At 45.1% G+C, this 144,179-nt stretch overlaps 2 protein-coding genes, 1 long non-coding RNA gene and 1 other non-coding gene across 5 annotated transcripts; 2 read left to right on the top strand and 2 right to left on the bottom strand.

Moving 5' to 3' along the window:
• Positions 1-26,881: 26,881 nt before the first annotated feature.
• Positions 26,882-38,604, bottom strand: LOC142768506 (uncharacterized). The gene is made up of 2 exons (XR_012885316.1): positions 38,520-38,604; positions 26,882-27,041 (listed from the first exon to the last, which is right to left on the bottom strand). It is a non-coding gene; the product is annotated as an uncharacterized LOC142768506 (long non-coding RNA).
• Positions 38,605-77,943: 39,339 nt separating this feature from the next.
• On the top strand, positions 77,944-107,103 carry LOC119165816 (uncharacterized). The gene is made up of 5 exons (XM_075870213.1): positions 77,944-78,056; positions 92,105-92,238; positions 92,305-92,372; positions 99,139-99,222; positions 107,075-107,103. The coding sequence occupies exons 1-5, from the start codon at positions 77,955-77,957 to the stop codon at positions 107,101-107,103; spliced, it is 417 nt and encodes a 138-aa protein (XP_075726328.1). The 5' UTR covers positions 77,944-77,954.
• A 21,565-nt stretch (positions 107,104-128,668) lies between these two features.
• Positions 128,669-138,953, bottom strand: Ilp7 (Insulin-like peptide 7). Of its 2 annotated transcripts, none has more exons than XM_037416643.2 (4): positions 138,773-138,953; positions 133,462-133,592; positions 130,523-130,671; positions 128,669-129,295 (listed from the first exon to the last, which is right to left on the bottom strand). In XM_037416643.2, exons 2-4 carry the CDS (start codon positions 133,566-133,568, stop codon positions 129,069-129,071), a joined length of 483 nt encoding a protein of 160 aa, XP_037272540.1. In that variant the 5' UTR covers positions 133,569-133,592; positions 138,773-138,953; the 3' UTR covers positions 128,669-129,068. The 2 variants fall into 2 exon arrangements, with proteins under 2 accessions (XP_037272540.1, XP_037272542.1); XM_037416645.2 differs by having other exon boundaries at positions 128,669-129,292.
• On the top strand, positions 132,228-132,299 carry TRNAE-CUC (transfer RNA glutamic acid (anticodon CUC)). The gene has a single exon. It is a non-coding gene; the product is annotated as a tRNA-Glu (tRNA).
• Positions 138,954-144,179: the final 5,226 nt, after the last annotated feature.

Below are 144,179 nucleotides of genomic sequence, written 5' to 3'. Positions count from 1 at the left end.
ATATTTTTGAGAAGAGAATATCGTTTTTGTGTATAAAATGAGCTTATGTAAGGTTATGCTCTATAGGCCTTCTATAAAGAACTTTTACAATAAGCTTGACTTGACCGTTACTTCTGTCCACTGTACCCACAATATATCAATTATGTTTAATTGTATTTGCAGGTCCTCTTACAATATGAAAGTCAAGGTGCGACATGAAAGGCCGTACCATCAAAGCCTTAACAATGAAATCTCTCGCAAGCAGCTTCTGGTTGTCCATGCGCTTCCTTTTTCTCTACTTAGGGGTCTGTTATTCTGTCTGTCTGAATTTCTCACTATCTGCATTCGCCTGTCCATTTATCTGCCTGTATATCTCTCCATGTTTGTTTCGTTGTCTGTCCACGTTTCTCTGCATGCCTTAGTCTATACGTTTGTCTGCCAGCATTTCATTGTGTCCCTGTGTAGTCTTTCGTCAGTCTGACTGTCCGTTCATGTGCCCCTGTCTGTTAGTATATCCTTCTATGTTAATAATTTGTCTGTCTCGGCATTTAACTGCGTGCAAATGTCTGTCTATTGTTGTTTTCTTGTTTATCTGTCTACGTTTGTCTTGGCCTCCGTCTGTCTCCATTTTTCTGTTATGACTCGGCCTTCTCTGTTCGATACTCTGTTGTTTCTGTTCGTCTGTGTGCATCTGTGTCTCTATCCTGCCCGTGAGTCCGTCTCATTGTAACTGGTTTTTGTTCTAACTATCAGTCTTTCCATTTCTTTCTCTGCACCGCTCTCTCCATCTCTTTGTGTGTTCTTTCCACTGCCCATCTGTTTGCGTTTGTACATTTGTACTACCCGTCAGTTCCTCTCTCCGTATGTGGCTTTTCTGTGTATCTATAGGTCTATTTCTGTTTCTGTCTTTCTGTTCATCTCTCCGTTCGTTCTTTTCACTGTCAATCTGTATGCGTCTGTCTTTATCATGCCCATCGGTTCGTCTCTCAGTAACTGGTTTTTCGGTGTATCCTTGTGTCCATTTGTGTGTTTCTCTGTATGACTGTTTACCTCTTCAACCTTTGTTTTCACCGTCAATCTGCGTCCATGCCTCTATACTTCAGTCTATTATTAGGTGTCTGTGTTTCTCTATCCATCCGTTCGACAGTCTTTGCACCTATCCACCGTTCTGTCTTTTAGGGCGAAGCTCCTTGGGCCGTGGGTCGTTTCCTTCTCTATAAGAGTAGTATGTAGCCACCTCCAGTTTGAGTTGCTCATTAGGTGGCATTGTATATGTGCTTGGGAATAATATAACTTGATGGCATTTGTGGTTTACACAGCATATCCGCGGAGTAAATGATGAGTCTGGCGAAGCATCCGCGCGTCCGTCCGTGCATCCGCTGTGCGTCCGCTTGCCCGCCCGTCTGCGCGTCCGTCCATCCGTGCGTCTGTGCGTTCGCCACGTGTCCGTCCATCCGTGCGTCTGTGCGTCCGCCGTACGCCCGTCCATCCGTGCATCCGTCCGCTTCGCCTTACTCGTCGTCATTCACCTCGTGGATATGCAGTGATCTCTTTGGCCCTGCTGACTGACTTGCTCGACTGGTCGGTAATAAGAAACTGACTCACTTGACTGGCTCTTAATGATGGACACAATCACTGGTATAGCACAGATCACCACTGCCTAAGTAGATGCCAGTAGACTAGTGCTTGACTCTCGAGACCTCTCTAGTCAGGCTGTACATCTCATGATCAACCTCTCATTCTGTGTTTCAGTTGGTGTTTGTCAATCTTTTCTCTCTGTTGTCTATCTGTGTGTCCCATCCATCAGTCCGTATGTCTGTCTTCCTGTACATCCGTCTGCTCGTCTGTCTTTCTGCCCGTTCATCTGTGCGGATGTCTCTCCGTTCACTCGTCTGTTCCACCATCTGTGCATGTTTGACGCTCCGTCGATACGTCTGTCTGCTTTATGCCCGTTCGTGCATGTGTCCATTCTTCTGTCTATATTGTCTGTCTAATGTTCCAGCCTGTTTTTAGGTCGGTGCATCTGTACATCTGTGTACGTCTCTCTCTATCTGTGGTTCTGCACGTCTGCAAGTTCCCGAGTTCATTCTGTCTATGTCTGCCTGTCCGTCTGTCTGTCTTCCTTTCAGCTTCAGCCCACTTGTTTGTCCATTAAGACAATTTCGTGTCAGTGCGTCCAAATGGCTCTCCCTTCCTGTCAATTTGTCACTGGATGCCGGACAAACAAAAGCACTTAGAAGATGCCATTAATTGCCCCTCTCTGCCTTGGTCTCGCATTCGACCATGCACTTTGCCCATTAGACAGCCGATTATCGTCGGATTGGTGCCCAATAAGACGACTCAACAACACGGCTGCACTGATCATCTTCAAGCGTATCAAGATGCCTAAGAACCAAAACACAAAAATAAAATTGCATTTCAACACCGGGTGCTCGAACGAAAACACCTGTGTAAGGTAGGTATTCACTTAATCATTCTAGGCTTCTCCAAATATTTTTCGCATGTAAAAAGGTTTAAATGAGGTAAATATCAATATTTTCAGGGTATGGTCACTACAAACTTATGAATTACATGCTTCGCGCAGTGATTGATTTTTTACTTCCATCTTTATTAGAGCATTATTCAGTGATTGGCACTATATCCTAACTACGACTATTCTCTACTGGAAGACTCAATCAGTGAATTCTGATGTGAAATACGAGGAAATATGACTGGCATGCATGCCTAATCTAGAGCAGTATACATGCAAGACCAATGAGATATTTGCTCAGCTGAGCTGGAGGGGGGGGGGGGGTTGATGCTTTGGCGCAGCGCTTATCTTTCGGCGGGGAGAAACGCGCGCCTTCGACCTTGGCCGGAACGGTTGCGTTTAGTTGCAAGGCGCACAAAGCTCACTTTCCTCCCCAGACAGGCGCCGTTTGCAAAAAGAGTGCGCTTTTCAAACAGTGACTTGGCGCTGTGTGTGTGCGTCTCTCTTCTTGTGTCCTTGTCATGGTGCGCTATACCCTTATAAATGATGAACCGTGAAGTAACAACTGGGGTATTTTAAAGACGAGCCTTTTTTGGGGACCTTCGACGCAAACATTTTCGTCTGTCTGTCTGTCTGTCTGTCTGTCTGTCTGTCTGTCTGTCTGTCTGTACATTTACTTAGTTCGCACTTATATCTGTACCTGTGATTACGTTTAATGCGTCGTTTTCGTTCATACAGCGCGTCAAGTGTCGAGCGGTAAACGTTGTTCGCTCTCGTCTTGTGTATGTTGTTTTCGCGCGTCATTTGTGCTTGAGCAGCGCGCTGTGTGGTTCGATCTGCTTGCCGTTCTCAGCATTACATTCCAAGTTGTCATTTCTTCGCCCTTGCGGAGAAACTGTGACTTTACTTAATTTCGGAAAACCATGTCGTTACCACGGAGGGGTTGTCAGATTAGGCGCTGATGGAAACTCGCCGAGACCACGGTGACGACGGATCTTAGGAGGTCGACTCGTCCTACGCTTCCGTCTTTCGCCGCGCCACGAGTTCGCAGGCTGGTAGCTTGGATTAGTCGATTAGTTCTGGCAACGCGACAGCGCGTTGAATGCGATAGCATAAAACAATTTGTTATAAGAAGTGAAACTGGCAGCCAACTATTATGGATCTGATATCGCGGAACTTATACAAAACGCTGGTGTGAGCCAATACGGCCGCTCCAGGGTGAAGTGCTTATTTCACATCATATTTTCGCGTAGAAACCGCATCGATACTCGCCGAGACAGCAAGCACGCCAGTGATCACGACCGCCCTTAAAATCTAAGTTCATTACTGCTACTCGAGCGATCCCCTTCCCCCTCCCAGCGTTGTTTCACGCTTGTGACAGCAGTTTTAACACACGGGAGATGTTATCTTGTGCACTTTCCAGGCGATAGGGATGGGCCGACTCTTTCGTTCTCTGCGAGCGCTCTTGCCCTTTTACCCGCTCGTGAAAGTTACTATGCGCGGGGGCATGTTATCAATCTGGACTTGTTAAGAAACACAGCGGTGACGGTGAAAATCTGCCGAGAGTGTCTATATATTTGCTATCACAATAACGCAGTTTTTTTTACTGTAAAGTAAGTGTTTCAGGTTAGCTCCGCCTTCAGTCCCCCTTCTTTCATTTGCACGTTTATTTTCCGAACTTTTGTACCAAACCTGTATATAACTAAATCGTCCTTATAGTGAATATTCCTGAGATTTTATCAATTTGTTATATCCAGGTTTAACTGTACTACAAAAAATTAGACGGCGCTCTGCAGAAACATCATACAAATAACTCGTCCCTCTTTTCACAAGTCAATCTACTTAATTGAGACAACTGATGCAACTGAGTATATAGTATTTCATTGAACGCTGTATGTAGACCATGGACTTGAAAGGTGTCTTAGCTTAACAGATCACTGCGTATTGTTAGTGTTGGAATCATAAATTACCGCAGTTGTCTGGTCTTTTTAATATTAGCGTGGTAATAGGCATGCCTGTTAACTTGCATAACCCACACCATGGTACGTCAGACTAGCTTTCCATGTCAAGAAGAGATGACATTGTCTCCAATACTGCTGAATCTTGTTTTGCTGAGTTGAGGAACAAATCAATTAAATGCTGCTGGTAAGACAGTATCCTCAGGGCCTGAAGCTGTGAAGCTTCAGAACTTGCTTTAATAGCTGCTATGCATGCAGGCCCGTTTATCTCTTGGTTTGTTATTATTAGACATGTGAAGGGGTACAGTGATGTATCCCTGTGTTCTGCTCCGATATGTTGCTGCAAGATTCACTTCTATTTCTTTCAGACTTCCGCAAATCCTTTTGTTTTATGCCGATTTGTTATAGCACACTCTTATCTAATGTGATTACAGAGCAAACAAAATTACTGCTATCACATTTGCTTGATTTAACGCAGATAGGCCAGCTTAACTTTTGCGTGCTGGAAGACAGAACTTTCGCACCCAGGGAGGGCTTCTCTTGTGTAACAAGTTCACTGACTGCTGTGCCCAAGGGCTGGATGGTTCTATGCAATGACTCACCTTTGCGCCCGCGAGTTTCTTCAAACGAAGGCAGCTAACGATTGGTGCAAGTGACATTTTGGATGGACTTCTTGATACCAGACCCACCTAACAGCCAGCATTTAACACAATCAAGAAAATGTAAGCTATTTAACCATTTGATAGCATTACTTGTTATGTGCAAGTGTTCACAATGTTCCTGATGGTCAAGAACATTCTTTTTAGACTCGTGATCCTCATTATACAGGAACAAATAGTGTCAGATACAGTGATGTCACGCGTAATACATACATATTTTCAGACAATGCTGTGTTTCAGCTCAACCTCTGAGTAAATGACAAGAGCATGTGTTGGACTCTTGTCTTGGTCAGTTTCTGCATGCTAAATGCATCATTACTCTATTCGATCTTAAATGACTATCACAAAAACTAAAACTACTTGGCTGAATCAGGAAAACAGATATCTTATGCGCTGTGGGAGTCATCTGCATGCGAAGCAGCTGTAGCACCACCCTGCGCCGAAACTTTAGTTTTGCGTAAATAGTTACAGGCTGGATCGAAGTCTTCTAACAAATTGAGGTCTTGTTCTGAAGGCTTTTGTTCTGCCAATACTGGTTGTCCAAGACCCTACCAAAGCACCACGAAAAATGGCAGATAGTGTTAGAGGAAAATGAAAAGGCCGTGTTTCCCCAATACAATTAACTGACAATAGGTGCATAGTCATTAGAAACTAGGCAAAAAAATGTTGCCTACAGCTGGGTAATGTTCGCTAGCGGGGCCTATTTGCTGTTACAACAGCAACACTGACTTCATTTGTTGTCAATCCAGTAAACGTTGCCCATTCATTTTTGTGGCAAAAGCCTTATGGCTTTCTTTGAATGGTTCCTAAAACCACACACGGGGAGGATTGAGGTAGGACGAGATCTCACTTGTCCTACCTCACTGTTAACTTCGTGTTCTGAAGCGGCGTCATAATCACGTGACAAATTATAGCCATATACCGCGACTTCATCATGGCGTCACGACAGGCATCATCCCATTTAGCACGGTCAATAGTAACCGATATCGAGTTTAGTTCAATCCAGAAGCGCACAAAGCTTCAATTGAGAGGAACAGCTAGGGGTTTCACCAAGTTTGGTCTGCGTGTGTGCAAGTTAAGGCACCGCTAAATACGTAGCACTTTCTCTACTTTCAGAGTTACGCATGAATTAACATACTGCTGAAATTTTTCCCCGTACAGTACCAGTCGCCGAACAATTTGACCATAGCCGGGATATTGGCATAACGGAGCTGGCTGCAGATGAGATCGACCCGGGAGATCGACCGGGATCTGGCCCCCTTCGTGACTAGAGTGAGGATATGCCTCAGGAAACGGCCTTGTGACGCTGAGCTGGACTTGACCGGTGGCGTCGAGAATCGCACGTCCAACAACTGGCTGGACTTCGAAACTACGGAAGGAGCACGTTACTGCGTCCAGGTGGAGGCGAACACGTTGTGCGGAGATCATTAGCTGTCGTCCAGCCAATGCAGAAGTCGTGGTGCCCTTCATTCAAGAGTGTTGAAATAAACTTCATAGTAAATACTGATTGTGCCAAGCAGAGCATCCAAATCACTATGTAATTTATTAACCATCAAAAATAAACTGCTAAGCTCTTGAAAAAACAAATATTTTCACAATCTCCATTTTTTAGGTGTCTTTGTAATCTTGTTCGTTGTGTACTTGTTGAGCTCGTTCTTGCTACTTTGTGTGCTATTTTTAGTCCAATTTTTGCTGAATTTTATAGCGCTTACGTGTTTATGCTGCAACAAATGTATCTTTATTTTTACAAGGTTTCGTTTCAGCCAGTGACTTCAGGATCACCTCCTGGAATCTATCAATATTTATCTTTTGTAGTAATTACTATAAATTTGAACCGAATGACCCAAGTTTGGTCTTTCTATTTGCCGTAGATGAGTGGCTTCGTCAATCGAGGAAGCCACATGCATGTTCTCCTTTGCGCGTCTTTGCCGAGTTACAATGCTACCCATGTAATCTGTTTTGAACACCTCTGCCGCTATCACATGCGAGAGTAAAAAACGGGGGCGAGTGGGACAGGAAGCGGGCGGTGTTCGTTACTTGGCATGCCTAGCCAACTGCAGAAGAGTTGGGCGCAGAACAGTGATGCGAGGAAAATGCCTACGGTCCTAATACCTTAGTTATGGAGGCGAATCAAGATTGCTATAAGCACCCCCCCCCCCTCCGGTCAACCAGCGACATAAGACTTCGCACTGTAAAAAGACCCAGATAAAAAAAAGCCATTTTGCAGATAGAAGCCACTCAGACAACGCATGTATATCTGTCTACTCATTATATAAATCTGTCTATACATCTATATGAATATCGATAGATATTGAAGACATATCGATATATAGATAAAGTATTTCAGCGACACGCCGGGTTTTGAACACTAGGCAGGGGAAAGAATTAGAATGGGGAAAAAATTGGAAAGGATTAGACTAGGATTCAATTCTTATCATACAGCCAGAGCAGTGCGCGAGACTTTTTTCGGAAAAAGATCCTCCAGAAGCGTCCTGTCGCGGAAATATATATTGCGGTTCCAGTGTTGACTATAACCATCTATATAAAAAGGCAGCAAACGTTACCACTTATTCGCTCCTATACGATCGAGCAAGCTATAGGCAAGCGCTGCTCGACCCAGAAGGAGTATTGGAACCACCACTGCCGATTTTCATTTTAGCATGGTGTAGCAGCGCTTGCGTTGTGTAGATCAGCCAACAAATTGATCGGTCACGTACGCGACAATTTTCAGAAAACAGTGTCGCTGCCTTTCAGAAAACTAGCTTTCAGAAACAATTTTCAGAAAACAAGCTGCCTGACTAGGCAGTTGTCCATTCAACAAATTTTACGTTCAAACGCGGCGTTAGGTTATATAGAACAAAGCTGCCTGACTAGGCAGTTGTAAATTCAACAAATTTCTCGTTTCCTCGAGCCATTTCCCTGACTGCTGCATATGTGGCTGCCCGTCGCTGTGACGTAATCGTTAGGATGACAACCAAAAAAAAAAATTCAGCTCTTATTCACACGTACAGAGCATCATCGTCACCGGTCGTCATTCGATAGAGGTGAAGTCGGTGATTGTGCCTTCGTTGAAGTGTACAGAAACGGCCGCAGGTTGCAGTATTTCTGAATGGTTTATTGCGTGCTGTCGTTTCTGCTGCGTGAAGTATGAACTTGGAGGAAGCATGCGAAATATGGGCAATGCGGTATTGTAAGTGGAGCCTATATTTATTCTCAGGCTGTCACCGACGATAGTGCCGTATGTGTTTGAGTGCGTAAAATACGATGACTTACATAATTGAGTTACATATTTAAGCCTTCATTGATCAGGCGTTTCATGAGTTCGCCAAACAATACACAAAACGTGCACATCTTTTGCGTTGTCCCCCTCATGCTGTTCCTATACTATTTGCTAAAGCTTTCAACAAGAATACCATACCACGATGACATTAATTTTATTCTCTAGATTGTTCTATCGCTTCCACCTCTTACATATGTAGTTGGAAACTGAAATATTAGAATATATGCAGCTGCACTTAACGTGAAAGGTGCAGGCGGTGGGGAGCAGTGATTAACCTTGTCCTTTTTGCCACCCGCGTTTACGTCAAAACGTGCCCCGACGTTCACAACGTGCAGCCTGTTCAGCATCCATGACGGGACAAACTTTTTCGCACACAGTACAGTGTCGCCCTCTGTCATCTTCCTCTGCCTCATCTTCACCCACACTGCTCTTTTCCACCTCCTCTTTATACTATACTAAAAAAGCTATGCTATCCAACGCTATACCATACAAGGTTATGCCATACAAACCTATTCCACGCTTTACCTCTCCCGCCTCCTCTCCTTCTTTTCTGTACTACACTACTATGCTCTGCTGCACTCTCCAACTCCTTCCCCTCTCTCCGCCCTCAATTCCCTTCCCCCGCTTTCTATACTGTACCGTACATGATTGTGCTAGGCTTCACTGTCCCTCTACTTTGCCCCATTCTCACATCAGTCCTCCTCCCCTTATTTTGTTGCAGTGCAGGGGACATTACCTGCCTTGCTCTGCCCTCCGTTTTCTGCTTCCTCCTCATCAAGTTTCTGCTCACCCTCACATTCCTTTTCCTAACCGCTTTTAATTGTATACTCTACGTGGTTTTGTAACAAAGGTAATTGCTAACAGAGTGAAGAAAGCATTAGAATTCAATCAACGAAAGGAGCAAGCATGATTTCGAACAGGCTACTCAACAATCGACCACACTCATACTGTGAATCGGGCAATGAAGAAATACTCAGAATATAACAAACTGCAATATATAGCCTTCATAGATTACGAAAAGGCGTTTGATTCAGTAGAAATATCCGTCATGCAGACACTGCGGAATCAGGGCGTCGATGAAGCATATATAAACATCCTGCAAGAACTCTACAGGGGATCAACTGCTACCACAGTGCTTCATAAAGAAAGCAACAGAATACCAATCAAGAAGGGTGTAAGGCAGAGGGGCACAATCTCCCTAATGCTATTTACCGCGTGCTTACAGGAGGTTTTCGGAAGCCTAAAATGGGAACAGTTAGGGATAAGAGTTAATGGAAAGTACCTTAGTAACCTGCGCTTCGTCTATCACATTGAATTGCTGACTAACTCAGGGAACGAATTGCAACTCATGATTACGGAGTTAGACAAGGAAACCAGAAAGGTGGGTCTTAAAATTTATATGCAGAAAACGAAAGTAATGTACAACCTCGGAAAAAAGCAGCGCTTCGAGATAGGTATTAGTGCACTTCAAGTTGTACAATTACTATGTCTACTTAGGGCAAGTAATAACCGCGGAGCCAAACCCCGAGATTGAAGTAACTAGAAGAACAAGAATGGGTTGGAGCACATTTGGCAAGCACTCTAAATTTGTGACAGGTCGATTACCACTATCCCTCAAGAGGAAGGTATATAACAGCTGTATCTTGCCGGTACTTAGCCACAGAGCAGAAACCAGGAGACTTACAAAGAGGGTTCAGCTTAAATTGAGGACGACGCAGTGAGGAATGGAAAGAAAAATGGTAGGTGTAACCATAAGAGACAAGAAGAGAGCAGAGTGGATTAGAGAACAAACGGAGGTTAAGGATATCTTAGTTGAAATCAAGAAGAGAAAATGGACATGGGCCGGGCATGTAGCGCGTAAACAGGATAACCGCTGGTCATTAAGGGTAACTAACTGGATTCCCAGTGAAGGGAAGCGAGTTAGGGGGAGACAGAAGGTTAGGTGGATAGATGAGATTAAGAAGTTCGCGGGTATACATTGTCAGCAGCAAGCACAGGATCAGGTTAACCGACGGAACATGGGAGAGGCCTTTGTCCTGCAGTGAACGTAGTCAGGCTGATGATGATGATGATGATTCTTTTCGCATCTTTCTCTCTCTCTCGTTTCCTTTTCGCACCCCCTGTTTTAAACCACTACACAGGTCTATGCCATGCTTCATCAATTTGCCTCCTCTCCGGCACTCCCCCGGAGCCTCCTTTTTTCCACGAACCCTTACTGTCCCGCACAATATTTAGCTATCGTTTACTTGGTTTCGCCAACGTAACGCCTACCATTGACATAAGAGGACAACATTCAATAACATATTGCCTCCTCCCCGACCCACGCTCCTGTGCCTCCTTATTACCCTCAAATCGCTCCTCCCCAGCTTCTCTTCTATATTCATCCCTAACCATAGTGGTAGATTGCTATGCTATACATTCTTTTGCTAACGAGTCGCCGAGCGACGTGACGCGTTAATGACGTCGCTTACGGCATACGACAGCACAGGCCCGTTTAAGAGCTCATTTCGTGTGATTTTGCCGAATGATCTTTTATGTAATTCTGCACAATAATTGAAGCATTCTTACTGCAATAGGTAGCGCGATACTTATAGCCGTTAAATAAATCAAAGAATTGAAACTGCAACGTGCAGTGATATGCACAGATTCGTTCAGCGTCGTAAACACTTTAAATCTCTTCATAAACATAAAAATTCGGTCCTTGTGCCACTTCAAACGTTTTTTTTTTTGCAAAAGATACACACTCGAGAGAGAGAGAACTAATATTAGTAAGGTAGGCAGGTTAACTAGACTGAATCCAGTTTTCTACCCTACACGAGATAGATGGAAATAGGGGGAAAAGAGAGAGAGGAGTAGCAGATACACATTGCACGTAACACGCACACCACACCACAATTAAGGTTTTAGAGGCATTCACACACTCATTTTGCCCCCAAGAATCGTAGAATGGCTTGCATGGCTTTCTGGGCTGATATACTTGAAGGCCCCACACCCAAAATCTTACCCAGAGTAAAGGGTCTATCATCCAGTCTTCTCAAGGCACACTGGGGACTTCGGCGATGTTCTTCAAAGTCTGGACAATGGCACATGGTCGACAGTTTCTACGCAATGAGAGTTATCACAGTTAGAAGAGTCAGCCACACAAAATGCGATAACTGCATGAACCGGTAAAGGCAACGCCAATACACAACCGACGAAGCAATGTGGTATCTCGACGCGAAATTTTATGGCAGTTGTAATTGAAGTAACGAAGCAAGGTTCTGTGGGCATTGAGTAGACTTCAGTGGAAGATATCAATGCATAAGTGTGGCATTATGCATGATGTGGCAAGTTCTCTTGCGGCGTCAACCCAAACAAGGGTGTGAGCAGTGTGGGCGCTTCCTCATGGGCACATCGGGCAGCGTTATCGGTGATGTGGTTACCACTAATCCCACAGTGACACGGCAGCCATTGATTGATCCTGTCATGTCCTTGGTTAGTGGTGCCGTCACGAATTTTCTACATTTGAGACACCATAGATGGTAGTTTCCACGTCGTATAAACTTCGCACACATTGAAGGGCCGCCCTAGAGTCACAGAAGATATCCCACTTAGCAGGGGGTTCTCGCATAACAATTGAAGTCTAATTGTGGCTATAAGGTTACTGAGTTCAGAGCCAATCGAGGTTGTAATGTGTGAAGTCTTGAACTTGACGATGACTGACCGAGATTTAATCACAAAGGCACCTGTCGAACTTCTCGAGACGGAACTGTCCTTAACAATCTGAGTTCGGTTTGCATACGATATATGCAAAAGGTCCAATGAGATCTGCTTCGGGGCTGCAGACGACAGGCTAGCCTTTTTGTATATCCCCGGCACTTCAAGGTGCGCAGGGGGTCTTTGCCGGCACCACACCGGGCATAGCGGTATGGTTGTGGGTGAGAATCTCCAGGAGATGAAATGCTAGTTAGCCGCAACCACCCTGGAGAACTCTACCTTTGGTCTTTCTAGTGGCAGGGTAGCAATGTGGTGGTCAGGCAGTCAGGGTACATAGCTTATATGCGTCCGGAGTTTGTCGACATCATGTTTTTCGTGATCGGGTTGTCTTTCACAATGACAATTATTGCGACCGTGTTATCACACCTAGGGGATCCCAAGCATGTGTGAAGAACTTGGCCTTGAATGTTTTGCAGGACCCGGATGTTATTTTTCCCGGCATTTAAAAGCACGGGTGTGTTATACCACCAATACCCCAACAAGAGCGCTTTGTACAGTTCAAACACGGCTGACACGGATGTGCCCCAATTTTTACAGGCAAAAAATTTCATTACATGGGCCTCAGAAGTGAGCCTATTCTTCAAGTGCGAGATGTGAGCACTCTGTATACGAAGTATCTCTGTCAATAATGTTGCCCAGGAAGCGAATACTTTTCTTATACAAAATCCTCACATTCCCAATGAAGACGGAATACCAGAACAACGGTTTGCCGGTGAAAAGAATTAAGGCGCATTTTCCGAAGGAAATTATTGATCTCGAGCAGGAAGATATTTCGACGTTGTTGTCGGTGCTTTTTGGTGCCTTGCCCGTACCTGGGGTCTCGTCACTGCCGAAGCCCAGAGGCAGATGTCATCGGCGTACACAGAAAGATTGACTGATCAAGGCAGAACTCAAGCAAGCCCAATAATTGTGAGTTTAAACAAAGCAGGGTGGAGAACCCCGCCATATGGGACACCACGAGAGGTATAATGGTCTACGGTGTGGCCTTCTTCAGTACGCATGAAGAAGGATTTCTTCAATGAGTAGCTCCAAATCCATTGAAACATTTATCCACCGATTCCAACATTTTGAAAGGCATCGAGAATGACATCGTGCATAACGTTGCCGTAGGATTCTTTCACATCGAGGAACATAGGAACGAATATGCTCTTGAGGGATTCCTGTTGTTGCACAGAGGTTACAAGGTCGATGATACTTTCTACCGAAGATAGGCCTCGTCGAAAACAAGCTATAGCCTCTGAATATATATAGTAGCGCTCTAAGTGCCACTCGAGGCGTGTGAGGACCATTCTTTTCATTACTTTCCCCACGCAGCTAGACAGCGCAATAGGCTGGTGTGACGCGAGGTCAAGCGCCGACTTTACAGGCTTGAAGATCGTTACCAAGCGGCTGGATTTCCACCCATCAGTAACGACACCATCAGTCCATGATTGGTTGTAGCATTCCAGTTGCAGGTCTCGGGATCATCCTCCTAGATGGCGTAAAACAGCATACGTGACGCCATCCGGCCCAGTTGACGATGCACGCCTGCATGTAGCTAGGGCCGCGTCCAGTTCCTCGAGTGAGAAAAGCACATTCAGTTCAGGGAAACGTGCTGCAAGAGCATCGGCAAGAACCTCATCACTCACTGTGACCAAATCACCCGCAGTCCACGCGCAGAAATCTTCGGCAATGTCAGCTTGCAGGCGGCCTTGCTGGAGAGCCAGTGTGCTGAAGAAATGTTGCTGTTGCAAAGTCGACCCATTCGCCTTATAAGGGACGTCGGTTGGCGAGGATCGAGTTATTCGCAAAATTTCTTGCACCGTTGGCCCTCCAGCTTGCCCATTCAATCATGGAGTTTCTTTTGTAAACGTTGAGCATCTCTGAGGTCATGAATTGAATTAGTGCTCCTGTACCTCCTCTCACCCCGCCTTCGAATCGTTCGTAATCACACAAGTTCTACATCGAACTCTGTGCGCTTTGATTTGTGCGTAATGGGGATCTTCACCACTTCCATTACATATATATTTACTTCCTCCAGGCCGCACATGACAACTTCGCGTGCATCATCAACCTACGTCTCATACGTTGTCCAATTAACTTTACGGTGAACTGAAAAAGACAGATTTGCGAAACCTGTGACCTTCAAATGCGTTGGAAAATGTCACTGCCATGAGTCTAAATATCGATGAACGATCGCACTTCTTAAGTAAACTGCCGTGACATCAGTGCCTAATCTCAACTACGGCTGTAACTAAAACGACGCATACTACGTTGAACTGCCGTCATTCAAACGTGAAGTTTTTGGTGCTACCCCGAAGGAAGTGATTAGCATTAAAATCACCAGTGGTAATCTAAGGACCACGTGCCACCGTCACGAAGTCATGCAGTTTTTCACTACCGAAATTAACAGATGGAAAGATGTAAGCTTCGATAAGCGTGACCTTCTTTTGTAGCACGGGGGGCACACGTACTGATATCTGTTGTGGATTTGCACCGACTGCGAAATGTAGGTTAGACCTGAGCAGATATATACAATTACTTTGCTGGGTTCACCACAAGTCGACGATGTGAAAGATTCGTAACTTGATCGGTTCTCATAAGTTTGGTTCGCATATTACTAATATTATAGGTAATGTTGCAGAAGACATACTGGTGAAAATAGAAAATCCGTAATTTCATTTCTGTTGCATTCAACTGGAAAACCGTCACTTTACGCACTTCTTCTGGGAATGAAGGCAGTGGACGAGCGGTTGTGTCTACACGAGATTGTCAAGCACTGGACTCAGGGCATCCAATACTTGCACTGAGCATCGTGCTTTTGGGGTGTTCATATCACCTACAAGGGGCGTATTGCATCGATGAAAAACTTGATCATCGTCAAAGCATGGTGACGCGAGATGCCGAGCGTGAAATTATGCTTCTTCCACAGCCTCTTTTTCGGGTGTAGTATTCCCGGTGCGCGTGTTCGTGTTCATCGTTGCTAACGGAGTAGATTTCACCAGATATGAATTTGCTGCAAGCATGCTACGGTAGGCAGACCTTCTCGATGAGCGCCTGCGACGAGAACGATGTCGCCGGACGACAGCAGCTGCTTCCCGGTGAGTCGAATGGTGCCTGACCATTTTCTTCGAAACCGAAATTTCCTGCCATAGTTTCGGACGCTCCTTTGATGAGGCGTCATGGGGTCCATGGTGGTTCGGGCATTTGTAAGATGCAGCCTTACACTGTTTGGTCAAATGTGGTGCACCACAACGTAAACATGTTCTAGAATTCCCTGAGACGGGACTCACATGGACGAATTTCTTACATATTGGGCACTGATGTGACTTCAGAACAAAGGGCCGCACAGCGTGTCGGAAATAGCCCGCGTTCACATGTGACGGCAGGAAATCACTCTTTAAGTCAATTATCACGCATCAAAACTTTCCGAGACGGCACACTTGAAAGATCTTCATTCGGGATAGTCAGACCAATGACATATACTATGCGAGTAGTTTCTAATCTTCCTGTCGGAACGATTGTCCAAATGTTCATGTCACCGAGAACGGTGACCATGCTCTGAGAATCTAACGCAGACGCTTGAGGGACGTCCACTGTAACAGCATTATTCCGGGTATTCATTCTGATGACATCGATACTGTTTGATAACAGTGCCTCAAGCTCTGAAGATATTATGTACTTACCTGTTCAGCAGTCTCATGTTGACGGAAGGCTGCGCGGGCAAGAAAAGGTCGGTGTATTTTGGTGGGTTCTATACGGGGTCTTTGCAGCTGCGTTCAAGGAGGCTTTGACTATCCTCCATTTCGCTTTTTGTGCTCATGACAGCGCTGTCAGCGCTCTTGGTGGTGTCGGTGTGTGTGTGTGTGTGTGTGTGTGTGTGTGTGTGTGTGTGTGTGTGTGTGTGTGTGAGAGAGAGAGAGAGAGAGAGAGAGAGAGAGAGAGAGAGAGAGAGACGTGAGTGTTTTTTCGTGTTACATGCTGGCGCGGGCGGTAGCTGCGTCCGTCGGTTGTTACCGATGGCCATCTAAGGCCGGAGTTCTGCCAAATAAAGTGGTCGCCCCACAGTGCCTTCGAGTTCCTGCGGTACTTGCACTGCAGGAACTACGTGATATCAGGTGGAGGTGCTGGGGTCCCAGCACTACGTGATATCAGGTTATATCAGCACTACGTGATATCAGGTTATATCAGCACTACGTGATATCAGGTAGAGGTGCGGGGGTCCCATGCCTAAGACACCTCCGGCAAGCAGAAACAGCAGTCCGCATCCCATGTTTGAAGTTGACGGTGCCACTGTGCAGCGAGCAAGCCGCCACTTGCAGAACACACCTCAGAAGTTCGGCACTCTCCCAATCAAGATGGCGACGAAGACTGCAGGAACGAACACTACCAACACCGTAACAACACCAATTGTGCTCCAGCAGCCACGAGATCCATCTAACTTTCGTGACTCACCATTGTAAGACGCCCAGGAATGGCTGGAAAAGTTTGAAAGGGTAGCCACTCTCAACCACTGGGATTATGATGGCAAGGTGAGGCACGTCTTTTTTTTTTCTTGGCAGAGTCCGCCAAGGTATGGTTCGAAAACCGTGAAGCATTGCTGTCTACCTGGCATTTATTTAAGCAGCATTTACTGAAGCCATTTGCCAGTGAAAATGGCAAAGAGCGTGCAGAGATGCTGATTCAGACGCGCATGCAGCAGCCTGGAAAATCAGTGATGATGTACGTTGAAGAAATGCACCGCCTGTTTCGAAAAGTTGACTCGGCCATGTCTGAGTACAAGAAGGTGCGCTTCTTGATGAGAGGCGTCAAAGAGAATCTTTTTGCTGGGCGTCTACGAAACACCCCCTATACAGTAAAAGAATTCTTAAAGGAGGCCAGCAACATCGAGAAGTCTTCGCAATGACGTGCGAGGCACTAGGACCGCTTTTCAACGAGCTCAATGAGCACAAGAAGTGACTTCACCCAACTTCCCGCATGATGACAACCTCAGAGAACTGATTAGGTCCGTCATCTGCGAAGAAATGCGCATGCTGTTTCTTACTTTCTATCTTGGTAGGAATTGCTGCAACTGTTACACAGAACTCACAACACAAGCACTTAACTTCAACTAAACGTTTATTGCAAGCGTCAGAGTTTAGAAAGAGGGTAAAAAAATAAAATGCAGACCAACAAAAAGCGCACAAGCAAGTCCCGTACATTACTTATCCGTTATCATCATCATCATCATCATCATCAGCAGCAGCAGCAGCCTGACCACGTCTACTGCAAGACAGAGCCCTCTCCTATGTTCCGCCAGTTAAACCGGTCCTGTGCTTGCTGCTGCCCATTTATACCCGCAAACTTCTTAATCACATCTGCCCACCTCATTACCTTCTGTCTCCCCCTAACTCCCTTGCCTTCTCTGGGAATCCAGGTAGTTATCCTTAATGACCAGCGGTTATGCTGTCTACGTGGTACATTCCCGCCCATGTCCATGGTGATCTATCACCCCGCCCAAAACGTTCTTTCCGCGTGAGCGAGATAGAGGGCGCATTAACACACTCAAAATCATCACGTGTCATTTCCGGTGCTTCTACGATCAAACGGACTAATATATCTCTGTGCCAATATAACACGCTAGTGTTAGCGAAATACGGCACACAACCACACTTCTTGCAGTGGATCGCCAAGTGACCATCGGTACCCTTTTGCACTTTATTTTGGTGCTCTTTTACCCTCTCATTTATGCATCTTTCAGGTGTTCCTACATAAACAAGACCACATCACACAACCGACAATGCACAATCAACATATTTATTGCGATGCTTAATTTGCCAACCTCTCTTTTGAAACAGGACAAGTTTTGTGACATATTTTCGACAGTTTCTCTGGAGCAGACAAGACCACTCGGACACCAACCTTATTTTCAATCTTGGTAAGGTTGTGTGCCACACCATGGATATAGGGGACAACAGTCGTTTTACAATGCGGCAGATTGATTGATTTGTGGGGTTTAACGTCCCAAAACCACGATATGATTATGAGAGACGCCGTAGTGGAGGGCTCCGGAAATTTTGACCACCTGGGGTTCTTTAACGTGCACCCAAATCTGAGCACACGGGCCTACAACATTTCCGCCTCCATCGGAAATGCAGCCGCCGCAGCCGGGATTCGAACCCGCGCCCTGCGGGTCAGCAGCCGAGTACCTTAGCCACTAGACCACCGCGGCGGGGCATACAATGCGGCAGGGAAGTGTTAATACGCCACTTATTTTGTTTCTTTGGGTGCCTACGTAGCGATTCAGCGACGCCTATAATCAGTCGTTGCGAGTAACCGGCGTCCTGCAGTCGCAAAACCTGTAGCTCAAAGCTCTTCTTCATGAGGTGAAAACAAGGCTTCTTCAAGGAATTAAAAAGGCACATTCGTGCGACAGACCTCTTCACTACTTTGGCATGGGCGGAAGAGAAAGGCAACAATTGCTTTTTGCTCCTGGGCTCATAAAGCCAACAAACGTGGTCATCCTGAAATCGCAACGAAAGATCTAGGAACCTGAGCGTATTCCCATGTGTCATTTCATGTGTGAGCTTCAGAGGCTGACAAACCATCTCAAATACTCCAAGTGTGAAAACAGCAACACTTTGAAACTCTTTGGCATTACACTTAAAAAAAGCAAATATACGTCCACAAACTTGAATATTTTTAAAACCTTAATTCTCGACAACTTCTCATCAATTATTTGATATAAGTGGGCCATAAAAATTTCACTAAGGACGGGTGCAATACGCGAACCAATACAAATACCCTGTTTTTGGATCTGTGTGTTGCATTCAAATTAACGAATGTGGACGTTAAATACAAAGCCACCAATGTTTCCGACGTGACGACCGGAAGTCTCATCCCTCTCTACCATAATCAAAGAAGAAGTTCAGCACGTACTAGGGATTCACTGACCATGTCAAGCAATAAAGGAACCTGAAGTGATGACACACGCCGAGGCCGCACACAATGTACTACGCAGCCAGCCGTCGGCCAGGATGCCATGATGCCGCATCATCGTCCTCCATCGACACGCGCGGACCGCTGACCACCACTCCCAGCACGCCGCGCGCCATGGAAGCACCTGACCGTCGCGCGCTCTGTTACCACTGCGGTGAAGTGGGACATGTCTACCGCCGCTGTCACTACAGAGAAATGGGTCTGCGTGGGTTCTCCACCACTGCGACCCACCCAGAACGAGGCGAACGCCCGCGGGACATTGCAGAGTACCTCGCCAACAATGTGTGGGGACCCAGGTATTCGTCCCCCACACCATCACCTGGCCGTTACCAGTTCAGAGCATCGGTCACAAATTTCGGTTGCGCGCGGCCTGTCCCCAAGTCCAGGAAACAGAGGACTGCGGCGGCTGGAGGCGCGGTTGCTGTGCACCAAACTTTCGAAGAACCTCCGCCGCAGTTGACGAGACAGCTGGGCCAAGCACGACAAATAAACGACGACGTGGCCCCCACCGATATTCAGGTCCCGAAGAAAACAGCAAGAGAGGAGTGCATGGGAATGGGACGAATGGAGAGCTCTACGACGCGACGGAGTCGTGACACAACACTTCGCCCTAACTGCAACGCAACGCCGAAAACAACCGACATCGACGTACTCCTTGACGGCCACCACGTTATTGCTCTCGTGGACACAGGCGCCGATTACTGCGTCTTCAGTGGGCGTTTAGCCACTGAGCTCAGGGAAGTAAAGACCGAGTGAGACGGCGTACAGATGCGCGCCACGGGTGGACACCTTGTAAGCCGAAGGGAAAGTGCACCGCAAGAAATACAATTCGCGAAGACACATACCCAACTACATTTGTCATACTCGAGCGTTGTTCCCGAGATGTCATACTCGGCATTGATTTCCTAAATGAACACGACGCTGTCATCGACCTAAAATCGCAGTTCATTACGATGTTCACTGATCAAGCGATAAACCAGGGCAGAGAGGCTGAGTGTCGTTCACGATTGAGCATACTTCAAGAACATGTTAACCTTATGCCCTACTCAAGCACTCTCGTCTCCGTCAACGGCGGTGCCTCAGAATAAATGGATGGCATAGTAGAAGGACACGCAGATTTGCTTTTTGACCGCGGCACTTGTCTCGCCAAAGGTATCGCTAACTTCAAAAACGGATGCTCGAAAGTACTGATCACAAACTTCAATGCAGAAAAAAAGCACCTTAACAAAGGCATGACCGTCGCGCTCTGGGAACATGTCACTGAAATCAGCGAATCAGTCATCTTGACAGACTCGTCGGCTGAAGACGTGGCTGAATCCCTGTTGATGGAGCCTATTTTCAACATTAACCCTGTGCTGCCAATGCACAGACAAGAACAGCTGCAGGACCTTTTTCGACGATACGGGAACTGCTTTTCGACGACATCCAAAATAGAAAGAAGCCACAACCACTAAGCACCGCATAATAACAGAAGAAAATGTGCAACATGTTTGCCAAAGCCTTTATCAAATTTCGTAATGAGAGTGTGAGGTTATCGAGAAACAAGTCGATGATATGTTGCGTGATGACATGAATCAGGCGTCACAGAGCCCCTGAGCATCACCGGTTGTCAAAAAGAATGACGGTATGTTGAGATTGTGCGTCGACTCCGCCGGCTGAACGACGTTACAAAGAAGGATGTCTATCCGCTACCACGTATCGATGACGCCCTCGACCACCTAAAATACTTCACATCAATGGAACTAAACAGCGGCTATTGGCAAGTCAAAGTCGATGAGCAAGACAGAGAAAAACTGCCTTCATTACGCCGGATGGCCTCCATGAATTCAAATTAATGTCCCTCAGACTTTACACAGCCCCCGCCACATTCCAAAGACTGGTGACTTTTTGTGTCCGAACCTTGGCACACGCAGTTTGAGAAATAAACACAAACCCTTAGCCTTTGAAAAACGTCAAATTATTGAGGTTGCGTCTTATGTTGATAAATCAATTTTTGGGCACTTTTGAGACAAAATGACAATAATATAGCCTCCGGACAGCGTCAATTTTTTGAGTTTTCGACATTCTGTTGAGTTTTAAACCATTTATATTCGACTTGATTTTAAAAAATGGCTAGACTATAGCCTTTGGAAATTTTCGAGTTTTCAAGGTTGCGTCGAATGCGAATAATTCATTTTATGAGCCTATCTGAGCAAATTGGTGCCATCATTGGTTTAGAAAAACTTCTCCAATTTTTCAATAATTGTCGCATTTTGAATTCTTATGCGTTCAACCTCTGCCTTTACGGACGCCAGAAAACATTGTGTGCTTTGAGGTAGGGACACAAAGGCTGCGGCTGCGCAATTTGCAGAGTGAATTTTAAACCTTTCTACCGAGCCGTGGCAGTAGCCGAGTGGTAAAGTGTTCGTTTCACAATCGGAAAGGCAGTGGTTCGAATCCCGCTATCAGCATCATTGCGGAAAACTAATCCTTAAAGATTTCAAAATTTTATTTTGTGATGTTTGGTCACATTGGCGAGATTGACCCACATTATAAGTATCTGTAGTTCCCACCACAGAGGTGGCATAATGGTTGAGCGTCTGCTTCCAATGTGGGAGGTGCCGGGTTCGATTCCGTCCCGGTGCCGGCCGGAGGCCACCGGATTCAAAGGCAGAGGGGAGTTGTACCCGGAGATTGGCTCACTTCTTAAGTGGTACACCCTTCGCCCGATACCTCCGGGTTAAAGGTACGAGTGCTCTTCGCAGTTGTGCTACGGCACGGCGAGGCTTATGTTGCTCGGGGGGGACGCTTGAGCTACATGGCGGCTAAGGGGTACCCTGGACCTTCGGGTCCAAAGCCGCCGTAGATCGCTCCCCCTTTTTGAAAAAAAAAACAAATAGACACAGTGTTTTAAAAATAGATTTATTAGGTTAATTTAACATTGTAATTTTTTTGCTTACAGGACCAACCCACTTCGCGGTCATTGATATGACCCTTCTATGCGACCGTTTGTGCATTTTAGGTTTGGCACCAATGTACTCGATGACTTCCTGGTATTCCAGCACTCGCCAATCAGCGATTCGAACCATCGACCTTTCGATTGTGAACTGAACACCATACGCACTCGGCTATTGCCTCGACACGGGATACATAATTTAGAACTTCCTCTGCTCAATACACTTCAGGTCAATTATAAAAATAAAGAACGAACTTGGGCATATTGGCGCCCTCAAGCACATCATCTTGCTTTTTTTTCTTTCAACACTACTGGCACCGCGATTTGAACCAGCTACCTTTCGATTCGCAGCTGAACACCTTACCGACTCGGCTACTCTGCCATGGCTTGATGGGATGTTGTAAAAGTTGGTGTGTACATTATGAAGCCCATTGTTCAATAATAAATGGCGACTTTTCATGTCCGAACCTTGGCACACGCAGTTTGAGAAATAATCACAAGCCCTTAGCCTTTCAAAAATTTCAGTTTTACGAGCTTGTGTCGAATGTTTATAGTTATTGGGGGGGCAATTTTGAGACAAAATGACGATTTTATAGCCTTCGGAGAGCTTTTATCTTTCGGCTTTTCGACGTTCTGTCATGTTTTAGTTCATTTATAATCGACATGATTTTTTAAAAATGGCAAAAATGGATTTTTTTAAAAATTTCAAAATTTTCGATTTTTCGAGGTTGCGTAGAATGCCAGTATTTCTTTTGTTGGGACTAATTTAGATATAGTGGGTAGCCTGTAGCCTCAGAAAAGATTCTGTATTTCTATTTTTCCGCGTTGCGTCGCTTTTTCAATATTTGAACTTCGTCTCCATTATGAGCAAGAATGAATACTATAGACGAATTTGAAAATTACGAGATTTCTAAAAGCAAGACTTACCTTTATGTTCCAAGAAGCCCCCTGATCTTACAATTAACAAACGACCATACCTACTGAAAGTGAAAATTACTTCTTTTCGAAAGTCTATAGGCTTACCTTTCTGATCGGAAAAGGCATATCATTATATATAACCTGAATATGATCATGCCTGGTGAAACCACGAATATTGGTATTTCTAAAAGCATTCTCCTTTCTAAAGATTTCATTCAAATACGGCAATGCTTCTGGAAATTTATTTTTACGAGATTTTGAGATAACAATATACAGTATAGCTTATCACAAACCATTTTTATGCATTCCACCTCTTGCTTTACGGCCGCCAGAAAACATTGTGTGACCAAAGGTAGGGACACAAAAAGAGAAAAAAAAAAGCTACAGCTGCGTAATGTACAGACTAAATTTTAAACCGTCTTATGAAACCGTGGCAGTAGCCGAGTGGTAAAGCATTTGTTTTACAATCGGCAGGGCATGTGATTTGAATCCCGCTTTCGGCCTCAATTCCGAAAGGTATTCCATAAAGATTCAAAAATTGATTTTTTGATGTTGGGACGCATTGACATGCCACGCTCATGATGCACTCGTGGCCGTTTCGTTAGCTTCACATATACCAAGTTTTGTATTACGGGGCGTGAACGGACTACGAAGGTAAAGGACAAGTTCAAACATGACATTTATGGCACGCCTGTCATGTAAAACATGAGTACATGATAGCTTTACATATTCCGAATTTCGTATTACGTGATGCGAACCGACGACGAAGGTAATGTGTATATAACACATTTAAACATAATAATCACGATTTGTTTGTCAAGTAAAACGTGACTACATGCTACGTTCATACCGAGCTCGTGGCGTTTCGCTTGCTCTGTATACCAAATTAGGCATCACGTGAATAGACAGGGAAGGTAAATGGGCAGTCACAACATGATTAGCAAAACTTGACTACATGCTACGCTCATAGCATGCTCGCAGCCATTTCGGTAGCTTATTCGAGTATCAGTAGTTTAATTCGAGTATAACGTATAATTTTCGTTCTGCCATTCATAAAAAATAACAAACAAAAACGAAACAAGCACACAGCTTTCAGGTACCTTCTTGATATGATACGTACGGTGATGACTTGGTGGTTAACCGTAAAAAAATTTTGAGCGCTACACCAATTAATTTGTTATCCAATCGATCAGCTTGTCACCAAAACATTTCTAAAAATGCTAGAAGTTTAGCATGGGAAACCTTGTTTAAAACGTAGGAATCATTTATAAATGTCGCGCACACCAGTTCTTGGTTTCTTAGGTAAGAAGAATGTCGTGCGTAAATTAAAGCAACTTTGTAACAGTAGAAAAGCCTGCAGGAAAGCCGTGCTGTGGGTATGAAGTATATTGTGTGCATTAAGGTATTCAACAGTGTAATTCTTAAATGATAAGCTCAAAAAGTTCAGAGTTGATAGAAGGCAAAATATTGACTTATATTTCGGTATTTGTTTTTTTGGGGGGCTTAAATATGCGTACAATGTTTGCTATTTAACATCTGGGGAACTGCTGCAGATATTATTGATTTTTCAAGTAATATAGTAAAACGGCAGATCATTCTCAATACCACTCCAGAAAACATATTTGGATTACCATCTGGGTCACACCATTTGGAAACCTCAAGGTTTAGTACTAGGTTACGTACTCCAGAGAAGCTTAATTCCAGATAAGAAAGAGCAGGCAGAGGCAAAGAGCTTAATTCAAGATTAGAAAGAGCAGAGCATGCGGGAAAGTAGTGAGCGATGCCACTATCGGTACAAAAACATATCTGCAATAATTATCAGAATTTACTGCAGCTTCAGGATTTGAGAAAAATTGGCCATCAAGAATAAACCATTAGGCTATGGGCGATGCAAGACTAATCGACCTCTAGATCCCCGATTGATGTTTTCGTAAACGTAGCGAAGACGTGTTAAAGCAGTCTTTCATAACCTCTTTCATCTTAGCTTTTATTATACTTTTTAATGTCATAAATGAAGAAGCATTATCAATGACGATTCTTACATAAGCAGTTTATGCGGCGAGTGAGATCAAATATATCTTTATGGTACCAAGACTGTCTTGGGTTCTATATAGTATATTCTTGAGTCACATACTTCAATAAGCATTCACGCACAACCTCCCAGTCCTTCCTCTCTTAATCCTCTTCCTCCTCCTTCACGCACAATGTCCCGAAGATTAGGGAGGAGTGCCTCTACATTGCGAAATCCGCAACAACAATCAAATTCCTCAAAAGGTGAGGCTAAAGTGTCCGGTACGGAAGTTATCAACATTAAGAAAGTTCAAAACAGTTTCATTCTGCAGTCTTTGAGGAGAGAACACGCTATGTTTGAGGCGACTTCAACAGCTTTGTGGTCAGAAAACCCTCTGACGACTTCACATTTTACACCGTATGGTGGGAGCAGGCAGACCAATAACTAACTTAGGCTGCGGCTAACTCTTCATCTGATCTCGCGAAACTGCAAAACGCTTGTGTGCGGAGAATAAGGCTGCTCCCGGGAAAGGAGCATGTTTTTGCAGCGATTCGATAGCGTGTAGAAGGGTAGACGAGCCATTCGCTGATGCCTGCTGAAATGATGCCTGCGCGCTAGCACTCGCAACCGCGTCCTTATAGTCAAAGTTCACAGTTGCATATTGTGTCACACAGCCTCCCACCTGAGGACCTCTTCATACTTTCTCGTCTAGCGCAAGACAGACAGGGCCTCCTCTGCAGTCGAAGAGGGATCGACGTTAGGCATCACACGTGATGTTATCGCATGCGCCCTACGTGCGATGGAGACTAGCAGCTTGTTTCATGTATGCTTCAGCAGCGTTTTTCGCCAGCATTTATGTGATTTTACTCGCGGGAATAGCAAAGTGGTTGAGTGCGAATATGATTTATTTATGCGTTATACGGAACATGAGAACAATGCAAGCCTCCAGATAGTCCACATAAGTATTCCCACAATCAAAAAAGTACAAAAAAGCTTCGAAGCGGGCTGGCGTTTTTTTTTTTATGAAGAGCTGTGCAGTCTTTGCTATAAAAATTTGCCCATTGGTTGGATGAGATAATCAGGAGTCTCTTCATTTGGTTTTGGTTTCGAATACACTCCACTACAATTATTTCACTAAATTCTTACTGGCAATATCTCTTCGACATGTCTTCATAAATCACGTCATGTCTTCATAAACGACATGTCTTCATAAACAAAAATTAAGTACTTCCATTTCTGTCCACAAGTGAATATAACCAATGCACGTTCCGACATAGTTTAGCGAATTTCCTCTGAAATACTTATATATTTATTCCACAAGAAAAATATATAATTAAAGCTTCAATTACAAGTCGCACAGTCAGTTTTGTCGATTCTGAATGTGCGAGAGGCACCCACGAACCATGTCATAGTGGAAGTTAGCGCGGAAAAACCAGACTAGAAATTTTGTTTTGATTTCGTTTCACCAGCATGAAAAGAGAATAATGACGTGTTTGCTGCGTCATACTGACAAGGGAATTCTAAATATAGAAATAATCATCTCGAAATCACCCTAATTGCCCAGTATGGTGGCGCATTGAAGTCACAAATGTTCAGAAATTTGGATGACATTATGCAATTAACATTTCCATCTCGCACACAAATCAAACTATCTGAAGAATTACACTGTCTCGTGAGCTTGATCATCATTCTTTAGGAAGGTGACCATGAGTGTTCGCAATTTCACAAATATTTTATTACAAAATTTCCTAAGTATGCCAGTTTTGTGATGCAGTAGTGAGACGCGCGTTTACGCTGTGCATGGAGAACTATTTCAGGTGAGCATAATCGTACGTATGGCCCCAAGAAAAGGACTGGTTCAACATATTGTGCACGCAAACCGAGCTGGTTCATACACGGAAATGGTTCGTTAATGAGGCTGACGTAAGAATGAATCAACAAATGGCAGTAAAGCAGAGTGCACAAGATCAAATGCTTTTATGACAGGGAATGATTTTGGCAGTACGTTGTGCAGTGAAGCCATGTCGATTCAGCCAGTAATGCACTTGTTACTGGCAAGGCTACGAAGACAGCGGACGAAGTTTTCTCGACCCAACTGAGTGCCATTGCTGCTGCCCTCTGAAAAATGCAGAAAAAAAGAAAGACCAGTCATGCTTTGTGATTCAGAGGTAAACAATTTTGTAACAAAAGCGGGGATATGATCAACATATTTAGTTATTCCGTCAGTATCTTAACTATTTCTCATGGAGTGCAAGCTAGAAGCGAGGATAAAGCGTAGCCAACATCTCACAAGTCATTTCGCTAAATAGATATCGACTATAGCTATAAAGCAAGCTCTTAACCTCAATCATACTCAAACCTCTATATATAGAGAACAACACAACGAAATATTCGTTGTAACCAAGTAAGTGAACAATAGCCTCGCAATACGTAAAACGTTAGAAATATACGATTATAACGAATTTTAGGACATAACAGATTCATTTTTATGTAAAATGCTACTTCGTTTTTATGAGTTATGAGTGCACAATTTTTTTCTTTACAGTTAATAACAGAACTGAATTCAAGGCATGTTGCACTTTCAGTACAGCGATTTCTATCTTTCTTTCTCTAACACACATTCTATTTTTCAAATCGGTATATCGTGTCTCATCAGATAGGTCCGTTTTACACAACTCATCTTACCGGTCGCATGCTTAAAGATGCTTGCACACGTGCCCCGGCTACCTCTTATCGAGCATCCCTTTCATTTGAAGAGCCAGAAAAACAACCTCCATCAGGCACAACTGCTGCCACTAGCCTACCTGAGTTTTCCACACCTCTTTCCCACCACATCTTCACGCCAGACTCTTAGTTCTATTTTTCTTCGTTTTTACTGCACTTTATGCTTTGTATATATATATATATATATATATATATATATATATATATATATATATATCAGGGAAAAAGTGTATACCTAAGGGCTCGTTGTTCCGTGTTTTGACACAATAATATTGAGAGCTAACAGACAATAATGCCAAGGAATGTATAGGGGAAGTTATTAGAACCAATGGAATATAAATAAGAAATAAAAGTGGGTGAAAAATAACCTGCCGTGAGCAAGAATTGAACCTACGAACGACCTTCGAATAACGCGTTCGATATTCTTACCACTGAGCTACCATGGCGGCCATCCCCCATCCACTTTTTTGGGTTTATGTGTGAATATATATATATATATATATATATATATATATATATATATTTACGAAGGAGTATTTAAACATTTCAAATTCTTCAAAACGCATAATGTACATCACTTGTTTTTGTTATTTGTTTCAGCTGGTGGCTAAGAGCAAGGTACATTGGTGTTTGGATAAACTGAACTTCCTGCGCAATATAGGGATCTGCAGTTGACTATTTTACGGTATACTGTAGCATATGATCAATTCGCTCAGAACATTACCATATTAGGTAAGTCCTACATTCAATGTTTTCTGAGCCACCTGAAAAAAAGTAAGTTTTTTGGTCAAAACGAATATAGTCGATATTGCACTGCATCGGTTGTGCATTGATTTTATTTGAGCAGAAATGAAATATGATTCATAACTTATACCAAACTATATTTAGTTATTCACAGTTTACGGCAGTAAGATATACAGTGTCCTGAAAAATTCCATAAGTTTGACGTATTAACAGACAGTTCTTTCTATGTAGCATTTGAAAGAGTTACCAAAATGAATTGAAGCTAACATCAGCATTGATAGATATATGGAGTTCAACGTCCCAAAACCACCATATGATTATGACAGATGCTGTAGTGGACGGCTTCGGAAATTTCGACCCCCTGAAGTTCTTCAATGTGCAATCAAGTCTGAGCACATGGGCCTTGTTGCGAAGCGCACCTCCGACGACGTTACGAAGGGCGCTACGAATCTCACCGCTGCAACCACTGTTTCGAACGAAGGCGACGCCAACACGGTCCCGAAGGCGCCACTGCTTCGAATTCCACCGGGAAGGTCACCAGCCGTTTGGTAGCGTAGGTTTCTCAGCTCGCGACTGCTTCTGCGCAGAGCTGATAGACGAGCGGACGAGACGACGGTGAGTTAAACAAGGTTTATGTACAGCATATATACAGAGGCGTTACAAATTTGGCACTGGGGCCAACAGCTTAGAGAGCCGCAGAGCCGAGCTCTCCTCTCTAACACATAGGTCTGCTCTCAAATAGGTCTGCTGCTAACACATAGCTGAACTCTTTATCACATAGCTCTCTTCTCTGACACACAGCTCAACTGCGACACACATGTCTGCTCTCACATAGGACTGCTGCGACACACATGTCTGCTTTCACATAGGACTGCTGCGACACACATGTCTGCTCTCACATAGGACTGCTGCTCGCGACGCGCCGCAGGGCTTCTTTTATATGCACCGGGTGGATTCTTTGGATAACAAAATGTCCAACCAGAAGCGCCGCTGGTCATGAAGTCAGACTCCTCCAATGGGGTCGCCGCTGGGCCGCGTCATTCTTTCTCATCGAATCTGGAGAGGCTGCGCTGCAGGTGGCTGCACCCAAGGACGAGTGACGCCGCCAGGCATTGCGTCAGACCCGCCAGACAGGAAGATGCCGGTTATTTACTCGGCGGGCTCGCGGGCTGAGGTGACTCACTGCACGTGCGCGCCAGAAAGGCGCCGTTGCGTGATGACGCCGTTGAGTTGTTGATCGCGTCAGGTGGGCTCGCGGGCTGGCCTTGACAGATTTCCTTTTTCCGAGGCACGGACGTTCGCTGCGGACTCGCAGGCATAACAGCACACCGCCGCCAGACAATGCGCCGGAAAGACGAGCTGCTTCCACGTGGCTCGGATGTCAGGCGCGCTCGTTCGCCCGGTCCCTCCAGGTTCGCCTCCAGGGCCATGGGGAGAATGCAGCTTTAGACTCCGTTCCGGGAACACATTCCATTTTTGAGGTCGGATCCCAGCTTCACTGGCTTGTCGCCACAACTTGCCGACCAGCTTCGCTCGTCTCTTCTGACGATCTTTGGTTTCAGCCCTTGTCGATGGTTCTGCAACTTGTCAAGAACGGTTCGACAACAGACAACACACGACACAAGAATGTGCCCTCGGTCACCCGACAGAACACCAGACAAAGTATATACGGTACAACATATACCTATCTACGTGTCTATCAGAATTTCGTTCCCTCTACATCAAGAGGCACATGTGGGACACAAGACTCTTAAAATGACAACTCAAATTTTTTTCACGTACAACAACGTAACGAATTAGAATACAACATAAAGTTGGCTTCTCGAGCTCACTCTGGACGAGAGCGCTCAGCTCAGGTCGTGACGAGGTCAAAAGTTTGCCCCGAATCGCCAGCGAGAAGTTGAGTAGGTACTAACTGAACACACTGCTCAATGCATCTGCATGAGCGTATAGCTTTCCCTTTTTTTTTGTAGCGAACGTCAAAGTTGTGCTGTTGGAGCATCATGCTCCATCTCAGTAACCGGCCACTTTTAGGCGACGATACCTATGCAGTACCAAGAGCGGCTCATACTTGCGACGTTGCAGAGGGGAACAACGATACGGCTTGCTAGGGATTGGCTCCTCACAAGTTAGCTTGACATCGTGTTCGATCACCGTCGTGTTTCTGGGACGGTCCGGACACACGTCTCCAATTTTGGAAACAATCTTTCTCTGGTTCTTCTTTTGGACTTCACTTAACTTAGGCTCTAGGTTCAACTGCTCTAAGATTACCTCCGATTCCCTTTCGATTACCTCACTAGAACTAAAAGTTTCTTCTCCCTCTTCCTCTGAAGCATTCAACAGCAAATTTACGACCGCTTTCAAGTTACTGTGGTAAATTTTGTTCGGCCGCCTTCCTAATTTCACTTCATAATTTGTATCGGAAAGCTTAGATATTACTTTGGCGGGCCCTTCCCAATGAATCTCAAGCTTGTTCCTTTTGAACGGCCGCAGCAGCAATACCTGACTTCCTACTTCAAAAGCGCGCTTCTTTGCCGATTTGTCGTAGTACTCCGACAACATTTGTGAAGCTTTCGTGTGGCTTTCCACTAGCGCAATAATTGAGAGGTCCTCACACTGCTCTCGAATGAGCGTTTCTCGATCAACCCTCGACAGCTCACTCCAACTCTCCGCTACAGGCGAGAGCGTTGCAGCCCTCTCGCTATGATTCAATGGCGCCATGTCGTTTCCCCCTGCTACGCATACCGCGCCGGTCGCTTCGGCGACGGGCCACTCGAGTGACTGCTCACATGACTCACGCGGAAAATTTCCTCTCTGAGGTTCCGTCGACCCGCCGACAAGGTCACTTGAGAGTTCACCGCATTGAACAAGATCAAGCTCCTGCGAAAGCTTCCGCGCTTGCGATCGCGTGAGGGCCATGTACGCTAAGTTGGGGAAGAACGATTTACCCTGCTCTTTGAGAAGCTGCTCTGAGTGTTTGGAGAAAAGATAAGGAAAACGATCGGGAAGCGCGGCAGACACAGCCGCTTCGGTGCGAAGCTTACCGAACGGGCCTTCAATGACAACCGTGGCTATTGGTAAGCAAGCACTCTACTCCTCGGCGGCTTGCCTGATCCACGCGCGTTCTCCTGTAAAGTCATCCGGAGACACCAATGAAGGATGGACAACGTCCATGGTTGCCGCTGAGTCTCTAAGTGCTCGGCACGTTTCCCCATTCACCCTAATTTCTTGGAGATACGGCTCCAACAACCGCATGTTCTTTTCCGATTCTCGGATTGTTGCAAAAGCAAACTTTTGCTTACAGTTTATCGCGATGTGCCCTTTTTTGCAGTTGTAGCAGATTAGCGGCTTCCGTTTGTTTTCCGATTCTAGGATAGTTGCAAACTTTTGCTGACAGTTTATCGTGATGTGCCCTTTCTTTTTGCAGTTGTAGCAAATTCGCTGCTTGCGTTGATCAGGTTTCTTTGAAAAGCCCTCTTTTCTTTCATCCTTTTCAACGCGCACTGCCCTGCTATGCAACTTTCGGCGAGTATAACACTCCTCAGCTAACTCTGCTGCCTTGTTTAGCTGTACTTCACCAAGTTTGTCCTGCAGCCTCAGTTTGACATCCTCCTCGATGCAGCGGTAGAATTGCTCCAATGCAATGCATTCTACCACTTTATCGCAGTCGTCATAAACACCTTCGCCCTTGAGCCACTCAATTAAATCGGCTTCAAGACAAAACGCGAAGTCAACGTGTGACTCATTCCCCTTTTTAGCATACCGGAACCTTTGCCTGAAAGCCTCGGGTGACAACTTATAACGTCTCAAGAGCACTTCCTTAACCTCGTCATAGCCCTCAAACGCTTCCCTCGAGAAGCAAGTTATCGCGTCGGACACTTCGCCGGGAAGAAGAGCTAACAGGTTCTGCGTCCAAAGAGACCGCTCCAAAGCATTTCGCTCACAGACGTGTTCAAACTTGACGAGATACTTCGCCATGTCCACGCCTACTACGAACGGTGGTAGTTGGTCCCGAATTCTATAACCGCTGACCTGAATCGTCGGAGAAGCTACGCTAGGCGCCTGCGAACACTTCAGTATTGCCAATTCTATTCGTTTCAACTCGAGGCGCTCCCGTCTCTCGGCCTCCTCGCGCTCGCGACGTTCGCGCCTTTCAGCTTCTTCACGTTCGCGAGCTTCTCGCCTTTCAGCCTCCTCGCGGCGTGCTTTGATATCCACCCAGGCCTCATCGACTTCCTCAGCCGACACTCCCTCATCCTTCATGATCTCAAGGATCGCTTGCTTTCGTTTCGCACCACCCAAAGTAATGCCGAGTTCCTCACAAATTTTGATGAGTTTCTTCACTTTAGGGTTCTCCATCGTTCACACTAGCCTCTTGCTGTTTGCCCCTGTTAACAATTTACTTGCCGTACCCACTATAAGTCAACTAGCAAGACGCGCAAGCAATTTTTCACACTCCCGTGTTTACCCCCTCCGCATTAACTTCGGTTTCAAAGCACTTCGACTTTACTTGAAACGATCAAAGCTCACTTCAATGCTTCACACAGCCCTTCTCTAAACTACTACAACCTGAGCTAGAGTAGTCTGGTGAACTGAGGGGAAAACATCAGGCACTCACCGCATCGATGTCGCTGACGCCGGCCGATCCCGCAGCTGCCAACCACTGTTGCGAAGCGTGCCTCCGACGACGTTACGAAGGGCGCTATGAATCTCACCGCTGCAACCACTGTTTCGAACGACGGCGACGCCAACACAGTCCCGAAGACGCCACTGCTTCGAATTCCACCGGGAAGGTCACCAGCCGTTTGGTAGCGTAGGTTTCTCAGCTCGCGACTGCTTCTGTGCAGAGCTGATAGACGAGCGGACGAGACGACGGTGAGTTAAACAAGGTTTATGTACAGCATATATACAGAGGCGTTACAAATTCGGCACTGGGGCCGACAGCTTAGAGACCTGAAGAGCCGAGCTCTCCTCTCTAACACATAGGTCTGCTCTCAAATAGGTCTGCTGCTAACACATAGCTCAACTCTTTATCGCATAGCTCTCTTCTCTGACACACAGCTCAACTTTGACAAACATGTCTGCTCTCACATAGGACTGCTGCGACACACATGTCTGCTCTCACATAGGACTGCTGCTCGCGACGCGCCGCAGGGCTTCTTTTATATGCACCGGGTGGATTCTTTGGATAACAAAATGTCCAACCAGAAGCGCCGCTGGTCATGAGGTCAGACTCCTCCAATGGGGTCGCTGCTGGGCCGCGTCATTCTTTCTCATCGAATCTGGAGAGGCTGCGCTGCAGGTGGCTGCACCCAAGGACGAGTGACGCCGCCAGGCATTGCGTCAGACCCGCCAGACAGGAAGACGCCGGTTGTTTACTCGACGGGCTCATGGGCTGAGGTGACTCACTGCACGTGCGTGCCAGAAAGGCGCCGTCGCGTGATGACGCCGTTGAGTTGTTGATCGCGTCAGGCGGGCTCGCGGGCTGGCCTTGACACAGATTTCCCTTTTCCGAGGCACGGACGTTCGCTGCGGACTCGCAGACATAACAGCCTATAGCATTGTAGCCTCCAACAAAAATTAAGCTGCCACAGCCGGTATTAGATTCCACGACCTGTGGGTATGCTAACATAAGCAGTGATGGCCGAATTTGAGGTTTGAAGTGCAGTCAAAGTAACTAGTGATTTGGTGTGATAATTTTTAATTGAACCAGTATAATAGTACATATTGCATATTACAAAAAAGAAGCCTTTCCACTTACACAATATTTACACAATAGAAAAGCTCGGTAGGGCCGGAGATTGGGTGAATAAGTCCTGCAGGAAGTGCGGCAGGTCATTTTCGACGTTGGCATTTATCGCAAGAGGCCATGTAGCGCCGAACCGACCACGCAAGACCACGCCAAAAGAAGCGGCGCCGGACGTGGTCGTACGTGCGAGATACACCCAAGTGGCCGACAGTTGGTTCGTCATGAAGCACATGCAAGACCACTGAACGGAGATGGTTAGCACGACTAGAAGTAGCTCAGGGCCATCTGGCTGGAAGCTACGACGGTACAGCGTGCCATTTAGGAGACCGAACATGCGGAGTGACAAGTCGTTAGGGTCAATTCAGACGGGCAATGAGTGACCGCAAGGAAACATCGCGACGCTGAAGCATCGCGACACTTTGCCCCTCTCATCATCACTCACTCTATGAATATGCTGTGAAAACCACTAAGGATGGATGGATTGTCACACACAGAGATGGTCTAACGGTCATGCAGATGGAGAGACGCATGCACAGATGAACGGGCAGACGGACATTAATCGAGCAGATGGATGGACAGAAAAATAAATTTACGGATGGATGAATGGATGGACAGGTGGACGAGAGCAAGACACCCTGACAAAAAGACCCACAGAAAGGGTGACAGAAAAAGAAGGTGATTAAGAAAGACAGCCTAACAAGTGAGCCCTCGCAGGTCACGCACCAGGCTTCCAATGTATCACTACACGAGAATCCAGGCCCTGGCATTGTCTTAGGCCGTGGTTATCTGTGCTGCACCAGTGATTGTCTCAATAATTAGGAGCCAGTCAAGTGATTCAGTTTGTCATTACCAAACATTTGAGCAAGTCACACCGTCATCAGGGCTAATGAAAATCTCAGCATATTCATGAGGACAATGAGGAGTGGGGCCAAGCGGATGAATTCACGCGCGGAGGGCGCTCGGGAACGCGGCGGTCAGGCACGCGGAGGACGCTCGGGAACGCGGCGGTCAGGCACGCGGAGGACGCTCGGGAACGCGGCGGTCGGGCACGCGGAGGACGCTCGGGAACGCGGCGGTCGGGCACGCGGATGGGTGTTCGCTTTGCCCCTCTCATCATTACTCACTCCATGGATATGCTGCGAAAACCACTAAGGCCATCTAGTTTAGATTATTCCCAACGGCATATGCAACCCCATCTATTGTGCTTCTCAAACATGAGGAGGCTCTATACTACTATTCCTACTACTAGTACAGAGGAGGAAACGACCCATGGCGTGAGGAGCTTCGCCCCTAAAATACACAGATTGAGACAGATTGGTGGATAGATGCAAAGACGGCCGAATAAATGGATAGAGAAACATACGCAAAAATAGACAGGATAAAGGAACAGACGCGAACACTTGGATGGTATCAAGAACGGATAAAGAGACAGAGAGACATACACAGAAACAGCCAAATGATCAGACTGACAGTTGCTCAGAAAACCCACGTATGGAGCGACGCACTCGCTGACAGGATAAAGACGGACGCATACAGGTTGTTGGTGAAAAGAACAGACAAGACTGACAGAGACTCATACAGACAATGACACAGACAGATTGATAAACAAAAAAACGCACGAACAAAAGACGAGCAGGATAGAGGTTCAGATGCAGACAGACAGGCAGTGAAAAGAATGCACGAAGAGACTGAAAACATATACGGAGAGACAGACAAATGGACAGACTGATAGGTACACTGAAAAGCCACGTACGGAAGGACGCACTGATGGGCAGGAGGCAAGACAGGCAGACAGACGGACGGATGAACAGACATGCATACAGATGGACGGAAGGAGAATTGCACGTATGAGCGAAACGGCAGATGTTCGAACTGACAAGGCTGAATTGTAACAAAACTGAAGACAGATGGATACACAGACAAACGACAACAGACAGAGAGGTGGGCGCACAGGTAACTGCAGAGACAAATTATAAATGTAGACAGAAGGACAGACAGAACGTCGAAGCATATGAATGGACATATGCAGAGGGACACAATAATACTGTCAGATGACCATACAGACCGAGCCAGACAAATGCGGACAGACAATGAGGCAGACAAATGCGAACAGACAATGTGGCAGACAAACATGGACAGATATGTAGACAGTTGGGCACACAAATGCAGATCGTGAGAAATTCAGACAGAGCAATTGGGTACAATAATAGACTCGTAGAGATAGAGGAGCGCAATGAGATTGACAGCCTGACAAAGAGACCAGAGTGGACAGACAGATGCTGCTTGAGAAGCAATTCATTGTAGATGGTTCGATGGTATGGCCGTTCATGTCCCACTTTAACTTTCATAATGACAAATAGTACCTGTAAAGACAATTAACCAGAATTGATACAATGTGGGTACAGTGGACTGAATTAACAGTCAATTAAAACTTATTGTAGATACTTTCTTTGGTAACTGCTGCTAAGTTCTGTACAAGGCCTGTAAGAGCGTAACCTTACATGGGTGGTATTTTTAAAGGCATTTCGCAGTGTAGCAAATATGAGAAAAACATTTACTATGCATATGTATCATCTGTTGGATATTAGTTACCACTTGAAATGATGAACTTAATACTCGATATGACCTGCTGAAGCAACCTGCTGTTCTCCGATATTACTACATTTAAGTAAAGACAAAAAGATGCTCTAACATCAACTGAATTCGTCAGGCCAGAGACACACTTATTAGATTTTGAAACGGCCCATTTTTTCACAAACCTGCATGGTCAATGCTGTACAATATATTTTTATATTCAATCATCAATACAACCCAAGCCTGAGGGCAAGCCAACGAACACTCCTCCTGTGAGGTGATTCTATTGCTTGAATCTGGCTCGGAGAAAGCCTGAATACAAGCACCAAACTTGTTCACAGATTTCATTCCAGGGTTTTTTTTGCTTTTATGTAATGAACAATGCATTGCATGCCCGTAGGTCTGCAAACTGCAGTCGAGTGATTTAAACGAGCTGACGACTATTAGAAATCATCTTATCTTCGCGCCGCAACACACTAAGCAATGAGGAACCAATAGAGCATTTGTGAAAATTATGCATAAGCACATCAAGCCCATTAGGCGGCTTCGCTGTAGGGCTAATGTACTATTCTTCTTCAACGTCTTCATCAACCTGACTACAACCACTGCAGGGTGAAAGTTTCTTGAATGATGCTCCAACTAACCCGGTGTTGTTCTCTGTGCTACCAGGATGTATACGTGCATTGTTTGATCTAATCCGCCCACCTATATTTTCTCACCTTCGCGCATTTGCCTTATCTAGAAATCCTATTTTCAATTGTAAAACGAGAAGAGTCACTTAAAAATGTTAATAGTACTTCTGTAGCACTGACCATTCATAAGAGCATCGAAGTGGGCATAATCGATAGCTTGTGCCCAGACATCTATGCTGAACACGTACAGTCGAGAAGCCAGCTTCAGCCCAAATGTGCCTGCAAGCATAGCATCATTGAATTCCAAGATTAGGACGCTCAAAAATACAAGAAAGTGCACTACACAAATCTTGCCCTGAAACTTCAGACTCCTCATACATAGGTGAATGCCCCCGAACCTCTACGAGTTCATTATACCAGAACATTTAGAATGAGTTGGTAGGTGATGACGAGAGCGCAAAGTGCAGACATGGCATTTGATTTGTTTAGCATGCCAAGTTATGCGATCATCATGAATCATTGCTCAGTGGACGCATAGTCATTTCACGGTTCTGCTATAATGGCACTTTGCAGGTTCACAGTTGTGGCTTCGCTGGGCGAGAAACTGCGACGAAACTCTTGCTCCTCTTGAACTGTAACACCGCGTCGGCTTCGTGAAGTTCCATGGACGCGATGTATCCCTGAGAATATCATTTCACCAAAAGCAGAAAAATAAAAAGAAAATGTTCAGACAGAACTACGTACAAGTGGTTTCTCTGAATCTGCAAGGCTTCATTTGATTGCAACAAACTTGTGTAAACTTTGCTATTTAAATTTTAAATAGTTCGTGTGAGTCAAACGTTACCTGATACAATATTGCCATTCCAAGATGTGTTTTTCTCATGAGAGGTGTGCACATAAGCGGGTCGAAAATCCAGAGTTTCCACTTCAAATGGTGGGCAAAGCTGAACAAGAAGAAGTGGACAAGAACAGAACGCCTGATTTCTCAAATTCAAAACATTAGGTTGCTAAGAGAATACGATTTCACCAAAAGCAAGAAAATTAGAAATGATTTTCAGACAGAACCACGTAAATCTGAATTCTACAATTCTGCACGTGTTTCAATTAATGGCTATCGCATATTGTAAACATTGCTTTTTAAAAGTATAAATAGTTCGTATGAATTAACATTACCTGATACGATGTTGTCACGCCGTGATATACTGTTTCGCGTCAGGGAAAAGCATAGACTTGGGACAAGATTCCACAGTTGTGTCTTCGCTTGGTGGGAAACTTTGGCTAAACTCTTCTTCATCTTGAACTGGAACACAACGTCTCCTTCCTGAAGTGCCAGGGATATGAAGTAGTGCTGTGAACAAGTTTCACCAAAAGAAGGAAAATGAAATAAATTTGTTCTGGCTGAGTCTTGAACTTGTTACTTCAAATCTGTGAGTGTTTCAATTGATTGCAGAAATATAATGTAAACGTTGCTAATTGAAACTAAATGGGCAACAAGAGTCAACTTTACCTCATTTGAAATATTTATGCCCAGATATAATCTTTTACGCAAAAGGGATGCTCTGAGATGGGTGAAAATTTCTTGCTCATCCTGAACTGGAACGGAATGTGACCTTCCTAGAGTGGAGAGTACACGATGTTGCCTGAAGAAGAGGATTTCGCTAAAAGCAGGAAAATAGAAAAAAAAATGTTCAGACAGAAAAACATACAACTGATTTCTATAAATCTGTAAGTCTTTGAAGTGGTTGAAACAGCATATTGTAAACATTGCTTTTTAAAGCTATAAAGAGTTCGTATGAGTCACCATTACCTGATACGATGTTAATGCGAGATATACTCCTGCACGTGAGCAGAATGCATAGACGTGGGACAAAGTTCCACAGTTGTGTCTTCGCTTGGTGAGGAACACTATGGATAAACTCTTGTTCATCTTGAACTGCAACACAGCGTCGACTATATGAAGGGCCAGGGATACGAAGTTGCCCTGAGAATAGGATTTAACCAAAATCAGGAAAATGAAATCAAATGTTCAGGCAGAACCTTGAACTTCTTTCTATAAACCGGCAAGTGTTTCAATTGATTACTAAAGAATATAGTGAACTCTGCTGTTTTAAATTATAACTAATTGCACGAATCAACAATACCGAATTTGAAATTGTTATACCAAGATACAATGTTTCACATAAAGTCCAAGCTTGGACGCGGGACAAGATTACGCAGTTGTGGCTTCACTTTGAGGGCAACTTTATAAGGGAACTTTTCTTTAAAATAAACTCGAACACATCCTCGACTTCCTGAAGCGACAGGGCTAAGACGATGACCTAAAAACAGGCTTTAACCTACAGTAGACAAAAATAAAAATTGTTCAGACAGAACCACGTATAACTTATTTCTGTATATCTGCAAGTGCTTCAACTTCTTGCAACAGAATAATGAAAACTTTCCAATTCAAACTATAAATAAATCGCAAGTGTCAACATTACCTCATCAGAAAGATTTATGCCCAGATACAATCTTTCACATGAGGGGGATGCATCAATGTAGCTCAAAATTTCAAAGTTCTTGTTTAATTTGGCGGCCACTCTTTGACTAACTCTTGCTTCTCTTGAACTGGAACACTGCGTCGGCTTCATCAAGTGCCAGGGATGCGATGTTTGCCTGAGAATATGATTTCACCAAAAGCAGCAAAATAAAAGAAAATGTTCGGGCAGAACTTTGTACAAATGATTTCTCTGAATCTGCAAGTCTCATTTCATTGCAACGAAATTGTGTATATTTTGCTATTTAAAATTTTAAATAGTTCACGCGAGGCAACCGTTACCTCATACAATATTGCCATTCCTAGATGTATTTTGTCTCATGGGGGTGTGCACACAGGTGGGTCAAAAATCCACAGTTGCCGCTTCAATTGGTGGGCAAAGCTATGGGGAAACTCCTGCTCATCATGAACTTGAACACAACGTCTGCTTCCTCGAAAGCCAAAACATTATGGTGCCAAGAGAATACGACTTCACCAAAAGTATGAAAATGAGAAATGATTTTCAGGCAGAACCACGTAAAACTGATTTCTACAAATCTGCAAGTGTTCCAATTGATTGCAACAGCATATTGTAAACATAGATTTTTAAAACAATACAGAGTTCGTATGAGCTAACATTACCTGATATGATGTTACGCCGAGATACACAGTTTTGCGTCAGGGGAAAGCGTAGACTTGGGACCAGATTCCATAGTTGTGTCTTCCCTTGGTGGGAAACTATATGGCTAAACTCTTTCTCATCTTGAACTGGAACACAACGTCGACTTCCCGAAGTGCGAGGGATAGGAAGTTGCCCTGAGAATAAGTTTTCACCAGAAGGAGGAAAATACAACAAAATTTTCAGGCAGAACATTGAACCTATCTCTACGAATCTGCCAGTTCTTAATTGATTGCAACATATTAATGTAAGCTTTCCTAATTAAAGCTTAATAGGTCGCATGAGTCAACATTACCTCATTCGAAATATTCCAGCCCAGATATACTCTTTCACATGAAGGAGATGCTCTGAGACGTGTCAAGATTTCTTGCTCATCTTGAACTGGAACTCAACGTGGCCTTCCTCAAGTGGCAAGAACACGAAGTTGTCCGAAGAAGAGGATTTCACCAAAAGGAGGAAAAATGAAAAAAAGTGTTGAGACAGAACAACATAGAACTGATTTCTGTAAGTCTTTCAAGTGGTTCCAACAGCATATTCTAAACTTTGCCTTTAAAAACTATAAATAGTTCGTATGAGTCACCATTACCTGACACGGTGTTATTGCGAGATAAACGCTTGCACGCGAGGGGAATGCGTAGACGTGGGACACGTTTCCACAGTTGTGTCTTCGCTTGGGGAGAAATTCTATGGCTAAACTCTTCCTCATCTTGACGTGGAACACAGCGTCGACTATCTGAAGGACCAGGGATACGAAGTTTCTCTGAGAATAGGTTTTCACAAAAGCAGGAAAATGAAATAAAATGTTCAGGCAGAACCTTGAACTTCTTTCTATAAACAGGCAAGTGTTTCAATTGATTACCAAAGAATCATGTAAACTCTGCTGTTTTAAACTACAAATAATTGCATGTATCAACATTACCGCATTTGAAATTGTTATACCAAGATACACTGTTTCACATGAGGGGGAAGCATAGACGCGGCTCAAGATTACGCTGTTGTGGCTTCAGTTTGTGGGCAACTTTATTAGGGAACTCCTCCTCATACTGAACTCGAACACATCCTCGACTTCCTGAAGCGCCAGGGCTACGAGGTTGACCTGGAAGTAGGCTTTCACCAAAAGGAGACAAATATTTAAAAAATATTTCAGACAGAACCACGTCCAACTGATTTCTCTTTATCTGCAAGTGCTTCAACTTCTTGCAACAGAATGATGAAAACTTTCCTACCTCAAACTTTAAATAAATCACAACAGTCAACATTACCTTATCAGAAAAGTTTATGCCCAGATACACTCCTTCAAACGAGGGGTATGCATCAATGTAGGTCAAAATTTCAAAGATGTGGTTTCACTTGGCGGCAACTCTGACGAACTCTTGCTCCTCTTGAACTGCAAAACTGCGTCGGCTTCGTCAAGAGCCGCGGACACGACGTTGCCCTGAGAATATCATTTCACCAAAAGCGGAAAAATTAAAAGAAAATGTTCACACAGAACTACGCGCAAGTGATTTCATGGTATCAGAGTGTTTCAATTGATGCCAACAAAATTGTGTAAATTTTGAGATGTAAAAATATAATAGTTCATGGTAGTCAACGTTACCTGATACAATAATGTCATTCCAAGATATATTGTGTCGCATGAGGGGGTGCACGGAGGCGGGTCAAGATTCCACAGTCGCAACTTGTTTGGTGGGCAAAGATATCGGGAAACTCCTGCTCTTCTTGAACAATAAAAAAACGTCTGATTTCTCAAAAGCCAGAACATTGTTGCTCAGAGAATACGATTTCATCAAAAGCCAGAAAATGAGAATTGATTTTCAGGCAGAATCACGCAAATCTTTAACTACAGATTTGCAAGTGTTTCAATTGATTGCAATCGCATATTGTAAACATTGCTTTTTAAAAGTACAAATAGTTTGTATAAATTAACATTACCTGTTACGATGTTGTTACACCGAGATATACTGTTTCGCGTCAGGTGAAAGCATAGACTTGGGGAAAGATCCACAGTTGTGTCTTCGGTTGCTGGAAAACCATGACAAAACGTTTCCTCCTTTTGAACTGAAGCACAACGTCTCCTTCCTGAAGTGCCAGGGATACGAAGTTGCCCTGTGAATAAGTTTCATCAAAAGCAGGAAAATGAAATAAAATGTTCAGGCAGAATCTTGAACCTATTACTTCAAATCTGTGAGTGTTTCAATGAATTGCAACAAAATATTATAAACTTTTTTAAAACTAAATAGGTCACATGAATCAACACTACCTCAATCAAAATATTTATGCCCAGATAGACTTTCACATGAGCTGGACGCTCTGAGATGGGTCAAGAATTTCGCTCATCTTCAACTTGAACGCAATGTGGCCTTCCTCAAGTGGCAAAGACACGAAGTTGCCCAAAGAAGAGGCACCATACTCTTGCTCATCTTGAATTGGAACGCAACATCGGTTCCCGTTGTTCCAGGGACACTTTGCTGCCCTTAAAATGGGTTTCCACCTAAAACATGAAAAAGAAAAAAAATACATGTTTAGACAGAACCACGTAGAACTGATTCCTATAAACATTCAAGCGTTTCAAATGATTGCAATGAATTATTGTAAACTTTGCTATTCAAACCTATCGTTTGAGGGAACATTAGCTCAAACAATATTGTTATGCTGAGATGCACACTTGCACATAATGACGAAGCACACACGCGTTTCAAGACTTCACAGTTGTAAATCCACTTTGTGCGCAACTCTATGGACATACTCTTGCTCATCTTGAACTGGAACGCAACCTCGGTTCCTGTTGTTTCAGGGACACTTTGTTGACGTGAAAATAGGTTTCCACCTAAAACAGAAAAAAGAAAAATACATCTTTAGACAGAACCACGTAGAACTGATTCCTATAAACATTCAAGCGTTTCAGTTGATTGCAATGAACTATTGTAAACTTTGCTAATCAATGTTATGATTAATTTCTTTGAGTGAACATTAGCTCTTACAATATTGTTATGCTGAGAGACACTCTTGCACATAATGACGAAGCACACACGCGTTTCGAGATTTCACAGTTGTAGATACGCTATGTGCGCAACACTATGGACATACTCTTGCTCATCTTCAACTGGAACGCAACCTCGGTTCCTATTGTGCCAGTGACACGATGTCCTGAAAATAGGTTTCCACCTAAAACAGGAAAATTAAAACATTACATCTTTACAAAGAACCATGTAAAAATGATTCCTATAAATATTCAAGCATGTCAGTTGATTGCAATGAATTATTGTAAACTTTGCTATTCAAACCTATAACTAGTTCGTTTGAGGGAACATTAGCTCATACAATATTGTTATGCTGAGATACTCTCTTGCACATGATGACGAAGCACACACGCGTTTCAAGACTTCACAGTTGTAGATCCGCTTTGTGCGCAACCCTATGGACATACTCTTGCACATCTTCAACTTGAACGAAACCTCGGTTCCTGTTGTTACGGGGACACTATGTTGCCCTGAAAATAGGTTTCCACCTAAAACAGGAAGAAGAAAAAATACATCTTTAGACAGAACCACGTAGAACTGATTCCTATAAACATTCAAGCGTTTCAGTTGATTGCAATGAACTATTGTAAACTTTGCTAATCAAAGTTATGATTAATTTGTTTGAGTGAACATTAGGTCTTACAATATTGTTATGCTGAGATACACTCTTGCACATAATGACGAAGCACACACGCGTTTCGAGATTTCACAGTTGTAGATCCGCTATGTGCGCAACTTTATGTACATACTCTTGCTCATCTTCAACTGGAACGCAACCTCGGTTCCTATTGTGCCAGGGACACGATGTTGTCCTTCAAACAGGTTTCCACCTAAAAAAGGAAAATGAAAACATTACATCTTTACAAAGAACCATGTAGAAATGATTCCCATAAACATTCAAGCGTTTCCATTGATTGCAATCAATTATTGTAAACTTTGCTATTAAAACTTATAACTAGTTCGTTTGAGTGAACATTAGCTCAAACAATATTGTTATGCTGAGATGCACACTTGCACATAATGACGAAGCACACACGCATTTCAAGACTTCACAGTTGTAAATCCGCTTTGTGCGCAACTCCATGGACATACTCTTGCTCATCTTCAACTGGAACGCAAGCTCGGTTCCTGTTGTGCCAGGGACACGACGCTGTCCTGAAAAAAAGGTTCCCACATAAAACAGGAAAATGAAAAGAATACATCTTTACAAAGAACCATGTAGAAATGATTCCTATAAACATTCAAGCGTTTCAATTGATTGCAATGAATTATTGTATACTTTGCTAATCAAAGTAATGATTAATTAGTTTGAGTGGACATTAGCTCATACAATATTGTTATGCTGAGATAAACTGTTTCACATAATGATTTCGCAACCACGCGTTTCAAGACTTCACAGTTGTATATCCGCTTTGTGCGCCACTCTATGGACATACTCTTGCTCATTTTTAACTGGAACGCAAGCTCAGTTCCTATTGTGCCAGGGACACGATGTTGTCCTGAGAACTGGTTTCCACCTAAAACAGGAAAATGAAAACAATACATCTTTACAAAGAACCATGTAGAAATAATTCCCATAAACATTCAAGCGTTTCAATTGATTGCAGTCAATTATTGTAAACTTTGCTATTCAAACTTATAACTAGTTCGTTTGAGTGAACATTAGCTCAAACAATATTGTTATGCTGAGATGCACACTTGCACCTAATGACAAAGCACACGCGTTTCAATACTTCACAGTTGTAGATCCGCTTTGTGCGCAACTCTATGGACATGCTCTTGCTCATCTTGAACTGGAACGCGACCTCGGTTCCTGTTGTTACAGGGACACTTTGTTGCCCTGAAATTAGGTTTCCACCTAAAACAGGAAAATGAAAACATTACATCTTTACAAAGAACCATGTAGAAATGATTCCCATAAACATTCAAGCGTTTCCATTGATTGCAATCAATTATTGTAAACTTTGCTATTCAAACTTATAACTAGTTCGTTTGAGTGAACATTAGCTCAAACAATATTGTTATGCTGAGATGCACACTTGCACATAATGACGAAGCACACACGCGTTTCAAGACTTCACAGTTGTAGATCCGCTTTCTGCCCAACTCTATGGACATACTCTTGCTCATCTTGAACTGGAACACAACCTCGGTTCCTGTTGTTCCAGGGACACTTTGTTGCCCTGAAAATAGGTTTCCACATAAAACAGGAAAATGAAAACAATACATCTTTACAAGGACCACGTAGAAATGATTCCTATAAACATTCAAGTGTTACAGTTGATTGCAATAAGTTATTGTAAACTTTGCTATACAACCTTATAAATAGTTCATTTGAGTGAACATAGCTCATACAATATTGTTATGCTTAGATACACTCTTGCATATGATGACGATGCACCCACGCATTTCAAAACTTCACTGTTATAGATCCGCTTTGTGCGAAACCCTATGGACATACTCTTGCACATCTTCAACTGGAACGAAACCTCGGTTCCTGTTGTTACAGGGACACTATGTTGCCCTGAAAATAGGTTTGCACCTAAAACAGGAAGACAAAAAATACATCTTTAGACAGAACCACGTAGAACTGATTCCTATAAACATTCAAGCGTTTCAATTCATTGCAATGAATTATTGTAAGCTTTGCTAATCAAGGTTATGAATAATTCGTCTGAGTGAACATTAGCTCATACAATATTGTTATGCTGAGATAAACTGTTGCACACAATGACGAAGCACACACGCGTTTCAAGACTTCACAGTTGTAGATCCGCTTTGTGCGCAACTCTATGAACATACTCTTGCTCATCTTCAACTGGAACGCAACCTCGGTTCATATTGTTCCAGGTACACGATGTTGTCCTGAAAACAGGTTTCCACCTAAAACAGGAAAATGAAAACAATACATCTTTACAAAGAACCATATAGAAATGATTCCTATAAACATTCAAGCGCTTCAATTGATTGCAATGAATTATTGTAAACTTTGCTAATAAAAGTTATAGTTAATTCGTTTGAGTGAACATTAGCTCATACAATATTGTTATGCTGAGATAAACTGTTTCACAGAATGATTTAGCAACTACGCGTTTCAAGACTCCACAGTTATAGATCCGCTTTGTGCGCAACTCTATGGACATACTCTTACTCATCTTCAACTGGAACGCAGGCTCGGTTCCTATTGTGCCAGGGACACGATGTTGTCCTGAAAACAGGTTTCCACCTAAAACAGAAAAATGAAAACAACACATCTTTACAAAGAACCATGTAGAAATGATTCCTATAAACATTCAAGCGTTTCAATTGATTGCAATGAATTATTGTAAACTTTATTAATCAAACTTATGATTAATTCGTTTGAGTGAACATTAGCTCATACAATATTATTAGGCTGAGATACACTCTTGCATACAATGACGAAGCACACACGCGTTTCGAGATTTCACAGTTGTAGATCCGCTATGTGCGCAACTTTATGTACATACTCTTGCTCATCTTCAACTGGAACGCAACCTCGGTTCCTATTGTGCCAGGGACACGATGTTGTCCTGAAAACAGGTTTCCACCTAAAAAAGGAAAATGAAAACATTACATCTTTACAAAGAACCATGTAGAAATGATTCCCATAAACATTCAAGCGTTTCCATTGATTGCAATCAATTATTGTAAACTTTGCTATTAAAACTTATAACTAGTTCGTTTGAGTGAACATTAGCTCAAACAATATTGTTATGCTGAGATGCACACTTGCACATAATGACGAAGCACACACGCATTTCAAGACTTCACAGTTGTAAATCCGCTTTGTGCGCAACTCCATGGACATACTCTTGCTAATCTTCAACTGGAACGCAAGCTCGGTTCCTGTTGTGCCAGGGACACGACGCTGTCCTGAAAAAAAGGTTCCCACATAAAACAGGAAAATGAAAAGAATACATCTTTACAAAGAACCATGTAGAAATGATTCCTATAAACATTCAAGCGTTTCAATTGATTGCAATGAATTATTGTATACTTTGCTAATCAAAGTAATGATTAATTAGTTTGAGTGGACATTAGCTCATACAATATTGTTATGCTGAGATAAACTGTTTCACATAATGATTTCGCAACCACGCATTTCAAGACTTCACAGTTGTATATCCGCTTTGTGCGCCACTCTATGGACATACTCTTGCTCATTTTTAACTGGAACGCAAGCTCAGTTCCTATTGTGCCAGGGACACGATGTTGTCCTGAGAACTGGTTTCCACCTAAAACAGGAAAATGAAAACAATACATCTTTACAAAGAACCATGTAGAAATGATTCCCATAAACATTCAAGCGTTTCAATTGATTGCAGTCAATTATTGTAAACTTTGCTATTCAAACTTATAACTAGTTCGTTTGAGTGAACATTAGCTCAAACAATATTGTTATGCTGAGATGCACACTTGCACCTAATGACAAAGCACACGCGTTTCAATACTTCACAGTTGTAGATCCGCTTTGTGCGCAACTCTATGGACATACTCTTGCTCATCTTGAACTGGAACGCAACCTCGGTTCCTGTTGTTACAGGGACACTTTGTTGCCCTGAAATTAGGTTTCCACCTAAAACAGGAAAATGAAAACATTACATCTTTACAAAGAACCATGTAGAAATGATTCCCATAAACATTCAAGCGTTTCCATTGATTGCAATCAATTATTGTAAACTTTGCTATTCAAACTTATAACTAGTTCGTTTGAGTGAACATTAGCTCAAACAATATTGTTATACTGAGATGCACACTTGCACATAATGACGAAGCACACACGCGTTTCAAGACTTCACAGTTGTAGATCCGCTTTCTGCCCAACTCTATGGACATACTCTTGCTCATCTTGAACTGGAACGCAACCTCGGTTCCTGTTGTTCCAGGGACACTTTGTTGCCCTGAAATTAGGTTTCCACCTAAAACAGGAAAATGAAAACAATACATCTTTACAAGAACCACGTAGAAATGATTCCTATAAACATTCAAGTGTTACAGTTGATTGCAATAAGTTATTGTAAACTTTGCTATACAACCTTATAAATAGTTCATTTGAGTTAACATAGCTCATACAATATTGTTATGCTTAGATACACTCTTGCATATGATGACGATGCACCCACGCATTTCAAAACTTCACTGTTATAGATCCGCTTTGTGCGAAACCCTATGGACATACTCTTGCACATCTTCAACTGGAACGAAACCTCGGTTCCTGTTGTTACAGGGACACTATGTTGCCCTGAAAATAGGTTTGCACCTAAAACAGGAAGACAAAAAATACATCTTTAGACAGAACCACGTAGAACTGATTCCTATAAACATTCAAGCGTTTCAATTCATTGCAATGAATTATTGTAAGCTTTGCTAATCAAGGTTATGAATAATTCGTCTGAGTGAACATTAGCTCATACAATATTGTTATGCTGAGATAAACTGTTGCACACAATGACGAAGCACACACGCGTTTCAAGACTTCACAGTTGTATATCCGCTTTGTGCGCAACTCTATGAACATACTCTTGCTCATCTTCAACTGGAACGCAACCTCGGTTCATATTGTTCCAGGTACACGATGTTGTCCTGAAAACAGGTTTCCACCTAAAACAGGAAAATGAAAACAATACATCTTTACAAAGAACCATATAGAAATGATTCCTATAAACATTCAAGCGCTTCAATTGATTGCAATGAATTATTGTAAACTTTGCTAATAAAAGTTATAGTTAATTCGTTTGAGTGAACATTAGCTCATACAATATTGTTATGCTGAGATAAACTGTTTCACAGAATGATTTAGCAACTACGCGTTTCAAGACTCCACAGTTATAGATCCGCTTTGTGCGCAACTCTATGGACATACTCTTACTCATCTTCAACTGGAACGCAGGCTCGGTTCCTATTGTGCCAGGGACACGATGTTGTCCTGAAAACAGGTTTCCACCTAAAACAGAAAAATGAAAACAACACATCTTTACAAAGAACCATGTAGAAATGATTCCTATAAACATTCAAGCGTTTCAATTGATTGCAATGAATTATTGTAAACTTTATTAATCAAACTTATGATTAATTCGTTTGAGTGAACATTAGCTCATACAATATTATTAGGCTGAGATACACTCTTGCATACAATGACGAAGCACACACGCGTTTCGAGATTTCACAGTTGTAGATCCGCTATGTGCGCAACTTTATGTACATACTCTTGCTCATCTTCAACTGGAATGCAACCTCGGTTCCTATTGTGCCAGGGACACGATGTTGTCCTGAAAACAGGTTTCCACCTAAAAACGGAAAATGAAAACATTACATCTTTACAAAGAACCATGTAGAAATGATTCCCATAAACATTCTAGCGTTTCAATTGATTGCAATCAATTATTGTAAACTTTGCTATTCAAACTTATAACTAGTTCGTTTGAGTGAACATTAGCTCAAACAATATTGTGATGCTGAGATGCACACTTGCACATAATGACGAAGCACACACGCATTTCAAGACTTCACAGTTGTAGATCCGCTTTGTGCGCAACTCCATGGACATACTCTTGCTCATCTTCAACTGGAACGCAAGCTCGGTTCCTGTTGTGCCAGGGACACGACGTTGTCCTAAAAACAGGTTCCCACATAAAACAGGAAAATGAAAAGAATACATCTTTACAAAGAACCATGTAGAATTGATTCCTATAAACATTCAAGCGTTTCAATTGATTGCAATGAATTATTGTATACTTTGCTAATCAAAGTTATGATTAATTCGTTTGAGTGGACATTAGCTGATACAATATTGTTATGCTGAGATAAACTGTTTCACAAAATGATTTAGCAACCACGCGTTTCAAGACTTCACAGTTGTAGATCCGCTTTGTGCGCAACTCTATGGACATACTCTTGCTCATCTTTAACTGGAACGCAACCTCGGTTCCTATTGTGCCAGGGACACGATGTTGTCCTGAAAATAGGTTTCAACCTAAAACAGGAAAACGAAAACATTACATCTTTACAAAGAACCACGTAGAAATGATTCCCATAAACATTCAAGCGTTTCAATTGATTGCAGTCAATTATTGTAAACTTTGCTATTCGAACTTATAACTAGTTCGTTTGAGTGAACATTAGCTCAAACAATATTGTTATGCTGAGATGCACACTTGCACCTAATGACAAAGCACACGCATTTCAATACTTCACAGTTGTAGATCCGCTTTGTGCGCAACTCTATGGACATACTCTTGCTCATCTTGAACTGGAACGCAACCTCGGTTCCTGTTGTTCCAGGGACACTTTGTTGCCCTGAAATTAGGTTTCCACCTAAAACAGGAAAAAGAAAAAATACAGCTTTAGACAGAACCACGTAGAACTGATTCCTATAAACATTCAAGCGTTTCAGTTGATTTCAATGAACTATTGTAAACTTTTCTAATCAAAGTTATGATTAATTTGTTTGAGTGAACATTAGCTCTTACAATATTGTTATGCTGAGATACACTCTTGCACATATTGACGAAGCACACACACGTTTAGAGACTTCATAGCTGTAGATCCGCTTTGTGCGCAACTCTACGGACATATCTGGCTCATCTTCAACTGGAACGCAACCTCCGTTCCGATTGTGCCAGGGACACGATGTTGTTCTGAAAATAGGTTTCCACCTAAAACAGGAAAATGAAAACAATACATCTTTACAAAGAACCACGTAGAAATGATTCCTATAAACATTCAAGTGTTTCAGTTGATTGCAATAGGTTAATGTAAACTTTGCTATACAAACTTATAAGTAGTTCATTTGAGTGAACAATAATTAGTTCATACAATATTGTTATGCTTAGATACACTCTTGCATATGATGACGATGCACCCACGCATTTCAAAACTTCACAGTTATAGATCCGCTTTGTGCGCAACCCTATGGACATAATCTTGCACATCTTCAACTGGAACGAAACCTCGGTTCCTGTTGTTCCAGGGACACTATGTTGCCCTGAAAATAGGTTTCCACCTAAAACAGGAAGACAAAAAATACATCTTTAGACAGAACCACGTAGAACTGATTCCTATAAACATTCAAGCGTTTCAATTGATTGCAATGAATTATTGTAAGCTTTGCTAATAAAAGTTATGACTATTTCGTTTGAGTGAACATTAGCTCATACAATATTCTGCTGAGATACACTTTTGCACATAATGATGAATCACCCACGCGTTTCAAGTCTTCACAGTTGTAGATCCGCTTTGTGCGCAACTCTATGGATATATCTTGCTCATCTTCAATTGGAACGCAACGTCGGTTCCTAATGTCCCAGATTGATTGATTGATTCGTGGGGTTTAACGCCCCAAAACCACCATATGTATATGAGAGACGCCGTAGTGGAGGACTCCGGAAATTTTGACCACCTGGGGTTCTTTAACTTGCACTCGGTCCTAAATAACGTGCCAGGGACACGATGTTGTCCTGAAAATAGGTTTCCACCTAAAACAGGAAAATGAAAACAATACATCTTTACAAAGAACCATGTAGAAATGATTCCTATAAACATTCAAGCGTTTCAATTGATTGAAATGAATTATTGTAAACTTTGCTAATCAAAGTTATGATTAATTCGTTTGAGTGAACATTAGCTCTTACAATATTGTTATGCTGAGATAAACTGTTGCACACAATGACGAAGCACACACGCGTTTCAAGACTTCACAGTTGTAGATCCGCTTTGTGCGCAACTCTATGAACATACTCTTGCTCATCTTCAACTGGAACGCAACCTCGGTTCCTATTGTGCCAGGTACACGATGTTGTCCTGAAAACAGGTTTCCACCTAAAATATGAAAATGAAAACTATACATCTTTACAAAGAACCATGCAGAAATTTTTCCTATAAACATTCAAGCGTTTCAATTGATTGCAATGAATTATTGTAAACTTTGCTAATAAAAGTGATGATTAATTCGTTTGAGTGAACATTAGCTCATACAATATTGTTATGCTGAGATAAACTGTTTCACAAAATGATTTAGCAACAACGCGTTTCAAGACTTCACAGTTGTAGATCCGCTTTGTGCGCAACTCTATGGACATACTCTTACTCATCTTCAACTGGAACGCAAGCTCGGTTCGTATTGTGCCAGGGACACGATGTTGTCCTGAGAACAGGTTTCCACCTAAAACAGGAAAATGAAAACAATACATCTTTACAAAGAACCATGTAGAAATAATTCCTATAAACATTCAAGCATTTCAATTGATTGCAATGAATTATTGTAAACTTTGCTAAATAATGTTATGATTAATTCGTTTGAGTGAACATTAGCTCAAACAATATTGTTATGCTGAGATGCACACTTGCACATAATGACGAAGCACACACGCGTTTCAAGACTTGACAGTTGTAGATCCGCTTTGTGCGCACCTCTATGGACATACTCTTGCTCATCTTCAACTGGAACGCAAGCTCGGTTCTTATTGTGCCAGGGACACGATGTTGTCCTGAAAATAGTGTTCCACGTAAAACAGGAAAATGAAAAGAATACATTTTTACAAAGAACCATGTAGAAATGATTCCTATATATATTCAAGCGTTTCAGTTGATTGCAATGAATTATTGTAAACTTGGCTAATCTAACTCATAAATAGTTCGTTTGAGTGAACATTAACTCATGCAATATTGTTATGCTGAGATACACTCTTGCACATAATGACGAAGCACACACGCGTTTCAAGACTTCACAGTTGTAGATCCGCTATGTGCGCAACTCCATGGACATACTCTTGCTCATCTTCAACTGGAACGCAAGCTCGGTTCCTATTGTGCCAGGGACACGATGTTGTCCTGAAAATAGTGTTCCACGTAAAACAGGAAAATGAAAAGAATACATTTTTACAAAGAACCATGTAGAAATGATTCCTATATATATTCAAGCGTTTCAGTTGATTGCAATGAATTATTGTAAACTTTGCTAATCAAACTTATAAATAGTTCGTTTGAGTGAACATTAACTCATACAATAATGTTATGCTGAGATACACTCTTGCACATAATGACGAAGCACACACGCGTTTCGTGATTTCACAGTTGTAGATACGCTATGTGCGCACCTCTATGGACATACTCTTGCTCATCTTCAACTGGAACGCAACCTCGTTTCCTATTGTGCCAGGGACACGATGTTGTCCTGAAAATAGGTTTCCACCTAAAACAGAAAAGATAGAACATTACATCTTTACAAAGAACCATGTAGAAATGATTCGTATAAATATTCAAGCGTTTCAGTTGATTGCAATGAATTATTGTAAACTTTGCTAATAAAAGTGATGATTAATTCGTTTGAGTGAACATTAGCTCATACAATATTGTTATGCTGAGATAAACTGTTTCACAAAATGATTTAGCAACAACGCGTTTCAAGACTTCACAGTTGTAGATCCGCTTTGTGCGCAACTCAATGGACATACTCTTGCTCATCTTCAACTGGAACGCAAGCTCGGTTCCTATTGTGCCAGGGACACGATGTTGTCCTGGAAATAGTGTTCCACGTAAAACAGGAAAATGAAAACAATACATCTTTACAAAGAACCATATAGAAATGATTCCTATAAACATTCAAGCGCTTCAATTGATTGCAATGAATTATTGTAAACTTTGCTAATAAAAGTTATAGTTAATTCGTTTGAGTGAACATTAGCTCTTACAATATTGTTATGCTGAGATACACTCTTGCACATATTGACGAAGCACACACGCGTTTAGAGACTTCATAGCTGTAGATCCGCTTTGTGCGCAACTCTATGGACATATCTGGCTCATCTTCAACTGGAACGCAACCTCGGTTTCTATTGTGCCAGGGACAGGATGTTGTCCTGAAAATAGGTTTCACCTAAAACAGGAAAATGAAAACATTACATCTTTACAAAGAACCATGTAGAAATGATTCCCATAAACATTCAAGCGTTTCAATTGATTGCAATCAATTATTGTAAACTTTGCTATTCAAACTTATAACTAGTTCGTTTGAGTGAACATTAGCTCAAACAATATTGTTATGCTGAGATGCACACTTGCACACAATGAAGCACACACGCGTTTCAAGACTTCACAGTTGTAGATCCGCTTTGTGCGCAACTCTATGGACATACTCTTGCTCATCTTGAACTGAAACGCAACCTCGGTTCCTGTTGTTCCAGGGACACTTTGTTGCCCTGAAAATAGGTTCCCACCTAAAATAGGAGAGAGAGAGAGAGAAAACATTTATTGAAAGAAGCTTGTGAGTGAAGGTGGGAGGGTCCCTTATTCCAGGAACCCTCTGGCTTGGAGAGCCCGCCGAGCTCGAGCGACGAGTTGACGCTGCTCGACTAGGTCCGGCTGGGAGATCGCAGCCTCCTACGCTTCACTGAGGAGGTCTTGGTCCGCATCTGGTGCTGCTGCTCGTATTCTTGGCACGCTTACTTCGCACTACAGTAGGAGGTGCGCCACAGTGTCTGCCACTTTGCAGTGAGGGCAGATGTAGCTGTGCAACGTTGGCCTCATATGGTGCAATTGTACGCCGTGTGTGAACGTGCTGCTTTGAAGACGCCTATAGTCAGTCCCTTCGTCTCTTGTGAGTTTTGGATGTGGCGGGGGGTATAACCTGCGTTCGAGCCGATAATGTTGCAGTAATGCATGGTACGTTAGTGGTATGGCTTCTCTTGTCTCTGATTCTGTTGTTGAGTGGGAGGTGCCTCGGATCTTGTATGGAAATGCCCGGTTGACGCATTCGCGGGCTGCGGTGTGTGCCGCTTCATTTCCCTCGAGACCTTCATGATCCGGATTCCACACGATGCATGTGTAGGGAGGAGGATTGTCCGTGCGCTTTAGTAGCCTATTCGCCACCGTGGAGACCCTGCCTTTCAGGTAGTTCCGTGCCGCTGTTTGTGAGTCGGTAAAGACCACGATGGGATCCTCACTCGTCTGGGTGGCGAGTGCTATAGCAGCCTCTTCAGCTGTTTCCGCACGTTTGGCGAGGATAGTCGCCGATGCCAGTACCGCGCCCTTGTAATCGACGACGTTAATCGCGAAGGCATTACGTCTCGGATATTTGGCTGCGTCCACGTATCGCGCCTGCGGGTCATTGCCATGTTTTTTCCGGATCATGTTAACCCTGGCGAGCCGCCTTTCTCGGTGAGGTTGAGGATGCATCTTCCGAGGGATCTGCTGTATTTCAAGGCTTTCTCGCAGATGTGACGGTATTTTGCCTTTGCGTTCTTCGTTGGGTTCTAGAAGGGTCTGGTATCCTGTGCGTCGAAGCACGGCTTGCCCTGTGAGTGACAGCTTGAGTCTCTCGACCTGTTTGATGAGGTCTGCTTCGGTGAGTTTTTCCCACGTATTATGAACTCCCTTGCGAAGCAGTCGGTCAGTTGAGGCGGCTGGTGGCAGTGCTAGGGCAAGCTTTGTAGCCTTTCGTATCAGCAGATTAAGTTTTTAGCTGCGGAGCATCTAATACTCGAGGCTTGTAGTGCGGCGCCGTCCGCAAGCTTCCTCCTCCTTCTTCCACCATCTGTGCATCCCTTCCTCCTCTACACACCGCGCGCGCTTCACTCCTCCACCATCTGTGCACCCTTCCTCCTCTACACACCGCGTGCGCTTCTCCTCTTCACGAACATTCGCTAGCTGTATAATGTAGCGCGCATGCGCCGTCACGCTTCGAGAACATCGGCAGCTGACGCGCGCGCATGCGCCGTCGCGCTTCGAAAACATCGGCAGCTGACGCGCGCGCATGCGCCGTTGCGCTTCTCCCCCTTCTCGAACATTCGACAGCTGACGCGCGCATGCACCGTCACCCACCATCTGTGCCGCGCGCGCTTCTCCCCTTCGAGAACATTCTACCATTCTCCTGATTCTCCAGTGGACGCGCATGCGCCGTCGCGCTTCGAGAACATTCAACAGCTGACAGTGCATGCGCCGTCGCGCTGTATATATACTCAAGGTCGGCGCTCGCTCGCTCAGTTGCCGCTCGTCGGTTGGTTTGTACGGCGCGTCGACGTCCAAGGTCGCGGTGAAATGAATTCCAACGAATCCACAAACACAATGATCGACGTCCCTTCGACCAGCGCCGCCCTTTCGCATACGTGTGTACGTGTTCACTCATTTAACACCCCCTCCTACAACCACGTTAACCAATTTAGCCATCAACCCAAGTAAGTCGCAATTTAACAACCCATTTCACAACCACGTTAACCAATTTAGCCATCGACCCAAGTAAGTCGCACTTTAACACCCCGTTAACCAATTATATGCTCCGCATCCTCCTCAGTGTTCCCCCGAGGGAAGCTGCGGGCAATTTTTTGTTTCTCCGCTGTCTTCAGGTTGAGGTAGAGAGTTCCGTACGTTATGCGGCTGTAAAGGAGAGCTTGTACCATTTTTAGGTTGTCGTGCTCTTTGAAGCCACTGCGGCGATTAGCCACCCTTCGGATTAGGTGGGTGAGCTGTGTCACAGTGTTCTGCAGCCGGGGTAGGGCAGCGGAGCCAGACCCATCTTTATGTATGTGTAGTCCAAGGACTCGAAGCGTGTCAACTTGTGGTATTTGGACTCCCTGTAGAAAGACTTGTGGGTCAGGACTGTCGAAGCTTGGTGGTCTACCCCGAGTGCGTGCCGCGAGTACTAGCAGTTCCGACTTTGCCGGAGCACATTGGAGGCCGCAGGTCTTGAGATATTCTTCAGTGATGTATCGCCTCTTGAAGTCGGTCCTCCTGTTCACCCGTGCTTGAACCTCTTGTCCACATAGTGATATCATCGGCGTATAACGCGTGATGTATCCCAGGGACAGCGTCTAAGAGACGTGGGAGCTTAAGGAGGGCCAAGTTGAAAAGCACTGGTGATATCACTGAGCCCTGCGGCGTGCCTTTGTTAGGGAGTTGAAAAAGCTCGCCCCTGATATTGGCAATCCCTGCAGTGGCAGTGCGGTTGGTGAGGAAAGCCAGCATATAGGCGTATGTCTTGGCACCGCAGCCGACATCTTCCAGGCTACGCAGAATGGCTTCGCGGCTCACATTGTCAAATGCGCCCTTTACGTCCAAAGCTAGAACAGATGACTTACTGTGCTGCTCAAGCGGAGAAGAATATCTTCCTTTATCTGCAAGAGGACGTCTTGTGTGCTGAGCATTTGGCGGAAGCCGAACATGGTGTTCGGATAGTGACCATTGTCTTCGAGATGTGTGGTGAGCCGCTCGTTTACCATGTGCTCAAAGAGTTTCCCAGCGCAAGATGTAAGGGAAATGGGACGAAGATTCGCAATCGAGATTGGCTTGTTTGGCTTGGATACCATGGTCACCTCTGAGTGCTTCCAGGCTTGTGGTAGCTCGCCCTTCCTCCAGCAGTCGTTATAGTGCCGAAGGAGCGCCGTCAACGCCCGGGGCGGTAGCTGTCGTAGGTGCTTATTGGTCACTCCATCTATTCCCGGGCTTGTGTTGCGCGTAAGCTTAGCAAGGGCCGCGTGTAGCTCTGCGCCAGCGTGAAAGGCTGGTATAGTGCTTCGTTCGGTGCTCCTCGGTACTCCCTGGGCGTCGAATTGTTGATGGAGGTAGCTTGCTGGTTAACCGAGCCACAAAGTTTTGCTTGAAGTTCTTGGAGTAACTGGTGCTCTGTGCCCTCATAGTAGTGTATGAGCCGCTTAATTGTATTTCTTTTGTTAGTTTTGGTGTGGGTGTCGTCAACCAGGGCTCGAAGAATGCGCCAAGTCTTCTTTGTGCTCAATGTCCCTTGAAGTTTGTCGCAGAAGGACCGCCAGTTCTGGCTCGCAAGGTTTTCGGCGTACTCCTGTGCCTGTCTGAGTACGGCGATGTGGCGCTTCAGCTTGCGGTTGAGCTTTTGCCGTTGCCATCGTTTAATAAGCAATCTTCGAGCTTCCATTAGGTGAAGGAGATGATTATCGACTGCCCGATTGTCCTCGTTCAAATGTATCGTTTTGGTATGTCCGTCAGTAACACTTACAATACTGTTTAACCAGGCTTCAATGTCTTCGATAGTCGAATCATCATCAAGCTCATTCCTGTAGGCGGTCCAGTCCGTGAGCCGAGCTTTTCCTGTCTTGAGCGAGCGGTGAGCCTGTTCGACCTCTATTTGAATTATGTGATTGTCACTCCCTAGAGTGTCTGGTAGCCTTGTCCACGTTGCGTTGTGCACGTCTCTAGTGAACGTGAGATCAGGATTAGTATCCCTCGAGACGCTGTTGCCAACTCGGGTTGGATGGAGCAAGTCATTCCACAGCGTCAGACCATGTTGCTGCGCAGCGTCGTGAACACGAGCCCCCTTCTTGGTGGTGCTGTGATAGCCCCAGGCCGCGTGTGGAGCATTGAAGTCCCCAACCATGACGAGTCGGTTGCCGTTAACCATTTGACGGAGCTCGTGGACGAAGTGGTCGTATTGGTGTAACTGCTCCCGCGGAGTACTGTAAATGTTGGCCAAGTATAAGCTTTGTCGAGTCTTCCGAGTGGGGATTATCTCCACGATGGTGTGTTCGATGCCAATGTCTTCAATTTCATGAGCCTGTGCGGTTAGAGTCTTCTTGACTAGAATTGCGGTGCGGGGTGTGCATGTGAGAGTGCTGTAGCCAGGGAGCTTGATTTTTTCTGTGTAGGTTTCCTGCAACGCGATCATATCTGGATTATTTGTTTTAACATATTCTTGCAAGTTTGCAGAACGAGGTCTGTAGGATCTGCAATTCCAGTGCCAAATTCGAAGAGTGGGGAGTGGCTCAGACTGTCTATGTGTGGGAGCTGCCATTCTGGCAGTTGATTCCCGCCTGGTGCCGGTCGTTTGGTGCTGTAGATCGAATTTCCGCTGTAGTTTCATCCCCTAAAGTTTTTCACTCTTTCCGCTTGGTCCCCGATTGCTCTACCAGCTGCTCATAGGTAACGAAATTTTTGTATGCATATGTTATGAAGTTATGCTGTTGTGCCATGAAGCCATCAAGCTTGGCGTCGAGCGTGCTTACAGTACGGGTCAGTGGGTCTACCTTTTCCATAATTTTAGTAACCACTTTTTCTATGGTTGTGTCTATGGATGTGAGGAGTTTCGCAGTGAGGGCTTTCTCGAAAGCTTCAAGGCGTCGTTCGACAAGGTCGAGCATCTTCGCTTCATGTGCTTGCAGCCTTTCTTCTACCCGCTTCATTATTCTGGCTTCCGTCTGTTTTAGTATGCTGTCGTCAAGTTCTAGTGTGCTACACTCGGCTGGTGGGCGTTGTTGTATCCTCCGTTGTAGATCTTGGACTTTATTTTCTAGAGCCCGGATGGTCGCTGTCTGAGCAGGCGAGATGGTAGAGGCACTTGTAGTATTTAGAGAACTGGGCCCATCACTACCGGTCACCGCGGCGGCGTAACTGATTCCCCTAACGGAGCGAGACCGTGATGGCGTGCGGGATCCAGAGCGACCTTTTTTCTTAGAGCGAGAGCGACTTCGGTCAAATTTTGGGGGGAAAGAGGGGGCCCGTGAAATTTCTGGTGTAATAACTGACCCGGGTAAATCATTGGTGCAAGCACTCCAGTGATTCTTACGGGCGTGGGCGTTATCGAGCTGGTGGCGTCTTACTTGATAAGGAGAGGGTTGCTGCGGAGTTTCTTCTTGCATTCCTTTCCAGCAGTCTCATGGTCTTCTCCGCAGATCTTGCACATCGGTTGGCAGTCATGTGGTTCTGTGTCCTTGTCGTGGCCGCATTTGTAGCAGAAGTTCGCTTTCGGCTGAGGGCAGATGTCTTGTCGGTGACCTAGGGCGCCACAGGTTCGGCAATATCGGATGGACTTCCGGTATGGCTTGCATCGGTAGTCTCTACTGAGGTACGTCACGTAAAAGGGAACGTGTTGCCCGTCGAAAGTGATAACTGCAGCTGTGGAAGATCCCAGCATGCGCGCGCCAAGGACGTGGTATCTTGGGTCTACGCGAAGTCCTGAAACAATCGCCGTGGGGCTTGTTCCCGGTTCGAGGCCGTAGATCACTCCGCGGCACACATCATCGGGGTGTCGAATGTGCGGATTCACTTGATATATTACTCCACCGAGCTGCATAGCATTTATACTTTGCAGTTTCGAAGCTCGTTCAGTACTTGCTGTGCTTGCGATGATCACATTCTCTACTTTTTGCACCTGCACTCGCACATGGTCATAGAAGTCCTGCTGGGCCAAGCCACTCGATCTTCCGATGGCATGTGTAACCTCGATGAGTGTTTGTTTTGAAAGATCTAGTCCTGGTTGCGGGCGGATACAATTTTGAAGTCATCAGTAGGGAACGGCCGCATCCTAGTGCTGCGTTGACGTTGCGGTTGAGATTCGGCGACTGGCTTCACAGGTTGCGTAGCTCGTTCTTTGGCTGACTTCTTCTTTGGCTGACCTGCCTTTACGGCCAGCTTGAAGCCACTCAATGTGGGCTTTGCCTGTCGTTTTGCCACTATTTTCATCAAACGTCCATTGTGATGCCGTTCTTGAGTTACCCTCCGTGTTGTCCACTTGCATCGTACTCGGGTTTTCTTGATGTGGGTTAGACGCCTGCGTTTCCATGAGAGCTCTTTACCTCAGACGCTGCGTCTCTGTGTTGCGCGAGCAGCGTGCTCGTGAACCTGCGAGACGCTGGCGTCCAGCTCGTTTCGCAGGCCCGTCGCCACAGCGGCGTTCGCGTGCAGCGCGTCCTCTGAATTCCTTGGCGCGTCCCAGCGAGCAGGCACAATATGTTTAGAGTTCAATATCTAGTAAAAAAGTACACTCACTGCAATGAGTCTGGTGTCAAACGATGCCTTGCAACGTGAGGAATCCCAGGTCACTAAACGCGAGCAGTGTCCAGGCAAGGTTGCACAGAAAATAGCAAAAAGAGCAGGAGCCCATGTGAGGTGCGACTACACACCTCAGCCCCCTGGCGGCCTTTCCCCCCTAAAACAGGAAAAAGAAAAAATAAAGCTTTAGACAGAACCACGTAGAACTGATTTCTATAAACATTCAAGCGTTTCTGTTGATTGCAATGAACTATTGTAAACTTTGCTAATCAAAGTTATGACTAATTCGTTTGAGTGAACATTAGCTCTTACAATATTGTTATGCTGAGATACACTCTTGCACATAATGACGAAGCACACACGCGTTTCGAGACTTCACAGTTGTAGATCCGCTTTGTGCGCAACTCTATGGACATATCTTGCTCATCTTTAACTGGAACGCAACCTCCGTTCCGATTGTGCCAGGGACACGATGTTGTTCTGAAAATAGGTTTCCACCTAAAACAGTAAAATGAAAACAATACATCTTTACAAAGAACCATGTAGAAATGATTCCTATAAACATTCAAGTGTTTCAGTTGATTGCAATAAGTTATTGTAAACTTTGCTATACAAACTTATAAATAGTTCATTTGAGTGAACATTAGCTCATACAATGTTGTTATGATTAGATACACTCTTGCATATGACGATGCACCCACGCATTTCAAAACTTCACAGTTACAGATCCGCTTTGTGCGCAACCCTATGGACATACTCTTGCACATCTTCAACTGGAACGAAACCTCGGTTCCTGTTGTTCCAGGGACACTATGTTGCCCTGAGAACTGATTCCTATAAACATTCAAGCGTTTCAATTGATTGCAATGAATTATTGTAAGCTTTGCTAATAAAAGTTCTGATTATTTCGTTTGAGTGAACATTAGCTCATACAATATTATGCTGAGATACACTTTTGCACATAATGATGAATCACACACGCGTTTCAAGACTTCACAGTTGTAGGTCCGCTTTGTGCGCAACTCTATGGACATACTCTTGCTCATCTTCAACTGGAACGCAACCTCGGTTCCTAATGTGCCAGATTAATTGATTGATTTGTGGGGTTTAACGCCCCAAAACCACCATATGATTATGAGAGACGCCGTAGTGGAGGACTCCGGAAATTTTGACCACCTGGGGTTCTTTAACGTGCACTCAAATCTGAGCACACGGGCTCGAATAATGTGCAGGGACATGATGTTGTCCTGAAAATAGGTTTCCACCTAAAACAGGAAAATGAAAACAATACATCTTTACAAAGAGCCATGTAGAAATGATTCCTCTAAACATTCAAGCGTTTCAGTTGATTGTAATGAATTATTGTAAATTTTGCTAATCAAACTTATAAATAGTTCGTTTGAGTGAACATTAGCTCATGCAATATTGTTATGCTGAGATACACTATTGCACATAATGACGAAGCACACACGCAATTCAATACTTCACAGTTGTAGGTCCGCTTTGTGGGCAATTCTATGGACATACTCTTGCTGATATTCAACTGGAACGCAACCTCGGTTCCTATTGTGCCAGGGACACGATGTTGTCCTGAAAATAGGTTTCCACCTAAAACGAGAAAATGAAAACAATACATCTTTACAAAGAACCGTGTAGAAATGATTCCTCTAAACATTGAAGCGTTTCAGTGGATTGCAATGAATTATTGAAACTTTGCTAATCAAACATATAAATAGTTCGTTTGAGTGAACATTAGCTCAAACAATAATGTTATGCTGAGATGCACACTTGCACATAATGACGAAGCAGACACGCAATTCAAGACTTCACAGTTGTAGGTCCGCTTTGTGCGCAACTTTATGGACATACTCTTGCTCATCTTCAACCTGGAACGCAACTTCGGTTCCTTTTGTGCCAGGGACACGATGTTGTCCTGAAAATAGGTTTCCACCTAAAACAGGAAAATGAAAACAATACATTTTTACAAAGAACCATGTAGAAATGATTCCTATAAACATTCAAGCGTTTCAATTGATTGCAATGAATTATTGTAAACTTTGCTAATAAAAGTTATTAATTCGTTTGAGTGAACATTAGCTCATACAATATTGTTTTGCTGAGATAAACTGTTTCACAAAATGATTTAGCAACCACGCGTTTCAAGACTTCACAATTGTAGATCCGCTTTGTGCGCAACTCTATGGACATACTCTTACTCATCTTCAACTGGAACGCAAGCTCGGTTCCTATTGTGCCAGGGACACGATGTTGTCCTGAGAACAGGTTTCCATCTAAACAGGAAAATGAAAACAATACATCTTTACAAAGAACCATGTAGAAATGATGGCTATAAACATTCAAGCGTTTCAATTGATTGCACTGAATTATTGTAAACTTTGCTAATCGAAGTTATGATTAATTCGTTTGAGTGAACATTAGCTCATACAATATTGTTATGTGAGACCATTTCGACCAATTTTTCTGTGAGACCATTTGTCTGAGGGTGGTAGCTTGAAGCTGTCTTTTGAGTAGTTCCAGAAGCGCGCAGTACTTCATTTACCATTTGTGACAGGAACATTTTTCCGTGGTCACTAAGCAGTACACGGGGAGCCCCATGACGCAGTATTATTGCGTGAAGAATAAAGTCTGCAACTTCCACGGCTGAGCCTGTAATAACAGAGGAAGTCTCAGCGTAGCGTGTCAGGTGGTGCATGGTGGTCTCTATCCATCGTTTGCCAGCAGATGTGACGGGGAGAGGCCCGTAAAGGTCAACACCTAAAACTCTGAACGGCATTGAAGGGCACGAAAGTGGCTGTAGGGGTCCAGCAGGTGCAGACGTGTGCAGTTTACGACTCTGGCTTGGGTAGCAGGAGCCGACGTACTGCGCTACACCACAAAAAAGGCCAGGCCAGTAATAACGACATCGAATGCGGTCAAGTTTTTTTTTAAACCAAGATGACCATCAGTCAAGTCGTCGTGGAAGGCTTCGAGCACCTGAAGTCGAAGGGAGCGTGGCAGTACAGGAACCCAGCGCTGACCGTCAGGGTGAGAGACGTGGCGGTAGAGAACCTCATTGTCTAGCTTAAAGTGCAGGAGTTGACGACGGAGTCACGCGTTGGGTGGATGAGAAACTCCCGAAAGGTGGTCCATCATGCATCTGCAGTACAAATCGGACCGCTGGTGTGAGATGAAAGTTGGCTCGTCGTCCGAAGAGGGTTGCCTTATTGACGCGAGTGTATGAACTGCGGTAGATGTGGCGATTGAGTTCTCACGAACGCTGATATGGGTAGTTGGAAGCAGGCAACGAGATAAAGCGTCGGCGTCTTGATGTTTTCTGCCTGACTTGTAAGTTGTGTCAAAGTCGTACTCCTGCAAGCGTAGTGTCCACCGACCCAAGCGTCCGGACAAGTTCTTCAGTGTAGAAAGCCAGCATAAGGCATGGTGGTCCGTAACGATTGTGAAGTGACGGCCGTGAAGATAGGGACAGAACTTCTGGACCGACCAAACCACAGCCAAACACTCTTGCTCAGTTATAGTGTAGTTCTTTTTGGCAGGGGTGAGTACGCGACTGGCATATGCAACAACTTTCTCTAGGGAAGACTTGTCGCGTTGTAGAAGAACGGCTCGTATACCAAGACTGCTAGCGTCGGTATGGAGGATAGTCGGTGCGGCTTCGTCAAAGTGGCAGAGCAGGGGTTCAGACGTAAGTGCCCGCTTCAACAGGTCGAATGCCGTTTGACATTCTTGAGACCACAGAAAGGGGACGTTGGAAGCAAGTAGATGGTGTAATGGAGCAGCAATAGAAGCGAAGTTCTGGATAAACCTGCGAAAATAGGAGGCAAAGCCAAGGAAACTGCGAAGCTCCTTTGGTTTTTTGGGACGCCGAAAGTGAAGGACTGCAGAAATCTTGTCAGGGTCGGGCCGGATGCCATCTTTGCTAACGACGTGTCCTAAGACCTTGATAGATTTGCTAGCGAAAGAGCATTTCTTAGTGTTTATTTGAAGCCCGGCGCCGGCAAGGCACGTCAAAACATGATCCAATCGTTCTAGGTGCTCAGGAAACGTTGACGAAAAGATAATGTCGTCCAGGTAGCAAAGGCAACTTTTCCATTTCAGGCCGCGCAGCACGGTATCTATCATGCACTCAAAAGTCGCGGGTGCGTTGCAGAGCCCGAAAGGCATCATGTTAAATTCATATAGCCCGTCGGGGATTGCGAATGCTGTTTTCTCCTTATCGTCTTCATGCATGGGGATCTGCCAGTACCCAGAACGCAAGTCGAAGCTTGAAAAGAGTTCCGCGCCTTGTAGGGAATAAAGGGTGTCGTCAATGCGTGGCATAGGGTACACGTCCTTGCGTGTGATCTTATTGAGCGCCCGGTAGTCCACGCAAACCCGCGCAGAGCCATCCTTTTTATGGACCAAAACAATAGGAGACGACCAAGGGCTAGATGAGGGACGGATGACTTCCCGTTTAAGCATATCCGCAACGTTTTCTTCTATAATTTTTCTTTCAGTTAGAGACACGCGGTAGGGTCGGTGGTGTACGATAGATGTCCCAACAGTGTGAATTCGATGTGCTGTAGTATTAGTGCGGCCCATCTTAGACGAGCAAACATCGAAAGAATTTGCATGTTTCTGTAACAATGCGAGCAGCTGCTGCCTCTGTGAATATGTCAATTCGCTGCTGATAGCGGTGGTAAAGGCGGAGGAAGAAACATGCTCACTGAGGCAAGGTTCTTTGGATGTGATGGCTAGAAGTGGCGTGACAAATACAGGCTCTAAGTCAGCAACACGGGCCACAGTAGTGCCCTGTGGCAGTAAGATCTGCTCCGGTGTAGAGTTGACAGCGGTGACAAGCGCCGAGCCATTGCAAAAACGAACGACACCGGACGGAAGAACTATACCTTTGCGAACGCGAAGTGGTGACGGTGAGACCAATACATCCCCGTGATAGATGTCGTTGGACGTGATGCTGATAATTCGCTCTTGTAGTGGCGGCAGTTCGATGTCTTTCGCAGCGACCAGACGAAGTGGCTTCTGATTATCGTCGTCAAGCATGTAGTCGGTGTCAGCGAGGTGAACGACGCGTTGTCCACAACAAATCGCCGCGGAAGCAGATGATAAAAAATCCCACCCTAAAATTAGTTGGTGAGAGCAGCGGGACAGGACACCGAACTGGACATGATGGCGGATGCCGTCGATGAAAACACGCACAGTACAAAACGCGGAAGGGCGAATGACGTTCCCCTGGGCAGCAACTATCTTGGGGCCATCGTAAGGCGTCCTTATTTTCCTTAAATGTTCACACAAATCAGCACGTATCACAGACAATGTCGCAAATGTGTCCACCAAAGCATCGACTCGCACTCCTTCCACTTCTCCAGAAACCACGTTACACGGGCCTGATGGAGGAATTTCAGTTCTAATTCCGAATGCAGTTTTTCGTCCACAAACTGCATCACTTAGTTTTCCGAATGAATATCAGAGGTGAATGAGCAGGCCGAAGTGGAGAAGTGGAACGGCGGAAGGGCGAAGGCGAGCGGCATCTCGTGTTTCGGCTGTTTCGTGGTGCAGTCAATGCAGGAGGAGATGGAGACCGGTACGGGGGAGACGAATAACGCCGACCTTGATAAGACGCCCCGGTGTACATATACCGTTCACGCATGTAGTTCCGACGCTCATCTTGCTGGCACTTTCGGCAGAAACGAGATATGTGGCCGCGATAGCCACAGTAGTAGCATATAGGGGGAGATGAGAGCCACGGTGGGGAATAGAAGGCATTCGGAGCACCTGGAGATAGCGCGGTCAGGTGGGCCGAAGGGTCAGGGGGCACGGAATGGTAGTTCACCGGGGGAGCGGCAGCAACTGACGCATAGGATTGACGCGGCAATGTCGCGTGGGCGTCGCTGGGAGGCACGGCAGCAACTTGAGGGTACGTGGATATAGGGTGAGAAGCAGGTGGCTGTACGGGCGCAGAGCCAGTCAGGGATGTAGGTTCCTCCCTGATGATGTCACGTAAGGGCATTCCCGAAGGCTGTGTAGGTCGCGGTGTAGGAGGTGTGAAGCCCATGGACCGCAATTCTTCGCGTATAATGTCCCGGATAAGGTCACGCAGATGGCTATCTGACGTGGAGTGGTGGTCGCCAATGTCCGGTTGAAGGCGAACGGAGTCCAGCGCATCAAGGCGCTGGCATGTCATCACGACATCAGCAATGGTAGCTAGGTTTTGCACAGCGAGGGCATTAAAGGCAACAGGCCCAATGCCTTTCAATGTATGGTGCACTTCGTCCGATTCCGGCATGGATTGATTGACACGCCGGCAGAGTGCGAGGACACCCTCGATGTATGAAGTGTACGATTCACCGGGATTTTATCGGCGAGTATCGAGTGTCCTCTTCGCGACGGCGGATCGAATGTCTGGTGTCCCAAAAACGTGTCTCAGCTGCTGCTGGAAGGTAGCCCAGTCGGGTAAGTCAACGACGTGGTTAAAATATCATGTCTTCGCGACTCCGATCAGATAAAAAGGCACGTAACGCAGTTTGGCGGCCTCGTCCCACCTATTAGTGGCACTTACGCGGTCGTAGTCATCAAGCCAGTATTCTACGTCTTCTCCCCGAAGACCAGCGAAAAGCGGGAGTTCCCGCTGATGTCCGTGTATATAAATAGGAGGGGCAGCTTGTGGCGGTGTGTGGTTGATGACATAAGCGCCGGCAGGCTCGGTCTGGGACATGCTGCCTGACTGTGGGCGCAAGCGGCGACCTGAACGAAGCTCCAGGGGGTATAGCGGGCTGCGGGAGGTCAGAGGACACAAATCCACCTCCACCACGTATGAAGTCTAGGTAGTCTTGGCTGCGTCAGCGTTTATTTGAGGAAAGACCTCGCAAAACGAACGGGCAGAGCCAGTACACAGATGATGACGATGAGGATGACCCAGAGTGGCAATGAGGCAAAAAGACAAGGTGATGATGGTGATTGTGATCATGCAGGGATGATGACTTCAGTCTCACAACTTGCACAACAGTGGATGGTCGACTGTGGCAGCTGAATTTTCGATGGAGGTGAAAATGCTATTGGCCCATGTGGTCAGATTTAGGCGCACATTAAAAAACGCCACATAGTCGAAATTTCCGGAGCCTTCCACTACAACGTCTCTCATAATCATATGGTGGTTCTGAAACGTTAAACCACACATAACATTCAAATCAACAGTAGATGCTATTGGCCGTGAGTGCACTGATTAGACGACTTGGTGTATCTCGTAAGCGAAATCAGTGACCTGGCGCAGGATTTCGTATAGTCCATCATAGTGAAACAACTTTTCGGGGAGGCCAACGCGACGACATGGGGTCCACTAGGGGCCTACTGAATAGGGTGTATAGGAAGCGTCAAGGTAAGGGCGATCGTGCAGGTCTTTCTCAGAAGCTCGAGATAGTATTAGCCATGGATCATCTGTCGTGCTGTCTCGCCTCGTGCTATGGCGTCGCGAACGTATGTGACTGGTGAGCTTGCCCCTGCGGGAAGAACCCTGTCAAAGGGCCGAGATGTTTTACGTCAATACAATTTTACATAGCATGTTTGTGTTCATTATACTTTCATTTCATGTCACGCCAATTCTTGTTCGAAAATGTAGCGCCTCTCCGCACTAGAGGTGCGCAGGCTTCGGTAAAAGAGCTGGTGGCGATGCCGCCCTCCTGCCCCTCACTGCCCTAGTTTTCCTATCTCTATTTCTTTCTCTTTCTAAGTCTGTCCACCTTTATTTCTCTCTGTACTTCTTGCTTACCCTATTTATCTATTTTTCTATGCAACATCTATGCAAAGCTTCTATGCAAAAATCTTTTACCTAAACTTCTGAATGCTGAATATTTCAATTGAACTAAATTGATACGCAACCCGGGCTCATTCATGGAGATCAATGCAATGAAGCTTGGCACTGTGCAGCACTGGTGTATCTAATGCGTTTTGCCCTGAAATCGTTCATACGTTGGCAGATGTTTTTTATTATTGCTTCCTTTCTCTCTGTGCTCGTTTTCCTACAAAAAAAAACATTTTTCGAATCCCAAACCGAAAACATAAATGCACGATCTTTGGAAGGGAAAGAGATCAAGGAGAGCGCAAAAACAATGCATGCCGGTTCACTATGACGAGCACGTTTGGTTTGCCACTCACGAGCTGATGGCCACCTTGAAAAAAAGGTCCGCTTTTAAAACCAAAAGTCAGAGTTTCTACTCTGTGTACGACTCAGATTCGTTGAAAGAAGGGAAGAGATCCGAAGATAGTGATGTTCCGAATTAATTTGAACTGAGAGAAAAGTTTAAAATAGTCAGCAAACAGCAGGCAAGCCTAGACGAAGCCGCGATAAGAGCAGATGAGTCCAGAATGGTTGTTTCATACTTTCGTTTACTTTGTTATAGAATAGATAGTTTATACATGCAGAAATACTATTTACATTATCCATGAATACATAATGAAGTACTAATTTTTATTACCTGGATACCTGTGGTGCTTTGCAGGAAGTGTATAGGAAGTGGTACTTCGTTCAAATATACGGTATCCGAGATTTTCTTCGAATATTCATCTCAAGTTTTCCACACACAAATACAAAAAAAACAAAGTTAAATAGCACGCGTTTTCTATTCAACTGCTCAGTGTCCTGCGTAGTCAAGAGAGACAATAGGAAGCAGTGTGTGGTTTTAAAATTGGCGAAATCCCGTGCTGTAAAAGATTTCCGCTTTAGGCAGTCGTATACAATGCGCATAAGGGTGTTTCGCGGTCTCTTTGTATTTTCTTTTCAACAAGAGTGTGTTTTTCCCGGAGTATACCACGGCTCCAGTGACATATTTTACATCACGGATGAGAGACTGCAAAGTACACACCAGGAGGTGAAGAAAAAAAATCCGTGACGTTCCATCGCTTGCTCCGGAACACGCGGCGCGTAGTGACTCGGCTAACAAAGCGCACGTTAGTTGTGGCACTAGTGATGCGAGTTATTTATGTACACAATTTACTATCATAAAAACTCGAATTTCGGTGACTTCAGCATGTTTTATTATGACTAGTGAGATCGTGGTGGTATGTACACGTCTTGTGCTGGCGTTCCGGTACCACGAATGGCTGAAGTCAATTCACTGGCTGCAGTGGCAAAGCTTGAGAAAGAGACACGCTGCTTGGACGCAACTGTGGTAGCCGCTAGTTTACACTCACCCCTGTAAGGTGGCTGATATTTTTCGAGCCCTGCACTACGTCATCTCTCGTAATCACATCGCGCTTTTGGAACAGTAGCCTCTGATATTTTGGTGAGTTCACGCTCGTCTTGCGCATACTTGTGCGTCCCTTCGCACGTCATTCCTTGTGGTTTAAAAGCGTGCTTAAAGTCAGCCCATCAGTCAGCCTTTAAATATATTCAAGTCCTTGACGTTTCCTTTCTTATGAATTAAGATGATGTTGGCGTTCTTCCAAGATCCTACCAGTCCTCTCAAGAGACACTTTGTATATAAGGTGGCCAGCTTTTTCAACACAATTTCTCCGCCATCTTTCAGGAAGTTCGTTGTTACCTTATCCTCACCAGCGGCTTTGCCTCTTTGAATTTCTTCTAGGGTTTTCCCTAATTTCCCTGTCACTACTGGTAGGATGCCGAATTGTTAAGGACTGGTATTGTTTCTCACGATATCATCCTGGTTATTTTGGTTTGTGTAGAGCTCTCTGTAAACCTCCTCTGCCACATCTACTATTCCATCCAGATTGGTTATGACAATGCCTTTCTTCTTCCTGAATGCATAATTGCTATTTTTCGCTATGCGCAAGTGAGCCTTTGCAGCTTTAAGGATTTCAGCTCTTTTTTACAGCCTGATCAATCTTTTTCATGCTATGCCTTCTGATGTCCGCTATTCCACGCCTATTGAATAATTCTAAAGCTCCACAAGCTCTATTTTGCCGGTTATATTTGAGGCTTTGATGGGTTCTCATCTCTTAAGATTTTTCGTCTTCTGAGATAGTTTGCCAGTGTCCTATTCAGTCACTGCTCCTCAGACTTCCATCGCACACTCTTTGATTATACTAGTAAGATTATCGTTCATTGTGTCAACGCTAACGTCGGTTACCTCGTTCAGTGCCTTGAATCTATCCTAAAGCAAAACTCTGAATTCCTGCGTTTTTCCTCTCACTGCCAGTTCATTATCTGGCTTCTTGCATATCAGGTTTTGTCTGTACTTTTTGAAATCTAAGTGAATACGAGCTTTTAACATTCCATGGTTGCTGCATCGGATCTTGCCAACTACTTCTACATTTTGTAAACAGCGTGAGTGTGTGCACAGAATGAAGTAAATGTCGTTTTTAACGCGACAGCGTTAAGAATCTCGTTTCCCAGAAATACCGGTGTCTCCGTAGGCGTGGTCAGTTTTGAGCGAAAAATTATTGCCTTATGCGTGACCAAAAAATACATAATGATAACTTAATAAATGATGTAATCCATGGAACACAGTGGGGACTGAATCAGTGTAGTTGGGACCCTAGTTGGCATCGAACACGGGTCGTTCGCGTGGGAAGTGCATGTTTCCTTACGGCCATGCCTCTGCTTGTGAACACAGTGCAAAAACTTCCTCTGCTTGAAAATACAATGAACGTAGCTCTCATTCTTCACATACACACACGTCTTGTACATAAGCTTCACAATGCAAAATGAAATATTGCATTAATAATGCTTGGTCAAGAGTTCTCTACCAATGGGCATCAGAATATGTATATTATGAAGGTTCCCCTGTTAAAAGCTAGTGCCTACTGCAAAAAGCACACACGCTACTGCGCCTATTCCATTAAGGCCACGTAGTGGGTGCATAGAAATTCGAGAAGGTTTCACGCACGACGTGTTTGAAGTACGCCTTATGAACAGGATGTCACTATCGCATTCAACTCCTAAAGACGAAGCTTTAGGATGTCCTAATTTTTTTTAGTTTCGCCATTAGGACTTCATAACGTCCACTTAACGTTTAGTCTGTTTTGTGAAGAAAATATTCAAGATACGTAAATTATTGCGTTCTGCGAACTCTACTAATAACTCCCCTCTAGCATTTCTCGAGCCTGTACCATTTTCTTACACTGCATGGTTTCCGGAACGTTTCTTGCCTACTTTCGCATTAGTATCGCCCATCAAAATAGTATAGTGTGTCTTTACTTTATAATGGCCGACTCTACGTCTTCAAAGAAGGATTCAACCATATAAGCATCATGCCTCGATGTAGGTGCATAGGCCTGTAACACCTTTATCTTGTACCTTTTGTTGAACATAATTATGATACTTGCCACCCTCTGACTGACATGATAATATTTTTCTATGTTACCAGCAATTTTTGCTGTATCAGGAAGCCTACTCATTTCTTTTCTGTCCACAGTAGCGTAGAACGTGCCGGTTTTTCACCATTGTATACGCCTCACGTGTTCTAACTTCGCTAAGCTTTATTACATTCAATATAACACCCCCTAATTCCTCGAATAGCACAGCTAGACTAGCCTCACTAGACAACGTTCTAGCGTCCTAATGATCTAGCTCCTAGATTCCAATGATGACGTGCCCGGATTCAGAGATTCTTAGCGTCCTCCGCTGCGTTGCTGGTATGACCACCGCCTTGGACAGTGGCTTCGCAGCCATTGGGGACTGAGGGCAAAGTATTAATTGCTGTATTCATGGGAGGTTGTGGCCAGGTACTGCACGAGAATGGCAAATCCTGCTGTAGTGTGGGAGTGCATAACCAGCAGCAGGTCAACCGTGAGGCCGGAACCCAGATTTCTTCTTTTGATGATTCCTTCAGTGTCAATTTTAAGTAAATATACAATTGGGAACGGGCCGAATTCAAACCAATTTTTTTTCATCCTATGGTTGTCTGTAACGCTATCTCTAAGTAGGGGGTTCTATGACAATTTCTTACCACTGTTGAACCACCAGACAGCCTATAAGCTCTCAACTTCACTTGACTCGTAGCTCGCCTGGTCTTCTTTTATTAACTGTATGGAACTCCATTCTCCTTTTTTTTAAAACGCCCGGCGTGGTTTCGAACTTCTGATCTTGCGAGCTTAGCCCGACTTTGTGGCCTGGATGACCCTCCTCACGAGTTTATTCTCTGTTCACTTCTCTTGCTCAATTTCGACATTGTTAGCTTCAAGTGGTGTCCTCAATGTTGGAGTTTTGCTGATTTCGAGTTCTCCCACTCCTTCTTTGACGTTTCCCCTCAACTTACGAGTTGCGCACTCCTGTTTTGCGAACTAATCGGCTACTTCTAAGTGATTGTTACGTTTAGCATATACGTCGCGGGTGGTTGGGATGCATGTATATTAGGCGCGAAAAGTTTGTAACAGCTAAAGAATAGACAGGCGCTGCCTTTTAAGGATGTATGCTGTTTTCTTGGAGTCCTGGAGTAGTAATTAAAACTCTGGTAAATAGATATAAAAGCCGACAGTAGCCCTCTGTCGGGAGTCAGATATACGGACTAGTAATTACATGTACGGTTAGCCTGAAAACGTAAATAGTGAATGAAACGGTAAGGCGCGAATAATTTCTTGTTCTAGAAATCTGCGAAAAGCAAGAAATTTTGTACGAAAGTAGTGACGTGTTCGCATCACTCACCGAAAACGTCAGCTTGAATTGCTAGACCCCGACGACTCTCAGCACAATACTCAAACACGACGATAAGTCCACGCGACACGTTCCGTCGGCGGCTCAATGGTAGAATACTCACCTGCCTCAATATTGTGCAGTCTTAATTCCCCTTCTTACGAACATACAAGTTTTGTTTTTGTTTAAGTGGCAACTTCGTAGATTACTTGGGGAAGACGGCCACAAAAAATTTTACAGGGATCCTGTGCGCCATACACTTACTGACTTACGTTTTGTACGTGCCTCCTCTTTCTTTTTTGCTCTTCGCTGTTCTAAGCTTTCAACCACACCGTGTCTTTCCCGAGTGTAGCACAGGGTGCACGTCATTCTAAGCTTGTTAACACCCTTCCTTTCATACATGTTCGGCTTTTGACGCAGCTTATGTATAGCTTATGCTCCGACGTAGCGTCGGAACTCACGTCAGTGTAGAGAACAGTTTTACTAAAATTAATGGCACACGAAGATGTTGATACTCATGCGACGACAGAAAATAGCGCAAAGAAACGGAGACACAAGACGCCTGTGCCGTGTGTCTGTGCCGTGTGTCCTCATCTTGTGTCCCCGTTTCTTTGCGCTATTTCCTGTCGTCACAATGCACCAACAAGCCCAAATTTCGACAGTGTTGATACTCATGCGATACGCCACGTAAATTCACGCACTTCTGCGGAGATTAACAAAGCTCGATTATTATTCCCGAAGTCGTAGGAACGTAATACGCATTTATGGGTACATTTTTACGGGAACGAATAACCAAGCACTGTAAGCACAATCAAATTTATAGTGAAATCAGTAAACTTACTGTTAGGAAAGCGTAAGTACATCAATACATGCAGTAAAGTTATTCACAATACACCACGTGCCTATTATACCTTAGGGCCGATAGGGAAATACGTGAAATATAACGTCCCAAAACCAGCATATAATAAAAAGACACGGCATTGTGGGTGGCTCCAGAAATTTTGACCAGCTGGGGTTCTTTAAGATGCAGCCAAGTCTGAGCACACAAGCCTACAGCATTTTCGCCTCCATTGAAAAATGCAGCTGGGATTCGATCCCCCGACCTGCGGGTCAGCAGCCGAATACCCTAGCCACTACAACTACGCGGCGAGGCAGCTGCACGTTTGTCAGGGTTCGCACGTTTGTCAGGGTTCGTCCACCACATTAAATTCTTGAACTTCAAGAAACAGCATGATTCCTATTACGTAAGCCATAAGAGATTACGCACCGGGATAGCCTTGCACCAGAGGCGTAGCCAAGGGGAGGAGGGATGGGGGTTCAAACCACCTGAAATTTGTCTTTTTTGCGCCTATATAAACAAACACATAAAAATGCTCGCGGGAACATACATATAATAAAGTACAGCAGAACCCTCCACCCCCCTGAAAGAAATTTCTAAGGTACAGGTGTAGCGCCCATGGGTTTACAGTGGCGCTTCCCCATTGGTGTCCCGCATAGCGCCACCAGTGACGACATGTTATCTCAAAACACCGTATGCTTCAGAGAGCCAGCGTGACTGCCAACATTGTGACTCGCTCGATGGATTTCGTGCCGACTGGTTGTGGCCCCGCGATCTCCAATGACAGCGCAGCTCTGGCCAACTAGACTCGCCCTACGCCAGCCCCCGACACTGACAAGGGGAAGGAAAATAGGAGGAAAAGAATGGCAGGCAGGTTAACTAGCCTTTGGGCAGCCGGTTTGCTACCCTGCGCATAGGAGGGGGATGCGGGAGATGAAAGAGCAGAGAGGGAAAAGAGATAAACACAGCACATTCGTCAGCACACGCGCGCACACTCAGTCATAGTTCAGTCTTGTCTTTCACAGTGTTACATTGCTGTTACAGCCGCTTGTTCAAATCCGTGTCGCGTAGAAATTTCAACACAGCTTTTGTTGCCTTATGTTGCAATGTCTTTTCTCGGGCACTTGACAGAATAGTGTCCACAGACATTTGGCTGTTGTCGATGCGCGCAAGAACGGACGCCAGTGACTGTCTCTGGATGTCATACAACGGACAGTCGCACAGGATGTGGTGTAGCGCCGACAAGAGCTGCCACTGAGTATTGTGCCCTGTCCTCAGACTCCATCCTTCCTATCTTCTCCTTACTTCCATATGTCGTCTCTCTGTCCCTGCACCACTCTCTTTCTCTAGAGTTTTACTTATATCCTTTTAATCCCTCCTTACCCCTATCCGTCGCGAGCTACCGTTGAGGTGTCGCACTGTGATGCAGACAGTTACGGGGCTCCCTTTTTTTCTTTTCTCTCTTTTAAGCGTCACTTATGCCAATATTGTGAACACGAAGAGTTCGAAGCGCCACCTCACGTATCTATAATTTCTTCATATAATTTCCGCCAAGAAGCACTGCATGAGGGGCTACTCTCTCTTATGGGCACGAAGCACATCCGAAGGCAGGCGATCGGAGAGAGCAGGAAAGGGCTAGAGGAGGGGGTGGTGAACAGCTGGATCGGGCGCATCTGGCTGGCATTGATGAAATAGAGGAGGCGTTGGTAACACTAACTGCTGCTGACTAACCATGTTCCGGGCTGTACGAGAAGAGCATGCGCGCACGTTTTCTTGCCGCTGCCGAATCCGGCGACAAATCACCCGCGCTGGCAGTGTCTATCCGCAACATCTAGCTAGGCCGCGCAAGCGTCACGCCCAAACTTGAGCTTAAGTTCCGTACATGTGTACGTTAAGAAAATTCCGGTCGTCAAGTATAATCCGGCGTCCCCCACTAGGGCGTGGCTCATAATTATATCTTGACATCGTCTTTATAGTATATATGCGCATCAACTCACCGAAAGATACGCTGACTTTCGATAAAACTGTCGTTTGCATAAAGTAGACGGTCAAGTTATGTCGACAAGCTACCTTTTATATGAAAATGCATTAAATGTGCTAGTAGGTCGGCGGTATCTATACGCACCATAATTCGCGCAAAGACGTCAATTCACTTCTCGTAACGCTTGCTTCAAAATGGTTGATTGGGCGAGTTGGCGATTCATGATTATTGAGAATAGGAGCGCGATACGTAAACGCAGACAGGATAAACAGGGACAAGCGCCAACTACCAACTGAAAATGCAATCGCAAAGCTGTGAAATATATACTGACAGGTGACAAATTCTGAAGTCACATGCAACGAGACCAAATCACAAATCAAAATAACAAACCGATAAAATATCTTCTTATATCAGCCTCGCCTTGCCAACGCCCTTTTCGCCTAAAGCGATTACCTAACTACTCCTATTGCATCTGTGACTGTCTAAAAACGCTAGCTCTCTGTCAGACAGAGCATATATATATATATATATATATATATATATATATATATATATATATATATATATATATATATATATATATATTCAATATAAACTTCACAGCTTTCTGATTAAACTTTCAGTAGGTAGTAAGCGCTTGTTCCTGTCTATCCTGTCCGCGTCTACACATCGCACCTTTATTTCAAACAAACGGGTTTCAAAGCCTAAAATGTGGCATAAACAGCTGCTCACAAATTTTTTCACATGGATTTGATCTCTCCGTTGCATAATATTTACGGGATATTATGCCAACGCTGAGACTTAGGACGTCTGTACCAGCCTTGTGAATATACGCGCATCTACCCTGCACAGATTAAAGGTCATTTTACTGTCTGCCAAACCAAAAGTATATTGAACGCAATGTGTTTTTTTCACTTATGTGCTATTCGTTGTATTTATGTTTGATATGTTAAACTCTTCAAATAACTGTTTTATATGAAAACCTGTATGTGTCATAGTACAGAATTATCCCTGCAATAGAAAAAAATGAATGCGAAAGTATTTTGGTCATATATGTGCTTCGAGGAATATTGTCAAATGCTCTCGCCAGAATGTATTGTTAGTGCAACGAAAATAGCCAAATGACGTTCGAGAACATTCGTTCGCAAACATTTCTTTGTAGGTATATAAAGAGCTACTAAACAAAGGAAGAATTGTAATAGGATACCCACACTGTGAGCATCATGATAAAGCAGGCCTATGCTGCCCTTACCTTCGCAGCTTTGCTCAACGTTTATACCGCAAAGTATTTCAACTTTACTTTTCAAATTTATAATGTGACAAAGGTAAGCTCACATCGTGCATTTATTTGTAAAAGTGACTGCAACTTTCCTGTGTAACATTTCATACTAAATAAATAATAGTCATAGTAGAATGATAAGATATTAGCTCGTTGTCCGACTGCGGAAATACCTTACCCGAGACTGATAGTTTAAAAAAACATGAAAACTTATGCGAATTTATAGAAGTATTGTCTATGCAGTAGTGCAACTAGGACAGTAATAGCAAAGATTTTTAAACTTCAATGAGACCAGAGAGCAGTCATAGTGGACACTTTTTTATGGTTATGTAGTGTAATAGTACGTCTAAACAAATCTGACTGAGCTTTGTGAACTGACGCGGGAAGGCATAGACGCTTAAACCTTAAAACCTTGCTTTGACTTGCTTTGAATACAGCATAACTTCAGTTTTTTACTGGAGCAGTGTGTATGAATGGCCTGGTAGGTCCATTGTATAATAAAACAGCGCTCAAACATCAGGAAGACACAGAGTGCCATGTCCAAGTCTCCAACATGTCCAGTCATAAGCGCTGTATAATTCATCTTCTATTGTTATGCTAACCACGCTGAAGTAGGGAACTAATGGCGAGGCACCAAATTGATTAAATTGTGCCGAACATTGTGGTTAGGAGGTCCTATCTATTTTTGATAAGCAAGGGCTGTTTAGATTTCATCAAATCGGACTAATGGACTTTTTGTGCATTTTGTTCGCATCACCATTAAAACAGTGCGGCAAAAAGTCGAAATCACTTGTAAACCTGGATATTAGAATCCTTGATAAGCTACTAGCTTATTCACTATTTCATCAGCACAATACTGATGGATTCTTGCTTCGCTACATTGCTTTCTGACATCTCCACAAGGCAGCGAAAACAATGATTCATAGATATGTGGGGTTTAACGTCCCAAAACCACCATATGATTATGAGAGTGGCGTATGAAAGGCGTAGTGGTTAGATCATCCGCCTCGCATGCAAGAGGTCCGTGGTTCAAATCCCGGTGCCGCGCTGTTCCCAACCGTATTTTTAAAAAAAATCCGCGTGTTGATGGAACTGCATTAAGAGACCTGGGGTGCGGCCTCACCGGTAACCACCGCCGGGAACGCACTCCCTCACCAGAGAAGGATTGGCCACCCTGGTGCAGTATCTGGCCACTACCTCCCACATGCATACGTCAAATAACTCACGGTCCTCAATCCCCAGCAGCTGCGAAGCAACTGACCACGGCGGCGGTCAGATCTGCAACGCAGCAGAGGGTGCTAAGAATCTCTGGATCCAGACACGCCGCTATTGGAACCTGAACTTGGCAACGTTTAACGCTAGAACCTTATCTAGTGAGGGAAGTCTAGCTGTACTATTCGAGGAGCTAGAGGGTGTTAAATGGGATATAATAGGGCTCAGTGAGGTTAGGAGGACAAATGAGGCCTATACGGTGCTACAGAATTGGCACGTCCTTTGCTATCGGGGCTTGGCAGACAGAAGAGAACTGGGTGTGGGGTTCCTAATTCACAGAAACATAGCTGGAAACATAGAGGAATACTATAGCATTAATAGAAGGGTGGTAGGCATCGTAATTAAACTAAATAAAAGATACAAGATGAAGGTAGTACAGGCTTACGCGCCTACATCCAGCCACGATGACGCTTCAGTTGAAAGCTTCTATGAAGACCTGGAATCGGCAACGAGTAAGGTAAAAACACAGTATACTATAGTGATGGGCGACTTTAATGCAAAGGTAGGGAAGAAGCAGGCTGGAGAACAGGCAGTACGAGATTATGGCATCGGCACTAGAAACGCCAGAGGAGAGCTACTAGTAGAATTCACAGAAACGCAATAATTTACGGATTTTGAGTACCTTCTACCGAAAACGAGAAAACCGCGAGTGGACATGGAGGAGCCCTAACGGCGAAAATAAGAACGAAATAGACTTTATAATGACTGCACACCCTGGAATCGTGCACGATGTGGAAGTGGTTGACAAGGTACGATGCAGTGACCATAGAATGGTACGGTCTCGAATTCGCCTGGACTTGAAGAAGGAACGACAGAAATTGATACGCAAGAAGCCAATCAATGAGCTAGCACTGAGAGGGAAAGTACAGGAATTCAGAGTGTCGCTGCAGAACAGGTACTCGGCTCTTAGTGAGGAAACCAACCTTAGCGTAGATACAATGAATGATAATCTGATGTGTATCATTACGGAGTGTGCAGTGGAAGTTGGAGGCAGGGTAGTTAGACAGGACACTGGCAAGCTTTCCCAGGAAACGAAGAACCTAATTAAGAAGCGTCAAATCATGAAAGTGTCAAGTACAACAGACAAAACAGAACCGGCAGAGCTATCGAAGTTGATTAATAGACGTAAGGTATGCGATGTAAGAAGGTATAACATGGAGAGAATTGAACATGCTCTGAAAAACTGAGGAAGCGTCAAAGCAGTGAAGAGGAAACTTGGGATAGGCAAAAGTCGGATGCATGCACTAAGGGACAAAGAAGGCAAAATAACTACCAATATGGATAGGATAGTTAAAATAGCGGAGGAGTTTTACAGAGATCTGCAAAGTAGCTGAGACAACCACGACCTCAATACTATAAGGACTAGCAGTAACCCAGATGACACCCCACCAGTAATGATAGAAGAAGTCAGAAAAGCTTTGGGGAGCATGCAAAGAGGCAACGCTGCTGGTGAGGATCAGGTAACATCAGATCTGCTGAAAGATGGAGGACAGATTGTGTTAGAAAAACTAGCTACCCTGTTTACGAGGTGTGTCCTGACGGGAAGAGTACCAGAGTGTTCGAAGAACGCCAACATCTTAATACATAACAAAGAAGATGACAAGGACTTGAAGAATTACAGGCCGATCAGCTTGCTCTCTGTAGTGTACAAGCTACTTACAAAGGTAATTGCTAACAGAGTAAAGAAAACATTAGAATTCAATCAACCAAAGGAACAAGCAGGATTTCGAACAGGCTACTCAACAATTGACCACATTCATACTATCAATCAGGTAATAGAGAAATGCTCAGAGTATAACCAACCACTATACATAGCCTTCATAGATTACGAGAAGGCGTTCAATTCAGTAGAAATATCAGCCGTCATGCAGACACTGTGGAATCAGGGCGTAGATGAAGTATATATAAACATTCTGGAACAAATCTACAGGGGATCAACTGCTACCATAGTGCTTCATAAAGAAAGCAACAGAATACCAATCAAGAAGGGTGTAAGGCAGGGGGACACAATCTCCCCAATGCTATTTGCCGCGTGCTTACAGGAGGTTTTCAGAAGCCTAGAATGGGAACAGTTAGGGATAAGAGTTAATGGAGAATACCTTAGTAACCTGCGCTTCGCCGATGGCATTGCATTGCTGAGTAACTCAGGGGCGAATTGCAACTCATGATTACGGAGTTATACAAGGAGAGCAGAAAGTTGGGTCTTAAAATTAATATGCAGAAAACAAAAGTAATGTACAACAACCTCGGAAAAGAGCAGCGCTTCAAGATAGGTAATAGAGCACTTGAAGTTGTAAAGGCTATGTCTACTTAGGGCAGGTAATAACCGCAGAGCCGAACGACGAGATAGAAGTAACTAGAAGAATAAAAATGGGGTGGAGCACATTCGGCAAGCACTCTCAAATTATGACAGGTAGATTGCCACTATCCCTCGAGAGGAAGGTATATAACATCTATATCTTGCCGGTACTTAGCTACGGAGCAGAAACCTGGAGACTTACAAAGAGGGTTCAGCTTAAATTGAGGACGACGCAGCGAGCAATGGAAAGAAAAATGGTAGGTGTAACCTTAAAAGACAAGAAGAGAGCAGAGTGGATTAGGGGAAAAACGGGGGTTAAGGATATAATAGTTGAAATAAAAAAGAAGAAATGAACACGGGCCTGGCAGGTAGCGCGTAGACAGGATAACCGCTGGTCATTAGGGGTAACTAACTGGATTCCCAGAGAAGGGAAGCGGGTTAGGGGGAGACAGAAGGTTAGGTGGGCAGATGAGATTAAGAAATTTGCGGGTATAAATTGGCAGCAGCAAGCACAGTACCGGGTTAACGGGCGGAACATGGGAGAGGCCTTTGTCCTGCAGCGGACGTAGTCAGGCTGATGATCATGATGATGATGATGATGATGATGATGAGACGCCGTAGTGAAGGGCTCCGGAAATTTCGACCACCTGGGGTTCTTTAAAGTGCCCCCAAATCTGAGCACACGGGCCTACAACGATTCCGCCTCCATCGGAAATGCAGCCGCCGCAGCCGGAATTCGCACCCGCGACCTGCGGGTAAGCAGCCGAGTACCTTAGCCACTAGACCACCATGGCGGAGCGTGGCGAAAACAAAAACTGCGACTTTAAAAAAGTAATGCTAACAAATTATGTTAGCTTTTCATTGTGTTTTGCGTTCCTTACCATTAGCTTCATTGGTGGATAGAAAACAGACGAATAAAAACAAAATGACGCATGGGAAAAGTATAAAATAGCTCCGGTATAGCTGGTGTCTGAGAGGGCGGAAGCGATTTTTCATGTCATTGGAATTTTGTTGAAAGGTCACTGCTGAAGCAGCTAAAGCTAGCTGTAAAAGTGATACACGGAGCATGCATGGAAACTGTACTAAACTTAATGTCGTTTCTTTCTCTTAGGAAGAACTGGCGAAGTATAGTGACTAAAAGTGTTTTTATTCGAGCCACAAATTTATAAGTATGGTTAGCTGGACACTGCAAAATTTGAAGAAGAGAAATGACTATCAGCTGTGAATTACACCCCCGAAAAACAGTTTCACAAGTCTGTATACCAGTAGTAGCAATTATAAACTGCACACGTCTACAGGCCACTTCGGAACTCTGAAAAATAAAACACGCCAATATTTGGTCAAACAATGTTCGCAAATTACAAGGTATACCAAGGTATACCTTTAGATATACCCACAAAATGATATCAACCCTTCATAATTACGAATTCGAAAATTTTCACAGTTCTTTCCTGGATTGACGTTGTAGATCAGTAAACTTTGCGATTGGGATTTTTTTTCTATGAAGTTTGCTTGTTTTCGGTATTTCTCAAATTGATGAACCTAATCTCAATCTATGGTTTTTACCTTCACTAGAACATTGCTATATCCGCCCAATAGCTACCAAAGTCCTGGTAATAGCCGGACATTCCCTGAGACAATTGTCGTTGGTCTGAAAATTATTATTATCTAAAAGCTCCGAATTCCTTCCGAGGTGAACATACGTAGCTAGGTCCGAGAAGCCTCAAATGCGAGCAAGTACCATAAGCTTGGCGATTTTTTTATTGCGAAAGTTGAAAAAGGTGCGCAACAAACATATCAGTGAAGGTGATATTCTCTATAATAAACAGAACTTCCTCGTGGTTTCGTTTCGCGGCAGTGCGTATATTTCAGGCCATGCTTGGCCAGTTGAACGATTTCAGCGCAGGGCATTCGAAGGATTTCTTGACGCAGAATTCGCCTTTTGAAGTCGCTTGAAGTATTCCTGCACATATACTGTTTAGGTATGTACATATACTATGCACATATACTGTTCAGCGAAAGCAAACTTTGCCGACTTTGAATGAATCCATCCATCCATCCATCCACCATCCATCCATCCATCCATCCATCCATCCATCCATCCATCCATCCATCCATCCATCCATCTCTGCCTGTATGTCTAGTGACCTAAGTCTGGGTGCTCCTATATTAGCATGAGAGGGTAATCGGGTTTGACAAAATTGACTGTCAGATGAAACAATGAATGACGTGAAAATCCTGTGACTTACGCCGTCATACCATTCCCTCCAGAAATGTTTGCCACGTACCACAGACATGTGTCGTGAGCCTTGGTGTACGTGTATGCAGCAAAGGTGATTGACATTTTATAGCCATCCATGAACGGCGAGAACCGTCATTGGTGTTATAAACTTGAGTGCTTCATAAAAAAAATGGCAGCATATCCACGGGGTGAATGACGGAGAGTGGGGCGAAGCATCCGTCCGTCCATTCGTTCTTTCTTCCGTCCGTTCATGCGTCTGTCAGTGTGACCATCCGTGCGTCCATCCGCCCATCCGTGCATGCGTCTGTTCGTGCGTCCAAACGTCCATCCGTGCGTCCGTCCCTGCATTCGTCCATGCGTCCATCCGTCCGTGCAGCCATCCGTGCGTCCGTCCATGCGTCCGTCCATGCGTCTGTCTGTGTGTCCGTTCGTTTATCAAGTCAACACTCCAAGTACCACCACCTCGCATTTTTTCATCATATATACGTCCGTCTGTGTGACCGTCTATGCGTCCATCCGCCCATCCGAGCGTGCGTCTGTTCGTGCGTCCGTCCCTGCGTTCGTCCATGCATCCGCCCCAGCATCCGTCCATGCGTCCATCCGTCCTAGCGGCCATCCGTGCGTCCGTCCATGCATCTGTCTGTGTGTCCGTTCGTTTATCTAGTCAACACTCCAAGTAGCACTATCTCGCTTCTTTTCATCATATATTCCGCACATAGAAGCACCGCCATCCAGCATACATTCCAAGGACTACACGAGAGTTGGCACACGCATACTTTCTAACGGCTTGTGCTTCAGGTCTACTTCCCATCTTTTTTCACCTCGAGTTCATGGTATATACTAGTTCACTGTGTTCATGGCACTGCGGCTCAACGCTCGCTAAACCTTTCTAAAAGCAAGGAGGTTACACCCAGCGAGTATAACGTACCAACCTTTTCCTGTCAGATAGTGCTCAATGTACATGCCAATGGCTGCTTATGGGAAATGAGAGACAGGAAAATTCGGCTTTTACTTTCTTACGGCTTGCGCTTCGTATCTACTTCCCACCTTTAGCCACTTCGAGTTAATTCATGGTATATACTAGTTCATTGAATTCATGGCACTGCGACTCAACGGTCGCTAAACCTTTCTAAAACTGAGGAAGTTGCACCCAGCGAGTACAACGTAGCAACCATTTCTTGTCAGTGCACAATGTACATGCCATTGGCTGCTAATGGGGATCGCGGCATGCGCGTTAACTAAAAGCCGAATGCTCCTGTCTTTCATTCCTCATTAGCAGCCATTGGCATGTACATTGAGCACTATTTTTTATTGTTCAACAACACGCAGAAGAAATCTCTCGCCGGCACCACTTTGGAGGTCAAAATGTTATTCTTGTTACACACTCCAACGGCTTCGAGGGACGAATGAGTGCCGCTATAAAAAGCTTCGCCCCTAAAAACTTTATTTGCGCATAACGCAGAGCATTCCAAGTCCTCGGCATTACGGCCGAGGACTTGGAAGCATCAGTGTAGTACTCAGCACACCTGTATTTTGCCTGCAAGTACATGAAATGCTGTTCGATTGCGATTGGGAGGCCATGCTTTCCTACCTCTAGGAATGACAAGTCGCAATTGATAGCTCGCATTTCCCATGGTGCCACAGTGTCCTTGTGGGAACTTAGTTGAAGATTGGAGACAGGTATATTCAGATTTTCAAAGTGTGAGGCCACTCTAATGGGATACGTTGGCGTGGCTGATGGTCGCCTCAAGAACAGGTGGGCGTTTGATGTATCCTGCAATAGCTCGCGAGATGGGTGGTCGACATGAGAGAGCACCTTGGTTGCATACTTGATGCTTGTGAACTGCCGTCGTCGTTCTAATGACCACCGATCTGTCTCAACATACAGGCTGGCTATTGGCCTGGTTCGGAAGGCGCCACTAGCCAGACGAAGCCCATGGTGATGCACTGGGTCGAGCATCTTAAGTGTGGATCTTGATGCTGATTCGTACACAACCGAGCCATAATCAATACGTGAGAGCACAACACTACTGAGAAGGTTTAATAGACAGTCCCGATCTGTACCCCATGACTGATGCGAGAGAATCTTGAGCAAGTTCAAGGCTTTCAAGCATTTCAGTCGCAGCTGCTTGATGTGTGGGACAAAGCTGAGCTTTTCATCCATCACAACACCTAAAAATTTATGATCCTTCTTAGTAGCGATGGTGTGTCCATTCATAGAAATGTTGGGGGGCGGCCTTATACCACGTAGTTTTGAAAAGAGTAGGCAGACAGTCTTGTCACAGTTAAACTTAAAACCATTTTTGTCTGCCCAGCTTGAGAGCTTATTTACTGCCAACTGAATCTGACGTTCGCAGATGGCTAGGTTGCATGATTTGAAGCTGATCTGAATGTCATCAACATATACAGAGTAGGAAATTGTTTTAGGCAGTATAGTGTTTATGGAGTTCATTTTTACGATAAATAGTGTGCAACTAAGTACGCCACCCTGGGGGACACCATTTTCCTGAGTAAACCGCCTTGAAAGAACATTTCCAACACGAACCACGAACGTACGTTCAGAGAGGTAGCTTTGAATTGTATTCAGCATGTTCCCTTGTTCCCTAACACTCCAAGGAATTGCAAGTCACGGAGAATGCCATAACGCCATGTCGTGTCATAAGCCTTCTCCAAGTCAAAAAATACAGAAAGGCAGTGTTGTTTGTGAATGAAGGCATCCCTGACGTAGGATTCGAACGCTACGAGTTGGTCAGCTGTCGACCGGCCTGATCTGAATCCAGCTTGACGGCGGTCAAGGAGGCCATTATATTCAAGATAATACATGAGGCGGCGGTTTATTATTTTTTCAAAAACCTTGCACAAGCAGCTAGTCAGGACGATAGGCCTATAACTAGCAACAAGTGTGGCTTCCTTTCCTTGTTTGAGGATGGGTATTATAACTGCCTCTTTCCAGGCCTTGGGTAGACGCCCGGAGGACCATACACTGTTGAACAGTAAGAGAATGACATCAAGCGTGTGTTCGTGTAAGTGTTTCAGCATGCCATATGTAATCTTGTCTTGGCCTGCAGCTGAGTTGCCACATGTTGCCAGCACTGCCTTTAATTCGTCGATGGTAAACAGAGTATTGTAGCCTCCAGCAGATGGCCTTCTGTCACGGATGGGCTTACGTTCCTCAGCAAGCTTGTGTCGTTTAAAGGACTCTGTATAATGTGCTGAGCTGAAGATATACTCAAAGTGTTGGCCTATGGCATCTGCCTGGTGTTCCAGCGTATCACCAGCAGTACTGACGAGAGGGACCGGATGAGTGTTGTGCCCTTGAAGTGCTCTTACTCTGTTGTACACCCTATGCGTATCAGTATAGGAGTTAACTGACGAGAGGAAGGACTGCCAGCTCTGCCTCTTTGATTCCCGTCGGATACGCCTACCATTTGCTTTTGCACGCTTGAAGTTCATCAGGTTGTCAGCTGTCGGGTACCTGCGAAATTTAGACCAAACTTTGTTTTGGTTCTCGCGAGCTTTTTTGCACTCCGCATTCCACCAGGGCCGTCGTTTGTTTCGCGTCTTGTCAGATGTCTGTGGGATCGATCGCTCTGCGGCCTGTATGATATGAAGTACGACCAATGCTTCACAGTCATCAATGTCTAGGTTTTCAATAGAAGAACGCGACAGTTCTGTAAGTTCTCGGAATTTTGTCCAGTCAGCATCCTGTTCTCTAAACCTGAATACATTTGTAGTCGTCTTACTTGTACTTCCTGTGTGTTTTAGGCAGACAGGAAAATGATCACTTCCATAGAGGTTATGAATAACAGACCAATCTATGGTTGCCATGAGTGAAGGAGAGCCGATAGCAAGATCTATGGCTGTGTATGAGTTGCACGCTGCGCTAAAGTACGTTGGTTCTTTTTTGTTAAATATACAGGAGCCGGAGTACAAGAGGAAGTTTTCGATTAAGGAGCCTCGAGAATCTGTTCTTTTGCATCCCCATAGGGGGTTGTGCGCATTAAAATCTCCAACCAAGAGGAATGGATGCGGGAGCTGGTCGACTAGAGTTTCAAACTCTTTAGTAGACAGGCGGTAATCTGGAGGGATATATAATGAGCACACAGTTGTCATTCGTCCAAAGATAAGGGTTCGTATTGCCACTGCCTCTAAGTCAGTGACCAGAGGGAGGTTTTGGGACGGTAGTGCTTTCTGCACCACGATAGCGACACCGCCGGATGAATGGGCAGTGCCATGCCTGTCCTTTCGGTATACCGCATATCTTCTTCGAAAGTTAGTGTGTGTTGAGTTTAAGTGTGTCTCCTGCAGGCAAAGTATGTTAGGTTGGTGTTGCGCAAGTATTTCATAAATGTCATCCAGGTTCTTCAGTAGACCTCGGCCGTTCCAGTAGATGATACTCTCAGCAGCCACTTTTGAGAAAGAAGAAAGGTAGGAGGGTTATTCAGACTTTGCCGCGTTTGTCAGGTGCCTGGACTGGAGGGTGTTTCTTCCCTTTGAGGCGTTCTGTTGAGCTCTGCTTCAATAGGGTGGATTCCGTGAGCATCGGAGACGCTGACGACGCCGGTGTCACATCCATTGCCCCCTGTGAACACTCGGAGGCTGACGGAGGTTTCTTAAGAGGGACAGGTGCCCTCTCAGTTGTCTGCGTCGTCCCCGAGGTCTCACGGAGGTTGACCTGCGGGGTTTGAATTGTCTCTTTTGTCTCCAAGGTCTGATGGAGGTGGATCTGCGAGACTTCGAACGTTGGTGCAGCCTGCGGCTGCTTGGTTGGGGGCCGAGATGTGCACGCATCAGCAAAGCTGTACTGCGTGCCCACGGTTACTAGACGCCGCCCAGCCCCCCGGCGCGCTGCGTCAGCGTACGTTCTTCCAGAGAAGAGCGACACCTTCTTTCGGGCTTCAGAGAATGTGATGTTTTCCGTTACTTTTATCTGGATGATTTCCTTTTCCTTCTTGAAAATTTCACATGTCCGCGAGTATGCTGCGTGCGGCCCGTGACAGTTAGGGCACTCTGTTTGCGTGTAAGTACAGCTCTCGGTAGGGTGCTCATGATCACCACATTTTGCACATGTTTGTTTTCTGCGACAGGTGTTTGACCCATGTTCGTATTTCTGGCATTTGTAGCACCTTCTAGGATTGGGTATGTAGGGGCGGACTTTGCAGTGATGGAATGCAGCTTTCACGGATTCTGGCAGGATGGAGCGGTTAAATGTTAGTACTATATGAGGCGTCACCACTTCTTCATTGTTTCGCCTGATGGTTATCCGCCAGATGGCGACTACGCCTTGCTCTCGAAAGCCTTCAAGGAGGTCAGCTTCAGTTTCTCGCATCAGATCACGTTGTGAAATGACGCCTTGAACAGTGTTAAGACTGCGGTGGGGGGTGATAGGCACGTCCAGGTGGGCGAACTGCTTCTGTTTAAGGAGAGTGTTTGCATGCTGTTTCTGGCTTACTTCAACAAGAAGATCACCGGATGACAGTTTCTTTGCGTCATACTTTTTGCCTATTAGGTTAGCAAGGGTTTTAGCTATCAGGAAAACCGACAGTCGTGCAACAGAGACGTTATCTGCCAGAGAGTGTATGACTAGAAATCGTGGGAAGTGGTCACAATCACTTCCGGTTCGTTTGGAGATTTCATCGGTGCGGTTCCTTTTCAGGGACCGATCATTGAGAGGGGGGAAAGATTTTGCCATGTGGTGCATTTCATGTTCGGCGGCGATGGTGACCACCCACCAACGAGCCCAACAAGGGGACGCTACAAGGTAGAACACTTGAAGGCGCTAGTCATACATCGCCGCTATAACCAGATATAACTACCCAAGGTTGGGTAACTACACAGGGTTAACCCTAGCCGCCTGGAAGTTTGGAAGTAAACGGAAGAGACTAGAAGACAGGATAGATAAAAAGTGAGAGATAAAGACGAAGATGTAGGGAGAGAGAGATAGGAAAAGGCGACTGCCGATTTCCCCTGGGTGGGTCAGCCCAGGGGTGCCGTCTACGTGAAGCCGGGGCCAAAGGGGTGTGTTGCCTCTGCCGGGGGGCCTTAAAGGTCCAATCACCCAGCATTGGCTCAACCCCCAGGATCCCCTTTTCCCCGGACACGGCAAAGCCACGCACGGCTAGGCGTGGGAGGGAGTAGAAACTCCCCCGTTAGCTCGGGACCGAACGCCTGTTTGCGCAGGCGCCCCTGCGGGATTCTGTGATGGAGGCACAACTTGTAACGTTTCCTTTTTGGTGAGTTACCATGGCCATCATGTTCTTTGCATTTGTATGATATGGTGCAGCATCTCTAAATCTCGTCGTATTCAAATATTTTGTCTTTTTATCTATGTAAGTGGCTTTTGCTTTACGTCTTCCAGCATGTGGAACTGGGTCCATGTTCTTCAGTAGGGGATATATTTTGTACCAGGCTCTGACTGAGTACGACAATTCCTTAGCTCTTCCATGTGCCTATACTTCTTCACCGAGGCCGATCCTCTGAAGAAGATCACTGCCGGGGTTGGCGTCTGTAGCAGGTGGTTAATCTGGGTGGTTACTTGCGCTTCAGCCAACTTATCAAATTTATTGTGAAGTCCGAGCGCTAATGGCTTTGCAGTTGAAGTGCTTTGTGGTAGTCGCAGGGCCGCTTTATACGACATTCTTATTTTGTCTGCTTTTTCTTTCTCCTTTCTATTCATGGTGTGGTAAGGTAGCGAGTATGTTAGTCTGCTGATGACTTTACCAAACGAAGCGCGTCTTGCTCTTTTAATCCAGCACGATTGTTCGCTATTCAAACTATCATACGAACAATTTGTTGAGCTGTTAATTTAAGCATATTCAGTATGTGAAGACATTGCTGATTGGACTGTAGCCATATCTCTAGGACTCCAACATCAAGGGTAGCTTGGGAGAGAAAGAAAAGCGGCTCCAACTAGCAGCTAGAACAATGTCAGCGCAAGCACACTAAAGAAAGAGGACTTCAGTACTCAGCAGACAAATGGGAACTGATTCGGTTCTCCAAAAGTTAAAAAAAACAAAGAACAGAGCCGAGCCTCCGCCTTGAGGTATCGCTAAAGACAGCAATATTATTCCAGCACTATAAAGTGTTAAAACAAATTACCCTATATGCTGGTGTGATGTTTGTTGCGTTTCTGGATATCTAATTTTATAACAAAGCAACGAACATTACACAACTTCTCTTACAACTTCTCTTATCTCTATGCTAAGGCATCCATAAAAACCACACTGTGGTTTTAAAACGTAAATATTTTAAGTATTATCAGATAAAATATGGGCTATTGCCCAACGAAAATTATGGTGATCGGTGATGGTGGCCACATATTCAATTTCATTTCAATTCAATTTTAGTTCATCCCAAGGATGAGGAAACAAAAATAAGTGTTTCGCATTTGTGTAGGCCTGACTTTTTTCGAGTGCTTTGTCCTCTCTTCTGGGAAGGCTGACCAAACACGCATTGGCACAAACATCTTTAAAAGAGGCAAAATAAGCTAGTTAAGAGTTAATGTCAGAATTTTTCAGTCGTGCTACTAACTAAGCTTGTTGGTGCAATATAGAAGAAACGTTGTTTTAATCCTATTAACAATTGTTTCACCCGATGAGCCAATCATTTAATGCAAAACGCATCTTAAAGCACGAACGGCATGCCAACTTCTTCAATGCAATGTCGGGGGAACTACACTTCGCAGCCGTTCATTCAAAACAGTGCAGCAGACATTATATGGGGTGATGATTTGTAATAAATGATACTCGTCACCGGCTTTGCTTGTGTTATTTCAAAAATTAGTGCTCACTCACTTCTGCATAAAGAATGTACAGAGAGAGAGAGAGAGAGAAACTGACCAAAAGAAAGGTAGAGGAATCAATACACTATAGTATACATCCAGCTTGCTATACTACACGTTGGAAGAGGGGAATAAGGGAGTAAAAGAGATACATTATTTGCGCTAATGATGTGGGTGGCCTGCAAGTGTGCAAGCGAGGTACTTTCAAGCATCGTGCATTATTTAGGGAACGATCATTTCTGTTTGGCGAGAAGACGGCGGAGAGGACCTCACTTAGATTGCATTGTGAAAACGTAAAAAGCGGAAAAATGTGGTGGGATATGTTGCAACTGACATAATTGTATGCCACACACTCCAACGTTTTTCCTTTTCGCTGCAGCCTGTTGTCGACTACTTTTTCAGGATGATAAGTGGCACGAGTATGTGTTGTGTGCCGAGTATAAGGGATACATTAATTGAAGAGGCATGGAAATTTAGTGTTGGTTTCTGCACTCGTTTCAGTTTATGGATACAAACTTTACAATTTGGACGTACAATACTACGAAAACAACTAAGTACACTTGCTTTAAGGATGACGTGTGCAACATAACAAACGATGTCGTGTACTTCAACAGATCCTACTATTACGAAAAATGGTGAGTATCACTAACGAAGTGCAACGAAAACTTAAATTTTACTAACATTTTTTTTCTATCATACAGGAAAACTTATCCAATGCAAGCAAACTTTGATGCAAGAGACAAAAGTTTAATGACTGTGGGCCCCATAGGTATGTTGCAAATATTTACAAGTTTGAGCGTGGACGGTACTTCACGCTTAAACGCTGACCTCTTATATTCTTGCATGAAAAGTGCAGAGCCTTAGAAGAATCCGCTATATCATTGTCCTACTAGAAACAGACGCCTAGTGGGAGACCTATGGCGCAAAACTTTCTCTTATCAGTGGGTCTCGTTTTTCCACTACCAATCTTCATGGTTAATCTCAAGAGAAGTAGAACTTATTTTTTATGAAGATTTCTGAATATCTTACAAAAAATGCTTTACCATAACTGAAAGCAAGTATATTAATGCAATAAGTGTCAGTAACACGAGTCAAGACAAAATTGATTAGCTCCAAATAGTTCCGTTTTCATAGTTTTTTATAGTTTCATTATTATGTGGGGTTTGACGTCCCAAAACCACCATATGATTATGAGAGACGCCGTAGTGGACGGCTTCGGAAATTTCAACCACCTGGGGTTCCTTAACGTCCACACAAATCTGAGCACACAGGCCCACAACATTTCCGCCCCCGTCGGAAGTGCAGCCGCAGCAGCCGGGATTCGATTTCACGACCTGCGGGTCAGCAGCGGAGTACCTTAGTCACTAAACCACCGTAGCGGGACAGTTTTTATAGTTGATACTTCCATAATTTAAACTAACTTTCACACCAGTATGAAGTAGAGCTGTGCGCCGCCACCACCGCCAGCCATTTTCGTTCACGCCGTTCACGCCGCCGCAGTAGTAGTTCCGAGACAGACCACGCCACTGCGCCACCGCACTTTGCGGCGTGCCGCCGTTTATCTTATTTTCATCTTAGCGAGCAATCTGGGCATAAAATACATTACTTCACCTTCTTCTCTGCAGCTTTACGATTTCTAAGCGCGGCATTGTCGGTGTCGTGAGTGCCCTCTTGTTTGCGTGTTTACATGCGCTGTGTGAGAGCCCTCAAACGGCTTTTGAAGAGACACATTCGAGCTTGTTATCCTCTCTTGAACATTCTCGTTCTTTTGGTGCCCTTCGCGACACCAGCACAGTGATTTGCGTGACGTGACTAGGGCATATACTATATAATGGTCTATACGCGACAAATATAAGTTGTAAATTGTTTTCTACCCTCCTTTGCAATGCAATCACCACCCCCCCCCCGTACTTCCTCGCGTCTCCTAGGGTCATCCTGAGTGATGAACTTTTGATTTCGCTGCAGTTTGTGAGTTTCCAACTGCGCAAGTGGAAATAAGAAGAGTGTAGCCAGGAAGCTCGAAATCCTGATCGGCTCAACGCTTAGCGCTCACATTGCACACATGTTTGTGAAGACATAAATGTGGAAGAGCCTGTAAAAATTGCATTGAAGAGATTATGGTGCAGTGTAATTTAGAATGAAACCAAAAGAAAATTCTCGGAAATATTTCATTCACCGAACGGGCGAATTCTTCACAGCGAAGACAACGCAGCTAGAAAGGCGAGGCCACTTCGACGGTTCTTGTTTATTTTTTGATTGCGAGAACTATATAAACACTCTGCAGGCTTTGATCATCCCTGTCATGTTCCATATAAATTCCAAACAAATTACTTTTGTACGCACAGTGTATGCTGTTCTCGCGAATAAAATCTCATGAGCGCTGTAGCGAGAAACACTGCTGAAGCATTGATGAAACAAGCTGCTCATGTCGACCGCACGGAGGGCGCATGCGTTAACATCACTTCGCATGCGATGCCTACCGCCGATTGTTCTTCAACTGGAAAGGAAGCCCTGTCTGCATGCCTTTTGCTGGACGAAGGAGTATGAAAGGACACACAGGTAGGAGGCTGCGTGGCTCGATTCGCTTCTGTGAACTTTGACCATAAGGTCATAGTCTCGAGTTCTGGCACACGCTAGCGCGTTCGTTATTTAAGTAGGCATCAGCAAACAGCTCGCTTACCCTTCTACACGCTATGTTATTAGTTATTACCGTACAAACCTTGCTTTTTTCCCGGGAGCAGCCATATTCCCATACACTAGCGTTTTACAGTTTCGCGAGTTCAGATGAAAAAGTTAGCTGCAGCATACGTTCATTATGAAGCTGCAACTTCCTATCACACGGTGTAAAATGTGAAGTTTCCGAAGGCTTTTCTGACCATATAACCGAGTTGCCTAAAACTTAGCGTGTTCTCTCCCCAAAGACCTGAGATCGAAACAGTTTTGAACTTTCTCAAAGTTGGTGGCACTTCCATTCGGAACATTTTAGCGTCATCATTTGAGGAATTTGAATGCTGTAGTGAATTTCGCAATGTACATGGGCTCCTTATTACGTTTCCTGATAATGATTATCAAAGTGAGTCACACAAATATTTTCATTGTAACCCTAGGCACCCATGCTACCATGAAGATTTAAAATATCTCACTCGTCGCATAAAGCGCTTAGATAAGAATCGTCATTCCAGGTTGATCATTATAAAATAATTCATAAACTAGTGCATTGAAAAGTAAATGAAGAATTGCTACCTTAGCAATACGTGCGCTACATTTATGAAAAATAAATCCATAGAGGTCCTAGAAGTCAATTACTCCTGCATCATCTATGCCCTCATTGTTTATTCTTAATGGCCAATCCTCCACAGATCCAGAAGCTATACCAAATGCCATTATAATTACTTCATGTGTCTTTTTTTTCTCTACCACTGACGGCATCACTCTCATGTTCTGCGTGCAGCAGACTACCTGCTCGTTTTATTCTTGGATTGAGCTCCTGTTCTGAATCTGAATTGAGCCGCCATCACCAACGTTCCGCCACCCACCGACAAAAAGGCAGTGTGCCGATCCTTCGGCTTGTGGGCCTATTACGGACGCTTCGTCAAAAATTTTTCTCAGGTCACCAAGCCACTGACAGCGATCACGAAGACTGACATCCCATTCAAATGGGAAGATTGAATTAAATCTGGTGTATGCTTTGCGAAAAAATGTGCAATATTACCACTCCGATCACAGCGTTTATCCACGCCCATGCAACAGTCTAAGAAAAAAGGAGGAGCTGTGCCCGGCGTCCCTGAAACGTTTCGATCCCGCCTTTTCTGGCAGTTGTTCACACTGTAGGGAAAAGTGTTCAGACATCCACCATATGGTGCGGTCCTGCCCTTGCAACTTTGCTGTACCACCTATCCCCAACCCGAACCTGGAGGTGTGGGAGGCGACCCTGCTTGGCTCTTCTAACCTTCAGGCCCAAACGGCCTTCGTAGGACCAGCCCAGGCAGCAGCTAACGCCGATGGGGTCCCGTACTAGGGATCCACACCTACTGGTTGTGGGGGCCGTTCTCTTATGAGGTGGTTGCTGTATGCCTCTGTTGTTTTTTTAGGAGCGAAGCTCCTTAAGGCGTGGGCTGTGCGTCCCCTGTATGTAGCCACCTCTCGTTCAGTTCTTGCAGTGTTCACTAGATGGCGGTACTTGTAGCTGACGGCATTAAGTATTACGCTAGCCACCGCCCGATCTAAAGGGTACAGCCATATCCATCCGTCCATCCATCCATCCATCCGTCCGTCCGTCCGTCCGTCCAAAAGATGCAAGATGTTATAAACTAGACGGCGGTACGTGTAGTTGATTATGAAAGATGCGAGGTGTTATAAAATAGGAATGATGCCACATATGGCGCGTGTCATCGTTCGATATAGTGCGGCGACGTACGCTAGGGGGAGCGTTGCAATAAAGTCGAGTGGGCAAAATGTACGGAGGATTCATGGTTTACCAGGTTTACCTCCGGAGCTTCGCCCACTCATCATCATTCACTTCGTGGATGTGGCGGCACTTTTTCTTAATAAATACTTTATCCCTGTAAGGAGGAAGAACATACGCATCATATTGCGTCATCTTTTTAGCTAGATGCATAGAGCGTGAGCTTGTGGCCTCTAGCGATGTGCTTTCTGCGTCGCTTGTCGCCGCCCGCTTTCAGTATCAATAGAACTGCAGTTCAAGTCCTACCTACGCCAATAAACCCTGTTTCAGAGTGATAGAGGAGCCGGGGTAGCTCAACCTGGAACTCCGCAACTGAAAACTACCTGCCACCCCAGAAGTGGCTGACGAAAACACCCAGCTAGGTACGACCCAGCTTCCGATGGCGATCGTGCCCACTGCGCTAGGCATGCGCAATCCACCTTTTTTCCGACTGTACCGACGAGCAAGACGTCGATGATTGGTTGTAGACATTTGTAAAGGTAGCCATGAGCAACAGGTGGGATGACCCTTCGAAGCTGCAATATGTTCCGTTTTACCTGAGAAAGGTAGCGAGTCTCTGGGTTATCAACCAGTTCTCAGAATTCGCCACTTGGGTTCTTTTAAACTACGCATCGCCGATGTGTTCAGTGGCCCAAAGTACGCAAGCTCCGTGCCGAACAGCGTCTACGGGGACGCGCGCGAATTCAGAATGAAGGCTTCGCAACCTACATCGAGGACGTGCTCGACTTGTGAAAGCACCTTGACCGTTAAATAACAGAAGCAGACAAGATCAAACACATCTTGAAGAGAACAGATGACGACGCCTTCCGGATGTGGCTGGCCAAGGGCCCACGGACCGTGTTCAAAATCGTCATGCTTTGCCAGAGCTTTGAGGAGTAGGGTAAACAATGAGTCACGACATGGCGGCCAGCGGCTACCGACGAAACTTTCGTGGCGTTGACCCTTGGTGGAGACCACCACACGCTAATATCGGAATTCAAACGATACCTACGTGAGGAGGTGGCCCGACAACTTTCCCGCCGGTCGAATATACCGAAAACGGAACTTACTTCTGAAGGCCTCGCACCCGTCATCAGACAGGTAATACAGACGCAGGTCGCTGAGGCACTGCGGTCCTCCTCTCAGACAACACCAGTCCCCGCACCATTGACTTACGCTCATGTTGCTGCTACTACGCCTCTACCTCTACCCTTGTCGACTTCTCAACCGGTTCGAGTACCAGTGACGCCTAGTACACCGCAGTCTTCGGGCAACCCCTGGCGCTCAGCTGATAACCGTCCCATTGGCTACGCGTTCAGATACCCAGACATTGTCACGTGCTCCTGTCGACGGCTCTTCACAGCGACCCCACTGGCAGCAAGATATTCCTACTACTGTTTGCGGACCCCGTATCACGCGTGATGAGACTGACCGCCACAACATGACCAACTACTAAGTGAACGTGAAACGCTACCACACAAACGAGGCCGTCAACCTGCTACCTATAACGAACCATTCCCACCTCGTCACTTATTTTTCCAGCCGCAGTTCTCTGTCACCTCTGCGTCACTGGCCGGGACCGGAAAACTGACTACCACCGCTCCGGAGGCATGAGCTGCGTCGTCGTCACAGTGTGCAAGTCCTCGCCTGTCCCCCGCGAATGTTCTGGAAGTGTTTGTCAAAGGTTTACGAACTTTTGCATTTGTTTATGCCGGAGCTGGCATTTCTGTCATGAGCCGAAAACTTTGCCTCTCTCTACGAAAATCATGACGCCACCATCCAAATTTTCGCTTAGTACAGCGAGCGCGCAACAAATTTGGCCAGCGGGAGCATGTACGGCCAGAGTCACCATTTAGAACATCTTGTACCACATAGACGTTCTAGTGGAAACCGCGTGTTCGCATGACGTAATACTCAAATGGGACTTGTTGCCGCGTCACCACGCCATAATTGACTGCGCCCGCACTCAGGTGGAACTTTCTGTGTTGGCCGATGCCCCGTCTGCCGACAACGACTGAACTAGCGTTGGCAACCTTCGTGTGGCCACTGACACTGACTTTCCTCCTCTCAGGAACGTCATTGCTCGTGTCGACCACACCGACTTATCTGGCCCCACTGTTATGTTCATGCCATCAGCCACGGCACCTCTCGGCCATATGCCATTCTGCCACCCAATCAAGATGCAAATGCAATATTTCCTTGCAATCCCAGAATATGTACAGGGCACGATAGATCCTAGATCTCTCGTGCCTATTGAATCCCATGACACTGACCCAAACCTTCAGCTGGTTGCTGTAACTCCTAGTTTCTCCCCGGATAACGTCTCTCCGGATGTATTACCCCGCTCCATCGACAGCGAGCTGCCTCAGGATCATGGGCACAGCTTACGGAGCTTCTTCATAAGTTTAGACATTCATTCGACTTTCCGCAGAAGCCGCTGAGTCAAACCAACACCGTCACTCAAAGTATCGACATGGGAATGAATACTTTGTGACAACGCCCCTACCGCGTATCAGCAACAGATCGTAATATCATTGCGGAGCAAGTGAAGGACATGATTCGCCACGATGTTGTCATGCCCTCCTCACGTCCCTGGTCTTCGCCTGTAGTTATCGTCATAAAAAAAATGATTCGATTAGATTTTGTGTGTATTACGGACGCCTGAACAAGATTACGCCGAAAGATGTCTACCCTCCTCCCCGCATTGATGACGCCATCAATTGCCTGCAAGAGGCCGAATACTTTTCGTCATTGTATTTACGTTCGGGATATTGGCAGGTGTCGTTCACAGACTGTGATGGTTCTAAAACAGCGTTGGTCATGCTAGATAGCTTATACGAATTCACAGTAATACCATTTGATCTGTGCAATGCGCCAGCAAATTCATTCTTGTGTAGTATACCTTGTTATTACATTCGTAAAGCTGTGTTTTATTATTATTTTTCTATTTGCGATGCTATACGTAAGGATCACTCAATACTAATTATGGCTCTATTATGTATTTCCTGTATAAGATATTCGGTCACACAGAAAACACATGACAACTTGAGTGAATAACAACCGTGCTAATGAAAACATTTCACGCATCCAGGTGGACTGAAAACTCGTATTGAATCGTTAGAGTTCGCAAGCAGCAGCTATATGTGCGGAATCTTTTATGTGAGACCTGCGAACGGTACGTATAATGGGAAATCTTGACTTTACTTTATGGCCTTTGCATGTATACAACCAATTGTGTTATATTTTACACATGAATGAAATAAACTGGCGTTCACAATTGCTTTAGAACAAAAGATATGAAACAGTAGATGACGCGAGATATAATGTATGGTCTAGTGCGTGATACCTATATAACGTTGTGTTTGCAACAAAAATGTGCATTTTTATTTCGACTAGTTTAGACATCGGTAAAAAAAAACACTGCAAAATCATCGGTCAAAAAAGCACTGCTAAAACAAGCATTGACGCTGTCGCAAATGAAAGAGAATGATGGTTTTATAGAACACATGATTATAATGTTGAAGTTGACTGATATGATTGATATGTAAAGTATAACGCCCAAAGCCACCAAATGATAATGAGAGACGCCGTCGTGGAGGGCTTCGAAAATTTTTACCACCCGAGGTTCATTTACAAGCACCCAAATCTAAGCACATAGGCTTATAGCATTTTCACCTCCATCGGTAATCCAGCGGCCGCAGCCGGGGTTCCATCCCGTGACCTCCGGGTCAGCAGCTGAGTACCTTAGCCACCAGACCACCGTGGTGGGGCTATAAAGCTGAAGTTATAGAGGTCTGACGAGGAATAGCAGAAGCCAGCCACATCATTCCACTGGTGGAATATATCCCCCCCCCCCCCCCCCTCAAAAAAAAAAAAAAACCTATAACCTTATTTAGAAGTCGTCAAAATGATACATTGGCGCGATTTTGCAGCGAATGCTGCTGTGAGATTACAACGGCATCCGATTAGCAACGCAACGCCGAATTGCTATGTAACAACGTTCAGATGGTCGCACCAACTGACAGCTAGTTTCAGTGGTTTCTGCATATTTTTTCTGGTGGAGCCTACGTGCAGCATTCGTCTAATAGATGCTACTAGTGCTTCGTGCATAGCAATACCCCCATGAAAAAAAAAACTGCGACAAACTATCCGACTGGGGAATCAAACCTTGCGATTATGATAGGCTACAAAGCAGGTACGTAGGCAAGTAGGCCAAGGGCTTCTCACCCCACCTCGAAATTTGTCCAGTTGACCAATAACGCCAGAGTATAGAGATACAAGTATAGTGGCATGCGCATATAAACAAATGAGAAGCAAACGCTATTTATTGAACGGAAAAAGTTTTAGTACAGAATAAAAAGGAAATAAGAGAGGCTAGTGGGCATAGGAGCCCTAGTGCAGGGCTTTACTGGACTCAGTAGCACGCCGTGCCTGGTCCAAGAGCGCCACGTGGGCCACTTTTTCCTTGCTGGCGACCGAGGTCTGTTACTGCTCAGTCTTTTGTTTCTGCGGCGGAATCTGATGCGTGATAGTTTGGACGGGCCAACTAAACGAAAATGGCTACCGATTAAGCATTATTCGCAAAGTATGGCGACGCTCGCTAAGAAATTCAGTCCCCTGCCCTTCAATCAAAAACACAACAGAAACCCCACTCATATGTCTGAGGCGTCAGCGAAACCATTGCCCGTACAGGAAAAAACACATCTGAGTTACTAACAAGCCTACGACCGCATGCTCTTTACATATTGCCGAAAACCGCCCAATGAGGGATCCCAAGTGACGTTTTACGCGGAGAGCTTGGATATGGGAACTTCACTATGAAATGCGATGGCTTAGACGACCTAACTACCCGTTCGACCCCAATCGCTTTTATTCAAACTGACGGCACTTTGTCTCCTGCCTCTGTTTTCAGGCAGGTGCCCACGTGGTGAAAAGGGTGAACAGTGTAAACCATTTGCTACAGTTGGGACACCCGCCGGTTCAATGAGTGTTTATGCCACTCTCAAGTTATTCGTCTATTGCGCACCGGTGGAAGCGCCATACTGGGCGAACTTGCTCAGCACCCTCGGGAAAAAAAAGCGTCCGACGACCGTTGTTATTTACGTCGTTGTACGTGTGGTGCCGCGTTGTTTGCGGTGCCGTTTCCGTTAGAAAATAGCAGCGTCCCTCATTGTGCGGTGGCTGAAACAGATGTCTGATAATTGCTCTGGAGTGGGGTACTCAACACCTACGAAAACTCGCCCGCAACATGCGTTTACTCATTTACCACAAGGCTTTACGAGAAAGAGCCACGGAAGCAATGGATCGCCGCCATGCGTTGGGACCGAGGAGCCGCTCCAACATTGTTCCAGTTCATGCGTCGCTTTTTGTTCTCAAACTTTCGTTTTGCCGTATCGGCACCGATTGGATGCACTCGATCATGGTGACAATGGTAAAATGTCATTCAGCTAAATACGCCAATATTGTGAAATAAGCTGTGTGGAACGTCATGATTCAGTCACATAGTTTGGAGAAGCACTTTCCCAGACAGTTCGCTCAGTTCGCTCACTTGAAAAGTTCGTGGACACCTCCGGTAACGAAGCGACAGCGCCCACCGCTCCATTCCTCCATCAGCGAATCTGTTTCCCGAAGTTTCTTATATGCGATCGCTGTTGGACATTCCTCGGCTTCACACACCACTTCTCTGTGTATCTGCAGAGCCCATATATTGACATGAGCGCCGCCTTGGAGCAGGTTGACCTGGTCACGGCCGCTGACTGGGTGCTGACAAAGCCGGAACAGATGGAAACTAACGCGGAGGCAGAATTCCACAAACTATTTTCTCTATGCCAAGACCAACCGGCACAGTTTGGACTAAAGTGCGATATTCTACGGGAGGTATGAACACAGAGATACCTGGACAACTACGATTGTTCTCCTACAAATGAGTATTTCAGGCGACTCATGTTCGTTCCATTCGAAGATTACCCGAAAGCTTCCCTGAAATGGCGCTTTGAAAACTCTCCCAGAAAACTGCAAAATTTGCGACTGTTATGCCAAATCACGCCTCTAAGGACACCTTTCAACCCGTACTGCTGGTGTTCTATTTTTACTGGAGAGATATGAGAACAATTTTTACCCTTACATTCAAAGGTCAATCGGAAATCTGAAAAACTAAATGGCAAGCCATGCAAGAGGGCGAATTTCTCCGCTTTGTGACGGATGCCTTCGCTGAATGCGACAAAGCTTTCTTCCTGAAATTTTTCATGTTCCTTAAGATATTGGCAACGCTACTAGTGAGTACAACTGCTGCATAGTGCAGCTTCTCGACACGGAAAAGAGTGAAAACGTATTCGAGTAACCAGTAGGCTTAGGAGCGGCTTGATGGTCTCGCCATAATGTCTATTCACCGGATACAAGTAAGTGCTGACGGAGTTATGGCTGTGTTTGTGGAGAAACCGCGACGCATGAAAACGGCAGCATGGACCGTTTTTTACGGCCAGTCTACATGTTCGTTTTTTTAGATGCAAAGCAGCTAGCCTGTGTAGCACTGTCCATCTATGTCTCCGTGCCAAAGCACATAACCACGTTCCCCCCATCACAGTCGTTAGAACGATGCCAAGTAGGTCAAGTCGCAGATGCGCGTTGACGTCACTCTCTCTCTCTCTCATCCGCAGCAGCTGCCGGCTCCTCCCAACACGCCTAGGTGGTGTTGCTCTTCCACCCGCCACACACTTCTCTCTCGTTGCACCCTCTCCACAGCTCGCAGCGCTCGACCATACGTACGTCGAGTGGAAACACTCTTTCGGCTCGTGTATCTGCAATAAAACGCACATGGAATTCAACCCGACTCCCGCAGATTTGCGTCACAAAGAAACGTTTACTCGAGTAAATGCTACACTGAGTCACTTCAAACAGTTCTTCCAGCGCCCGCGTCGACGCCCGTTTCAACCGGGTCAACGCCGTGCGCACCGCTGCTGCTTCGCATTCCATCAAGGTTCCCTTCGGGGAGATGTTTCATAATGTTTTTTCATTGACTTTTACTATTTGGTAAAACCATTGCCAATGTCATTGTTTAAGATTACTTCCTAAAATTAATGTTAACGCTCTGCCTCTTTCGTGTCAGGGAAGGATCCGTGTTGTAGTTCTTTGTTGTCGGTTTGAACCGTTTTCCCGAACGTGTTTGTAGTTTGCTTAAAATTATCTGCCATAAAATAGCTGATGTTCTCGCTGGCCTGTTGTCAAAAGTGTGATAATGTCGGCAGAGACAGCGTCTGATATTCTTTTTTTTTTGCCGCACATGTGTAAGCGGACTACCAGTATACCCTTGCATCTGCCCCCCCCCCCCCCCCCCCGTTTTTTTCTCACTCGTATTTCCATTACTGACACCGTATGGGCCTTCTTGGTTGAAAGTATCTGGTAGGATTTGATGATTTGTGGGGTTTAACGTCCCAAAACCACCATTTGATTATGAGAGACGCCGTAGTGGAGGGCTCCGGAAATTTTGACCACCTGGGGTTCTTTAACGTGCGCCCAAATCTGGGCACACGGGCCTACGACATTTCCGCCTCCATCGGAAATGCAGTATCTGGTAGGAGAACATTCTTTTTGTTGCACACGCACTAGCATTACTGCAATGTCAAAATTCGCTTTACATCACTCATTAACTAATCTCTTGTGCCGCATTACACTTTGTTCTCACTTTCTTCTAATCACTAAGCCCCTTTTTTACTCCCGGGAAACTTTCTATTTGCTGTGAAAATAGCTTCTTTCGAACAACTAGGCCTTGGGCCCCCCGAAAACATTCTTGGCTGCGTTTCTGCTACAAAGTATGAAACAAAAAGGCATGTCAGTGCTTAAAACATTTTCTGTAGAAAAATCTATACAGGTGTCATATCGAACGAGGAGTAATGTTAGCTTACGTAATATTTTGAGGTATAAGCGCGAAATTACATGAAGCCTGACATCATGTGAACTTCACAACGATTCAGTAGTTAAAAATTCTCGTAATATACAAAGGGGCTCAGCCATATTTGATTATCTGCGACCGCACAAACAAAATGACCCCTGAATAAGTCCCCGCGTTGCCTCAGCTGACGACTGAAGTGGAATAGACTTGTCTGTAGGTTGCTCGGTTCACGCGTAAACTTTACACGGTGGTGAAAACAAATCGCAAAAGCAGGAACACGGTTATAAGCCTTGTGCTGAGATGTGCATAGATTTTTTTACAACTGCCACCATATAGATGTGGAAGTCATCTAGTGCTGAGAAGCAGAAGCTTAACTATTGACTACTACGGCACCGGAGCTAAATATGACAAAATTATGGACCGTCTCCCCGACAAGAACCCTGATGGCATGCCAAGCAGCAGTGGTGCGCGCGGCATTGACCCGGTAGAAACAGGCGTCGACGCGGGTGATGGAAGAACGTCTTGAAGCGAAACTTGGTGTAGCATTTACTCGAGTAAGCGTTTGTTTTAAACGCAAAGACAACTGAGGTGGGTTAGGTTTCGTGGAAGTTTCCTCGTAGACAAATGAGCCTAAAGAGGCTATCCGCCCGACCAGCAGTGGAGCGTTGCGGGTGGTGGAGAGCGTGACACGAGAGAGAAGTGTGTTGCGAGCTGGTGGAGGAGCCGGGAGCTGCGGGCGCTGCGGCGGGCGTGCTGCGGATGATGGAAAGAGTGACGTCAACACGCACCTTCGAAAGAAGTGTGCGAGGAGAGCAAGACGCTGACGCGCAGCTGCGAAGTAACCTAATTGACACCGCTAGAATACCTGTGGCGACGAGAACGCCCTGCGGCGCTTCGTATGGACGCACGTACTTACGGCGTTACACATTTCAGTCAAAGAGGGGCTTCACCCCTAATCTATTTTCTCTCCCCCATTCCCCTCCCATGTGCAGGGTAGCAAACCAGCTGCCTATAGGCTGGTTCCCCTCCCTGTTATTCTTTTCCTCCTATTTTCCTTCCTTCCTTGCAAAGGGGCTGATCATTCTTGTGCAGCTCAAAATATTGTCACGCGATCGTGACGTTGTCGAACGCAGCAATCGACGTGTTCATGAGGAAACCTTATTTAGGCAAACTTGTGCCCGGACACCATAGCTAAAATTACAGAAATACATACTGTACACTGATAGCAGACAGCGTTGGTCTTCGATGACCAGCCAAATGGTGAAGCGTGGCAGCGTTCATACATTTACCATCGACGATTCTAGCGTTTTCGCAAGCGACCGCCAAAATTTAAGAACAAACACTAACGTGTTTTGCGCAAGGCAGAAGTTACGCGCGTATTGTCAGGTTAAGATAGAAATAAAGGAACACGTGCGGTAATTTTTTAGGGCAAATTGGTTGCTGTTGCTGAAACAATGCACCATAAACACTACTTCAGCAAAGACATGTTTCACTTTCGTGTCAAACCTATTTTTATACAGGGGGATGAGCCACATTTTTTTTGTTATCGTGGTTTTACTTGTCCTTTCGAGTCTGCACCTAATAATTGTGTTCATTTTTTCTCATTCTTGGCCGAATCATCCTTGTGGTCCGAATTCTCGACGGATAACCACCCAGGTTTCGGTAAGAATTTTACATTTATTTAAATTATGATCTTGAACCTGCAATGCTCGCATATATTTAAATCAATTACGCTTACTTTGCAGCCACACATGCAGATATACTCTCGTATGAGGTTACAACAAATTGAAAGCGTGACCGTAGAGACCAAATACATAAGGACTTCAATATCTTTGTAAAATCGGATTTTATGAGCTCATAAAATTTGAGTGTCAACATTCATAACGCAGGCAGTGTGAACTGAATCCTAAGTTGAAAGAAATTATCCTCATACATGTTTCCCGCCCTTCCAGGTTGAACATCTTGTACATTTGATTTACCTAATTCACTAATATTTGAAATTCACACATCCAGGTCATCGTGGCTGGCGTGACCTTAGGTTTAAAGACCCAAACAAGAGAAAAGTGCCGGAGCAGGAATGCTTGGACAGATTTCATGGAGTGGCTCGCAAGACCAGCATTGTATACTACGATTTCTGTTCCGACCCAAAGTGATGTACGGAGCGGCACTACCGTGAAGACACTGTGTACCAAGTCGTCCTGGCATATCCGACCTTATCACCAGGAATTAAAACGGAGCTTAATTTTAAGCGGATTAAAAAGTCACGTGTACACCACATCCTGAAGCCACTGCTGTGAGATACATTATCTTTTAGCATTTTGGTCGGTTTTATTAGTTTGTCGCTAGAAATTCATTTTTTGCTTTTATTGCTTACTCCCGTCTATAAAAAAAATCAACTCGCTAAGGGTAATTAAGTTAGCTGAAGAGTTGAAAATGACACTAAAACACACCAACCCCTAAATAATATCGACTATTTGAATTTTTCACACACGCATAAGTAACGGCTCGAATATTGCAGATGCAATTCTGGGGTCATGAACAGGTGGTTCCAGTCCATTAGCCAGCCGAACATCACTTGCAGGAACATTTCTAGCTCCTTTTATCACCACCACATCGCCATGCCAACACCGCAAAATGTTTTTCAGTGCAACGATTATTTACGGAAGGAAAGACTTCCCGAGCCATTGTGCGTTAACTCCATAAAAAAAATATTGTTCAACTTTCATACATGCTAGTTAGTTTGCATTAAAAATTCTGCATACGAGAATGCTGCACATAGGACGCATGTTAGGCGATTACGCCGAATTCTACACACTCTGAAAATTTTGACCCTGAATATATTTTAGAGGTGCCCAAATATTCAAACACTGAACAATTTCGGGTATCGAATTGAATGCATGTATTCGACTCAGAAAGCGTTATTCATAACGCTTAATATTTTAATAGTTTACTATAGTGCGCAAGTATTAGGTGTATTCAATAAAAAAATAAAGTGGGCAAAAGTATGATATATTTCATTCGTGCTGGCACATTATATGCAAAACCCTGAAAGCTTGTGTAGTGCAGCTATTTACTTCGTCATACGAAAATGACTACCATTTATGCAATAATCATTTACCCTTTTTTACCCGTTTTTTAGGTTTGCAGGGCCTCACTATTTATCTTTGATGCGGTGTTTACGCATTTAGAATTTCTAGTATATTTAGCTGCACCTTCAAGGGATCTACTAATGTGCTAGGGTTGGGGCTTGGGCTTGTTGCATCATGCTTACAACAGAGAAATAACAGCGCTAATCTGTGACGTGACACAGAGCAAGTTGTCATGCATTCTTCATTTGTCTCCTCTCAAAATTTCGCACTGTTTCCATGTTATAACGCTCCAACAACTTTCGTTTTAGGTCCGTTGAAGGTTTAGGATATGATAGAAACAACTAACATGATATACATTTATAGGAAATAATCCTTGGGGCTTCGGGTCTTGGCTTGTAGTTCCAAAAAGACCACTTGTTTTTGTTTTTTAATAGGTAGCTTGGGAAAAGCGTTTGGCTCAAGTAAACCGTGATAGTCACAGAATAATCAATAATATTTCCAGTTTTAAACAAATACATATAGTGATCGTGCCCACACTCGAACGAGAATCGCGGTGAGGCAGGAATTTCGTCTTGGAACACAGCATGTGTGCACAAAAAGGTGCGTTTATGAAAAAGACATCGCTTATTTCTCATTTTATAATATGGGAGTTCATGATGCCTACCAAATACACACGGTGATAAATCTAAACCATCTTCATCTGATGTCTTGTATAGCCATGTATTCGGATTAAGCACATATATACCATTAATGGGAGTAACTTTTAAGGGCCAAACTTTCAGGGCCGTGCCTTGTTGGCGTCCGTCACTGTCTACAAAACTGAAACAGTAACTGAACACATGCACAATAAAAAAGGAGGACATCTGTGTAAGAAATTCGACTTTATGTGTACTTCAGTCAAGTGGATGACAAAGATCAAGAGCATGATATGATCATCTATGCCGTCTGTCCATCCGTCCATGCGTCAGTCTATTCATCTGTCTGTCCGCCCATACCTTGATTTGCCCAGAATTCCATGAGATGATTCTGAAATCTTGTAGGACGGAAATTGCCAACACGAGCTTTGTGGTCACATGTTTATTGTTTTGCTCTTTATTTAAATAGTGCAAGATTTTCCGAAGCAAGCATTTGATGGTACATATTTATCAGCTGTTCATTTTCTCCGTCACTTAGTCTGCTAAGTAATGCTTTGAGACAGTACATGCCTAATATAAATTTGTGTCTTTCAACATGTTTCACATAGAACAATGCAACCTTGCAGGCAGTGAAACATGTTCTACTTTAAAACATTTGACAACCACAGTGGTCTATTCTTACAATTCGGTCTCGTCATTTATATACACAATACCGAAAGAGCAATGCAATACTAAAATGTACATAATAACAAGAGCAGGAACAGTGAGAAAAATTTGCCATATGCATACAAGAACAGCTTCCTTAAGACAACAGCTTTAGCTTGTCAGCTGAGCAGTCATAACCAATGTCCCCCCAAAAATTACGCCTATGTTTTCGAAGGGCTAACTTCAGTTTCATTGCATGACGTCTTTTTGTCTGCAGTCGGTTAGCATGTGTCACTTGACCTTTGAGGCTGAAAAATCATGCGATAACTTTTGCAGTTTTGGCATATTCCGTGGTCAGATCACATAGATCATTCAGCAAACATATTGCGCTGTTTTTTTTTTCAAATGCCTATGAAAAGCGTACACGAGCATTTCTGCGCACCAGTCACAGTGCACAAAACGCATATACGCACTGACACGTCTCACTTCATCTCGTTTCTGAAAACGACCACCAAATTTAGATACCTTTTTAGGTCAGTACAAGCTTTGAAATACTTTCGAGCAATGGGAGGCACAGCTCGCCAGCTCTGACCCAGAGGTGCAGCTTGCTCTTCTGCGTCACGTCAAACTGGCGGCGGCAGCCAGTGGACCCCCGGACTTGGGGCCTCACCCATCAAGCTCATGACCCTTGTCCCAAACCCTTGCAAATAAAGTTTTTCCTTCCTTCCTTTTCCTTCCCTTTTTTAAATAGTCTGAAAAACAATGATAACGCTAACTAAACGCACCACCACACTCCGCTGACTCGACTTCACAACAAACCAGAGGTGCGTTGGGGGCAGACCACTTGCACAGACGCACCTAGCATCGCTTAAAACGAAAGGTTAAGCGTTTCTCGCTTAATGCTGTGCTGTTATTTCTATAAATAAATAATGCGTACTTTTGAAAGAACATGATGATGTGTGGCGCTTTATGGCGCAAGGGCCAATTGATGGCCAAAGAGCGCCATTTCAATGAGTAGAGATGTGGACAATGATATGTTGCGTGGCTGTATAGGGGCCTTAAAATTCCTCGCGATAATGCGGGTAAAAACATAAGTATAAAAAGCATGACAGTTGCGTGATATGCATAGTAAAAAGGGGGACAAAGGTTTTGATAATAAAAATGCGTAAAAATATTTGGCACTAGCACAAGTGCCTCATCAGCGCCCTTGTGTCCAAGGGCTGTGAGGCAAGTGCTTTTAAATGTAGTCACTGCAGCAGCAACCTCTCTTAAGAGGTCGCGCTACGCAGTGCCTGGGTATATTACATGGTAAAAACCGACATCTCTTAAGCTAGCAATGGTTTATGTGTGAAAAGTGGTTCCCTACCGACAAACATTGTGGGGTGTAATGGTATATGTTGTCGGTAGGGTAATGGAAAGTGTTGTCTTCTTAGAGGGTCTAATTGTTTACACTGGATTAAAACGTGAAAAACTGTTAATGCCTCACCACATTTGTCACACAATGGTGGATCGCCACCGGACAAAAGCTATGAGTGTGTCGTGTATGTGTGTCCTATCCTGAGCCTTGTTAGTGTCACCTCTGTTAGACGTGATTTTGATACTGGTGGCCAATGGCCAAGGTGTGGCTTGATAACGTGTAGCTTGTTTTGCGTGTGTCTATCCCACTTGCTCTGCCAGTAGTCCCTGAGCTTTCGTTTGAGAAATGGCTTAAGATCAAGGGCTGGGATTTGTATGGGTGTAGTGGCAGTGCTTTCGTGGACGGATGCAGCAAGCTGATCCGCCCTCACGTTGCCTTGAATCTCACGGTGCCCTGGCACCCAGCACACTACAACATGTTGTTTAAGTGTGTAGAGTGTGCATAAAATAGAGTAAAGTGAGACGAGGACAGGGTTTTTTTTGTTTTTTAAGATTGTGCAGAGCCGTTACCACACTGAGGGAGTCCGTATAAATTACTGCTTTTTGTATTTGTGACTGTTTGATGTGTTTAGCCGCCACAAGTATCGCGTAAGCTTCCGCTGTGAAGATACTTGTGCCTGGATGTAGAGCGCCAGCATCCGAAAAGGATGGGCCAACAGCAGCGTAGGACACGGAGGACTTAGACTTGGAGACATCTGTAAAGAACTCAGGACGTGTGTATTTGTGTTGAAGTTCCAGGAAGTAGTTTCCGATATGGGCAATAGGTGCATGTTTTGTAACTTCTAGGAAAGACACATCGCAGTCTATAATCTGCCACTGCCACGGTGGCGGGTATACTACAGGAGCCATTAAGCTGTGTTGAAGTGACACTCCAGTTTCCTCAGCTAGACCCTTCAGGCTAACTGAGAAGGGCTGCCTCATCGAAGGCCTGTTTTGAAACAGAATATAGCTCGACAAATCATTAATAGTGGAGTAGGAAGGGTGCTTCTTGTCTGCTTTCACCTTAATGAAAATATACAAAGGATATGAAAGTTCTTTGTAGATAAAGTGACCATTCATTTGACTCAACGTAAAGGCTTTCTACAGGGCTGGTGCGAAAAGCACCCGTAGAATGGCGGATGCCAAATGGTGCACGGGATCCAGCATCTTCAAAGCACTTTGAGTCGCAGACTGATAAACAACAGCCCCATAATCTAAGCGGGTGCGAATCAGGCTTCTATAAAGGTTCATGAGACATTTCCTGTCACTACCCCACGTAGTACGTGACAACACTTTTATAACATTCATGGCTTTTAGACATTTTGTTTTTAAATACTTGATGTGTGGTACGAATGTCAACTTGTTGTCCGAGATTAAGCCTAAGAATTTATGCTCCGCATTGACAGACAGACGTTGACCGTTCAATTCAATGTCAGGTTCTGAGTGCACGCCTCTTTTTCGGGAGAACAAGACACACGTGCTTTTTTCAGGGTTCAGCCGGAATCCGTTTTCCTCTGCCCATTTGGAGAGCTTGTTTAAACCTAACTGAACCTGCCGCTCACACATTGCTAGGTTGCATGACAAAGTCAAGCTGGACGTCATCGACATATGTGGAATAGAACCTGTTGCGGGGGATGGACAGGTGCAAGGAATTCATTTTAATAATAAAAAGTGTACAACTAAGTACACCACCTTCGGTACTCCCGTTTCTTGCACAAATGTTTGGGCGAGAATACTGCCCACACGGACACGGAATTTCCGATTGGACAAGTAACTCTCGATTATGGAAAACATTCTACCGCACACACCCAGGTGAGACAAGTCTCTTAATATGCCAAAACGCCATGTTGTGTCGTAAGCCTTCTCGATATTGAGAAACACTGAGAGGAACTATTGTTTGTGGACAAAAGCGTCTCAGATCTGTGCCTCGATACGCACCAGATGGTTGGTGGTGGATCTACCCTCTCGAAACCCACACTGGAACTGGTCAAGCAGATTGTGTGTTTCAAGGAAATGTAAAAGTCGGCGGTTTATCACTTTTTCAAAAAGTTTACAAAGGCAGCTGGTTAGTGCAATGGGCCTATAACTTGAAACTGAGGAAGGGTTCTTGCCCTGTTTCAAAATAGGGATAACAATAGCCTCTTTTCAAAAAGCAGGGATGGTGCCAGAAAGCCAGATAGCATTGTATAGAGAGAGTAAAGTTTTCCGCGTTTTAGGCGGCAGGTTTTTCAACATTTCATACGTGACACGGTCGTAGCCTGGTGCAGAATTACTGCTAGAGTTTAGTGATGTTTGTAGCTCAGCTAAGTTGAAAGGTTGGTTGTATGCCTCATGTTTTGTGCACTTGTATTCTAGTTTCTGCTTTTCTATCCTTGCTTTATATCTTTGGAAAACTTCAGTATAGTGTGACGAGCTAGACACTTGCTCGTAGTGTGCACCGAGGAAGTTCGCCTGATCTTCCAGGCTGTCACCCTGTGTGTTTACGAGTGGGAGTTAGTCTACTTGTCTTCCTGCTACCCTACGAACCATGTCCAAAACTTTAGCCTCTTGTGTATATGAATTTATCCCTGATAAAAACTTGTGCCAGCTTTCTCTTCTGGCCTGCCGACGCGTTCTCCTGCCTCGAGATTTTATTTTCTTAAAGCTCTCTAGGTTTTCCGCTGTCGGCGAGTTCCGCAGCAACCTCCATGCCCTGTTCTGTTCCTTTCGCGCATTCTGACACTCAGTGTTCCACCACGGGACGTGTCGTTTGCCGGGCAGTCCAGATGTTTGTGGAATGCACTTGGCTGCTGCGTTAGTAAGAAAAGCCGTGAAGTACTGCACAGCTTCGTCTATGCCTAATCCGCATATGTCGGTCCAACTTAAGTGTGTAATCTTTTGAAATTGTTCCCAGTCGGCTTTATTTACCAGCCATTTGGGAACATGTGGCGGACATTCATATATTATTGGTGTACTCAAAACTAAAGGGAAATGGTCACTTCCATATGGATTATTTATGGCTTTTCACTGAAGTAATGGTACAAGTGAAGGAGATGTGATACTGAGGTCTATGGAGGAGTAAGTATTGTTTGCAAGGTTATAATATGTTGCCTCTTTCCTATTCAACAGACAAGCACCTGATGCAAAGAGGAACTGTTCGATGAGACGACCTCGTGCATGACATCGACAGTCACCCCCTAAACCGCTGTGCGCATTCAGGTCCCCTAGAACCAGATAAGGTTCTGGTAACTCATGTATTCAAGACTGGAAATCATGTTTTTCCAGGTGGTGTTGCGGCGGTATGTATACAGAGTATATGGTGACGAGCTTATTCATTAGAACTGCTCGAACAGCCACTGCCTCTAGGGATGTTAGTAGTGGTAGATGACTACATGCTACTCCTCGATTAACAATAATGGCTACACCACCAGATGACGCCACAGCATCATCTCTGTCCTTTCGGAAGACAACATATTGACGCAAAAAAAATTTGTATTCTTGGATTTTAAGTGTGTTTCCTGTACACACAGCACGTTTGGAGAATGTTTGTGTAGAAGTTCTTGGACATCGTCGAGGTTTCGAAGTAGTCCTCTGACGTTCCATTGTATAATTTGTGTTTTCATTATGGGAGTAAAGAAGTGCTGTGTGTACGAAATGAGTGTGGCTGGCGTCTAAAGAGAGAAGTGACTTATCTTACAGAGCCTTTAGAAGGCCCTGTAATTACCGTTTTGTCTTTTTTAGAGCGGTCGAGGGAACCCCGCCGCTCCTTTGGCGCAGTCTGCGCCGGTGCAGTTGATGTGTCCATCGCCTCAGGAGAGACGACAGACAATGTTGTTTTCGTTGTAGGCTTCGTCGTGACAGACGGAGCCTTAAACCCCACTGGGCTGGAGGTTGAAGGGACCTCTTTAGCTTGTGTGGTGCCCTGGTTGCTGCCAGGGTTCACAGGGGCCTTCGATGGGGCTGTATTCAAGGAGGGTGGGGCAGCCGAGGCTGCTCCCCCCATGGGGGCTTGTGGCGTTTGCCTCGGCACGCTGGGCGTGGTCCAAGGCATTGCCGAAAACCGAAGTGGTGCTGACCCCCCTCGCACCACTTCGGCATATGATGTGTTCCCAGCAAAATGCGGGGAAACGCGCTGCCGCGCTTCACGGAAGCTTATGTTTAATATAAACTTTGTATTAATAATTTCTTTTTCCATTTTCCAGGCCACGCATGACCTGAAATATGCAGGATGGTCACCCTCACAGTTTGCGCAGTGGACTTGTAGCTGACAGTCATCGTCAGCGGTATGACCTTTCGTGCCACATTTCGCGCAGGTGAGCTGTCCTCGGCAGCTCTGGGAGCCGTGCCCGAACCTCTGACACTTAAAGCAGCGCCGCGGTTTGGGTATGTATGGTCTAACTGGCAGTTTAAGATATCCTGTTGCTATTTCAGTGGGGAGAGTGCTAGATGCGAAAGTGAGTATGATGTGCTTCGTTGGGATTTCCTTATTTTCTCTTCTTATTTTGATACGCTGCACCTGAATGACATTTCCCTCTTTCCAGCCTGTTAGAAGTTCATCATCAGAGAGGTCCATCAGGTCTCCTTCTGATACAACACCCTTCACGGTGTTCATGGTTCGATGCGGTGTGATTGTGATAGGCTGATCCCCAAATGCTGTAAGTTTATGCAGTCTCTGGTACAGTGCGTTGTCTTTCATTTCGAGTAACAGGTCACCACTGGCGGTCTTTGTGGCATTGTAGCCTGCGCCCAGCGTTTCTATAAGGCATTTGGACACAAGGAAAGGTGAAATGCTTCTAGCTTTCCTTTCTCTACTTTCACAGGGGATAATGTGGTATTTCGGGTAGTTATTTTTCTTGATTTGGAAGAAGTTCAAAAATTGCATCGGTGCGCCACCTCTTGGAGGGTCCCATAAATTTGGTAGCTTATTCTGCGGCCATGCCAGCCACCCACCACCGAGCCCAACAAGGGGACGCTGCGAGACGCGAAGGAGGCGCAGGCGCCAAACGTACATGGCCGCTATAACCTAATATATCTACCCAAGGTTGGATATTTACACTAGGTTAACCCTTGCCGCCAGGAAAAATTGGAAGTAAAATGAAGTGAGGAGAATACAGGAAAGATGTAAAGTGAGAACTAAAGACGAAGATGTAGGGAGAGAGAGATAGGAAAAGGAAACCCTGGGTGGGTCAGCCCAGGGGTGCCGTCTACGTGAAGCCGGGGCCAAAGGGGCGTGTTGCCTCTGCCGGGGGGCCTTAAAGGTCCAATCACCCAGCATCGGCTCAACCCCCCGGATCCCCTTTTCCCCGGACACGGCAAAGCCACGCACGGCTAGGCGTGGGAGGGAGTCAAAGCTCCCCCGTTAGCTCGGGTCCGTGGTGTCGCTACACACCAAACGCCTACTTGCGCAGGCGCCTTTGCGGGGTACTTTTGAAAGAACAATGAGCATGGTTCTATTCAAGTGTTGTAAAAAAAAGTATTTCAATAAATCTTGCTGCCAAATCTGGAACTATACGACAGAACAGTGCATACCTTGATGGTTCAATTTGTCCAGGTTTCACTTTCGCCGCCTCGTCACGAAAACGTTTGGAAGTAAAGCTTGCGTACAAATAAATAAAGCAACTTTCTAACAATTATACGTTGATATCGCTTGTTTTACACTCGAAAAAGAAGCATCGCAAATCTCAAGAACGTAATCTATCCGCAGAAAATGCGAAGCCTGTACATCTAATTATTCCCATTTGGGTACACGTGCCGCTGAAAGAGCCCACTTAGCCACTAGCACCCGATTCCCCTCCAGGTATCATTGTATGAAACTATGCCGTGAACAGATCACGCGTGACATCGAAGATGCGTATTTGATTGATAAGCGAGGCATGTTGTTGGTTTAGTTGGTTCATAGTATCGTAAAGGTATAAACTGCGGGACGAAGTCGGGAGGGTCGGGAGGAAACAGGGAACACATACAAACACACTGCGCTTGTGTGTGTGTATGTGTTTCTTCCTTCATACCGTCATCGTCATGCAATGTAAACTTTTACGATTGATTAATATCCTTGGCGATCAGTTTTAGCACACCTTTAATAGTTTTTCAGAAAAAAAAATCCCAGCATATTCACGGAATGAATTATGATTGGTGGGGCGAAGCGTTCGTCACTCCGTCCGTGCTTCCGTCCGCCCATTCGTTCGTGCTTGCATGAGTCCATGCGTCCGTCTGTGTGTCCATCCATCCCTGTAATCATTGGTGCGTCCGTCCGTTCATACGTCCATCCGTACGTCTATTCGTGTGGCCGTCCTCCTGTCCATCCGTCCCTTCGTCCGTGCGCCTGCCTTCTATGTCTGTACGTTTGTTCATCAGTCCGTCAGTCCATCTGTGTGTCCATCCGTCCGTCCATCTGCCTAGTGAACACTTCAAGTACCACCATATCACATCTTTTTCATCATGTATTCATCATATACAAGTTCCGCTACCCATCGAACATTCTAAGAACCACTCTTTCAGGTATGTGCCACCGGTGGTTAAGCACTACAACGAGGGACGCACAAGCCACGCCATAAAGAGCTTCGCCCCTAAAAGAAGTTTTTATGCATGTAGTGGTAATTATGCATGTAGGGTGTGTCATGGCTGTAAGTTCTGTGTCTCTTCAAAAAAAAAGTGGCAGCATATCCACGGAGTGAATGATGGAGAGGGGGCGAAGCATCCGTCCGTCCATTCGTTCTTGCTTCAGTCCGTCCATGCGTGCGTCTGTGTGGCCGCCCGTGCGTCCATCCGCCCGTCCATGCGTGCGTGCGTCTGTTCGTGCGTCTGCACGTCCATCTGTGCGTCCGTTCCTGCGTCCGTCCATTCGTCCATCCGTCCGTGCAGCCATCCGTGCGTCCGTCCATGCATGTGTGCGTTCGTCCCCCTATTCAGCACCCTAAGTACCACCATCTCGCATCTTATCATCATATATTCCTCATATAGAAGACCACCATCCAGCGGACATTCCAAGGACTAAACGAGAGGTTGCACACGCACACGTTCTTACGATTTGCGCTTCGTGTCTACTTCCCACCTTTAACCACCTCGAGTTCATGGTATAAACTAGTTCACTGTATTCATGGCACTGCGGCCCAACGCTCGCTAAACCTTTCTAAAACCAAGGAGGTTACGCCCAGCGAGTATAACGTAGCAACCCTTTCTTGTCAGATAGTGCTTAATGTACATGTCAATGGCTGCTAAGAGGAAATGAGAGAGGAGAAATCGGCTTTTAGATAACGCGCACGCTGCGAGTTTTTTATTGTTCAACAACGCACAGAAGAAATATCCCACCAGCACCATCTTGAATGTCAAAATGTAAGACTAGTTACACACTACTATTACGACTACGACGGACGAACGGGTGCCGCTATAAGATGCTTCGCCCATAAAATAAGCAGTAGAAAGTCAGCGCTTGTTTTAAGTGAGAAGCATTTCTTAGCGAACTTCGGCGACTTTGAGCGTATCTATCTATCCAGCCGCCTACGACATTTAGTTCTCCTGACAGTTTCAATAATGGTATCAATACCAAACTTGGTATGGCATAACTTGACTGTATGTAAAACACATTTGACTGGTAATAACATGAAAATAATGACGTATATGTCATGAATGTCATGATTTACACTTCATGGTCCTGCAGCGCTTGCGGTGGTTTCGTTCAGATGGCATGTTGAAAAACTGGTGTGGTATGGCATGATTGCATGCCGAAGACAAGCGACAGACCATAACATGAAAATCATGACATGCGTTTCATGTAACAACATGACTACATGCCGCGATCATGATGCGCTCGCGGCCGTTTCGCTGGCGTCATATATACCAAATTTGGTATTACGGGACGTGAACGGATGACGAAGGTATGATACTGGTGCAAACATGATAATCATGAGATGGGTGTCATATGAGAACATGACTACATGCCACAGTCAAGGTGCCAATACGTTTCAACATGACGCGGTGCGCGTGCTCGCCTGCAATAATTTTGTCGCGTCATGCCGGCGTTACCTCGCCAGGCGCCGGTCCTGCCATATACTCGCCGGCGCGTGCCGCGTTGCGTTGACGCATACGCGTTTCAGCGCGTCTGACGTCCTTCCGTCACGAAAGGAGGGAGACGCAGTATTGTCTGGCTAACGCATCGACATAAAGTGATGTTACTCCATGGCATCGCCGCGAAATGCGGTTGTCGCATTTCGCGCCAGTCGCCGTCGAGATGCGCCGACGAACGCTGGTCGCGCCTTGCGTCTCGCTATAAGTGCTCGCGTTTTGCTAACGTAGCCTCGTTGTGCTCAGCGTGCGCACGCGTCAACGCTACATTGAGTATATCGGGCCCTTCGTGATGCGCTCGCCACCGTTTTGCTTGCTGTGCATATAGCAAACTTGGCGTTACGTGACTTGAATGGATGCTGAAATTTATGAATGGTGCAAACATGATAATCCTGACACACGTGTCATGTAAGCACATGACAACATACCACGCTCATAGCGTGCTCACGGCCGTTTCGCTAGCTCCACATATACTAAATTTGGTATCACGAGACGTGAATAGATGAAGATAAACGACACACCCAAACGTGATAACCATGAAACGGAAGTCATGTACGGCATCATTTACCTCCACCTCGTAACGTTGTGCTGATTTGAAAGTGACATATCAACATTTATCATTCATGCTACGCCTTACATTGATTCCAATTGTACCTGGGATCTGCCAATTTTTTTTAGATTTATTCGTTGTGACTTCACGTTTTTGAACTCCCGAGAAAGTCCTGCCTCTTCACGTATAAATGAAACGCTAAACGGTGTTTGAGTCTACATGAAACGCTGGTAGTGCGCTCCCGTCACCTTTCACAGCCTTACGAGATTGATTGATGTGTGGGGTTTAACGTCCCAAAACCACCATATGATTATCAGAGACGCCGTAGTGGAGAGCTCCGGATAGTTACGAGAAGCTTACGAAAACGGACCACTAGCTTTTCCTTCATGGCCAAGAAATGTTGCCGCCGAATATAGTCATGTTTATTAGGGGCGAAGTTTCTTAAACTGTGGGTCGTTCCCTCCTCTATAGTCGTAGTAGTATGTAGCCACCTCAAGTTTGAGTTGCTTAATAGATGGCGCTGTGTGTATGTCATTGGAAATACTATAACTAGATGGCGTTAGTGGCTGATTTGATTAATATGTGGGGTTTAACGTCCCAAAACCACCATTTGATTATGAGAGACGCCGTAGTGGAGGGCTCCGGAAATTTAGACCACCTGGGGTTCTTTAACGTGCACCCAAATCTGAGCACATGGGCCTACAACATTTCCGCCTCCATCGGAAATGCAGCCGCCGCAGCCGGGATTCGAACCCGCGCCCTGCGGGTCAGCAGCCGAGTACCTCAGCCACTAGACCACCGCGGCGGGGCGATCACTGCGAACGGTGACCCGGGCGACACGATTGAATCCCAACTAAAAATTTGTGTTCCGAATGTAAGAATGTTGTAGAGCGATTCATATTAAAAGATCAGTGCGCTTCGGTGCTACTAAGTAGCCCAAGTAAGTTTTCACGTACCACGCTGTCCATGTTTTTTGTTTCCCCGCCGAGCAGAAGTATTCCATCGGCAATACGAGAGAGGTCGCAGGAGCACGGGCGGTCGGTGTTTGCGATGTTTTACTTTTAAGTAGTACAGGGCTGGTGCGCGTTTGTATATAGTACACAATGTGCAAGAGTAATCTTTAGCCAGAGTTTGAAAATATGCCGGCACACGCAATTACGATGTGACCGAATTGATTGATATGTGGTGTTTAACGTCCCAAAACCACCATATGATTGTGAGAGACGCCGTAGTGGAGGGCTCCAGAAATTTCGACCACCTGGGGTTCTTTAACGTGCGCCCGAATCTGAGCATACGGGCCTGCAACATTTCCGCCTCCATCGGAAATGCAGCCGGTATTTGAACCCGCGACCTGCGGGTCAGCAGCCGAGTACCTTAGCCACTAGACGATGTGAACGAATGGATGTTGCTGACCATTGGCTGAGATTAGACTTGTTTTTGTGTTCTAAAATGTTTATTTACATTATTTAAATAACTAACTTGTAAACGAACGAAAATGGATGAAAACTTTTGATGACAAAGTTGTAGATTAGTTAGCAAAAGGTCTGATTAAACAGTTTTGAACTTGATATGTTAGTTATTTACCATTTTCCGGTAAATACAGATGCCCGCGAATTAAAAAAAAATACCGCGGGTCAAACCCACTGACGCGCCTACGCACGCCTTGATTCTGGTGCTCTAACGTTCCCCGTACGAACGATTCTCTTCTTCCGTCACACCGGTTAATGACAACGATAAGCAGTCAGTAATTTCGCTATTGCGGCCGATAGCAAAACGTGTTCATCGCAAAGCAATCACCATCGTTGCGGCCCTGTTGAGACGATTGGCACAATCGGACAGAAGCTTTGGTCGTTCGTAACGTTAGAGAGCACTAGAATCATCGTGCACACGAGCGGGTTTGTCACGTGGTTTGTATTTCGCGGGCATTGGTAGTTAGCAGAAAAACTTTAGTAATAACATATAAAGTTTGAAGCTGTCTATTCGGGCGTTTTGCAAACTGATCTGCAACTTTCTTATTGAATTTTTTATCGAGGTTTGTTTATTCGAAAGTTAATTGAACAGATCTGATTAAACAATATTTTAGAACACAAAAAAAAACTGACAACTCCAGGCAATGGTCAGCAACATGCATTTAATCGTGTCGTAATTGCGTGTGCCGGCATATTTTTGAATTCCGGCGACAGATAACTGGGGCACCCTGTATAAGTGTGTGTTGCATGCCCAATATACTGTGTTCTCCAGTGCTGATTAAGTTGCAATAAGTATTAAGTACACCTCTCAAAGGCAGGGTCACAATTTTTTTGCATTCCTCCAAATAGTTGCATTGCTAGTCCCACTGGCGCATTCTACGAGGACCAATATTGAAACCAAGTGGAGTAAGAGCTAGGGGGTGACAGTTGGACCCCTTACAGTTGCTCCCGTAGTTAGTCCTGGGTTGGTTCAAATCTGAGGTAGCCCGTTGGATCACGTAAAGAACCAATGGCGTGCCCCACTTCAGTCATTTTCAGCTTGGTGTGCACTCATATGCTATGTTTCTGCACCTTTCTTTGAGTTACCACTATTTCTTCAAAACACCTGTCTTCTTACAGACTTAAATACTGAAAAGAGTCTATGCTGCTGCCAAAACGATGTTATTCAGTATAATGTCTGGTTGAAGAGCATTGGAATAGACATGGAAATCTGTTTGACAAAAAAATTCTTGTGACACGGACATAAGAAGCGGCGTTTCTTTTTTTGATCTGGTCCCTCTCGCACTGGTGCGTAACCACTCATATAACTTTGAACATTCGAAAGCTTGTCACCACTGCATCTAGAGTAAGCCACGTAAGCACCCATGGGGAGCTTCAACTATCCTGCTGGTTCTAGGACTGGTACTTTTGGCTGTGAACCTTAAATTTTCTTTCATAAAAAGGAGCTCACACAATTGAAAACTGTTCAAGAAAGCGCCTTACCGTACGTGTCTACGAGCATTCAAAACCGGCTGTATCTATAGATCGGTACATATTTCTAGAAAGCATCATGTAGTAAAGGGCTGGTGTGACTGGTGTGAAATGATAACACCACAAAAAAGTGGTTCGAATACCGGCAAGAAAACGCTGTGCACAAAAGCAATGCACTAAGCAACGCCCTAGCACTTCTTCCTTTTTTTCTCAACGAAGCAAACGAAGGCGCGCGCCTTGATATTCGCAAATAGCGAGATGTTTACTCACTCTTAAATAAAAACGCCTTTTCTGAAAAAGTGCTGCCACGCGCGCTTATTCCTCCAATGTCAGGGCTAACGCTAAAAAGTCAGAAGCGCCCACATCTTCGTTTTAGAGCGAGAACGGAACATGCTGAAGAGAGTGTCATTAGCACGACTTAAAAATATGTAGTACGGACGGTCACGTACCCTCGGTGTCTCGAAGGGAACGAATGTCGTTCTTCGGTCGTCTTTAAGAAACGAGAACGCCCACACCTTCGGTCCATTGTCGTAATATCCGTGTCAGTCCGGCACGCAGCACCGCCCCATCTTCGTGATGCGCGGTCTTCCACTGTGCAAATATGCAGAGCACAAAGCGCATCACAAATCCACGCCACAGTTCTCGGATGCACAAACACAAAAAACAAAAACAAAAAAAAAACGTGGTTCTCTACCGTCGCCAACAGGCACACCAGCCCGGCGCGAAAGCGTTCGTTAGGCTTGTCGATTCGTTTCAGTCGAGGGAGCGTGAAGAAGCGTGGACACGTCCGTACTGTCCCTACAGCGAAACACGACTAAAGTATATTTAAACTGGTGGAGTAACTTCCACAGAGGCCCATGTATGAGTGGCTCGTTGCCACCGTCGCCATCTACATGTTGAGGGGAGAACTGCCAGCTCATAAAAAATAAAGAAAATCACCAGGCCTGCGAGGAAAACGCTGCAAAGTCACAGCGAAATCATGAAGAGCGGCCTTCCCGAGTTTTCTTTAAACACTCTTTGGGTAAATGATAAAAGCACACTTGCTGGGTACGCACCACGCCATAAATAATCATAATTTCTGTGTAGTAGGCCGGCATTCACTATGCTATTCTTCGTCATTCTTCGGAGAATCCTGGTATCCACTTAACAGTTGCAACTAAATTTGTGCAAATTTTGTGTTGCATTTAGTTGCTGATGATAATAAAGAATTACGCCGGAAGTGTGTATACGTGCCACAGTTAATGGATGACGGGACCCGTGTTGTGATCGCATAACTGCGTTTGATGTAATATGACGTCACAGCTGGAGGTGGTAGCAATGCCGTGCATTTGCCCTACGTCACACTAAATAAAACTTTTTCTTAATTTATCACCTATTGCGTGCCATTAGAAGCACGCGCTTTCATTGCGCTGGATGGCTTGCTAGTTGCATGCTCGAGAGAAAAGGATGACCAACAAGAAAGACTAAGAGAGCAAGGTTTTTTTATTATCCAAATACGATACAGACAATACCACAGAAATATATATCAAAAGGTTTATTAGAAAAAAATATATGGGTAGTGGGTGGGTGAAGCCGCTATTCCGAAGCTCTCTTTGCAGGTGAAATTATGACCACGGTGCAAGAATACTTTAGGTTAGCGAACTCCGGGACTATCCGCTGCCTGATAATGCTCTGCTTCAAAATAAGCCCTAAAGATGGCGCTACGAACTTTGTCCAGAGTTACTGTATACGCTACCTCTAGGTAGCTTATATATGCTACCTAAAGGTAGCATATACAGTAACTTTATGTCCCTGCTCCCCCTCCCCCTCTCGGTTTAAGAAAGCCCGTCACGTAAGAAGGTAGCGGTGCTTATTTATCGTCACCACAACATCCTCGCCCAAGGACACCTTCTTACCCTCACCGCGCCGTCAACCTCCTCTCTTATCACCCCCTATTTCGCGCCACCGCTAGTTGATCGCCTGATAACCCGGTTTTCTCAGATTTGACATCCGCCGCCCACGTGCCCGATGTGCTTTGCGGAATTCGCCAGCAGCCCGCCACGGTCCTCGGTCAATCCAATCCGCCACGGTCCTCAGTCAGGCGATCCATCTATCGGCCTGCTGCAAACGAGAACATAATCGGTCCCTCCTCGCTAAGCGCTGGCTCCGCGGCGTTCACTCACCTAAAGTATTCTTGCACCGTGATTGTGACACAACTGTTGACGAGCACAATAGCATAATAGTTCGAAAACTCACGTTGACCAATCATGAAAAGCCACTACAGCGATACAGCAGCCTCGGTTTGGCAACCGCAACTAACGCACTGCGTCTCGTTGCTTAGCGTGTCGCATTTATCGTCACCAAATGCCAGGGCGCGGCGGCCGTGCGCCAGCGAAGGCAGTCGGCAGTCACAGGAGCGGCTATCTGCACATGCTGGGAGCCAGTTGAGCTCTGAAGTCTCGCGCCTGTGAACAGCGCATAAGCAAATAAATAAACCACGGACGATGCGCACGAGAGAGAAGAGAGAGAACACAACTTTATTGTCGTCAGACTTAAGGAGGTAGGTGACCCGCCAGGCTGAACCTGATGGCCACCTCCTCTGCCCTTTGTACGGCCTGGAGCTGAACGGCCAGGCTGGTGGAGGTCAGAACTGCCTCCCACCCCTCTGGCGAGGGAGCGGCTAGGAGATCGAGAGAGGGGGGATCTTCCCTGCAGGCCCAGAGAATGTGATTAAGTGTGGCTATTGAGCCACAATGCGAGCAATGCGGATCAATCGAGTCGGGGTATATACGTGCATAAATGTATGGGCACGGAAATGAATGTGTTTGCAAGCGGCGCCAGATAACCTCCTGGCGCTTAGTTAGCTTATGGTGCGGGGGTGGTTTTGTCTGCCTCGAAAGACGGTAATATTGTGTGATGTCATGGTAGGATGTCAAGGCTTCACCAGGGTTTTCCAAATCAGAGGCGGGTACCACCGCTCGGCTGACGAATCCTCGAGCATATAGGTGGGCCGCCTCGTTCCCTGGGTTCCCCGCGTGAGCCGGCACCCATACCAGCGCAATGGAGGATAGTGCGTCTTCCTCAGCATCTGTAAGGAGACTGGGCAATAGTAAACGCAGAGTTGTGGGGGCCACAATGCCACGTGCGAAGTTGGATATAGCAGCCTTTGAGTCACTGAGTATAGTGGTGAATCCGGATGCTGCTGCTAGCGCTATCGCCGCTTCCTCAGCTTCTGTCGTATTAAGCACACGGACGGAAGCAGCCGCTTTAATTTGAGGTGAATTGGCGTTGTTGCCGGGGAGAGTGATTACGCTTATTGCATATGCTTTAGTAAACTCTCGGTATTGGGCGGCGTCAACGTACGCAACGGTTGGGTTGGACGCGTACGTTTTTTGCAAGAATTTGGCCCTCGCTTTCCTTCTACCGTCGTGATGGCTGGCCAACATGTTCTTTGGCAGTGGTTTTATGATGCGCACGAAACCACGAAGGAAAAATGAGCGATGCCTTTTGCACCCGGCAAGAAGCCGAACTTTAACAGAAGCACATCGTCTGGATACGCCCCCCATTTATGTCACTCGATAGAAAAATTGAGCCACTGATTCATTTATGCAAGTGAAAGACAAACAGTAAATTTACAGTTAGCTTTGACCCATATTGAAATACCGTAAAAACCCGCGTATAGTTCGAGGTGTAACTCGGGGATAGCAAACGCGAGAAAAAACATTTTCACGCGAATATTGTTCGAGGAAAACAGAAAAAATGCATTTATTTACACACTTGCATGCGCACGCACGCGCGCGCACGATTAGTCGTCGTCTTCGTGTGACACACTGTCTTCCGAATCTCCCTTATTCAAAATGTCCTCCCACAGCACCTCATCTTCCGTGCCATCAAGCGCGTTTGAGATGGAGCACTTCTTGAAGGCACGGCAAACGAGCGCCTCGGGAATGCGGGCCCACGCCCCGGCGATCCACGAGCAGAGCAGAGCTGGCGAGGCCCGTTTCAGCCGTCCGGCAGGGGTCACTTCTGGCTCTCCGGACCTCATCCACTCCATATACAGGCGCCTGATGTGGTCAAGTGATGTGCGCCGTCGTGATGTGCGCCAAGTGATTGCAATGGCCACTGTTGCTCGCCTGATGCACGCCTGTACCTATAGGTCTCTATAGGACTAACGCCACTCACGCTACCACGCCACCTAACGTAGAAGTGCGCAGACACCTGATAATGATGATAGCACCGACCAATGCCGAAACCAAAACTGAATTCGGGCCGAAACTTTTTTTTTGGGATCCGCATAGAGTACGGGGCTGAAATTTCGCACCCTAAATTTTTGAAAAAAACCCTGGGCTATACGCGGGTTTTTACGGTATGACGATGTGAAAAAAAAATTGAAATGTTTTTGGTTTTGGTTATTTTACTCCTCCTCAACCAATCACGCTTTATTCGTCGGCGAGCACTAATACCCATGGCAATGAGTTTTCGACACTTTTCGTTCCAAGTTTCGCAACCGACATGATGACCATGACACAAAGTGATTAAAACGGAGTGATGCCCGAACTCGCGCGAAGAATACTCACCAGGCCTGAAATTACCGTTGCCTCGGTTTACACCCACAAAAAGTATAACAGCAGTTCTTCGCCGGCCTCGCCGCATTGTTTAGAAAGTGTCCGCCGCGCTGGGTCGGTGGTTACGGTGTTACACAGCGACCCGGGCGTGGCGTGTCCGATCCTGGTGACGGTGGTCCTATTTCGATGGAGGCAAATGCTAGAAGCCGATGTACTGTGCGATGTCTTAGCACCTTAAAGAACATCAGATGGGCAATATTTTCGGAGTTGCACTCTACAACGTCCCCCAAGGTCACATCGTGAATTTGTGATGTAAATCGCGAGATGTTTCCACTGTGTTTACAAACTTCGCAATTTTTTTTCAGGTTGTTCTGCTGAGGTCAGGCTGAGTAGATGAATAACCGAGTTCAATATAAAACTAACGCGAGCAACCACAATTACGCTAAATATTTCATTAAGGCATGCCTAAAAGCCAATACATTTTACTCACCATGTCGCAGATCAGCAGATTACTGACAACCGACTACTCTGATAGCTGCTATCAATGCACAGCGCATATTTCTCGTTCTTTGACTTTTTTTTTTTGCTGCATTGATTGATTTGTGTGGTTTAACGTCCCAAAACCACCATATGATTATGAGAAACGCCGTAGTGGAGGGCTCCGGAAATTTCGACCACCTGGGGTTCTTTAACGTGCACCCAAATCTGAGCACACGGGCCTACAATTTTTTTTTTTTTTGCTGCACTAGAGTTCTTTCAATACAGAGCTTTGTCCTCCCCAGCCCAACTGCCAGGTTCTTGACTGCCGTGGCCACGTCATAATATATAGAATATTTTACGGTAGTGTTTGAGGGCCGCCTTATTGGTCTCTCCACCTTTGTGTTTCGTTTTTTTTTTAACCGCAAAACGAACATAGTTAGGGCGGAAGCATATGCACGGTAACTGTTGGGTTAGTACATACAATGTTGCATGGCACTATAATTTCACCTCCCTGTGTACAAAAACAAGAAAACATTAGCTTAACAGCTCAAGACGGTGGCCCCTAGATGTCTTAACGAAAGTATATAGTCTCTAAACACTCGACAGTTAACGCGGGGACATGGTTGAGAGCTTACTGTTGTCCCTACAAACTAAAACCGGCAGCTTCTTAGCAAGACATTCTTTCGTTATCCATGCTAAATTGAACAGTGACGAAGAAAACATCCCGGTGGCTCTAAGAGTAGTCGACCCAGAAGAAAGACTTACTTGTTTTGTCGGTTTCGTCCAATGTTCGAAGACGTACAGTGCTGGTATCGTAGTACTAATAATATGACGACGACAAGTGACTTTTCACATCCTGCTGATTACAGGAAGTGTTAGCATAACATATCGACGCCGGACCGTTGATGTTAGTTTAAGGAAAATGAGACACTGAAAGATTCTATTGATTTTGAGATGTTTTATTTTTACGCCAACACCACGAACAACGCTTGGGGCTCGTTTTTTTTTATTTTTCTTGGCGGCTTCGAAAAGCCTATACATAGATTTTATTTCACCTGAGGTGTGCTCAAAGATGCTTCTATGCATACGCAGTATAACTTTTTTGTGTTTTTGGAGAGTCGCAAGCTGTGCGCTTGAGCTCTCCAGGGATTGGGAAGGGTGTAATAAAGGAACGGCTCTAACGCCTAGAAAACTCAGCACCCTGTGTGCAGAGTTCTTTTGTTTTCTTTTATTTTGTTTCCCAGGGACACTGAGGATGTCCATGCAGTTGAAGGACAGCAAGAATATACGCTACAATGGTGCTATGTGTCTTGTCTGGCTCCTCCCCCTTCCCCAGCTCTCAATCGCGTCACCAGACGGCGCGTCTGTCTGAGGCGCGAACATGCAATGGCCCTCAAACATCCAGGACAACGATAGGATCGGTCAGATAAGGGCTCTCTCTTGCATATCACAACGACGTTTTATCACAGCACCCCTTTAGCGCTTGCGTCAAGCGGGGTGTGGCTGGTGACCAACAGGGCTCACCTGAAACGCAAGGCTTTTGCACTTTGGCTAGATGCCACAGGTGAAGCAGCAATGTAAGAAGAACGACGGTTAGAAGAATGGCGGTAAGAAACAATAAAGTTACTCATTCAAGAAACAATGGCACCACGAGACAACAGAAGCTCGACATTAGGCATTCGGGTAATGAAGTTTGCACTGACGCGTGCATCTACCCAGTCCACAGCACACTATCTGTGATTTTTGGAGGTAATATACCGGAACACGGACAAGCGTGCCCGTAGAAAGAATGCTGGAAGCTTAAACAGAAGCTCACAGGCATGCTAGGTAAGGAACAGGAAAAACATTACTCAAGAATGCCAGGTAGGGAAACAGATCACCATGACTAAACTTTGGTTGTACGATGGAAGACATGTGTTATCAGCCTTGTTATTTGTTTACATGGCCTATGCATGCTTATATACGAGGATTAAGTAGGTTCGGGACTAAAAGGAAAATGCAGTAGGTTTCAAAAATCCCAATGTAACTTGTCAGTGTAAATGATAGCTTAAAGGAGCAGATCTGGCTACCTATGGGTGAGTGGATACCTGACTACATTTATGCTTTAACCGCTTGCAGCGTTACTTCTTGCTCTGCCTTCTCATTGCCATACACATGAACAGATGTGAACCACACACCAACAAAAGGAAGAAATGATGGGACGTTTACTAAGACCAGCTCTTATTGAGAGACATAGGGAGGTTTGGTAACTATGTGATCCAGTGCCTTCGTCTTGTCCCGCATAGGGACGCGATGGAGGCTGCGATGCTAAGAAAAAGATGCCCCTCACTTTGCTGGTATGCGATATTTTCTTTTTTTTTTTTTGAAGGAGTGACGAGTCACAGCCAGAACACCACAGATTCATTCAAGTGGGCTCCTCAATGACGGACGTGCCTTCTGGTTACACGCGTTTCTTCACACTCGAAAGAACAAAGGAAGCGCTTGGTGGGCCCCATCATGCCTTGAACTTTTTACTCTCGTGTATTATAACTTCGTTACCGTAATGTACTGTGGTATCACCTGTTGAAAGTGCCATTATGTGTCGTCTGAACAGTGTATTCTGTGTTTCTTGCTGCGCACTGCCAAGTACACGAGAGACACGAAAGCACTGCCAAACTGCTTTCCAGTGGTTCTTACTCCCGCATGCCTTCATCACGTAAGTAAACACATTTGTTGGAAATGAATGAGCTCAACCAAAGTAAACCAGGGGCTTCCATTGTTCTCAAGAGTGTGACCGGCTCACGTTGGCCGTGCGTTCGCAGTAACCCCTGCCTGGTTTAGCGCCTGCGGTTGCGTATCCTCCTACTGGTGGGGCAGTACTCCGCGTACTCCTCCCAGCTACAGCCAGTCTGTACGTCGCAGCATTCGTCCATGATGCCACGCCCTCCGAGCCTCTGGCGCCGCCAGGACTTGCGTCGTCCTCCGCCGGCCTGCTTGCCCGTTGCTGACGAACTGAGCAGGCTCAGCGCTGCCTCGGGCTTCAGAAAAACCTCGGCCAGGTCTGCTACGCGAATAGGAAGCAGGAGTTGAATGAGCAGTAATCAGAGCTAGTTGAGTTTAGATTGAGTTGAGTCTGCGTGAACAAAAATTAATAAAAAATAGGAGAAACCGCTTATTGGTGTCAAAGTATAACTAACATCTCATCAATGCTAGTTTGGTATATGTTTTAGCCTTCACTGTTGAAATCTTTAGTGAACTTATAACGTTGTTGTGTGTGTTTTTAATCGTGTTTTTTTCTATTTTTTTCATTTACGGTGCATCTAATCTGTCTAAAATATTGCTATATTTCATAATGAATGATTATGACTTGTGATTCCAAGCTCTGTAAATGTCGTTCGACTACTGATGCTGCTGTTTGGGTGGCACGTTCCACTCAGCCAACGTTAGCTATCAGCCACATCCCGAGGAATAATTTCAATATTGTAAAAAACAGTTGTGAAAGATATAAAAAAGCGAGGAATACAAATAAACAAAAACGTAAATATTCTATAAGTGAATTATGTGTGTGAGACAAAAATGCTTAAAAAGGTAAGTGCAACTGGTACGAAAGAGGTAAGAAAGATGGCATGATAGCGAGGTATCTTTGTTTCTGTTAAGTAACTCAGGGCATGTTTGAAACAGTTACCTGTTTTGTGGTGGATACTCACTGGCGCAAAAGTTATTCTTTCTGATCGTTGCGTAAATCATCTTAGCACACGCGTGGTTATTAGCTCCGGAAGCAGGAGGCAACACATATGCTCTAAGCTTTCATGGCAAGAGTCGGCATGGTAGTATGACAAGGCCGCAAGCACTTCAAAAACTCGTAGTTTTTTCCATGTGCGAATACAACCGATAAGCGGAGCTCCTTGGAAATGGAAACGACTATACAAGTGATCGCGCTGCTGGCTTCAGTGAAGGTAGTTGGATGGAGAGTGGGTAGGGAGAGCGTTCGCTCCGCTGGGTGGCGGGAGCAAGTGAGCGAGTGAGCGTGCGGCGCACGCCGCGCAGCGCGAGCCATCTGCCACTGCGCTTGCGCTCCCATTGCGCAAGGAACACGCTCATGTTGTTTTGCTCGGTGCACTTGCCCGGCGCAGGGAGCTTCAACGGCTATGGTGACGCCGACGTGCGCGCTTAAGGAGTTGTTTTGCTCGCTGCGCTTGCCCGGCGCACGTGACACAAAGGTGCACGCTTAAGGAGCTTCGCTCCGGAAAAGGATGAAGTGCAATCACTGCCCACATCATATAGCTCTCACCGGCATCCTTGTCGAGGGGCGCATCCCTTTTTCGGCGGCGCATCTTGTAGATGTCCTTCTCGCATACCCAGCTCATGTGTGACAGCAGCTCGTGGTAGCAGCGCCGGTGGCGTTCCACGTGCCACACCCGCGCCCAATCGTCATCGTTTCTGTCAAGACAAAGACAGGCCCGTTAGGACCACTTATGTTGTTCCATGAAAAAAAATGCACAGTTATTGCGCTGTATACTCAAATGATGCCCGCTCTGGTGGGAGCAATGTATAGTACCGTTGCACTTTGGGCGTTTTGGTACTTCATACTGCAGTTTTCTAGCGCACGACAAAACACGGACAGAGAAAGATAGGACAGATGATAACGGTAGCACCTGTCCCGTCTTTCTCTGTCCGCGTTTTTTCAAGCCCTAGAAAATTACAAAACAATGTATAGCATATTGATTTACGAAATTCCTCTTCTGCTGGCTACGATTATTTTCATAATTAGATTTCTTGCGGTTCTTTTCTATCATGATAATTATATATACCTTCAGCATCGCGCCTACTTTTCACCAGGTTTCTTCTAGTCGTCTCTAATTAACGACAGCTTACTCAAGCTGATTGTGCTTGACTTTGCCTATTTACAAAAAAAAAAAAACAACTCATGGGAGACTTAAACCAACTTCGCTCGTTTATTCGCTCTGTCAAATGCATGACTAACATATCCGTATTAGCACGGTTTGACCATGAAGTATTACAAAACACTCATGTAACATATGTAACATATTGACTTTGGTAGACGCAAAGCGGAGAATGGAACACTAATAAAAAAATTTGCAGCCCTGAGACTTAAGTTTTTTAGTGCCATTTATTTGACCACGTGCAATGTTTCTTTGGCTATATTTCACATCTAGCTGTACACTGTAAAATTACGGGGCCTCCAACGCACAGCAGGCTGTACACATTCATTTAGAGTCATGCGCTGGACGCACCCTGCTAGGCAGCCGTTGATGGCTACTCTGCGCCAAATCGGCTGCTTGACGACCTTGTATTGCGACAAAAAGTTCAAGTTGTACCCATGGCTGCATTCTGGCTACTTTGAATTTCGTTAGTATTTTTGTTAATAAATGCGAAGCATTTCTATCTATCTATCTATCTATCTATCTATCTATCTATCTATCTATCTATCTATCTATCTATCTATCTATCTATCTATCTATCTATCTATCTATCTATCTATCTATCTATCTATCTATCTATCTATCTATCTATCTATCTAACGATGATATGTGTTTTTATTGGCGCAAGGGCCATATTTGGTTGAATAGCGCCATGCAAAATTACATTAAATAGCAATGATGCGTGGTTCGCGGTGACGTATTGATTATGTGACTATAATACTATACGGCTGTATAGGGGCCTAAAACTCCACGCACTACGGTGGGTAAAACATATGAGCATTTAAAATGTAAAGTTTTATTACAAACTGGATCACGTTTGTTAGAAAACACGATTTTAAGTAACAAGCTCGGTGGGGACCATTGAACTTCCCGCCAACGTGAAATCGGTTGGTTTTGCCGAAAGAAGTCTGGGACACTTGACGTGTCACGCTGCGTCTCCATGGCATGAAAATTATGAAGCACACCGAAGCGTCGTTCTAAGATGAAGCATAACTGTAAAGCGAGGAGGTTGTGCAAGAATGTGTTGCTTTAATTGAAGCGCGAAAGCCATTCTCCGGCATGGTCTAGTGGTTAGGATACCTGGCTCTCACCCAGGAGGCCCGGGTTCGATTCCCGGTGTCGGAATAATTTTTTGTCTAGTAAATAAAAGAAAAGACTTCTATTTCTTGTTGGCCCGTCATACGTTTAACACACAGTCATAAATACTTCACAGTTCATTTTCTGTTCAGCTGCTGAACAGGTCTTTTGTTTATTCCGTCTTTTGTTAGGTGTTGATGGATATCCGGCTCTCAAAGGTATTATTACGAAGAACATACTTTCTGCTCCCTGTTAATGGATGTACTATATTAGCAAAATCTGGAGCCGGTGTATTACATGTGTGATGTCAGCGTGAGTGCGGTGTCAGCACAAGCATGCGCAGTGGGAGTGCGCTGTCACGCTTCTGGAGAGAAAATTTCTGTTTCTCATGTTCAGGTAATCATTGTGGGTAAAATGTGCAGATAAAATAGTTCACACTTGCCCAAATTAAAAAGTATTTTATTTTATAAAGAAAATTATTACAAAAACACGGGATCGGGTTTACGTGCCGGTATTGGACGATCTAGCCACCTAGCGGAGCCTCTCGGGATTGCTGCTTCAAACTTCCTATTTTCCACGCTAGATGACAGTGCATGACAATCTTGTGCGGCAAAGTGGAAATTGTTTGCTGGAGTGACCGACTAAAGCAAGCTTTCATTTCCTCTAGTTAACATCGCTTTATTTACTTCATTTATTTCTCTATTTCGTATGACGACTTTTAAGCGACGTATTATTGAGTTCGAGTCGGATAATTACACTTAGAAAATACCAAACACCGCGGCTTACCGCTAGGAAGGTGTTCGCGAGTAAAAACAACCCAAGAACAAAACTTATAGATGGCTGGAGGCAACAAGTTCAAAATCATCCACCAATGCCTTGTGAGATCATAAATCTAGCATTGTTGTTCCGAGCTATTCAACAAAGTATTGTTAAACAAATACCGACCGCGCCAACAATCAGTAATTCGGAGTTGTTACCACGTATCTTGAATTTTTTCTGGGAAGAAATTGGCTCAATGCTGCTTTAATGTTATTCAATCTATGGCTAAGTGTGCGTGTCTCTTTGGGAGGGAGGTTACGCCCTCTCTCCAGATTTCACTTTCGCAGCCGGGCTAGACAGTGCGGAAGACGGATCCACAAGAATTAACCTTGGCCTTTACGAGAGTCTACTGCTGCAAGCAAAAACGAAATAAAATAAATTCAACGCTTACCGGTTGCTGAAGATCTCGTTCCAATCAGGGGCTTCCCCATTGGCTGTCGCCGCTCGTGGACCGGCGGCGAGAAAGCCCAACCACAGTGCGGTCCACTGCGCAAGCATGACCAGAGCCCTCTCCCCTCGCACCTTGTACCCGGTCGTTGAAGAGAAACAAAAAAACCGAGAGAATGAGAGAGAAAGAGAGAGAAAGGTCCATTTAGAGAAAAGCAGAGATGTTGACCTGAATGATAGTGTGTTCTAGCCTGCTACTGTTCAATGAGGGAGGAGAATAGAGGGGAAAAAGAGTAATGGATGACGATGGGGAGGGTAAAGATGTGAGCCCGTACAATCCCATCAGTTTGTCGAAGTGCAACAGACGCACAAAGAAAGAATTGGCGTTTACTTTCGGGAAGTAGCTTCAGAAAGCCGCCCTTTGTCAGGTAAGGCGAAAATGTTGGAGCTCACAACACATAGACCGAACGCTGTGAAACTTTAATATGGAAATTATGAAAGGTACTTTTCTGCGCATCGTGCCTGGACCACATCAGCTTGCTTTGGGTTATCAACTTATTCTGACTCTTTTTAGGTAGTTGAAAGGAGAAATTCCTCCTTCGCTAGCTTTCTTTTTTTTTTTTGACAGGGAGGGGCGTTAGAAAAACGTCTCCGCCCTCTCCAAGGGGTGGCTCTGTAGGTCCACGATTCCTTGCAATGGCATGTGCAAGGTTCTTCATATCATCATTATCATCATCGTCTTTGTCTGCCCAACTTCGCCCACTGCAGCACAAAGGTTCTCTCCCATGTTCCACAAATCAACCTGGTCCTTCGCTTGCTCCTGCCATGTTATGTCCACAAACTTCTTAATCGCATATGTCGACGTAACTCCATTAGGGGGGGGGGGGGCGCCACATATCTCCGCAAAGGCCTCCCCCCCTCCCCCCAGGTATTAGAGCCTTTAAGAAAAGAAAATTCGCAGTGGACACCAATGAAGATGAAGCGATGTCGTATTGCGCCCAGCAGCCAGCCATTGGTTCATACCTTTGGAGGGGTACATGGCGAAGTAATCTCTTCTTGAAATGCTACGATAAGAGTACTCGGCTATCATTATCGCAATAATTCTGTACGGTCACGACTCTGGCCATTAAAGAGACGCTAAAGAGGAAAGCGATTTCAGCGTACTAGTAAAGTGCGATCCCACAGTGCAGAAAACACCACTTTTCTCGGGAGACGACGGTTGGTAAGAGAAAAAGAGCACGAAAATAAAATGCGCGTGCAGACGCCATCTTGGCATTTTGCACCAAAGACCATCACGTAGTAGATTCCGAAGGCATCTAGTGAGCTTCAAATTTTTATTCTACGTAGCTTTTAATTAATAAAGTGGTGGAGCGCATTGCCGTCAGGGGGTGCTAGAGACCTCGATCATGAACTTTCAAAAAATGTCATAAAGCCACTGCCACGCAGGTACAAAAAATACATTTTGAAATTTCTCAAGTCCCGTGCAGAGTTTTTGGCGCCAAACTACCAAATTAAACTTCAACTTCGATTTTCTCCTCTAATAACGAACTGCTGACAGTTAGTTACTAGGGTATTAAAAACGTAGAAACATTGTAACATTATGTCACGAGGTTGTGATACACGCAGTACTTGAGAGGAAGCACGCAGGAGTCAGGGCGGTGTCAGGCGAACTGTTTATTGGGCGAACTTGTGCCCAGCAAAACAGGGCCAAACACAACTCACAGCAACAGCGGCGTGAACAGTCGTCGGCCGACGGAAAAAAGAAGACCGCCCAGTGGCGCACTGCGCCGGCTTTTATACACGCGTCGTAACGCGTTCCAGAGTGGCATACAAGATAAACGCGGCCTGCGTTGCGCTTAACAGAAAGTGATAGCGGCTTTCTTCGTAAACCAAAAGAACCGCACGTGTCACTACCCCCCTCTGAAAAAGCATCGTCCCGATGCTAAAGACAGAACATAAGAGAGAGTACATGCAATAAATTACATTAACAATGCGTCACAGCTAATCAGCGCGCGTAATAAGGTTTAAGTCGCACCACGTGTACGACTTCGGGTCGTGCACGGCGTCGTTGGGATGACGTTAAGCCATCGGGCACGACCTCATAGTCCAGTTCACCACGACGTCGGACTACCTTGTAGGGTCCAAAGTAGCGTCGCAGGAGCTTCTCAGACAATCCCCGTCGTCGTATCGGCGTCCAGACCCAGACAAGGTCGCCGGGTTGGTATTCGGTGTGGTGTCGTCGAAGGTTGTAGTGGCGCCTGTCGACCGTCTGTTGGCTCTTGATACGCAGGCGGGCTAGCTGTCGAGCTTCTTCAGCGCGATCCAGGTAGCTGGCGACGTCGAGGTCTTCTTCGTCGGTGCCGACCGGTAGCATGGCGTCAAGCGTCGTTGTTGGGCTCCGTCCGTAGACGAGCTTGTATGGAGCAAACTGCGTCGTTTCCTGCACGGCCGTGTTGTACGCGAAGGTTACATACGGGAGTATGGCGTCCCACGTCTTGTGCTCGACGTCCACGTACATGGCCAGCATGTCGACGATGGTCTTATTTAGACGCTCGGTGAGGCCATTCGTCTGTGGGTGGTACGCGGTGGTTCGGCGGTGGCTTGTCTGACTGTACCTCAAGATCGCTTGCGTTAGGTCAGCCGTAAAGGCCGTACCTCTGTCGGTGATGAGGACCTCGGGGGCTCCGTGGCGGAGGACGATGTTCTCAATGAAGAACTTGGCGACCTCGGCGGCAGTGCCCTTGGGCAAGGCCCTTGTTTCGGCATAGCGGGTGAGGTAGTCAGTCGCTACGACAATCTATTTGTTGCCAGAAGTTGACGTCGGGAACGGCCCCAGTAAGTCCATGCCGATTTGTTGGAATGGCCGTTGAGGTGGTTCGACGGGTTGCAGAAGTCCGGCTGGCCTAGTTGTCGGCGTCTTGCGTCGCTGACAGTCTCTGCATGTTTTTACGTAGTGGGCGACGTCGGCAGTGAGGCGAGGCCAATAGTACTTCTCTTGTATTCGTGACAGTGTGCGGGAAACACCAAGATGTCCGGCTGTCGGGTCGTCGTGTAATGCTTCCAGAACCTCTGGACGTAACGCTGAAGGCACCACGAGGAGGTGGTCGGCGCGGAGCGGCGAGAAGTTCTTCTTCAGGAGGACGTTGTTTCGCAGGAAAAACGAAGCCAGTCCTCGGCGGAATACTTTCGGCACGTCGGCGGTCTTGCCTTGCAGGTAGTCCATGAGGATCTTGAGCTCTGGGTCAGCTCGTTGGCGTTCCGCGAAGTCGTCGGTACTTATGGGTCCCAGGAAAGAGTCGTCGTCCTGGTCATCCTGGGGCGGCGGATCGACAGGGGCGCGAGACAAGCAGTCGGCGTCGGAGTGCTTTCGTCCGCTCTTGTAGACGACGGTGATGTCAAATTCTTGTAGTCTGAGACTCCACCGTGCGAGGCGCCCTGATGGATCCTTCAAGTTAGCTAGCCAACACAAGGCGTGGTGGTCACTCACGACTTTGAAAGGAAAAAAAAAAAAGACTCCCCGGTGGCGCACTGCGCCGGCTTTTATACACGCGTCGTAACGCGTTCCAGAGTGGCATACAAGATAAACGCGGCCTGCGTTGCGCTTAACAGAAAGTGATAGCGGCTTCCTTCGTAAACCAAAAGAACCGCACGTGTCAGTCTTTTATACACGCGTCATAACGCGTTCCAGAGTGGCATACAAGATAAACGCGGCCTGCGTTGCGCTTAACAGAAAGTGATAGCGGCTTCCTTCGTTAACCAAAAGAACCGCACGTGTCAGTCTTTTATACACGCGTCGTAACGCGTTCCAGAGTGGCATACAAGATAAACGCGGCCTGCGTTGCGCTTAACAGAAAGTGATAGCGGCTTCCTTCGTAAACCAAAAGAACCGCACGTGTCAGTCTTTTATACACGCGTCATAACGCGTTCCAGAGTGGCATACAAGATAAACGCGGCCTGCGTTGCGCTTAACAGAAAGTGATAGCGGCTTCCTTCGTAAACCAAAAGAACCGCACGTGTCAGTCTTTTATACACGCGTCATAACGCGTTCCAGAGTGGCATACAAGATAAACGCGGCCTGCGTTGCGCTTAACAGAAAGTGATAGCGGCTTCCTTCGTAAACCAAAAGAACCGCACGTGTCAGTCTTTTATACACGCGTCATAACGCGTTCCAGAGTGGCATGCAAGATAAACGCGGCCTGCGTTGCGCTTAACAGAAAGTGATAGCGGCTTCCTTCGTAAACCAAAAGAACCGCACGTGTCAGTCTTTTATACACGCGTCATAACGCGTTCCAGAGTGGCATACAAGATAAACGCGGCCTGCGTTGCGCTTAACAGAAAGTGATAGCGGCTTTCTTCGTAAACCAAAAGAACCGCACGTGTCAATTAATACTACAAAAACATAAGGCATTAAAGCTCTGAGAGTGCAGTTTGTCAATCTAAACGAAGTTCTTCTTTTTCTTTAATCTCCCTTTAGGCATGTATGTTTGAAGTTTCGTCAGAGAGATATCAAAACACTACAATAGAAGGTGCTTCGATAGGCTCCAGCTCCAGATGAGCATCGCAGCCCCACATTTCAGCTTCGCTCGTTAACCATCTGTGAGGAGCGTTAAGGCTGCGATTTCGTTTTATAGCTTACCCGCTGAAGAAGTAACAGTATATGATACTGTAAGAAAACGTTTTGTTAGTTGAGACTTTATGGAGCCAAAGCAATGGAGGCCATATGCGCCCATCACAATGCGCCAACCACACGTTGTTGAGCACTGAATAGCTACTAGGCTACACAGCTTACGAGTTGACTTAAACAGCCAGTTTACATAAATAGTTGTAACATTCGCGAACGGAATAACCTGGCCATCTCGTAGGATTACACCGTTGTTTAAGGGTATTTTGAAGTTTCATGTTTAAGGCTTATTCAATAGTAAATACATATCAGAAAGTAGTCACTTTCGTACAGAAGAAGGGCCGACAGTGTAAACTCGATAGGCGGACCTTATTGCAATGTTAAAAGACTACTCAACAATAGGAGTACAACGTTGCTTGTATAAGTTGGTTAAATATCTCCGTCTTTGTGTTTCAATACAGAGACACGTAATTAGCATATATATGACTGGCAATGGTTCCCAGCATTTTCTGCATGTTGATAGTTGTTCCTATATATAGATTTGTGTGTGAGGCGATTGTGCCCTTTGCTGCGTAGACTTAACATCATCTCAATTAATCATTCTTGTATAAAATACTTTCTATTAACAATAAGGTAACAATGAATAAGATTAACTGCAGTAGTATAAAAAGTGAGTGCTATGGAGAAAACTCACCTACACGGAAGCTATAGGGGACTGTACGGCGACTGAGATTGTCGGCCGGACACTCTGGAAGCCGGCCACTCCCGGTACCGTCGAAATGCGACGACTGGGACGTCACTTGGAAGCCATGAGAGGTTGGTTGTTATAAGCGAACACTTCCGTTGGTTCGGAGTTGAAAACGACACACCGCAACTTCTTGCCGCTTCTGGGCTTTACGAAGAAGCCATGCCCCCTTTAATGCGTAGCCCGACGCCAACGACGAATCCTGATTGGCTCGTCAAAGCAATGCCGCAAAGCACCCAATCGGAGCTCCGATTGGTCAAAACGGCACGGGCGGCTTGTTAATCTCGGATGTGGGCGACAGCATGCGCACCGATCCTACCGGTGGCGTTATGCGACGAGGCTGAAATGGACGGGCTGCCGCTGACATGTATGTGTCGATATGAAAAACTTGGGACCGCACTCTGCCCGATCACTTCGGTTGAGTCCTGCGCTGATTCCTCGAGTGATTTTTTTTTGTCTGGGCTACAGAGACCAGACGGACTGCCTATATAATCTTGCATAAAACGTCCCTCCTTACATTTTGTCTTCTTTTCATGCAATTGTGAGTTGTTCTGCAGGATCAGGGGACTAATAAGTTCCTGAAAAACGTTCAAGAACTAGCCTTTGAAGTATTCCCGGTGGTTTTCCTACGCACTCTATGCAAAGATCTTCCAGCTAATTGACTTTCAGAAGAGTGAATAATTCAGTTGGGCGAACTTAATCAGTTGACGCCACACCATTTTGAAACTGATGGTTATGAAAATCGCTGCAGTGTTCATACCGAATAAGAATAATAAGAACGATGAGCACGCGCAGTAAAGGCTGCAGATCCACATCCTGTACCACCCCCTGGAGCCTCAGGACGCGTTGAAAAGTTGCGTGGCCTTTTATCTGAGGAGCAATTTGTGCCGCAGGAAATGTATAAGCACACAGACTGTTTAGGCCCCGCTGCGGTGGTCTAGTTGCTAAGGCACTTGGCTGCTGACCCGCAGGTCGCGGGAGCGAATCCCGGCTGCGGCGGCTCCATCTCCGAGAGAGGCGGAAATGTTGTAGGCCCGTGTGCTCAGATTTGGGTGCACGTTAAAGAACCCCAGGTGGTCGATATCTCCGGAGCCCTCCGCTACGGTTTCTCTCATAATCATATGGTGGTTTTGGGACGTTAAACCCTACAAATCAATCAATCAATCAATTAAGACTATTTAGACAGGTTTGTTACTTATAGTACTGTGGTAGCACGGCACAAATGAAAATGCCAGATTTATTGGTGGTAAAAGTAGATAGCAGTGTAACTGTTACGCACTTCATGTATATTCATGTGTTTAAGTTTATCGTAGTTCTTCCTTTGACTCCATATCCCCTGTGCCCTATGCTCTTTCACATAGTACTGAATTTTCAGTCAGATCGAGTTTCGGTTAAATTGAAATTGTTAACCGTTTCATTGGATAAAAGTGAAACTTGATTATATCTTGTTTAAACGTGTATTGTTCATTCACCTCTTCTTGAGAAACTCGTTCACGGTGGCCGCATTTTCGATGAAGGCGAAAGTGCCTATGTACAATGTACTTAAATTTACGTTTACTTTAAAGAACCCAAGGCAGTCGAAATCTTCGCAGCCATGCACGTTATTTGGTATCGCGAGTCTGGGGCATAAAATCCCCAATAACCGTCATTAACTTCCAATCAGACACGCTTGCATGTGCCTATCAAGAAACAAAAGGTAACTGCGTTGTTCACGAAGGAACATCGCACAAATTCCAACAGCACGAATCCGAGATGCAATGAACGAAGATGTGGCGAAGAGCCCTGTATGAGATGCACAGGTTCACCACTCGGAATGGCGTTCAAGAAAGACAGATTCAGAAATAAAACAATTCTCAGTTTACGGCGCTCGATGCTGAAACCGAAGGACGTCCTCTCCCTGTTATCTATGTTCTAACGTGAATTCTGCCTTAAGCTCGAAACATATCTACAGCTGTAACATGGCGCATAATTAAGTAGGTGTGGGCATTCGACCAACCCACCACAAGCAGCCGGCCACACAAACAATTAAAGTCAGGCGCAAAGTGGATCCAGGGTGCATTTAGAGGCGATATGGGCTTTTGCTACAAGTCTTAAGGCTTTCGAGCTCCTCTACTGCGTCTTGTTCATTGGTCAAAGAAACACAAGTCGAAAAGAAAATCTAATACAGCGAATTCACAGGCCAGCCCAGAGTAAAGGCTCAACGCCTCGATCTCGGTTCTATGCTGGGCATATTGGCGTCAAAGCGCCGGCCGGGGTCGCATTTGTAATAGGAGCGAGACCCAAAAATAAAACTGACAGGATCTGAAAGGAACGCTTCTACATATTCTTGCGCTTCGACAAGTGCGCGCCAGACACTGGCAGTCGGCAACATATCTCGCACAGAATACGCCGAGTGACCCGCCTTCATGAAAACACGAGCTCCAAAAGCGTGTCTGACTTTTTTTGTTGTTTATTTGTAACTGGTATACACCAGAGAGAGGAGAAACACTTTAGGGATTAGGCAACGGCGTAGTCGAGGGGTGTATGAAAGGGTCGCGCCAGTAGATTTTTGTAGAGGTACGGTTGAGAAGCGTATATATGTCGGAGGTCGAGAGATTTTTGTTTTTATCTACTTTTTTTTTTCAAGCCGGCTTTGCTGTCGTGGGCCCCGTAGGAGTTCTCACTCATGTGTCCTGGTCAGAGGACCTGAGCCTAATTCGGGTCAGACAATAATCTGCAGTCCAATGAGTGTACACCAACGGTTATTTCGCATCCGACTTGTTTTGACGACATAAGCACAATAAAGAGGATGGCGGTGAACGGGGAAGGGGGTTCATCGAAGAATAGTCGCACGTGCGCATACTATTTACGTAAATTCGATATTAAGGCGTTGCGTTGCACTGCCGTCAAGAAGTAGAAATACAGAAGGATAGACTTGACTACAGCACGCCTTTAATTGAAATTACGATGGCTGAATGCCGGAAACTTCTAATTCGGGACAATGCATTGATTGTTCGTAAATTAGATGAACTTAAACGGAGGGAAGGGGGCTGAAGAGTTTCGAACTTTACGCGCACTTAAGCTTGCTATTCATTGATACCAACAAAAATTTAGTGAAACAAACAAAGGGAGTTCAGAAACCTGAGTCAGAAATTAAAAACTATGCTAATCCAACTGCCGCCTCCTAGCGCCATTTCACAGTCAGAATTATGTGAGATACATGAACGACACAAAAGTAGGCATAGAAAACACTTAAAGAAAATCACCTTAACACTCAACCAATCCCGTGCTGAGAGCCATGAGAATAATAATAATAATAATAATAATAATAATAATAATAATAATAATAATAATAATAATAATAATAATAATAATAATAATAATAATAATTGAAAAAGAAAATGAAGAAGAAAAGAAGAAAATGAAAAAAACAAAGAAGAAGAAGAAGAAGTTATGGGACTTGACATACAAAAACCACGTTATGAGAAAGAGGCCGTAATTGAGGGCCCCGAAAGTTTTTGCCATCCGATGTTCTTTAACGCACACTGATGTCACAGAGTACACGGGTCCCCATTCTTTCGCCTCCACTGAAATGCGACCGTGGTGATCAAGGTCGAACCAGTGTCCTTCGGGTCGGGTCAGCAGCCGAACGCCGTAGCCACTGTTCCACCGAGGCAGAGCGGTCAAATAGAAATTGCGCGGATTGAATGATGTGAGAATTGAATGATACCCGTATGGGACACATATTCCGAAGACTTTTCGAGAATGAGGCAAGCTGGGCGCTGCTCTTCACTGTATAAAAATGGACAATGTGTGTGACATGATTGTCTTGACACTTAGTACCACAACCATTCGTTTTAACCTGGAATCAAGAAACGGCCTGTCAGGCATTTCAGAAAGGAATGTCACTCAGCAAGGCTATCTTTTGGTTGTCAACGCCATGAACTATGTTATTGTTTTGTATAAATGAAATCCGGATATCATCGTCAAAAGCACTACGTGGCACTTTATCACTGTGATGCAATCACGCACATCTAACCACTCTCAGGCTCTCGACACTAGCTGCTTTGTTGGAATGGCATAGCTGTTCGTAGAGATGGTGCAACCCAGACTAGAGTTTCGTGGGAATAACTTTGTTCTTTAATCAGTTGTATAGTATCGCATATCCTGATTTGCTGATAGGGATTGCAGATTACACTTTGTTACGCCATTTATTGGGATTGGTCACCACATTTTTCTTCAAAATTTTACGTTTAGATTCAATTGTCGTTCCATCACACCTGGCGCCAATAAGTTAGTAGTTCTAACGAACCACTTTCAAAGCATTGCCAAGAAACCCTTTAGTTTTGAGTCAGCTTCAGAATTGCACCGAACTTTTTCTAGTCCTCCTTGGGCTCTACTACGTGGAAGATCACACGTGAATCCCTACAAATTAGGCAAGTGTTGAAAAATTTGGTTGGTATAGTCAGAAGCGTACTATTTTGCATCTGCTTTTTTTGCTCATAGCCAGTACTTTACCCAGAATTTTATTGAAGTTTAGGGCTGAATGCATGGCACGTAAAAACCTCCTTGCATTGACGACTCACTTATTTAAGACATCTCTTCACATTTGAAAGTCTACATCTTTATTTTTACCTGTTCCCTTCAAATGCTTTGTAGGTTGAGGTATATTTTTGACACAGTAGTGTGAAAAACGGCTATGGCATATTGATGTAAACTACAAAAAATAGTACGAAGCAAATTTAATCAAATTTGAGCCGGTAGTTTATGGAACAGAGTGGGACATAATTGTCCCACTGCTTCATGAGTGTTTTGAAAAAGTGGAGAGACACTGTCCCACTGCCCCATGAAAGCACCATGTCGTGATTGCTCCAACGGGTACTGGGAATGAAATGGCCAAGCAAGTGGGACGGAGTATCATTTCTCAAGCTGTGAAGAAGAATGACGTGTGGACCGCCCTTTAGCAGGCCACCACCTGCAGTTGCGCATTGTCTGAGCATTCATAGCACTGTGCTCTGTTCCTGTAAAGTATACTTCACCACAAGTGCCAACCATTTTTATTTCCTTATTTGGCTGTCCCTTCTTTTGTTTTCGAAAATGTCTAGCGCACCTAATATCCCTGAATATGTGCTTACTTTTCGATGTGTCCTACTGCAACACAAAGCGTAAAAGGGACCCCGGAACACTTTGATCACGGCCAGGAAACGCAGCTGATCGGTAGTCGAGGATTGCGAGTAGACGTGAGCCAAATGATGTAGTTGTACACTCGGCCTGGAATCCACAATATACTCTCAAAGTTAGCTGAAAATTGCTTTCTCTCTTCTCGAGAAGTGACGCTACAAGCTCAAAAACCACTCGTTACAGCCATTGTATACGC

This window comes from Rhipicephalus microplus, chromosome 8, assembly GCF_043290135.1.
Source record: "Rhipicephalus microplus isolate Deutch F79 chromosome 8, USDA_Rmic, whole genome shotgun sequence".
Classification (NCBI taxonomy): Eukaryota; Metazoa; Arthropoda; class Arachnida; order Ixodida; family Ixodidae; genus Rhipicephalus; species Rhipicephalus microplus.
The sequence above is the reverse complement of the archived record's forward strand: the minus strand, read 5'-3'. Positions and strand labels throughout refer to the sequence as shown.

Excerpts from the sequence above, each read along its gene's own strand:
- LOC119165816 (XM_075870213.1), top strand. The coding sequence starts at position 77,955 with ATGATAAAGCAGGCCTATGCTGCCCTTACCTTCGCAGCTTTGCTCAAC. Across the intron at positions 92,373-99,138 it reads AATGACTGTGGGCCCCATAG|GTGGACTGAAAACTCGTATT; the intron begins GTATGTTGCAAA and ends TCACGCATCCAG. Across the intron at positions 99,223-107,074 it reads TTATGTGAGACCTGCGAACG|GTTTGCAGGGCCTCACTATT; the intron begins GTACGTATAATG and ends CCCGTTTTTTAG.
- Ilp7 (XM_037416643.2), bottom strand. The coding sequence starts at position 133,568 with ATGCTTGCGCAGTGGACCGCACTGTGGTTGGGCTTTCTCGCCGCCGGT. Across the intron at positions 130,672-133,461 it reads AACGAGATCTTCAGCAACCG|AAACGATGACGATTGGGCGC; the intron begins GTAAGCGTTGAA and ends TTGTCTTGACAG. Across the intron at positions 129,296-130,522 it reads GCCCCTCGACAAGGATGCCG|CAGACCTGGCCGAGGTTTTT; the intron begins GTGAGAGCTATA and ends CTATTCGCGTAG.